At 38.9% G+C, this 144,179-nt stretch overlaps 2 protein-coding genes across 7 annotated transcripts; one reads left to right on the top strand and one right to left on the bottom strand.

Annotated features, from left to right (window-relative positions):
* Positions 1 to 35,199: 35,199 nt before the first annotated feature.
* Positions 35,200 to 96,861, top strand: rims4 (regulating synaptic membrane exocytosis 4). Its single transcript, XM_026927486.3, has 6 exons — positions 35,200 to 35,885; positions 45,227 to 45,365; positions 81,530 to 81,642; positions 82,670 to 82,771; positions 83,946 to 84,085; positions 95,234 to 96,861. The coding sequence occupies exons 1-6, from the start codon at positions 35,789 to 35,791 to the stop codon at positions 95,450 to 95,452; spliced, it is 810 nt and encodes a 269-aa protein (XP_026783287.1). The 5' UTR covers positions 35,200 to 35,788; the 3' UTR covers positions 95,453 to 96,861.
* Positions 96,862 to 102,760: 5,899 nt separating this feature from the next.
* Positions 102,761 to 115,948, bottom strand: abraa (actin binding Rho activating protein a). 6 transcript variants are annotated; one of them, XM_026923429.3, is made up of 6 exons: positions 115,537 to 115,948; positions 109,895 to 109,965; positions 109,620 to 109,717; positions 108,946 to 109,456; positions 106,250 to 106,715; positions 102,761 to 105,734 (listed from the first exon to the last, which is right to left on the bottom strand). In XM_026923429.3, exons 2-5 carry the CDS (start codon positions 109,928 to 109,930, stop codon positions 106,278 to 106,280), a joined length of 1,083 nt encoding a protein of 360 aa, XP_026779230.2. In that variant the 5' UTR covers positions 109,931 to 109,965; positions 115,537 to 115,948; the 3' UTR covers positions 102,761 to 105,734; positions 106,250 to 106,277. The 6 variants fall into 6 exon arrangements, with proteins under 6 accessions (XP_026779230.2, XP_026779400.2, XP_053088193.1 ...); XM_026923599.3 differs by having other exon boundaries at positions 102,761 to 105,679; XM_053232218.1 differs by having other exon boundaries at positions 102,761 to 106,715; positions 115,511 to 115,948.
* Positions 115,949 to 144,179: the final 28,231 nt, after the last annotated feature.

The following is a 144,179-nucleotide window of genomic DNA, read 5'->3' as shown; positions in this document are numbered from 1 at the left end:
GTAAATCACCTTGCATGATTCATTTAAATACTCTCCTCCAATTAATTTTGCATCTGGAAAGGGAAACTCCTATAAATGCATATGCAATAAGGTCAGCCGCAAAAATAACCTTGTCCATGCCTCTTCAGCTCTAATTTCTCAGTTTTTTAACGCCAAAAGAGGGTTTGAGTTGGCGCAAGCTGTTAGTAAATCTGGCCCTTTATATTCAGACTATTAAGTCAACTTTATTAACTAGTTAATTTTTATTATTTGTTTGTATTAACTAACATTAGTTAATGTATTAAATATCATGAACTAACAATGAGCAAAACATTTGTTACAGTATTTATTAATTTTTCTAATTTTAGTTAATAAAAATCCACCTGTTCGTTCATATTAGTTCAGTGCATTGACTAATGTTAACAAATACAACATTTGATTTTAATAATGTATTAGTAAATATTGATATTAACATTAACAAAGATTAATAAATGCTGTAGAAGTGCAGTTCATTATTAGTTCATGTTAAACTAATGTTAAGTAATGAAACGTTGTTGTAAAGTGTTACCGAATAATCTTAGTTGAACTTTTCTCAGTGATCAGTCTGATTTCATCTGATAGCACAAATTCAACAAGTGTTCAACACTGTCCTGAGACATTAAAAACCTTGAGATTGAGACATTCCTTCTATTCTTCAACCTGTGAAAACAATACAGCACACAATCATGAGATTAAAAAGTGTAGCGATAGTAAAGAATAAATAAAATTAATATAATATGAAAGAGTACACAAGAATATGAATACAGCAGATATGAACTAAGATAAATTAAATTATTTACTCACCTTTATGTTTCAAACAGAAAGATATTTTGAAGAATTTTTGTCAATACAATTAATTTTTTGCATTACTTTTAAACAATATAAAAGTGTTAGATCAACATGGCTGTGTATTCTGCTGCCAATGAGTGCCACAGGTAATCGCATCAATGCTGATATGCTGTCTAACAGTACAGTTGCAAGTGTGGCATTGTTTGGGGTTTGGCAGATATAGGCAGTTTTATCGTTTTTTTTTAGTGCTATGGCTAAATTGGGTCAAGCCGCAAAACCTGACTACCTTTACTTTCCAAATGACGTTATGTGTAGGACGAGTAGGAAGATGTTTAACACTGTGGTCCAGCAGAATTCAATTAATCAAAAATGGCTTTTGACCATGTTTTTATTCTGATTTTTACTCAGGACACAGAGCCAGAAAACAGTTACACAGAGGGGATGAAGATGGGGATCTTAAGCATCGTCAAAGATGATGTTGCCACCATCCATTCCAACCCAAATGTAAGGTGCCTATCTGTTGTTCTAGAAGAGCTAGTTGTGCTGGATAATGTGCAAGATCTTCCCACTGCTGTTTACAACATTACAAGATTACAGGATTTTTTTTTTTTTTGCCTCTTATGTTTTTTTGGTTTTGTTTTTTGTAATTCATCTTGATCTTCATGCTGACAGAAAATGCTGACAGAAAATGTGCTGTTTTGCAAGCTTCAATAAATATTTTCTGTAATGTTGAGTATTGTGTTGTATTTGTGTTGTATTTACAGTGTGGTTTGTACTCCCTGCATTTGCATTCCCAATGGGAGGTCTATACAAGTTTCTGGGTGAGATATTTGGAGAAAGTTGAATTAACTTAAAAAATTAAGGCAACCAGCTGCAAAGCTTTTTTGAGTTTACTGAACTTCGGGACCTCTGTAGTTGTGCTTACTTGTTTCTTTGAGTTGGACTGGTTGTTAGGTGAACATACTGAGGAAGGTATAATTAACTTAATCAAATAAGTTTAGTGAACTTTAAAGAATGATTTGGCACAACTTCAACCACTGAAGTTGAGTAAACTCAAAAATGCTTTGCCGCTGGTTGCCTTAATTTTTTTAATTTTTTTAACTCAACTTTTTATTTTTTACAGTGCAGGGTGAAAGTCCATGTATTTGGAAATAGTCCTTCACCCACAGTTGCAATCTATGGATTTCATCATGCAGCTCAACATGGAGAACCTGAGTTTGGAAAAGATGCAAGAGCCTTCATTGAACATGACTTTTACGTGAATGACAGTTTAAAGTCAGTGCTCACCGCCGAAGAAGCAGTCTATCTGTTGAAAAGTACTCAAGAGATGCTAGCAAGTTCTTGCTCAAGCAACTTGAGATTTCATAAAATGGCATCCAACAGTCCTGCTATGATGGATGCACTCCCAGTTGAAGATCATTTGAAAGACCTCAAGGATATTGTTCTGGAAATAGATACACCACCTATACAAAGGAGCCTTGGGCTGAGCTGGAATCTTAAAACAGACATTTTGACACAGAAGAGAAGCCTTTCAAGCGTAGAGGTGTCTTGGCAACTGTTAACAGTGTCTTAGGTTCTCTTGGGTTGGCAGCGCCTGTCACAATACAAGAGTGAGGAGCAGCAGCAGTCCTGGCTGCAGAAGTAGCAGAATTTATTCAAAATGAGTTGGATATCACCCCAAATGCTGTGGAGTCCTAGTCTGACAGTAAAGTGGATGTTAACCAAAATAAAATGGTTAACCAAACTAGACATTTTTATGTGTATGTTAGTAAGAGAGTCCAGCGGATTCAAAAATCAACCAGGCCAGAACAGTGACATTATGTTGCAACAAGTAAAAACCCTGCTGATCATGCAACACTTTCAGTGCCCACCTCAGACTTGATGGCTTTCTTGGCCTTCCTTTCTCTTCCACCCTGATAGAAAGTGTCTTAAATATGAACCGCTATACAGCCTAATTGACCCAGACTTGGATGCTGAAATGCGCTCCAATAGTATGGATTTGACATCCCATGCCTTTACTTTTAAGCTTGACTTTGAATGCTTTTCAACCTGGAAATATCTCTTATGAGCTATAGCCAACATAATCCACATCACATATTCATTCAAACCCAATAAAACTGAGTCAGAAAGCACTTGTAAACAGTGGCATCTTTGTGACAAAGCGCACACTAGAGAACTTCCACAGGCAAAAGTTGTGGTTATACAATGTATCCAATGAGAGAACTACTATGATAAGTTTTTTTTTGCCTTTTTAAAGGGAAGGAAATCCCAAAAACAAACAGACTGAAAAATTTGGATCCTTTCATTGGTTAAGATGGACTACTGAGGGTAGGTGGTCGACTCATGCATGGTCCTATAGTGCAAAGAGAAAAACATCCCATTATCATTCCAGGAAAAAGCCACATAGCTCGTCTGCTCACAAATCACTTTCATGAACATGTGCAACACCAAGGCTGTCTGTTTACTGAAGGTGCTATCAGACGTGCAGGGTTCTGGATTATTGGAGCAAAGAAACAGAGTTTCTGTCAGAAACTCAGAGGAAGCTTTGTTGAACAAAATATGGCAGATCTCCCACCGGATCAGCTTGTCACTGACCCACCCTTCACCTATGTTGGCCTTGACATCTTTGGGCCCTGGATGGTTGCCTCCCACCGCACTCGGGGTGGCTTAGCAAACAGTAAAAGATGGGCAGTCATTTTTACCTGTTTGAGCATTTGAGCAGTGAACTTTGAATTAATTGAGTCACTTGATGCATCCAGTTTTATCAATGCCTTCCAAAGTTTCTTCTCTAGAGGTCCAGTGAAACAAATCCAGATCAGATTGTGGCACAAATTTCAAGGGTGCTCGTAAGGAGCTGAAAAGGTTCACAGAGGTGCCTAGCTTAATGAACTACCTGAGTGATTAATTGAGTGATGATTTTTAATGCATCTCTTATGCATCTCGTATGGGTGGAGACTTATTGGCATTGCACGTCGCATATTAAACTCCATGCTACTTCAAGCCTGTCACTCTCATCTCACTCATGAAATGCTGGCAACGCTCTTGGCAGAAGTTCTTGCAGTTATGAATGCAAGTCCTCTTGCACCTGTCTCAATAGATCAAATCTTTCCTGACCTGCTGACTCCAGCTACACTTTTGACTCAGAAGGTTGGTGTGCTGTCTCCTCCTCCAGGGGACTTTGAAAAGGATCTTTGCCGACAACCATCTTAGATTTAGTTCAGAGTAGCAGTGTTGCAATAACAAATGTCTTCATTCTCTTCTCTTCTGATCAAAAATCCATAATCAGTTTCCAGCAACCACCAACGTCAGGAGTCCTTTAGCTGCTGAGCATAGCCAAAGAAGCGGCAGAACTCAGTGAGCTGCAGTGACCGGAAGCATTGGCAGTGCCCCCCTGGTGTCTGGCTGACATGCTGCAGCTGATGGGTGGTGAGCTGGGCTTCCCCCTACAGCAAGAGGAGGAGTCTGAACTCATTCTGCTGCTACCATCATGAGTTACATCATCACTAATGACTAACTAGTGAGTCCATTCCAGAAGCAGCCAAGCAAACTCTAGCTATGACACTACCTCCACTGTGCTTCACTGATGAGCTTGTATGTCTTGGATCATGAGCAGATCCTTCCTTTCTCCACACTTTGGTCTTTTCATCACTTTAGTAGAGGTTAATCTTGGTTCCAGACGTTTTGTGGCTCATCTCTGTATTTCTTACAGTTTCCGATTCTTACTGCTGATGAATGGTTTGCATCTTGTGGTATGGCCTCTATATTTCTTGTGGTATGGCCTCTAGCTTTCACAATGTGTTTGTCATCAACTGCTGTTGTTTTCCTTGACTGACCTCTTTGATATCTGGACATTCAAAATTATTGTATTGGCTATGCCCGATACTTGTGCTCTGATCAATTTTCCCTCTTTTATCAGCTTCAAAATGGTTTGCTTTTCTCCCATGAACAGCTCTCTGGTCTTCATGTTGGTTTATCCATTTTAAGAATTTTCTTTCTATTATGTTTTTATTTATTGTTTACTGTTTTACATACATTGGCCTGATGTTTATCTAATTTTACTGCTAAGCACTTTGAGCTGCTTTTTTATGTATATAAGGTGCTATATAAATAAATAAAGCTACGAACAAATGCAGTCTTCACAGGTGAAATCCAGGGCTTACACCAAGAGTAGACATTCAGAGCTATTAATTGTTTAAACAATCAATCTGACAGAGCACACCTAGGCAATAACACCTGTCAGTCACATGTTCCAATATCACTTTTATCACTTGCAATGTTTTATCACTTGCAAAATGAGTAGGTTCAAGCTAAAGGTGACATCTAGATATAAATATCAGTAAATGAACGCTGAAATTGTGATCTACTGTCTCATATTCATCTTTTGATCTCAAACCATATGTCTTCAGTGTATAGCAAAAACAATAGAAAACAATAGCAGTGATTTTTCCCTCAAAAAATAGTTTGTATTGAGTGTAGTCTAAACCTTGACTACTGTTTATGGGTATATTTTCAATCGGTACTTTACGGTAACTACTTACATTTACATTACTTTGATTAAAATGATGTATAATGTCAGCAAGCTAGCAAATGGTAGCTCAGTCAGTCATATTACAATGGTAAAATCAATATACATGTTAAAATTATACAACTACAATTTAGCTTTTAAATATTTATTAGTAATGGTGTACTTGCCACTCTGAGTTGCCAGTGTGCCATCTTAAGTTGTAATTCAGGTAATAGCGTATGGACACACATCCTTTTCCCACACGGGAAAGAGCTGGGCTGCCAAGACAATGCCCTGACACTTAACCAGTTCATCCAACTCGCTATTTGCATGGACAACCTGATCAAAGTCCATAAACTCAGACCCTCCATTGACAGTCTCCCCAAGTCCACATCATCTGGGACCAAACCTGAACCACTGAAGTGGCCCAAACCAGCCTACCCTCAGTTCACTTCCAGGAACCAAATTCATGGAAAAGTACATTGTAGGCCTTGGCTCTAGGTTACATCCACCCATCCTGTCAACTGCTGCTGTGAGCTTCTTCTTTTTGAAAAAAAAAATGATGGCAGACTCAGGCCCGGCATTGACTATAGGGGATTGAATGCAGCCACAGTTAAATATCACCACCCTTTGGCACTGGTGCCATCCACCATTGAACAGGTGAGAGGAGCAAAATTCTTTACAAAACTTGATCTTTGAAAGTGCATATAACCTGATTCGCATTAGGGAAGGTGATGATTGGAAGACCACCTTCATAACCCATACTGGACACTATGAGTACTGGGTCATGCTGTGTGGTCTAGTCAGTGTTCCTTCAGTGTTCCAGGCCTTCATTAATGAGGTACTCAAGGAATTCCTGAACTCATGCGTCATATAGACAACATTCTAATTTTCTCTCGATCCGAGGCAGAACACATTTCCCAGTAGCATGTAGTGGTCAGGAAGCTCTTAGAAAATACTCTACAATCACTGAGCACTTTGTATGTAAAAGTGTTGCTAATATTCATTCATGCAATTATCTAATCAGCTTATATCAACCATTAGAATGGGGGAAAAAATGTGATTTTGACCGTGGCATGATTGTTGGTGCCAGATGGGCTGGTTTATGTATTTCTGTAACTACTGATCTCCTGGGATTTTCACGCACAATAGTCTCTAGAGATTTCTGAGAATGGTGCAATTATAAAAAAAATGTCCAGTGTGGCAGTTCTGCAGATGAAAATGCATTGTTAATGAGAAAGGTCAATGGAGAATGGCCAGCCTGGTTCGAGCTGACAGAAAGGCTACAGTAACTCATATAACCACTCTGTACAATTGTGGCGAGCAGCAAAGCATGGGCTACAACAGCAGAAGAGTATGTTGGGTTCCATTTCTGTCAGCCAAGAACAGAAAGCAGAGGCTGCAGTGGGCACAGGCTCACCAAAACTGGACAGTTGAAGACTGGAAAAATGTGGCCTGGTCTGATGAATCTGGATTTCTGCTGAGGCACACAGAGGGTAGGGTCAGAATTTGGCACCAAAAACATGAATCCATGGACCCAACCTGCCTTGTGTCAACAGTCCAGGCTGGTGGAGGTGATGTAATGGTGTGGGGACTGTTTTATTGGCACACTTTGGGACTGTTAATACCAATCCATCGTTGCCTTGCTGACCATTTGCATCCCTTTATGGCCACAATTTACCCATCTTCTAATGGCTACTTCCAGCACGATAATGCACCATGTCACAAAGCAAAAGTCATCTCAAACTGGTTTCAGGTACATGACAATGAGTTTAATGTTCTTCACCAGCCTTCCCAGTCACCAGATCTGAATCCGAGAGAACATCTTTGGGATGTGGTAGAACAGGAGATTTGCAGCATGAAAGTGCACCTGCAATCATGCCAACATGGACCAGAATCTCAAAGGAATGGTTCCAACATCTTCTGGAAACCATGCTTTTAAGAACTGAGGCTGTTTTGAGAGTAAAGGGAGGATCTACTCAGTATTAGTATAGTGTTTCTAATAAAGTGTTCGGTGACTGTATATGTCAAATTGGAAAATGCAAATTTACCCAGAAATCTGTCATCCTGGCCTCAACCCAAAATTGTCAAAGAGATACAACACTTTTCTGGGTTTGAAATTTTTTGAAATTTGTTTTATGGAAGGTTCATCAAGGGATTCAGCACCGTAGTGGGCATTAACCTCCCTCCTCAAAGGAAAACCCAGCAATCTGAAATGGAACCCAGAGGCACTGAGGGTGTTCAACATTCTGAAAAAAAAAATTCACTACTGAATCCTTCCTTCTGTTGCTTTTTTCCATTTCCTGTTGAACCACTCTTATAGCACATACACTTCAGCTTTGATGTGAAGCAATTATATTTTTGTGTCTTGTGAGTTCTGAGCCGTGTTTTCTTGGATAGATTCTTTTTGTATGACCTTGCCTTTCCTTGATTCATTTTTGCCTTTGCCCCTTTGTTTTGATGCACATCTGATTTTTTGTATTTTGACCCTGCTTTGCCATCTTTTGGATTTGTCTGCTTTTCTAGCGTTTTTTTTCTGGAAATGACCTTGCTTGTCCTGACCTTGAGTTTTGCATTAATAAACCTCGTGCACATGGATTCTTATTCTGTCTCTTTGAGTCCTGTGTTACAATATTGTTACTTGTCTAGTTAGGTGTAGCCTTATTCATTTCAAAACACATAATAGACAAGTAAATGAAAAAGGCGTAGCCTTATTCATTTCAAAACACATAATACTAAGCCACTTGTGGGTGCTACAACCCCTGGCAAAAATTATGGAATCACCACACTTAGAGGATATTCATCCAGAATTTTTTTTATTTCGTAACACATAAACAAATCCCAGATATGACACAAAACAAATTTAGTTTAATAGCTGAACATTCTGGCTTCGTAAACTATACCTAAATAAATTAAATTATTTTAATTAAGGGCATATTTTTTTCCAGATCAAGTGGAGGAAAAAAATGGAATCATTCAATGTTGAGGAACGAATTATGGAATCATCAAAAAAAAAAAAAAAAAAGATTCAATGATTCAACTACCTGTCTTTGTTGTCTGGTATTCCAGGGCGGTGCTATTTAAACTAATTCTAGATTGAATACAGTGATCCAGACACCTGACACTGATGCTTGGTGTCTAAGGTTTTAAACTTTCAGCTGACTTGCAGGATCCAGACACCCAACACTGATGCTTGGTGTCTCAGGTTTTAATGATTCAATTAAATTAGTTTAATTAGTTCAATTAAATTAATCAGTTACAAGTTATCAAGTTGTAGTTGCTACCATGTATAAGGGTTTATACAAGGTCTGTTATGGCAAGAGTCTGTTTTCACATTGTTAATGCATTTATTTTAAAAAAAAATCCAATAAGATCCTAAATGCGATATATTTTTTTTAGGTCTTTTGTGACAGTTGTTATGGCAGACCAGACCAAAACTGTTCTGGGTGAGTCCAGAATACTATGAAATACTATACTGTGTATTCAAATATACAGTGTTCTCCTAGTTACCTAGTATTGTCGTATTATTACAGTGAACCTTATTAAGTCTTTTGGCACAGAGTGGCTCCCAGCTTATTTTAAAGTCCTGAACATTTCACAAACTCATGTATCTGACTTCATCACCAACAAAGCTTACCGCAGCACTGTACTAGAATGCCTCAAGAGAGAAACACTTTCTTCATTTGTTGTTTGGTAAGAATGACAATAAGATGTTTTCATGATGTGCCAGCATTTACAGTCAGGTCCATAAATATTGGGACAGTGACACAGTTTTGGTAATTTTGCCTCTGTACACCACCACAGGGGATTTGAAATGAAGCAGTCAAGATGTGACTGAAGCGTAGACTTTCAGCTTCAATTCAAGGGGTTTAACAAAAATATTGCATTAACCGTTTAGGAATTACAGCCATTTTTTACAGAGTTCCTCCATTTTCACAGGCTCAAAAGTAATGGGACAAACTAATATAATCATAAATATTAGGATTATTTTTACTACTTGGAGGTAAATTTCTGTAATTTCACATATCATCTGGTTTGGGAGGTGGAAGACTTTTCTGAGAATGTACCACTTACTGTTACAAATAGAGTAATTCAGAGTTCCACAAATTCATTTAATTTCGTAATCGTAATTTCGTAATTTTCGTAACCCACGAAAGAACTGCAAAACTCTCGAGGTTGCTTTTTTATTTTAAAATAGGTTAACTAATGCACAGTTTACAGAAGTATATTTTGTCATAATTGTTTTGCCTATATTTCGGCTTTTTTCAGAGAATGAGCATTTATATTGCGGCAGAAGAAAAAGAATGCACATCCAAACAACCAAAAAAGTTGGCTGCCAAATATGCTGCACATATTTGATTTATATATATACATATATATATAAATCAAAAAGGTGTGCTATAATTATTGGCGCCCCTACAATTCTTATGAGTAAAAATATACTACAGGCAGATTTTTACTCATAAGAATTGTAGGGGCGCCAATAATTATAGCACACCTTTTTGATTTATATATATAAATCAATGCTTGTGAACTCTCTTCTTTAGCTAGACCCATAGGTTTTTGATAGGTTTGAGGACTCAGGACTGGGATGGTCATGGCAAAACCTTGATTATGTGATCTGTGAACCATATTTTGATTGATTTTAAATTGTGCTTTAGATCGTTGTCTTGCTGGAAGGTCCAAACAGTGGTCCAGATTAAGCTTGAGGTTTTGATTTAATATCTTGTGGTACTTGGTAGGGAGTCCTTTATATCCTGTATCCTAACAAGTTGTCTGGGAACTTTGGAAGCAAAACAGTCCCACAACATCAAAGATCCACCATCATACGTCACAGTAGAGATGGGATACTTTTCTGCATGGCTGTCTTTCTGTCTACACCAAATTCACCTTTAGCATTTGCTCCCAAAAATTTTGTTTTGGTCTCGTCTGACCACAGAACCTGGTCCCATTGAGAATTCCAGTAACTGTAGGTGCTTGAACATGTTGTTTGATGACATAAAAGGCTTTTTTTATGGCAACCCTCCCAAACAAGTTGTGGTTATGTAGCTGATCTCTGATGACCGTCTGACGCCAAAACCAAACTAACATCTTCAATTCACAAACTATGATCCTTACATATTATCTGGCCTCTCAGACTTCCTTCTTATTGTGCATTGGGCCAGTTTACACACATGTCCTCTTCCAGGCCAGTTGGTAACATGTTTAGTTAATTTTATACTTTTTAATTATTGTCCTGAGAGTAAAACTGTGCATTTTCAACTGTTTAGCTATTTTCTTCAAGCCATTTCATGATTTGTGCAGTTCAACAGTCTTTTGTTGAGTATCATTACTGTATTCTTGGGTCTTTCCCCACTGTGATGGATGAGCAGAGGAAGTTGGCTTGTGTGTCACCACATATATATACCCCGGTGAGACAGGAAGTCATGATTTACCAGGAAAGTGTTCATAATAACTCAGGTGAACTTAAAAACATGCAGTATGAATGGGAATATACTTTATTTCATTTTTAAATTTGTAGGGGTGCCAATAATTGGGACATGCCTGTTTTTAAGAAACGTATTTATTTAATATATTACACGTGTTTTCATTAGAGATTTTTGTGTTTTTTTTTAAACAAAATACTAAGAGGATAAACAGCACAGGCTGTTTTGGAGATATTTACTAAGGATACCAATATTTTTGGCCACAACTGCAAATGATGTAGTATATGTGTTGTTTCCAAAATTTAATAATTGGTTTTTATATTGTCACTGTACTAAAGCCAAAGCATATTATTAATACATTTACTTACTATTAAGTTCCTAACATATTATTTTTTACTCATTGATGTACTTGGATCTACAAACCTGAAGAGAATCACTTTCAATTCAGTTAAAATTTACTTTTCACAATAAATATAATTCCAGTCTTACAGAGAATATTGCAGATCCCTCACTGAGCAAGCTAATAGTGACATTGGCAATGAGAGACTCCATACAGAGAAAGATCACCAAGATACTAACTATTTTTGAGTGTATGTACACTGCAGGGAACGAGAGATAAATGCTTAAAAATAAATAACTTTAACATTTTTTGTAAAATTCTCTCAAAATTTACACTGACCCTTTTGAGCACCCTCATGGTCCCTGGGGGTCCCCTGATAAACCCTTGTTTACATCACAATATACCATTAGGGTTTTTTTTTAGTTGAGTAGCTGTTTACAATGCCTATTTAAACTTTTTCTAGACTTTCCTAATTTGTTGAACAAGGAGCTTCAAAAGTGAGGAAACAAATGGCTATGGATGCTCTCCAAACAGGTCTACGGAAAAATGAAGCAGAGTCATCTGAGATCATTCACATCAGCTTACCACTTGGGACAGCTCACCAGCACCATGAGATTTCAGTAGAAAGCGGATACACATGAAATATCCACCCTCTTGTGAAGCAGAAAATTCAAGAGTATGTATAGGAATTACATCTGTGTCTTTCCTTAAAAAAAAGTGCTCTGGCAGTTTGCGCACACTGAACTCTCAGCTTCAAGTATTTCGTAGTGTTCTGGACTCACACAGAGCAGTCACAAAAGACCTAAGAAAATATATATTGTATTTAGCACCTTATTGTTTTTTTTTTTTGTTTTTTTTTTTAATAAATGCATTAACAATGTGAAAACAGACTCTTGCTATAACAGACCTTGTATAAACCCTTATACATGGCAGCAACTACAACTTTTATAACTTGTAACTGAATTGAATCATTAAAACCTGAGACACCAAGCATCAGTGTTGGGTGACTGGATCCTGCAAGTCAGCTGAAAGTTTAAAACCTGAGACACCAAGCATCAGTGTCAGTTGTCTGGATCACTGTATTCAATCTAGAATTAGTTTAAATAGCAGACTTTGGCAACTATAAATGCCCACCCTGAAATACCAGATAACAAAGACAGGTAATTGAATCCTGCAATCAAATGGAATCTAATCTAATAGAAAACATGTCATAGAAAAGCACCATAAACAGTGTAAAAATGATTTTTCACCAGTTAACATATAATGTGGCATCACTCTTAAAGTTGTGTTTCGACTGAAGTTTAAAGATTGCGGGCTTCACAGGTGCATGTAAACTATGCATGCTCCTTGACCTTGAGAATAAACACGCAGCCGTGAACAAACCACTCCCTGCGTGACGTCGTCATACTCCAAACACCAAGTATTTAGTTAGAACCACAAAAAAAAAAAAAATCACAATTACTACTTCGTTGCTCCTCCTCTGGATTTTATGATGGCCTAAATTCTTTAAGACATGGACTTCACTAATAAAAAACAATATTCTACATCAAGCTTGTTCCAACTTTCTTGAAAAGCATTTGACAGATCAGCTTTGCAGGATGAAGCCTTGTCATGGACCAATTTTTTTTTATTTCCACCATAAATTTTCAATCAGATTGAGATCCAGACTGTTTGGTGGCCATGTAATTTAGTTGATAAGCCTATTGATGGAATGAGAAAAGTGTCCAAAATTTCAATGTACACCTGTGCATTGACTGTTAAGGTAAAGATTGCCATGTTCCCTGGTCCTTTACCTGAAATGCAACCCCATATCATAAATGAGTGGGGAAATTTGATTGTTTTTTTTACAGGCATTCATCTTTATATGTTTCATTAGAACAGCACCAGACAAAAGTTCCAGCATCAGCTGCTTGACCAATGCAGAATCGTGATTCATCACTGAATATCACTTTCACCCAATCATCCACACTCCATTATTGCTTCTCTTTAGCCCACTGTAACCTTGTTTTCTTCTGTTCAGTGTTAGTGCTGGTTTTCTTTGGCTTTCCTATATGTAAATTCCATTTCATTCAGTCGATTTCTTACAGTTCTGTCACAAACATTGACTCCTGTTTCCGCCCATTTGTTTTTCATTGGGTTTGTTGTGCATTTTCTATTTTCAAGGCATATTGCTTTGAGTTTCTTTCCTGACACTTTGAAATCTTCCTTGGTCTACTCATATGTTTTCCTTTTATAACCTTCCCATTTTGTTTATGCCTGCACCAAATTTTAGACACAGCTGAGAACAGCTACTGTATCAAATGAGAATCTAGTATTACTTTTGTCTTGGAGAGTTATGCTATAATAATAATAATAATAATAATAATAATAATAATAATAACAATAATAGTCTTTCTATAGTTAAGAAGGCTTTCCTTCCATGCAATTTAGTTTTGTTTGTTTTGACACCATTTACATTCTAAATTTCAAGTGATCTGTTTTAAAATACAAGTGTGATCATTATACTGGGGTGATAAGTTTTTCTTTGGTGCAATATTATCTAGTGTGTAATTAAATGTTGACTCTAAGCATCCAGTCACTCAGTCAAGTTCTCAGAGGTCAGAGGTGATTAAATCAAAGTCATATATATCTAGGAAAGTTTAGTAGAGTAGCCATCCTGATTGTATGCTTGATGCAATAGTGAGGCAGAATGCAGATCTTATTACTAAGACACATTTTAAATTAAGTAGTGATTAAAGATCATTTCAGACTGGGTTAGTGTGACTGTGTTTTCTGTATTTATGCCACATCTCCCTATTAAATCAATGTTATATTCTGATTGACCCCTACTCAGTCTAAAATGGACAAAAACACTGGTCTCATAGGGTTTTGTGGATTATCAAAATGAATTTATTTATAATCACGCGAACAGAAAAAACAAAATCAAAACAGAACAGAACAACTCGGCTCAACTTAAGGCTTAAGAATCACATCGTATAAAGAAAGAAAGAAAAGAAAAATAACTAAAAGATAGAAAACTATAAAAGTATAGTACAAGTCTGTAGTAGATAAACCCTCTTGCAAGCATAGCAGATGTACTTAATCAAATATGTGACAAAAAAGGCTCCCATGTTCTACAAAATATATCATCTTTACTATTTAACATACAGATTAATTAGTCCAATGATACATACAGTACTCAAGTAAGACCTTGTGCTAATGTGTTATCGAAGGGGCTTTGTCCCAAGCAACAAGTGTAATGGATCACATTCTACAGTGACGGTTAAAATGCTATTGATTTCTTGTCCTGCAGCCTGACAGAACTTCTGTATTTTCCTGCAATACCAAAAGTAGTGAGTGAAGTTACCCACATTGGTTTTACACTTCGGACATTTTGGGGAACCTTTGAACTTACATTGTTGGGAGTGGGCTATATGAGCTCTCTGTAGAATCTTGTAGTGGATTGCCTTCACTCTATTACATACACTCAAAGTCCTCACAGTTTTCCAGGCCTCCTCCCACTCATCATCTCCATCATCTCCACAACAAGTTCCCTTTCCCTTTCCCAACACCTCTTTTAAGAATTCCGTGCTTGTAGAGCCACACTCTTTAAGAATACTATAGAATGAACTAATAAGTTGCCCGGCTGTGAAAAACGCTGCCTCTGTGTATGCTAAACATGTTGAGTAGCATGCATGGTAGTATCCCTTTTTACATAGGTCCTTAACTGTAGATAGTAAAAAAAAAAAAAATTCCTGCTTTGAAATATTGTATTTATCGATTAAATGGCCAAAAGACATTAAGGTGGGCCCATCAAATAAGTCATGCAAAGTAGAAAGCCCTTGAATTGTCCAAGCCTGAAAATCAGAATCTATTGTCCCTGGCAAGAAATCAAGATTACCACAGATCGGGGTGTACACAGAAGTAATACAAGATCTGCCCTCTAAGCGTCTAATAGTCTGCCATGCCTTGATAGCACAAACCGTAATGGAGTTATTGCAGGCCAATCTCAGAGACTTATGTCTCTTATGAAAAAGTAAATTTGCCAAAGGAAATTTGGTCATCAAACATTCTACATCAAACCACAGGGACCCAGACTGTTTATGCACCTATTCAGAAATAAACGTAAGTGGACACTGAGCTGATATTTTCAGACGTCTGGAAGGTCAGGGCCACCCACTGAGGATGAAGGACATGAGGTTGAGATTTTAAGGAGTGGCTTCCTAGCCCAAATAAAAGAGCTAGTTTAGCTAGTTTAGCTAGCCATTCAATTTTTTATGGTTTTATGTGTAAGATTACTGGAACCATCTGAATTGGGTATAGTAACCTAGGGAGAAGATTCATTTTCAAAAGGGAAATATGACCCAACCATGAAATAGGGAGGACGTTCCATCTCTTTAAATCCATCCTAATACGTTCAAATAAAGAAACAAAATTTGCCTTGTACATTTGGGCAAAAGAAGGAGTAACATCTATGCCTAAATATATAAAGCCTTCAGGAGGCCATCTAAAGGGAAAGGGAGGGGATGCTCAAGATTTTTGTTTCAAACTACCCAGGGGCATTACCTCTGGCTTACTGAAACCCTCGGAAATTCTGAAAACTCTGAAATCCTGAAAACACACTAAACAACTGCCAATTGTCCCTATAAGGGCAGGGGTAGATATCTCAGGCCTAGTCATGAAGATCAGGAGCATATAAAGTAATCTTGTGCTGTTTGTCTGCAATGGTTAAACCGTGTATGTCAGAGTTTATCCTAATTGCCTCGGCCAACGGCTCAAATGCCAAAGTAAATAAAAGAGGCGAAAGAGGGCAGGCTTGTTTCGAGCCTCTGCAAATACTGAAATTGGAGGATCAAAGACCATTGGTGAGCACTGTAGACAGAGGATTCTGATAAAGTGACTTAACCCTTTTAATAAAATTCTCGCCCAAGGCAGAATTTATCTAACGTGTGAAACAAATAAGGCTGTTTGACATGGTCAAACACTTTCTCCACATCCAAAGAAACCAAGAGAGAAGTTTCAAATCTACATTCAACAATGAAAATGGTCTGTAGGATGAACAGCCCTCGGGTTGTTTACCTTTTTTAAAATTATGGAAATATTTGCTTCCCTAGGAGACTGGGGTAAGACTGGAGACCTTTCTGAAAGAATCATCAAACATATTTAGCAAAGGGTCGACCAAGAAGTTCCAAAATTCTTTATAAGACTTGCTGCTGAGCCCATTAGGTCTGGGTGCTTTCCTAGACTGCAACCCCTTGATAACATCCAACACCTCTTCCCCAAATATAGGAGCATTAAGAGAAAAACTCTGATCATCTGACAAAATGGGGAGGTTAAGGGAAGAGAAAAAAGCCTTCATTAACTCTGTGACTGAAATTTCTAGACGTTTTCATAAAATTCATTGAAAGTAATATTAATGGTTAGTATATCAAAAGATTTCTTACTGCACCTATCTGTAACTGAGGAAACAGTTTGAGATTCTGATTTTTTCCCTTGTTAGATATGTTAAATATTTCCCAACTTTATCACCATGCTCATACACTTTTTGTTTAGCATATTTAAGTTTCCCCTCAGCCTGTTTTGTTAAAAGGGAGTCCAAAGCAGAGTCTATATTCCCTACAGACTACAGACTATTGATTTTAATAACGTTTTCAGGGTAAAGACATAATCTATCCTTGTATAACATTTATGAACTTTTGAACTTATGAAACTTATGAATTTATGAAAAAAGTATATTCCTTGTCCACAGGATGCTGGGCCCTCCAGACGTCTACATTATCAAAATCCTCACAAAGAGTGCTAACAGTCTTAGCTTGGGATAATAAATATGGCTTGCCAAATGGAAATTTGTCCATGACAGGGTTTAAGTGACAGTTAAAATCTCCCCTAATAAATGAGCTCTAGACATTGAGATCTGCCAGTTTAGAAAATGCAGTAGCTAAAATCTCACCTGGGTGACCAGGAGGCCAATAAACATTCATAAAAGCAACTTCTTCCCCACACAGTATCCCTTTCACGATTAAGTAATACCCTTTTGCTTCCTTAATGACATCCAAAAGTTTAAATGACAAGTTTTTCTTAAAACTCTCACTCCCCTACTGCTTGACGTAAAGGACGAAAAGAAGATTTGCCCAAAACCCTTGTTGCAACTTTGAATGTTCTTGATGATTTAGATGGGTCTCCTGAAGTAAGGCAACATGAACCCCCTTCTTTTTGAGAAAAGTCAAAACTTTTCTCTTCTTATCAGGTGTATGGATACCATTGACATTCCATGTACATATTTTCAACCTTGGCAATGGCAGTATTTACCAGGTACAGTATACATGCACCATCTAAAAATGGACACATCTTTCAAATGAAAAGTGGGCTGATAAACAAAAACAAACAACTATTATACAAATAGTTACAAAAAACAGAAAGGTCTAAACTTAGAACACAAATTGCCTAACGTTGGCATTAGAGTTAAGCACTTTCCGTATCAGTACAACAAGAGCTCAAGTGAAACGGCTCTCTGATGACAAAAGAAAACTAAAAGAGAACTATTTGCTCAAAATGCCAAGAGGCGTCACCTACACTCAAGCCCACATATAAACCTGTATAAAACAAAGCAAACTTTCAAGGTCAATTAAAGTCCACGCCAGTGTATATTCACACCCTAGTGCACATCCCAGTAGGGCGACTGGATGCCCCCAAAGTTTGACACAGACATTTATGTGTTATCAATAGGGGTCACCTCCAGCGAATCAGTGTATTCCTCCACAGCAGTTGGGTCCTGGAATGTCTCTGAAGAGCCACAGTAAGTGACTTTAAGCAGGGCAGGATAAATTTGTCTGTACTCAGCACCAATGGCCTTCAGGCTTGTGTCATTCCATCAAACAACTTGCGCTAGCGAAGGACAGCTACTGAATAGTCCTGGAAGAACATCACTGTAGCACTCCCGAATTTCAGTGCTGAATTATTTGTCCCTATCTCTCATGCAGCATTCAGCACATGCTGTTTGTCTTGAAATTTGTGAAAACTCACCAGGATAGATCATGGCCTCTGGGTAGAAAGGGGCTAGGGGCAAGCAAATGGTGTTTTCTCTCCAGCTTTATTTCAGGCAGACTAAAAAAACATGTGTCGGATTATTGCCCTCAATATCTTCAGGTAATCCAACAATTTCTCCTCCCTATATTTTCCAGCTCATCAATAGATTCACCCATGTCAAGCACCTGTTTCTCCAAAGATCTCAACTTGCCTTCAACAAGGCTAACCACACCCTCCACCACGGAGTCTCTGCATCTGTAATCCGCTTTTCATGGCCATCCAACTCAGTGTGGTGCATTTGTAATAACTGTGATGTCAGTCCAAGTTTTTCATCAATTAGTTTAGAGGCGCTTGCCGTAATCTCAGCCACGGCATCAGAGAGTGCTGATGCAGGTAGACTAGCTGCGGCATAAGCATTGCTAGCTTGTTTGCCAATCTCATGTGGACTGTTATAAATTGGAGCTTTCCTATGCGGCATGCTGTCTGGTGTCTCAGAAAGTAATTATTGATCCTCATTATGCGTTGTAGGCTTTCCAAATTGTCTGTAGTGTGTGAATGGGTGTGTGAGTGTGTGTGCGATTGTGTCCTGCGATAGGTTGGCACCCCATCCAGGGTGTCCCCTGCCTTGTGCCCTGAGTCCCCTGGGAGAGGCTCCAGGCTCCTCGCAACCCTGTGTAGGATATGCAGTACAGAGAATGGATCTATGGATGAATTGAGTAGACTACTTTTTTGTGGCTATTAAATAATAAACAGAGTATGAAGCCAAGAAAGGTATCTTAGGCACTCTTTAGACATATGGAAAACATATAGGCTTAGCTGAAATTTGTTGAAGCATGTGTCCATCAACAGAGGCTTCTTTGTAGTACAAGAACCAGTCCTCCTTCCCATTTCTCATTTGAGGATGCTTTGTGTGATGTACTAACCATTTGCTTTTATATTTTGGTACATTGATGGTGCCGTAGTTGTAAGACCTTTACCCTTGGAAATACTGGGATATGTGCAGTTGAACGAGCATGAGCAAAGTGCGACACTTATTGAGCATATGGCCTTCTCATTGTAGATGAATCCATTAGTACCACAGAAAAATTTGTGATGAGGGTAAAGTTTAGTTGACCATAGGGGAGTTCGCTCTGAAAGCAGAGTCGTAGTTGGCATGCATTGAACGATTACAGCAGTTCAGAGCAGTGGCTAACAATGTCAGGCAAGCAAGGCAAGCAAGGCAAGTAGCTACATTTCTACCTAAGGGTTGCTAAGAAATTTAGCGCAGCCTCAGAATTCGAAGGATAAGACTTACAAAGACACTGCGGACATGTTGAAGAGCCTTTACTCATTGCATAAAGATTCTGTTTTAACTATTGCAACCAGAGGGCTGATGAGACTGTGACAAAATATTGAGCTGAGCTGAATCAGTGCATGGTAAACTGTGAATGAGGCATTATGTAACTGTTTCATGAGTGGGATCCGCAATGAGACCTGCCAGCAATGGTTGGTGTCCAACCTGAATTATGCATGGGTGTTCAAGATTGCACTGAGTATGGAGACAGATGAGACACATAGAGCAGCTGCATGGACATGACTCTAACATGATGTACAAAGTAGATGTGCATTCTCTTCTCCAGAAGGGGAGGAAGAGTTGGAGATGTCATGACAAAAATCACAGTCTGCAGATATGCAATATCAAAGATGCAAAATGTCACAGTTGTGGGAAAACAGGACATATTAAAAGAGCAAGGGAAAAGGAGCCACTGCTCAGGCACAAGACATGCCATGCTGAGAAAGACACAAAGAATATGGAGGCAGAAGAAATGGAATTGCCAATGTTTTTGCTTGCAAATGTCAAAGACATTTATGTAAATAATCATTCAAAGTGTACTTTATAATAAATGGCATAGAAACTGAAATTGGCATTGGCACAAGTTATCTCTGAGCTTTTCCAAGCTTCATTCCCAGCACAGTCACTAGATGTCGCCAAAGTCAAACCGAAGACCTACACAGGGTAGTCATGCCTGGGCTAGGGCAATAGAAAGCTACTGTGAACTATGAAAAGCAAAGAGAGCAGCTAACTGTGATAATGGTAAAAAGGACCAGCAGTGTGTGGTTCCGAACACACGAAATTTCAAAATTTGGAAAGGAATTAATTCAATTAAATTCAATTCCATTAAATTTGTATAGTGCTTTTAACAATGGACATTGTCACAAAGCAGATTTACAGAAATATATAAATTCCAGATATAAATTTTAAATTTATGACTTTATCCCTAATGAGCAAGCCAGAGGTGACAGTGGCAAGGAAAAACTCCCTGAAACGATATATGAGAGGAACCAGACTCAAAAGGGAACCCATCCTCATCTGGATGACACAGGATAGTGTAATTATAAATAATTCCCTTCTATAACTGTATATTATATGGTCAAAAAAGTGCAATTGGGTAACCACAAAAGTTCATTATAGTTTTCACATGAAGCCTATTTTGTTGAAGTTATCAACTGTTCACTGATGGATACTTGAGTGCAAAACTATTTTTGGGAATTGCAGTCCAAAAGCCATCGTAGCAAAACTGTTCATATCAATTGAAGTCCAAAGCCATCTTCATCTTCATCTTCAAAGCCAACATAACAACACCAGTGAAGCACAGTGAGTGGGCAGCACCTGTTGTGCCTGTTGTAAGGACAACACCATCTGTTTGTATGGAGATTACAAATTAACAGTGAACCAAGCTGCCATTACAGAGACACACATAATGTATATAAGGGTTATTTGTTTGTTCATATATATATATATATATATATATATATATATATATATATATATATATATATATATATATATACACACACACACACACATATATATATATATACATATATATGTATATATATGTTCATATATATATATATATATATATATATATATATATATATATATATATATATATATATATATATATATCCAGAAGTATTTGGACAATGACAGAGTTTTTGTGATTTTGCCTTTATATACCACCACAGTGGATTTGAAATAAAACAATCAAGATGTAATCGAAGTGTAGACTTTCAGCTTTATTTTAAGGGGTTCCACAAAAATATGGCATTTACCATTTAGGAATTACAGCTATTATAAGCTAAGTACTTCCATTTTCAGGGGCTCACAGGTATTTGGACAATAGACTGACAAGAAGTTAATTGACCAGGTGCGGTCCATTCCCTTGTTACTTCAAGACAAATGAACCAGATAAAAGGTCTGGAGTTGATATCAGGTATTGAGTTGGCATTTGGCAGCTGTTCGACTGGAACTACCAATATGAAGTCCAAGGAGATCTCAATGCAAGTGAAGGAGGCCATCATTAGGCTGAAAAAAACAACATAAATCTATAAGAGAGATAGCAAAAACCTTAGGTGTGGCCAAATCAACAGTTGGGTACATTCTTAAAAAGAAAGAAAGCGCTGGTGAGCTCAACAGCATCGAAAGGCCTGGAAGACCACGGAAGACAACTAAAGTGGATGATCACAGAATCCTTTCCTTGGTGAAGAAAAACCCATCAACAGAAGTCAAGAATACTCTGGAGAAGGTAGGCGTATCATTGTCAAAATCTACAATCAAGAGATGCCTTCATGAATGTAAATACAGAGGGTTTACAACAAGGTGCAAACCACTGGTAACATTCAAGACCAGGAAAGCCAGATTAGACTTTGCCAGAAAACATATAAAAAAGCCTCCCATGTTCTGGAATAAGATTCTTTGGACAGATGAAACCAAGATTAACTTGTACTAGAATGATGGGAAGAGAAAAGTATGGCAAAAGAAAGGAACAGCTCATGATCCAAAGTATACCACATCGCAAAATTTGAGTTTCGAGAACATGAGCTCCAGACTTCAGGCAGTCATTGACTGCAAAGGATTTTCATCCAAGTATTAAAATTATGGTTATATTTACAATTATGTCACTTTGTCCAAATACTTTTGAGCCCCTGAAAATGGAGGTACTTTGCTGAAAATGGCTGTAATTCCTAAATGGCAAATGCCATATTTTTGTGGAACCTTTTGTGGAAGTCTACATTTCGATCACATCTTGATTGTTTTATTTCAAATTTTATTTTATATCAAAAGTCTGCATTTTCACTAAAATTGAACTCAATAGAAATGCCTATAACCTGATCATCAGTTGTAAATAGGATGAATGGTGTTTAGCATCGCCCCTGGTCACTGTGAATATTGAATGAGGTGATATGGGCTCATTAATGCCCTTTCAGTATTTCAAGCATTGATCACTGATGTGCTGGGACCTTTGTCATCGCCTATATTGACGATATTCTGATTTACCAAGCATTCACCATGGCTCCCATTTTGAAACATCCAAATCCCTTCCTATATTTCATTGTGGAGGTAGATGCTTTTGAGAAAGGAACGGGAACCACCCTTTCTGAGAAAGAGGGATACACAAACTTGACCCCAAGGCCTTCTTTTCCAACAGAACCATTTGAAGTGAAGTCTCTAGAAGAATGACTTCATTGTAGAACATCCCTTCATAATCTACACAGATCATAAGAAGCTACAGTATCTTAAAACAGGCAAATGTTTAACCCCTTGACAAACTAGATGACTCTGATTCATCTCATAATTTCAGTTCACCATTTACTATTTTCCTGGTTCCAAAATCACTAAGACAGATGCCCTTTAACCCAGACATTCACATAGCAGCCTGTAGTGTGGAGACCTTTGAACCCATCATTCCGGAATCTGAATCTTAAAGCTGAAAATCATACATACCTCCTCAGTTCTAGGAGAGACCGATCATTTGGGCTCATTCATCCCCAGCTACTGGTCCTGGTGTACATAAGACCTTTCAGCTAATCCAAGCCAAGTATTGGTGGAGTTCTATGCTGTCCGATATCCAGGGGTTCATGTCATCCTGTACTGCTTGTGCCAAGGTGCCCAGAACACTGCCAGCAGTGTAAACTACTCCCTCTCCTTGTTCTTGGTCTCATATCTCAGTTGACTTCATTACAGATCTTTCTCCCATCCTCACAATCTACAGTCATCTTTGTTCTAACTGAAGTCACTGCACATCATTCCCTTATCAGCCTTACTGTTAGCTTTTTAGACAGATGCTTTTCAATCATTTATTAGATATTTTGGAATTCCAGTGGACATTCAATCAGATCAGGGACCCAATTCACACCGGAAATATGGAAGACATTTAATGGAGAAGTTGAGAGTTTCAGTGCGTTTAACGTTAATCTAGAATGACTCCTCAAAATCTTCAGTGCAGATAACCAAGAGGACTGGGCTCGATATCTTCCTTGGGTGCAGCATGCTCAAAACTCTCTAAGACATTCTACCACACAACTGGCTCCTTTCCAGTGCGTTCTCGATTATGAGCCACCTCTGTTCCCCCGAGGCCTGTTTCACAAAGCCGGTTTCAGTGGCTACCCACGTAAGTTTGCTTTTAGTTTGAGCAAACTCTGTTTTTTCGGTCTCAACAAGGCGGATTGGTTTATAGCGCGTTTCATTGCCATGGTCACTACATGGCTAACCTGCTCTGGAGCAGATTTTATTCTGGGTAAGAGAAATCAAACCCAAACTGGACCAATCAGCTGTGAGCAAAGTGATATGAATCTGATGTGTGAAACATAACCAGCTTCACTGTTCGTGAAGGGAGGGAAAGAATTTTTAGGGACAGACACAATTCCCTGGATTTTCCTGAAGACCTTCTGTATGAAAGATATTGATATTCAGTAGATGGTTTAGTTTATCTATGCCAGCTTCTTGAGCCTCACATTAAAACTCTGACGCGCTGAAGCCACGCTCTTACTGTACCGCAAACTGTATGTACTGCTTTGTGGTTCTTTGTGAGTGGTACATATTTTAATGTGGTGGCATTATTCCTGTCCTAATATATTTTCACAAATTGATATATTTTATTAATATTTAATTTAGACTATTATATTAAATGAAAATGCATTAAATATATTGGGGTTATATGTTTTCAATCCATTTAGTCTCATTGTGAGCCTATAAAAGTAAACTTACGCATTTACACAATCAGCAATTTTCCTGAGCATTGGCAGCTGCAATGGTATTGCTTTTTTGCAGTTGGTGTAGGTTTAAATTCCTCATATTTCCGCATAATAATTTTTTGGTGTTCAGCTGGAAGTATACACACCTGCTTTTTTCCATGTTGAACGCTATTGGCTGTTTGATGTTAACGTCTGGCTTTTATGTGCATGAGCACCCTAAGTAAACATTGATTCAGGGTTAAAACCTGGGTTGACTGAGAAAGTTGATAACCAGCGTTATGTACCCTCTTAACCTTAACTAACCCGGGTTGGATTTGTTTGGGTTTGTCAACTCAAAACTGACTTCAACTTGCTCTGTGCAACAGGCCCCTGGAACGCTATGCCCTCAGACACTCATGGTGTTGAGACTGGTTTCACTGAAATGAACAGGTATGGGAGAACAGTCATCAGCACCTTGACCAAGTAACTCAACAAACTGAGACTTTTGCAGTTCAGTGCAGATGAGAGGTGAACCCCAGCACTTACAGCTCCTCTTGAAATTGAAAGTCAACTTGCTTACATGGTGAAGGAGAACGTTGACTTGAGACGTCAAGATGGCAGGCTACTGTATCTTATACACTGGGAGGGATATGAATCAGAGACAAGAAGCTGGTTCCTGCTGAGGACATTCTTGACCCGATGCCCAGCTCCACATACAAGGTGAGTGAGCCAGAGAACCTATAATACTTAATAACCAGACTTTTCATTCATTTGGTGCAAAGTCTTGCTCCTTGCTCAGCTCTAGCAATGATTCTAAGCCTTTGTTCCCCTAATGTTCTTTTGGTACTGACCATGGTTGTTTTGCTTACATTGATCCTCCTTTTGCCCTGGTTCACTGAACACATGAGCCTCATTCCTGAAATTTTTAGAATATACTTACATACATACGTTGCCATAGACAACAAAAATATTGTGGATGATTGCCAGTAATGGCTGTTCAATTATTCTGGCACAGTTTTTCTGACCACTAGACATGAAGACTTTCATTATATATTACATCTAAAAACAATCTTACGTCTTGTGATCTAAATTTCTTTGCTGTGATATATTCTCTAATATGCCTGATACTGTCAAAGATAGAAAGATAGTCTCTTAAGAATCCATGTTGAAACTGAAATAATGGAAAGTAGTACTGCACACCATTTGTCATAAAATATATTCACATTAATTGTGGAGCTGTTCTTGTCCCAGAACCCTTCTCCTCTGGCTCTGGTTTTCCTTATTTCCTGCTCCTTGGATGTACCTCATTCATTGTTTATGCCTGTCTTTGTTATTGTTTTAAAAGTCAATGTATCTGCACAGTATTACACATAGTCTTTACTGTGAATTACATTTCTAAGCTGTGGTTCTGGTTGCATAATCTTTTTATTTTGCTAGTTTACTCCTGTTTCCTAGTCTTAGGCCTTTTTTTTATCCTTGTATGTAAACAGGGGTGCAAAATAATAATTGTAAGTCATTCCAATACTTAAGTATTATTTTGGTGTATTTATACTAGAGTATTATTGTAATTGAGTATTATTGAGAATTGAATACTTGTACTTTACATGTCCAAGAACAAAAACTTAGTGTTTAATCCTTATATTTTTATTTAGACCATCAAAGTACTGATTACAAATCACAAAAGTCTCTTCTCTCATCCAGCCAGTCACTGTATGCTATATTTCAATTGAATGGACCCAGTTTAGCATCCAGTCATTTCAGTTTATCATCCAGTCAAATCCATCAATGTAGAAAAACCTATCAAGAATCATGCCGATTCGTTATCTGTGATGACCTTCTCATGCTACACAATGTAATTATTGCTATGCTACCTTGTGCGTTTGAGGATGCATAAGTCACAAGACTGCAATGTTGAACTTGAGGGTGAGCACCCCTGGCCCTAGCTCAGTAAAATGTTTCAATATAACGAAGTAAGCAAAGACTTGTATACAATTAGATGTCTCCTTTTCATCCCTAAAAGGCATGAACTCCATCTAATTTGAAAAAGCATATTAAGGTATGTTTGATAACTCTGCTAAAATTAACTGGCTATGTTTTACAGAGATTGAATGATGGTAACCCTAACCCTAGGTTTGATGCAAAACAGCAGGTTTAAAACTAAAATAAACAGTTTTAGATAAGTAATAAAAGTTACTTTTCACATGAAAACATGACATGAACTTTTAATATTTGAGTACATTTAGTAACTATATTAGCAACTATATTACTTTCACTTGAGTCCATTTTTGGCTAGATTCAATTAAGTAAAAATTTGGCATATTATTTATACTTTCACTTAAACATAATTTCTTTCTTTATTTTTTTAAACTCTGTATGTAAACTGCTTGTTTTATTAATTAATATATGGATTTGCCCACAACTATTATGTCTGCCTGTGCTCTGCCCCCTGCCACAGAGAATAATAATGATAATGGGATAAATACACATTTGACTCTCCTGTTACATTTTTAATTGACTCACCGTAATGCCGTGTCTGTACTGTATGTACAATGGTGTAACTGAATGTATTCCTTGAAATATTAAATCTAAGTCAGCTTTGGTTCACACCTTCTGTATCAAGTTATGTTTCATGATGAGCAAAATGATTTCAGACTTGAAATGGTCAGCTGAGCCCCACTTTCTATATTAACAGATAAGAGGCTGCTCCATTTTCTGTGAAACTAGGTTGACATGTACTGGAAGAAAATGATCATGCTACTAAAATGAGTGCCTGGGAGCTTGTGGTTGCATATTGATTTTAACTCTTTCCTAAGAGGTCTGGTAAATGCAAAATCATTCATCGTAGTTTCCAAATCACCTAAATTACAATTAGTTACACAAAACAGATCTCAGTTCAAAAGCTTTAGTATTGTGCTAATGCATGCAGTATGATTTTGGAGTTAATTGTTTTCCTTTTCCATGTTTAAAAGGACAGCTGGCTTCATCTGGCTTTTTACAATCACACGGATATATAGTTTGTGCCAAATTATACATATGCCTACCTCAAACAAATTATAAAATGTATAAACTGAAAATGAGCTGGTACTCTTTGAAAAACATAAGCAGAATGAACAAAAAAATTAATGTCTATTTGCTGAAGTTATTTTAGTTCATTCTCAGATATTCTTAGACAGTTTTTACAATTACTTGTACACACATACTGTATATATGTAAGATATTTGCCGAGTGCTACAGGAAAAATGTGATGCACCGAATGTACTTGATTTTTTTTTTTATTTTTTACTGTGAGAACATTGTTCCCACATGAACAAATGTTGTGTTTCATTTTACTTGCAGTAATTTTGCAAATAATTGCAAAGGTGTTGATGTAATAGTTTATTTATGTGGAAATTATGTGCTCATTTGAATCAAGTAAATTTGTCGCATCACTTTGAAGTACAGTGCTAGTCAACTCGGTCTTCTGCATTTGGCCACAAGTTTTAATCCTTCACACCTTATGTCCTCTCAAGCAATACACCTGGGAAAGAATCTTTTTACATGTCTGATCGATCCCTGGCAATCTACTATGGATATATCCACACATCCAGCATGCATTGCATCAAGAAGTGACATCTGCTCCATATGGACTGTGGTCATACACCTTCCATCTCCATTCTTCTATGGGGTTGAGGAAGGGAGAATAAGGTGGGAGGAAAAATGACATAATTTTTGGATATGCTCCAAACCATTCTGTTACTGCAAAGGAGTGGTTAAATGCTACATTGTCCCATACAAATCTTTGCATATTTTGTCTTACTTGCCCCCGTTCCACAACTGGCACAAGCTTTCCATATAGGTCATCCAGAAATGTTAATAGGCGCTCTGTATTGTATGGTCCAATTAGTGCTTTATGCAATACCAGTCCTTCAGAGGATATTAGTGTACACATTGTGATATTAGCTCCCCTCTGGCCTGGAATATCCAATGTTGCTCTTTTCCTAATCACATTCCTACCTTGCCAGCATGCTTTGGCCAAGTTGAAATCAGCTTCATCCACAAAGATGAATATATGGGGTGTGTGACTGGCTTTAAGCTCCATCAGCCTCTAAAATAAACAGAAAAGGCAACATAAAGCATGCTATTACAGAAATTTTTATTACGTCTAAACCTGTGCCCTATTTCACATTGTATGTGTGCTGTGCCCTTTTATACATTTTGTCCAATACTGTATTGTATAGATATATTACCTGGACATATTGGTACTGGAGTTCCTTGAGTTGATCAGAGTTCCTCTCATAGGGGACGGTGTACATTTGCTTCTGTCATGTCAACGGTGGAGTTGGCATTAAACTACAACTCCCAGAATAAAGCACGGCATACATCCATGACCACTGAGGACTACAATTCACAGCCATTATGGACATTCTCATGTTCATGTTCACCCGATTACTGATTGCACACACCTGGACTCAGTCACCTGCACACCCATATAAGCACCCTCACTACACCTTAACTTTGTGAAGTATACACTCAGTGTTATTATACCAGTCGATACCAAGCCTTTGTTTATTGATTCTTTCTGTTTTTTTTATCTCATTTTTGGTTTGCTGGACTTGCTCTTGCCTGTACCTCTGGATTCCCTCGATGCACTTATTGACGTGTCCATTCACCTAGATGTTCTACTCAAGAATAGAGGAATCGTGAAAACAAATGACCCTCCAGTTCCCGAGGTCCAGCACACAGAACCCGTGCAGCTGGGCCAGATTAAGCTGAAACATATGGGATGCCAGAGGTGATGTTGAGAGGAATTATGCTTTTATTGTGGTAGTCCCCAGCACCAAGTGGCCCAGTGCTCATCACTGTCTCCCATCAAGGTCCCACAGTCCACCCCCCAAGCGAGCATCCTCGCTCCAACACGGTGAGTCCACACCGATTACTTTCTCACACAAATTTTGTAATACCAGTTCAGATTGCGCACTCTTCCACTAATATCTCTTCTGCTATAGCATTGATTGACTCCGTTGCAGCTTGTAACTTCATCGACCGCACCCTTGCAGAAAAGCTCCAGCTGTTCTTGCAACCTCTGCAACACAAAGGTACAAGCCCTGGACAGAGGACCCATCAGAGGGGGGTCAGTCACCTGCTGTACCGAGCCCATTACCCTCCAACCACTATAGAACACCCAGAACCCCAAATCCACATGGAAATTCCCCCAGAATACCAAGAGTTCAGTGAGGTGTTTAGCAAAACCATGGCCAGTAGGCTCCCACTGCATCGCATATATGATTGTGCCATAGAACTGCTAGCGGGAGCCACACCCCTTGCAACCGTATTTACACCCTTTCTGCCATAGAAACCCAATCTATGGAGGAATATACCGAAGAAGCCCTCAAACAGGTGTACATACGCCTCTCCACCTCTCCAGCCTCCGCAGGCTTCTTCTTCATGGAGAAAAATGGGGTGGCCTATGGCCATGCATAGACTATTGTGGTTTAAATCAAGTCACAGTTAAGTATCATTATTCTCTGCCCCTGGTACCAGCAGCTCTGGAGCAGTTACAGGATGCCAAAGTCTTCATGAAACTTGACCAATGCAGTGCATACAACCTGATTCGTATCTGTAAAGGGGACAAGTGGAAGACCACCCCTGGCCTGAGTGTATCATCACAGTGTTTTGTCATGAGACTATTATCATCATCACCACAGTGTGTTGCCCTTAGTCTATTATCATCATCATCATAATTATCACACAGTGTGTTGTCTTGAGTCTATCATCATCATCATCATCATCATTATGTGTTATCCTGAGACAATATCATCATGATGAGGAAGAAGCCTCAAGGTCAACAACAAGCAGCAGCCAATGATGTTTGACTCAGGACAACACACTGTGATGATGATGATGATGCTTGACTCAGGACAAAACACTGTGGTGATAATGGTCTCAGGCCAACACACTGCGGTGATGATGATGATGACGAGAGTCTCAGAACAACATACTGTGATGATAGTCTCAGGAGAAACCCACTGTAATGATGATGATGATGATTTTGATGATCATGATGAAAACACACTGTGATGATGATAATGATGTTTGTTGCAGGACAACACTGTAATGATGATGATAGACTCAGGACAACACAGTCTGATGATGATGATGATGATGATGATAGACTCAAGACAACACACTGCGATGATGATAGACTCAGGACAACACACGATGATGATGATGATGGTCTCAGAACAACACACTATGATGATGATAGACTCAGGAAAACACACTGTGATGGTGATTATCGCAGGACAACACACTTTAATGATGATGCCTTATCCCCATTAACGTTAATGCGCTTTGGAATTTATTTTGTCATTTAAAATGTTTTTATAGTTTCTCTCGCTTGCCATCCACCAAGTCTTTTAAAGATCCCACTATATTTCTATTCCTTATTGTTCTCTTTGTTTCGCATTCCAGGAGGTTCTCTTTCCTTCGCACACACTCATACACTCCTTTCCTCTGTCTCTCACACACACAACTGTTCTTTGTCTGTCCCTATTTAGAATTAGGTTCATAGTTAATTGGTGTTTATTCTTTTCTATGTATTCCACTAAATGCTTTATTATCGAACATCTCATTGTTGTGGTTATTACTTTGATACTCGTAGTCTATGAGACGGATTAACTTATGAGACTGATTTACAGTTTTTTAATGATTGCTAACATGCATTTCTCAATACTGAAGACACATTTTCAAAACTCTTAACACAGAGGGCACAACAACAGTTTATATGGGCTAAACTGTGGATCAATCTCCATAGGCTTTGACACAAAATGCATTCAGTGACTACCTTTTCCAAAATTCATGAATGCTTTTTTCCTTCAAACTACGCCACCAAAAAACACTATATATTTACAGCACAATTTGCAGATGCTAAACCACTGTTTTCACAACTATTAAACTTTTGAACACAACTCTATTGTATTCTACATCAATTTGCTGCATTTATAGAACAGCAACATACTGAATATTGGAAAATAAAACTCTTCCAAAAATGAAAGTCTAGGGTTATGGGTTATATTTTATATCAACTACAGTTGATACCAATTTTATCTAATAACCCTCCCAGCTGTGCCTTCATTACCATCATTACAAAAAGGGATGTTTTTTGGAACTCTCTATACTTCCCTAAACATGGCCTACAAAGAAAACCAAGAACAAATATCAAGGAGAGGTAGAGGAGAGGGAGAGGTGCATGTATGCGTGGTGGAAGACAGAGTAGGCCAAGATCAAGAACCATAGTTTCAGATGAAATAATGGCTACAGTCACTGATCATGTGGTAAATCACGGTCTATCCATGAGAGAGGCTGGCCTTGGAGTGCAGCCAAACTTATCACTGAGCATCTGACTCCCATGTCATCGACCCAAGTTTGAGCCCTGTCCTTGACAGCTACACCTATCCATTATGCACTCTGCAACCCCCAAGCTTGCTTCGCCTCCCCTGTGGCTCACGGTCAAAGCATCCAACTCAAATGCCACTGACTCGAGTGAAAGTCCTGGCCTCGACAGAAACGCCAAGGCATGCTTCCTCCATTACCAGTCCCCCACTACCTCTACCTTCATTTATCTTTCAATAATACCCATTTAACTTTCTCTCCCTGAGTCTGTGTTCAGCTTTTGGGTCCACAACAGTCATAACTCATAATAATATATTGACTATTTTGCCATGGTCTGGTTGCTTCTTTTATAATTTTGGCCTAACTAGGTTTTATTGTAATCTGTAGTTAGAATCAGTTAACACTTAGTTCACCACCAAGAAAGAAAAAAAATAGGCCAATGCTAAAGGTGCCCACTGTCAGGGCATATTTAAGATAACTGTCCTTGCATTAGTACTGCCACAACTTGTTCATTTGCATGGCTATGGTTATTAACATTATAGCAGCTTGCCTTTGGGGATTTCCTGTCTAAACTATGAACTATGAGTAATGCCATTGAAGAAATAAGAGGTGAGGAAAAAAGTGAGAAGTTAAAAGTATGAATAAGCATAAACTCCCAGGACCTCAGTCTGGTAAGAACTCTGGTAAGTTTTCAGTTAGTTTCACGCTAGTTCCTGAATAATTTCCATATTTCCACTAATTTATTTACTGTAAATTAGTGGTTACTATAGTACTAATATAGAGTAACATGAATAATTGAATAAGATAACTGAAATACAAAAGATGCTCTTGCTTTTATTATCTTCAGTGAAGTGGCCTAGTGTCTACTGACTCACAAACACACAGATGAACTGCAGTTTTGCCAAAAACATTGATAGAATCCCTTTACACAGAATGACTTCTATGTTGCTCATATTCCTTTTGCTGTTTGAATTATGCTTTTCTCAATATGATACCAACTGTTGCTAAGGCAGAAGTCTGAAGAACATAAAGGAATGAAGGAGCAGGAACCTGCTTGGTCATGTGAATGTATCTGACTGGAATATACATACATATGATGTAATCGAAGTGTAGACTTTCAACTTTATTTTAAGAGGTTCCACAAAAATATGGCATTTACCATTTAGGAATTACAGCCATTTTCAGCAAAGTACTTTCAATTTCAGGGGCTCAAAGGTATTTGGACAATTGACTGACAAGAAGTTAATTGACCAGGTACGGTCCACTACCTTGTTACTTCAAAACAAATGAAGCAGATAAAAGGTCTGGAGTTGATATCAGTTATTGAGTTGGCATTTGGCAGCTGTTCGACTGGAGCTACCAATATGAAGTCCAAGGAGATCTCAATGAAAGTGAAGGAGGCCATCATTAGGCTGAAAAAACAACATAAATCTATAAGAGAGAAAAACCTTAGGTGTGGCCAAATCACCAGTTGGGTATATTCTTAAAAAGAAAGAAAGCACTGGTGAGCTCAACAACATCGAAAGGCCTGGAAGACCACGGAAGACAACTAAAGTGGATGATCACAGAATCCTTTCCTTGGTGAAGAAAAACCCTTTCACAACATCAACAGAAGTCAAGAATACTCTGGAGAAGGTAGGCGTATCATTGTCAAAATCTACAATCAAGAGACGCCTTCATGAATGTAAATACAGAGGGTTTACAACAAGGTGCAAACCACTGGTAGCATTCAAGACCAGGAAAGCCAGATTAGACTTTGCCGGAAAACATCTAAAAAAGCCTCCCATGTTTTGGAATAAGATTCTTTGGACTGATGAAACCAAGATTAACTTGTACCAGAATGATGGGAAGAGAAAAGTATGGCAAAAGAAAGGAACAGCTCATGATCCAAAGTATACCACATCATGTGTCAAACATGGTGGAGGCAGTGTTATGGCATGGGCGTGTAAGGCTGCCAATAGAACGGGCTCACTGGTGTTTATTGATGATGTGATTACTGACAGAAGTAGCAAGATGAATTCTGAGGTGTATAGGGCTATACTCTCTGCTCTCATTCAGCCAAATGCTACAAAACTGATAGGACACCGCGTCACAGTGCAGGTGGATAATGTTATATTTACAATTATGTCACTTTGTCCAAATACCTTTGAGCCCCTGAAAATGGAAGTACTTTGTTGAAAATATGGCAATTCCTGAATGGTAAAGGCAAAATCACGAAAACTCCGACATTGTCCAAATACTTCCGGACCTGACTTCGCATATATATATATATATATATATATATATATATATATATATATATATATATATATATATATATATATATATACAGTTGAGGTCAAAAGTTTACATCCCCCTTTCAGAATCTGCAAAATATTTATTATTTTACCAAAATAAGACCATACAAAATGCATGTTATTATTTATTTAGTGCTGACCTGAATAAGATATTTTACATAAAAGATGTTTACATATAGTCCACAAGAGAAAATAATAGTTGAATTTATAAAAATGACCCCGTTCAAAAGTTTACATCCCCGTGATTCTTAATACTGTGTTGTTACCTGAATGATCCACAGCTGTGTTTTTTTGTTTACTGATAGTTGTTCAAGAGTCCTTTGTTTGTCCTGAACAGTTAAACTGCCTGCTTCTCTTCAGAAAAATCCTTCAGGTCCCACAAATTCTTTGGTTTTCCAGCATTTTTTGTGTATTTGAACCCTTTCCAACAATGACTGTATGATTTTGAGATCCATCTTTTCACACTGAGGACAACTGAGGGACTCATATGCAACTATTACAGAAGGTTCAAACGCTCACTGATGCTCCAGAAGGAAAAAACATGCATTAAGAGCCGGGGGGTGAAAACTTTTGAACAGAATGGAGATGTGTACATTTTTCTTATTTTGCCTAAATATCGTATTTTTTCATTTAGTACTGCCCTTCAGAGGCTACAGAAGATAGTTACATGTTTCCCAGAAGACAAAATAAGTTAAATTTACCCTGATCTTCAAATTCAAAAAGTTTTCACCCCCCGACACTTAATGCATGTTTTTTCCTTCTGGAGCATCTGTGAGAGTTTTGACCTCAACTGTATATATATATATATATATATATACTGATCAGCCATAACATTATGACCACCTGCCTAATATTGTGTTGGTCCCCTTTTTGCTGCCAGAACAGCCCTGACTCGTCGAGGCATGGACTCCACTAGATTCCTGAAGGTGTGCTGTGGTATCTGGCACCACTTTTGGTAGGACCACTTTTGGTAGGTACTAACCACTGCATACTGGAACACCCCACAAGGCTTGCCATTTTAAAGATGCTCTGACTCAGTCATCTAGCCATCACAATTTGGCCGTTGTCAAAGTCTCTCTAATCCTTACGCTTGCCCATTTTTCCTGTTTCCAACACATCGGCTTCGAGAACCGACTGGTCACTTGCTGCCTAATATATCTCAACCCTTGACAGGTGCTATTATAACGAGATAATCAATATTATTCACTTCACCTGTCAGTGGTCATAATGTTATGGCTGATATATATATATGATATATACATATATATATATGTGAGAGAGAGAGAAGAAAGGGAGAAGTGAATCTTATATGTAAGATTCTCACACAGCCATAGCCCCAGATAACTCCCCCACCCTCTCATCCATGCTGTGATTGGCTGCTCTCTGAATCCCAGCAACAGCTCTATGCACCTCCTCCCCCTTTTGCCTCCACAAAGAGCTTGCTCCTGAATGAACTGAATCAGCCTCAGACTGCCTGAGTAGTACAAGCTTTTTCATCTTTCTATCATCCCATCTCCTTTTTTCTCCCGCCCTCTCTCCATCTTTCTCTTGCTGTTTCTACTCCTCCCTCTGATGAGCTGCCTCGTCATGCCATCCATTTATATCTCCAGCATTCCAAGCAGAGAGGGATAAGCACAGATCAGCCTGAACATCAAAAAGCAATAGATCATGCTGTCTACAACAGCCTCGGACATCCACTCCTGAGATCAGACTGCCTGCCATTTTTCCTGTTTCATCTGTCTATCGCTCAACCTAAAGACCTTTCCCAAGGCAAAAGGAGTGATTAAAAAACAACAGCATCTGACCATCATTTCTTGAGAGGAACTTTGGGATTCATTAGCTCAGTGGGGAAGGAAAGGAGGAAAGAATTTTGTAATATTGCTCCTATTTTTTGTCTGCTCCTTTTCTCCTCCGTGTCTGCTGGCGAGGGAGCCGGTAGAAGTCTGCCAAGACGCCGCGTGCCGTGCTCCGTGTGAAGAATGCCCAGGCGCGCCTGCCCAAGCCATCGGAAGCGGCGCCCACGCCCGCCTCGGGACTCTACATGGAACGATCACAGAGCCGAATCAGTTTGTCAGCCTCATTTGAGGCTCTTGCAATCTACTTCCCCTGCATGAACTCCTTTGATGAGGATGATGGCGGTGAGTGTGTGTGTGTGTGTGTGTTTGTGTGTGTGTACATGGAGGTAGTTCAACCCTGTTTGTGACTTGAAACATCCTGGGATCTTGAAGGCCAGTTATGATTCATAACATCATAGCCAAATCTAGGGTTAAAGGCCATACCTTAGGGTCATGGTCAGTAAACCATGAAGCCCAAACAGTAACACTTCTGGTGCTATTCCTTGCATTCTTTCAGATTTTTGAAGGCATGTTTCAAGGCTTTGTAGCCTATTTTTAAAAAAATATTTGTTGACGATCATATGTCAGTGCATCTCTCCAAACTCAATCTATTTCCAGTTAAACATACACGGATTGCAGGTTAATATTTAGCTTATGCTCATGATTAGATCATTAAGCAAATTCAGACTGTTCAGTGCACACACATGCACACTTGTAGGTGATTTCTGTTTTCCATTTCTATTTTCTTTTCTTTATATTTTTGAAAAGTAAGAAATATTGCTGTGCTATTATGTACATGCATGTTTAACAGACACACTTACTGAGATCGACATTCTATCTCTTTTCCTTTCTATTTCTTTCTCACACATGCACGCTATCCTCTTGGCCTCATTTTAAAGTACTGTGCAGAGAACGTAGCATAGAGAAATGAGACACCATGTCTAGCCAGCAATCATTTCTGCTCACACACACACACGCACACACACAGACTCTCTGTAAGTGTATGTGCTTTTCCCAAGACAACATACATTTCACAAATGAATTCAGCAATATATACATGTTCTTTACGAATGATCCATGCAATGTTTGCATAAAGCTAGTAAATGCAATTTTGTACAAATATGCAAAGGAAAAATGTTATTATAATACATTCTGTGAATCACATCGAACCACACACCTATTTAGACATCTAATTTCTGATACCATAGATGTAAATATGTAAATCAATATATAGCAATTATTTTAAAAGGTTTTAATATTATAACAAATATGTAAAATATTTTCCCCCTTCAATTTATCATATTTAACACAACAAACATGTATAACTGTTCAGGTTTGAGAGTCACATGTTAAATTTATGTCTATTGATATGTTTTATAATCTTTAGAAACCAGCTTGGGAAACCTTGTCCTAGAGTAATTAAACTTTCTTACAAAGTTATAAATCAGTTTGCCACACTTCCTGAAATAACATTAATTACTCAACACAGACATTTCTGATTGTCTAGAAAGAAAATGACCTTGTAAAACTAGATTCTTTTACATAGAACTTTATATTATACTTTTGTCTCCTGCATAATGTATAAGGTCGTCAAATGCACAAACAGCTTAATCTAAAATCTATACCAAATTCCCAAAACAATATCATGGAACTGAAAATTCATGGCACAGTGCTGCTGCCTCACAGCTCCAGGGTGTCTGCGTGGGTTTCTTCTGGGTTCTACAGTTTCCTTCCAGCTCCCAAAAACATGCTGGTAGTTGGATTGGCTATGCTAAATTGCCCGTAGTTGTGAATAAGTGAGGGAATGCATGTGTCTTTTAGTGCTGTGCGAGACATTGGCACCACACAGTGTATTCCCACCTTGCACCCAGTGTTTCTGGGGTGCCAGTTGGGGATACACTGTGACCCTGATCAGCAGTTACTGAAGGTGAGTGAATGATTGGATGAATGAATGAATGAATGAAAATTTTCTAAATTTGGGATGCAACTCACTCATGTTGCAAAACACTCTACAATCAATGAAAGAATACTTCTGCTTTCTTATTCAATACATGACACAATTACAACGAACATTTTTTACCCAAACAAACGCAATTTGTAATTTTTTTTAAAAAAATTCAATTCTCCAAGCTAAAAAGTTACAGATATGTTCAGAAATGTAGAGGAGAAGAAACATAAGGACAGGAAAATTTCAAATAAAACAACAGGTTTATTGATTGGTAATGTAATTCAATACAGAATGAATAAGATCATTTTTTTCAAGAGTGTAATGATCAGGAATGATCAGTACCTTGGGATACTTGACAGCAATTATGTTTTTAAAACCATTAAACACATAAAGCAACAAGATTACAGCATGTTTGGAAAGGCCATTCTTTGTGTATATGCAGAACAGAGAAGTTACACTGTTGGTGCAAGACACTGACTGTTCATACAAAAAGAGATGGAAAAATTGCAAATACATAGTGTTGGTAAATACCACTAACCTTAACCTTAAACTAACCTATAACCCAAAGGAATTAAGTATCCTACATGAAAAACAATACAGTATTGATTAATTGTTTCACAGTGTGTATAAGGAACTTGTTCCAGAGATTATTTTTATTTAGTTTATTCATAAATCATAAAGACATAGTTTTTTAGTGTCTCACTGGGCAAGGCCTTCCTACTTCTCTTCCTCATCCTCTATTTCCTTCATAAAGACACATATCTCCTTTGTCTGTTTTTCCACTGTACTGGAGTTTGTACAGGAAATAGCAAACTGGCCTCTTTATCTGTGTAGTCATGTCCGAATGACCCCTTTGGAAGCTACTTTACCACTTTAATTTAAATTTTAATTTAAACAATTGGGTTAATGTCTGGTGATTGACTTGGCCAGTCTAAAACCTTTCACTTTTTCCCCCTGATGAAGTCCTTTATCGTGTTGGCAGTGTGTTTTGGGTGATTGTCCTGCTGCATGATGATAGAAGCATTTCTCTGTAAATTGGCAGACAGAATGTCTTTGTTGACGTCTCAACACCATCATGAGTTACATCATCAATAAAGATTAATGAGCCTGTTCTGCAAGCAGCCATGCAAGCTCAAGCCAAAAAACTACCTCCACTGTGCTTGACCTATGAGCGTATGTTTTGGATCATGAGCAGATCCTTTCTTTCTCCACACTTTGGGCTTTCCATCACTATGGTTGAGGTAAATCTCACTATGGTTGAGGTGAAACTCAGGGCTCAAAGCAAGAGTAAACATTTAGAGCTATTAATTGTTTAAACAATCAATCTAACAGGACACACCTAGGCAACAAGAAACACCTGTCAGTCACATGTTCCAATATTTCTGATCACTCGAAAAATGGGTAGGTTCAAAAAAAGGTGCCAGGTTTTAAGTTGTTTAACACATCTAAATGTAAATATCAGGAAATAAAAGCTGAAATTCTGATCTATCTACTCATATTCATCTTTTAATATCAAATCCAATGTATAGCAAAAACAAAAGAATTGGTCTTTACAGGGGACTGTATTTTCTAGCAGCATTATAGTAATAACGGGGTCATGGCTTTGAACTTGATTTGCATATGGGTCTCAGGAACTTTCAGCATTGTAGAAGGGTTGTTTTCTGTACTTCTTGTTTTGTGTTAGCTTTAAAGTCTCGGGCTATTGTGTAAATAAGTTTTGGAATATCAAGTTTTTAGTTTTCTTAGTTAATCTTGTTTGAGTTTCTCTACTAGTATGGGCTCTGTGTGCATGTGTATTAGATAGTATTGCTTATAAAGACTCATCTAAGTTCCCATTGTTGCAAGTTCCCATTGTTTAGTAAAGAGCACTGCTTCCAGCATGAGTCTGTCCTGGTCTTGTCACTACAATATTATATTAATTCTGAGAGCCATATTTATCCTATGTGAAACATAGGGGACAGCGAGATGTCATATATTGGCCATTAATTTTAATTTATCTCACTAAATTTTAGGCATTGCTAGCTCATTGGTCCCAGCAGTGACTGGATCCATGTAAATAATTAATTCTATTGAGTAATTGGTAATACCTTTATTGTGCCCTTGCCCACTCTATTATATGACATTAGATATAGTATTTTAATTAACCATTATACTTAAAACCTTAAATATTTTAAAATATTGTCCCTTAATGCAGGTAGTCACATACGTTTATTTTAACTTTGCGTGGAAAATGATGTATAATTCTTTTTCATTTTTGACCACTGAAGTAAAAGGAGGTAATCTTAACATTTTTGTGACATACATAATCATAATGTAAAGTGTGTAAAAACACAACTACTTTCTCACTGCATCATAAAGAAGATATTTCAAACATGCCACTCAGTATTTCATCCAATTTGCTGTGCTGCCATATGTTGAACACACTAAGAATTCCCCTTGCACAACGTACGTCTTTACCTCCCATTAAGTAGAGGAATTTGATGCTCTGAAGTGCTCAAGCTTATTAAACTTTAGATGTTGTCAAGTCTTATGTTGATATTTGTAGCTCAAAATACCCCTTATAACAAAGCCACAGTCAGTTGCTGAGACTCAGTGCTTGTGTGGTAACAGTTGCAGTATCCATGTTGTGTAAGAACATAGTGAAACAAGGACACAAAGACAGACAGAAACAAAAGAGGTCGGAGTGATTGATAATGGGTAGCTCCTAGCTTCCTGGAGATAGCAAAGGACATGCAGACACCCAACTGTGTGTCTTTGTATGTTTGTCAGGTGATTTAGTGGCTGGCTGCTCAAGATTGTGAAAGCTTACTATGATGTTTTTGTACTCTCTGCAAAAGGATATTAATGGTGTGAAGATAAAGTTAACTCAACAATGCAGTGCTAAACTGTTATTTTAAATATATAAATTTAATAGAAATACATCATGCCCCAGAAAACATTAGGCATGCCTGCTTTACACTGTACAACAACAACAGTAAGTTTATTGCAAGTCACACTGTATGAGATGACAACAAAGTCTTGGTCAAATTCTGTAGTGGACTGTGCAGTATCAATTAGGTTCACATGTGCTGCCCATCAGACTAGGTGATAGATTCTGTCAGAATTGTCCTTCCATGCCATATTGCTCCTGTTAGTGACTTTTTAGATACATGTTGTAGCAGCGATCATGTTCCGAGATCACAATCGCAGAATGGCAGAAATTTTTCGGCTGCCGTGGTCACAAAAACACTGAATTACTGTATAAAATTAATGTAATGCTGTACAGGTATAGATGGTGGCATAAAAACTAAATTTTGGGTACAGTGCACCCCTTAAAATATGACACAAGATTTTTAAATGATCAATGTTGGCCTATTTAAAAAAGAGCAAATTAGAAAAGAATTCTATATTATTTTAAACGCTTAGAGTCATCCTCCTTCCAGGTCCACTGTAAAAAATAATCCAGCAGCTAACCAGTCAGATCAATTTATCATTTGCTAAACAAATTGTGGAGACTAATTATAACAAGGTGTGTGAAGGTCGGTGGGATGGAGGACTGGGGAGACGGGTGGTGGTTCAGACTCGCTTTATTTTTCCAACTGGCACTTTTCAGCACGCTTTCAACATTCAACGCAAAAACCAAATTAAAACATCGTCCCAAAATTTCAGGGCTTTCACCTCGGTCAGGTTCACCAACACTTTCCAACCGCACGCTCCGGGGTGTGTGGGTGTGCGTGTGTGTGATGTTTGACCTCTGTCAGCTCTGCCCTCTCTCACTCTCACTCAAATATGAAACCATATTATTAATTTTTACACAGAACAATTCGTCAGTTGTTTCTTACAGATTACAATATATGATCTGAAGGTAAAATAGCTGACATTTAAAGCTTAGATGGGTGGTACATAGAGTGTTCATTTCGCAATTGCGTATGTGAGATGTTACTTACGTGCTGGTCTTGGATCAATGGCAGACGAAGTGGTGTTCGATTATAAGTCATCCTGAGTAGGTGAGAAAATATTTTCTTGCCAGAAGATATTGGGTGTGAAGTGGCCTGACAGAGAAAGATACATACAGCATATGCTGAATTGAGCATGTCGATGTAGCTGTTATATTTTTGCCATTCCAGTATTGCACAGATCGTAACCAGGCAAAGATGACTGCAATTATTTTAATATGTTATATTACTTATTTTAAATTAATATAACAATAATATAATGATAAACAAAGATACACATATTATACACATATTTTACATATACCCAATAAAACTGGTAGTCTGTGTGATAGTAAAGGTCGAAGTCTGCATTTAACAACCAATGTACTGATCTGACATTTGTATCTTTGAAAGGCCTAAATTGTTAATTAGTGATGAACTTGTTTTTTTTTGGGTCTTTTATATAATCAGATCTGCAGAACTAATGTTCTGCACCTGACAGTTGCTGCCTGCCTATTCACAGCTAGTGTGGAATGGAGTGTCTGTAGCATGAACACTTGAAAAGTTTGACTTGAAAAGTTCCAGAAAAGAAGAAGAAAAATCAAACGTATGCCTATAAAACTGGTTTATTTTCAAATTGCGATAGATACAATTTCAATGTCCAATAACTTTTTAGCAAACACACAATGTATTAACTGGGATATCTGTATTAACTGTGGCAGTTGTTAGTTCTAAATGAACATTACTGAGAGTAGAAATATACACTCACTGAGCACTTTATTAGGAATACTAGTACACCTACTCATTCATGCAATTCTAGTCAGTCAATCATGTGGCAGCAGTGTACTGCATAAAATCATGCAGATACGTGCCAGCAGTTTCGGGTAGTGTTCACATCAATAATCAGAATGGAGAAAATATGTGATCTCAGTGATTTTGACCATGGCATGATTGTTGGTGCCAGACAGGCTGGATTGAGTATTTTTGTAACTGCTTATCTCTTGGGATCTCCTGGGAATCCATGGATCTAACCTGCCTTGTGTCAACAGTCCAGGCTGGTGAAGGTGGTGTAATGGTGTGGAGAACATTTTCTTGGCACATTTTGGACCCATTAATACCAATCAATCATCATTTGAATGCCACAGTATTGTTGCTGACCATGTGCATCCCTTCATGCCCACAAGGGAGGCCCTACACAGTATTAGTATAGTGTTCCTATTAAAGTGCTCTGTGAGTGTGTGTGTAAATTATATATACATTATGTATATACATATATATCAGTATTACAGCAAAAAAACAAATTATTACTTGATGAGTTGTATCTGAGCTGAATCTTTTTTTGCAACTCAATCTGTTATAATTCTAATCAAATCAAATTTTGGCAAGCAAGATATCTGAGGAAATTACACCCACATTATTTCTTGTCTTCTTCTACTTTAAACCCCAATATGACAAAGTGGCACAAGACCTAAAATATTCTGGCTATATTAATATTATAACGATTATACATGCTGCCAACTATAAATAGGTCACCCCTTCATTCCCGGCACCCAATTATAGTGCAGACAGTGCCTGCTCATTTTTTATCCTTCTCCTCTTTTACCTCAATTCCTGTACTGCTAACTCAAAATTAATAATTGCAAGTGCCATTAATGTGATATTTAATTTTTTTTTATATATATACCACCTGTTAACTAGGAGTATTTGTATTTTGTAATGTTATACTATACTGGGCTAGACATACATTATACATACAAACTGATAGACAGGCAGACAAACAGGTAAAAGATGTAAAAAAGAAAACTTTTTTTAAAATAACATGGGTATAGTTTTGTTGTGAAATGGTTGTGTCGTTAACTCAAAACACTGCAACCTGTGAGTAACATTTTATATCTGATGCTTTTCTCCTTGTATACACCAGGGTTGTTTTAAAGCACAGAACCTGGTGTTTCATCTGTCTTCCTGTGGTGAAAAAAAGTGAAAATAAATCTGTGTACCACCATCAGCAATAAGGCACAGCTCACAGGTTGTAAAATGCAACTAATTGAAAGAGCATGTTAAGTATGTGGCTTCTATCTCCACCCTAAACCAGACCAAATTTATGACTGCTTTTTTTTTATTAATGAAAAGAATGCAGGTCAAACAAGTAAAAGCATATATTTTATCCAGTCTCAGGTGAATCAAGTAAGGATCCATATCCTTCTTCACAATGTTGTCTGAAAGATTCTGTGCTTTCAAACAACACTTTATCTGTAATTGGGACAAACAAACAACCACAGCCCATATTTAGTTACACATTGAACAAAACTGATGAAATCAGTATGTCATATAGTCATTGGTGGGACTGCAAAGCAACATGCACCTTGTCTAACAAGGCATAATAATGCATCTCTAAGCAGTGAGTCCTTCCTCTCTCAACTCTGTGTTTAGAGATTTGGTGGCATGACAAAAATTACAAGGAAACAGACAGAAGCATCTATAGACTCACACTAGATTAATCTCCCGTAGCAACCCCACCATTTCAACTGCCTTTCTGTTGTTAATATACAATGTTCTGCTGCTGAAATGTTTTAGCCAAGACAGCCATTGTTCATTTTGGAGAGTACATCTGAATGCAAGATGAGACAAAGAGGGTTGTATTTTTAGGGGTTGGCTAAATTGGTATGCATTTTTGTTCCTACTCCAAGTAGACTGAGGAAATGTCTGTTGCAAAAAGTTAAAGAAAAATAAAATGGTGAGAGATAAAATACTTGGCAGCATGTTGCTGTGATAAGTAAATCTGAAATTACTGTTAATGTTAGGTACTGATGTCACAAAGAACATTATTTCTAGACATGTTAAAAACAGGCTTCAATGTTTGAAGCCTGTTTGTTCGAAGCTATGCATCAATATGATATTTTGGAATAGAAAATTAAAAAAATTTAGATTTAAATTTCATTCTACTAAGACACACACAGATATCACTCAGCGTCCACTTTATTAGGAGCTCCTGTACACCAGCCAATTATGCGGCAGCAGTGCAATGCAAAAAAATCATGCAGATACAGGTCCGCCAAGTTCACAGATCAAGTTCACGCTTTGCACGCTCCGCTCTGCGCGCGCGTGTGTGTGTGTGTAGGCACCGACAGCTATGCTGCTCTTTTTCTCTCATTACAGCAATCAATGAAAGCACAGAGACACAAATAAGTAGACTGGCGGTAATAAGACACAGGTGAGAATCATCACGCGTTACCTACCAGTTTGACCCGCCTCCTCTCCGTCTGCAGCTGAAGCTTGACCACACCCCCGCTTCCACAGATTTATTATAATGTGTTAATTCTACATATACTACAAAATGAAACATATTATTATAATTTATCTTCAAGAATAAACGTGCATAGTACAAAGAACATTTTTTTCGTCTCCTGAATGAAATAAAAGCACACAAAATCAAGCATACATCTGTATCTGACCATTTCCGCAGTAGATGGACCAGTAAAACCAGTAAAATCTGCACTGTAAATGAATTAATAACTTTTCGATTAGTTGAGGATTGATTGCCCTTAAGCTCTTAACTGAAGCTATCTTAAACAATCAATTAAAGTCATGTTATTAATACTCACTTGTTAACACACAGCTAGTTAGCCTAGTTAGCCAACTTGGGATGATATTATTAGGATCACCTCTTCTAAAACCTTTCTGGGAGGATTTCCATAAACATCCTCAAAATTCAGAGAAAATGGGTTCACTGATATTTAATATAATTTTTTTTTTAATGCTCAGTGTATGTCTTTCTCTCTCAGAGTCAGAGGGGCGGAGGATGAAGGGCATCCAGAGGAGCACAGAGACAGGATTAGCTGTGGAGATGCCCAGTCGCACAGTACGCCAGGCCAGCCATGAATCCATAGAAGACAGTATGAACAGCTATGGTTCAGAGGGAAAGTGAGTATTACTATATTACTACACATCACACAGCTCTTGTTTTTTCTGTCACATCAAAGCTGTTTGCTGCAGTATTTTTATTTATTTTTTTAAGATTATGCAACAGTTTACACTATAAATCCACAATCATTGCTTCTAGTGTTGAGAGTTTTGGCATTCTGGAATGGGAAAATTGTAACAAATATATCCATGGACATAGCATTTATATACTTTATATACAGGTGGTACTGTAGAAGATTTTTTTGGTAGTTGTGTTGTGTTCACCACTGTCACAGCAGAAAAAGTATCCATTTTAAAACACAAGGGTAAACTATTTAATTCTGTTCTAGTTTACTTGGTATTCCTTGAAATGGTTGAAATGTTCCAAGTAATAAAAAAGGTATTATGAGTGTAGCACAATGCCATTATCTGTATTTGTATCTGTTTATTTTATTTTATTATTTTTTTTAATGTAAACTCGACACTATGCCCTGAAAACACAGGAAAACAGTCACAAAACAAGTTTGCTGGACAAAGAACAAGAATGATAAAACCTTGAATTTATTTCATTAATTTATTTTATTTCTTGTTTTTTTTTTATTATATAGCTTTATTCACCTCCTGTACCAGATGTTCTGTGGAACTTTCTGGCAAGCTTTATATATATCTAATGTAACTGAGTAAGCAAGCTAACTATGTTTCAAAACAACGTTTTTCCCAAATCAAGGAATATTATTTGCAGTTGACAACAATAGCCATCTAATAATATTTTATTAGATTTGGTTTAGTTTTTGGGTTTGTACATTCCAGAAAGATCAGAAAAGTTCACTTCAACTGCTTTTAGAATCTTCTATAAAGCTAGCCGCATTGGAGTGCTTCTTCTATAATGACTGTATGGTTTTTAAGGAAAATGTTCTTTCAAAACCAATGGAGAACAATCGTGATCTCCATCAAAACTTCTCTGTCCATCTGGTTTCCATGTTTCCGAACTGTAATGTTCAGTGATTTCATGCACAGCCATGTAAAACAGACTGACAAGCTTTGTTTCGCTTTAAAACTTTCTGTAGTGGGTGTGATTGTTGTCATTGGGCTGCATCTCAAATCAAAAACTCTGAGCTTACATTTAAAAGTATTTACTAATCTAGAAAATCCAGAAGAGTGGTACTCAAAACAGACCTTTCAATAGGTTTAAGAGGTTTTTAAATTCAAACACTTACTGTAATAGGAAAACTACTTGGTCATAGTACTCAATAACGGCCTAGAGTAGAAGTATACATTTTGAAACATGATGTTACTTTAGCCAGTTGGGCACATGTTGCTATACTGCCTCCACAGTTTACACTGGTACTGCACCACATGGACGCGGAAATTTCTGAGGATGTGCCAAATGACTGCAGGATACACTAGGAAGCCATGTTAGTAGTTAACAGCAAATAGAAATCAGCCCCTTATCTCCCTGGTTTGACCATTGTGGTTAAACCATAAAAAGAATGGCTCACGTTACTCAACGGTATAAAATCAACCAACCTGACAAGCATGCCCACATCAGGCCAGTGAGGGCCAATGTTACACTGATGAATGAGGTCCTGCACTGTGAATGCAGTCCCTGGTGACCTTGATGAAAGCAACAAAAGAACATTGCTATTTAGAAGCTACCCAGCAATGTACATTTTTGTCTTTTTTAGCTATTGCTGTGGAAAATATTGTAATATTATATAAAATTGGGATTGATTATGTAAAAATGTTTTGATTAAGGTATATGGTGTAATGCTATTTTAACAATTACAGTGGATATAAAAAGTCTACAAACCCCTGTTAAAATGGCAAGTTTTTGGGGTAGATGGAAGCCCTTTCTCACAAAAAATATCCAAGCCCAACTAAATCACCCCAAACCATGTGGCAAAATGTGTTGGGGTCTGATAGAGACCAATTCCAAAATGTATAATAATTCCATAAGTCCAAAAGTTACGTTTGGTGCAAAAAAATGCACATTAACAAAAGAACACCATACCCACGGTGAAGCATAGTGCTGGGATCATCATGCTTTAGGGCTGCTTTTCTTCAGCCAGAACTGCGAGTTTTATCAAGGTGGAGGGCATCATGAATAGCTACAAATACCAACCAATTTTAGTGCAAAACTTTCAGGTGCCTGCTACTAAGCTGAAAATGAAAAGGAACTTCACCTTTCAGTACGATAGCTAAATAAAGCTAGATAAATGTTTTTGAATGGCCTAGCCAGAGCCCAGACCTGAATAAAACTAAAAATCTGTGGGGGGACCTGACGCAGGCTGTACACAGGAGATGCCCTAACAATTTGTTGGATCTAGAATGATTTTACAAGAAAGAGTGAGAAAATATTGCCAAGTCAAGATGTGCCACAGTGATAGACTCTTAGCCAAAAAGACCCAAATAGTGATGTAATAAAATCAAAATATGCTTCAAAAAAGATTAGTTTAGGGGTGTGCACACTTGTGCAACTAGGTTATTGTTAAGTTTTTTCTTTTTCTTTTTTTCCTATAAAAGTTTCTGATTGTTTTCCACTCTATTTCTGTACGTTGTAATTGCACATTAAAGGTGAGTAAAGATCTGATATGATTTATCTTAGTTTCATTCTTTTACTTCACAAAAGCCTGCTATTTTAACCTGCAATTTACTGTAGACTTTTTATATCCATTGTATTACTATTTCTTGTCAAATAGAAACTGAGTTTTTCAAGTTAGCAAAGACAATGCACAGCATTGTCAAAATGTTATGCCGTAATGTGGTTTACTGTCAAAGCATAAAGCATTTCTAATGTTTTCCATCTAACTCTACTAAGACATAAACTGTGACCTAAATGATTTAAACAAATATTTTAATAAATCAGCATTTTATTACTTTTTTATGTGGGCTTAAATGGTAAAGTTCTACATGACATATGCTGTTTTCAACTGACTTTACATATCAGGAAATATTTTTTGCTAGAAATATGTTTTTTTTTTTTAAATAACTTTTACAGAGAAAGCGTTATTACAACTTTCTGTCTAATTATAGTATTGCTTTCTCTGTGAAAGCAATATTATAATTAGACAGAAAGCTATAATATTGCTTTCTCTGTGAAATATTATAACTTTCTGTCTAATTATAAAAATGGCCCTTTTTAATGGCCTTAATGATGCCTGTGATATAGAATCAAAGCTTGTATACATTACTAGCTGCATACAAGATGACTGAATATGCCTACATGTTAACATCATTTAATATAATTTTTTTTTTTACTTGCAGTGAAAGAGATGATAAAGAAATAGGGAAATTATAGTAGCTGTCCAAAAATGATAGAAGCATATTATTTTTTTTACCATCATGGAATAATTCTGCCCTTGCAAAAACTATGAAGAAAACATGGAGTGGACAGGACGTTGTTTAGGGCAAGAGGAAAGGAAAGGAGACCTGCTTAAGTTTAGCTATAAAGAGAGACATTTCAGATTGTCTACAGGTAGTCTGTAAAAAACAGAAGTTGACCACTGATTTTCCTACTTCCTCTTGATTATACTGTGATGTTCACCAAATATGGCAAAACATGCAGAAGATGAGAAAAGAAAGTTTATTCTCTGCAAGTACTGGACTTTTTTTGTACCAAAACAAACTGAAAACTGTGAAATCAACATAAAACTTTGAAATGAATGAAGTTAAAAATGACACAAGACAAAATCTACTTTTGTTTGAGTTTGGTACAAGATCAAATATTTTCCATACTAATGTTTTTATTGTTGGATTGATTGGGGTTGGACTGTCAAAATTATCTGATTGACTGGAGTTTAGAGTTTTTATTCATATATATGTATATATATTTGTTCAGATATTTGTTGAATAATTTTAATGCTTTAAATGCTTTATCTAAAAATAATTTTAAAATAATGTTAACAATAAAATATAATGTGGACTTGTTTAGAACGCCCATGAGCTTAACTTGTTCATTATGTACCATTTAAACCCATGTCATACTTTTCACATATTTCACAGTATTTTTATATTTTAAAAATTGTGTGGATTAATTAATAAAACTTAATGGAGGAGATTAATTTTTCACATTAACAGAAGATATCCCATAAAATCAAACCAATATATACTAAAGCTACCTGAAATCTGAGTTTGGTGGGATCAAATAAAATAAACAATTAAATAAATACAGTCAGGTCCATAAGTATTTGGACAGTGATACAATTTTTGTAATTTTGCCTCTGTACAACACCACAGTGGATTTGAAATGAAGCAATCAAGATGTGATTGAAGTGTAGACTTTCAGTTTTAATTCAAGGGGTTTAACAAAAATATTGCATTAATCGTTTGGGAATTACAGCCATTTTTGGAATGTCCCTCCATTTTCACAGCCTCAAATTAACGTAATCATAAATATTAGGATTATTTTTTGATACTTAGATGCAAATCCTTTACAGTCAATGACTGCCTGAAGTCTGGAACCCATGGACATCACCAAATGCTGAGTTTCCTCCCTTGAGATGCTTTGCGAGGCCTTTACTGCAGCTGCGTTCAGTTGCTGCTTGTTTGTGGGTCTTTCTGCCTTCAGTTTTGTCTTCATTACGTGAAACGCATGCTCGATTGGGTTGAAGTCATAGGACATTTAAGAACATTTAATTTCTTTGCCTTGTGAAGCTCTTGGAAAGCTTTTGCTGTATGTTTTGAGTCATCATCCGTCTGTACTGTGAAGCGCTGTCCTATCAGTTTTGCAGCATTTGACTGAATCTGAGCAGAAAGTAGAGCTCTATACACTTCAGAATTCATCCTGCTACTTCTATCAGCAGTCACATGATCAATAACACCAGTGACCCAGTTCCATTGGCAGCCAAACATGTCCATGCCATAATACTGCCTCTACATGTTTGACAGATGATGTGGTATGCTTTGGAACATGAGCATCAGAAATAGTCAGTCTTTTTTAGAGTTTTTTAAATTATTATTTTAAAGTCTAATCTGGCCTTTCTTGTTCTTGAGTGTTACCAGTTGTATCCATCTTGAGGTAAACCGTCTGTATTTACATTCATGAAGGTGTCTCTTGATTGTAGACTTTGACAATGATGCACCTACCTCCTCCAGAGTGTTCTTGACTTGGCTGGATGTTGTGAAGGGGTTTTCCAACAAGAAAAGAATTCTGCACTCATCCACTTTAGTTGTCTTCTGTGTTCTTCCAGGCCTTTTGGTGTTGCTGAGCTCGCCAGTGGATTCCTTCTTTTAAAGAATGCACCAAATTGTTGATTTGGCCATTCCTAAAGGTTTGGCTATCTCTCTGAAGGGTCTGTTTTGTTTTTTCAGCATAATAATGGCCTCCTTCACTTCCATCGACACTGCTTTAGGCAACATATTGAGAGTTCCCATGAAATGAAAATTCAACACTGGGAATCAACTCCAGACCTTAATTTGTCATGAAATAACAAGGAAGCAGGCCACACCTAGCCATGAAAGTGCTTATCAGTCAATTCACTTCAATTCAATTCAATTTTATTCTTTATTCTTTTTCTTTTATTCTTTATTCTTTATTCTTTTAACAATGGCCATTGTCACAAAACAGCTTTACAGAAATAAATATATTCAGGATCTAAATAGTAAATGTATGAATTTATCCCTAATGAGCAAGCCAGAGACGACAGTGGCAAGGAAAAACTCCCTGCGACGATATAAGGAAGAAACCTTGAGAGGAACCAGATTCAAAAGAGAACCCATCCTCATCTGGGTGACACTGGATAGTGCGATTCTAAATAAATTACTTCTGTAACTGTGTACTACATGGACAAATAGTGCAATTGTGTAACCAGGAAATTCATGACAGTTTTCACATGGAGTCTATTTTGTTTAACCTATCCAATCTCTACTGATGGAGACCTGAGTGCAAAACTGCTTGTGGCAACTGCAGCCCCAAACCCACAACAGTAATCGAAGTCCCAAGCCATCACAGCACAACTGCCCATATGAACCGCAGTCTCCGAGCGACACCATCCCCAGCAATCCCAAGGATCGTCAGGCCGTCTATGTGGGGCCACCCCCAGCAGCAGCGAGTGATCTCCAACTGATAAAAACACCAACCAGAAGCAGGGCATCAGGATGGATCAGGAAGGTCTGGAGAGCAGAAGAGGTCAGGTTCACTGGTATCTCAGGAGTAGCATGTGTAGCTCGAAAGAGAGAGACAGAGAGAGAGAGGGAGAGATTGTTAGGTAAGCTTTTTGCCCCGTAATGGTTAAGGACAATGTACTTTGCATGCGGAGTGCAAGCAGGGACTCTGGCAAGACTAGCTATGACAGCATAACTAAAAGGGAGAGCCAGAAGGTAACACAGACATGAGGGCTCCCTGGAACATAAAGCCACTCCACCATCAACAAACCTGAGTGAACGTGTGATAATGGGGACGAGAGAATCCAAACATCCCAGTTCACCACAACACTCTGTGCCTGTGAACCCTCCAGATATGCTCCTTTACCTAAGTAAAAACTATTCACAAAAGGCTTGACTAAACAAATATGTTTTCGGCCTAGACTTAAACACTGAGACTGTGTCTGAGCTCCGAACACTAATTGGAAGGCTGTTCCATAACTGCTTTGTAAGGGAAAGCTGTACCCCTTGCTGTAGCCTTCACTATTCGAGGTACCAACAAGTAGCCTGCACCTTTTAATCGAAGTAGGCGTGGTGGATCATAAAAGACCAAAAGTTCACTCAGGTACTGTGGCGTGAGACCATTCAGTGCTTTATAGGTCAATAGTAGTATTTTATAATCAGTGGAAAATTTGATTGGGAGCCAGTGCAGTGTGGATAAGATAAGGGTGATATGGTCATATCTTCTGGTTCTAGTAAGGACTGTTGCAGCTGCATTCTGGACTAACTGGAGCTTGTTTATACACTTACTTGAACAGCCAGACAGTAAGGCATTGCAATAATCCAACCTAGAGGTAACAAAAGCATGAAATAATTTTTCTGCATCGAAATTGTCTGCAAAAGTAATTGTCCAATTACTTTTGAGCCTGTGAAAATGGAGGGACTCTGTAAAAAAAATGGCTGTAATTCCTAAACGGTTAATGCAATATTTTTGTTAAACCCCATGAATTAAAGCTGAAAGTCTACACTTCAATCACATCTTGACTTCTTCATTTAAAGGCAATAAATCAATGACAAGACATGGGCGGAGACATGACTAGAATCAACACAAAACGAAACAAAGCAAAAAAAAAAAAAAAAAACGCACTGGCAGCCACCCACACATGAGGGGCTCCCTCCCTCCACCCATACAGTCTTCTGCATTGACGCATAGCTGATCTTCTAACTACCTTTAAAAATTATAACATACTCTGAGAATGCAGTCAAGCAATAATTTAAAGTTAATTAATAAATATTAACTTTCGTACAGTAAGTGAACAATAAAATGTCAGGGTGTGCAGTTATAGCAAAATAATCAATGATGGTATGATAACATGCTAAATCGTGATATGAAGTGGTTAACCACCCTGGAGTTGATTATTTTCAGGTAACCACACATCTCAAAGTTTCTTTTTTTGTTAATATGATTTTTTTATTGATTAAATATTGACACTTCATGACACTTCTTTACATTAGAAAAAGCAGGCTAATACCTGCCTATGTTTTTCCTTGTAGCTGATGCTACATCATAATTGTGTGGCTATAGAAAATTTATCAACACTTTCTGACCTATCAAATTTGAGAAACCAAAGGTGCCATGAATTGAATACACTTTATAGTTTTAAGTATATACACCAAAACACTGAAACCTTGAAACATCTTTCAGTAGAATAGGAATGAAATGTGATTATTTAAATATGATTGTCTCCCTTTCCACCTTTTTGGACAATCAGACTAAAATGCTATAGCTTTACCTATGGTTGAGATATGTGCAAAAAAAAAAAACATCTTTCAGTTCAGGAAAGTTTGTAGTTTAAAGAACTATAGAAAGAAGAAGCGTCACCACACATATGCTATATACACTTACAATTATAAGCACATGATACTAAATGAAATGCCACAGCAGCAGCAGACTTGGAAAGTTCTTGACTACAGATATATTTTCTTTGCTTAACTGAGTATCATTTGCCATTGTTTGCTTCTGTACATTTTGGAATGACAGGTGTGTGCATCTGCTGCTTTTGGGGTCCAAAAGTCTGAGACCACTAGTGAAAATGCTTCTATTTTGCATAATTTTTAATACAACATTAACTTAATATAACAATTTTTTTTACAATAATTACAAATTATATTAACAACAACAACTTGAGTGAAAAGTAGAATCTTTGAAATATTTACATGAATTTCCAAGTTTCTTAGTATTTGCTATGTCCCTTTTTGCTTTAATGACAGTGTGCACTCAAGCTGGCATGGCCTCCACAAGTTTTTGCAAAGCGTTATGATCCATTTTAGATCAAATCCATCAGAGTGTTTTCTGAACACATGCTTCAATAGAAGAGATTAGGCATAAGGAAAATCTAACCTTTTGTACAAAGCAGTTAACATGGTCAATATCACATATTTGCTTACAGTACATTTAACCAGGGACCTACAAATAGTGCAAAATCTTGAATATTAAATATTCAAGATATTGAACATTTACTTTCTTTGTTTTAAATATTTCAAAATTCTAAAACGTTCCGTTTATTTTCAATTTTAAATTAAAAAAAAAAAAAAAAAACATCCCAGATTTTCAATGTGGTCTCAGACTTTTGGACCTCACTGTAGGTTACATTATTTGCTTATTGGTACATACATCATATACAAGTCAAGTCAAGTCAAACTTTATTGTCAATTCTGCTGTACAGGACACACAGAGGATTGAAATTTCGTTTCCCTTAGACTCATGGCGTGAGACATAATAATAATAAACATAATAATAGAATAAAGTAGAATAAGAGAATAAAGTAAATTAAAATACAATAAAATAAAATAAAATACAATATGTACACTATAGACATTCACGGCACATGAGTGTGTAGATATTTACAATTTATTGCAAACAAGAGAGAGCAGCAGTTGTGGAAGTGGACCTGGTTACATTGTAGTTAGGGTTAGGGTGTGTGTGTGTGTGTGTGCGTGTTGGGGGGGTTACAGTTCAGTGACTCTTAGGGCAGAGTGCAGAGAGGGGAGAAAGTTATATACAGTAAAAACACAGAGAAAACCCAGTGTCAAGCAATTGCACTTAATGTATTGATCAGAAATACCCAATATCAGCCAGTAGCAGGTGATTTTGATAGAGAATCAATTGTATGCCTGTGACTGGTATTGACATTCACAGTCACTCTGTTCTCCACACACTGCAAAAACTCCTCATCTAGTCAAGACTTACAATCTTATTTCTAGCCATAAAATCGTATTGATCTTATTTTAAGAATAAAATACTATGCAAGAGCAGATTGTGTAAGATTATTATGATTGTTTTGAGATTATTTATCTTTTTTTTTTTACTTAGTTAGCTAATCTTAAAGTTAGTTATTTTACCTGCAAATTAAGCTTATTTACCATCACAGGCATCATTTGAGGCCAGCCTTGTATCTTTTAAGACTTTGTTTTAGCTGTAATAACTGGTTTTAAGTTTGCCAGTAAAAAATGCTCAATAATCACACTTAGGTCTTGTTCATTAGTATTATTTATTCCAAATGCTTGTTTTATGTCAACACCAACACATTTACTGTATTTACAACCTAACAACAAATTATAAGACTCTGCAGTATTAAGTCACCACACTCTTTCCAATTATCCAGTATGGTTTTTAATTTCCAGTTTTAAGTGCAAAGACATCTTCCAGATTATATTTTGTCAATACATACACACTGTTTTTGAAACTGACTGGATATGACATAGGATCGAGGAGCTTTTCAGCATCTATAAACTCTGTTGCCTGGTATTTTGAGAAGCAGCAAGTAATGATTTTGCTTTGTTTTTGCATGGTAACTACTGTGTGTTACAAGAGTCGTCATTTGAATAAATAATTGTTGACAATATGTATGTGCGATCTTGATTTTAATAGTCTTGTTTAAAGTTTAAATGCTTTGTCTCGTTTTAAGTCAAAATATATAATGATGACAATTCTTAAATTAAGAGGAATTATCTTGTTTAGTAGCTCTGGTTTTAAGATATTTTCACACAAATTAAGATATGCAAACTGTTTAAAAATTAACTAAAAAGCTAGTTTTAAGTTAATTAGACTAAATACACTGCTTGGAATAAGTGTTTTAATGCTTATTTTAAGACATTTTGGTTTGGTATGGTTTTATAATAATGGTAATAATGGTCTACATTTTCTTACATAAGTAGTAACTTCATAAGATAAACTTATGACTAACTGACGCTTATTCTCAAATGAAAGAAAATAAGCACCATCTGCTTTTCTGTTATCTACATTCCACTTCCAGTGTGCCGTAAGGGAAGTCTTTGGTGTTGTTGAAAAGCCTATTTTTAAATTAGTATTGAAATCACTGTGAAAGAAAAAAAAAAAATGCTGGGGGTGGGGCCAGACTTGATCCATTGCCTCTTTGGTTGTGTTTGAATTCATCTTCATTCTTTGAAGTCATCACACATGGAATTTGTGTGGGCATGCCAAAGTGTGGGCTGCCCATAGAAAACCTGCTTTGGGCAAATGTGGAATATGTATGGGTTGGCCTTAGCCTGCAGTGGCTCCGCATGGGCTTTGTGTGGGCTTGCTAAAGTTTGGGCTGCCCACAGAAAACCTGCATTGGACCAGTATGGTAGGTATTCGTAAAATAGGTAAAATAGGTATTGGCCCGGTGCAGGCTAGCCCACAGTGGTCCCGCATGGGATTAATGTGGGCATGCCAAAGTATGGGCTGCCCACAGAAAACCTGTGTTGGGCAAATGTGGGTAAAACAGGTTTTGCTTTGATGTGGGCTAGCTTGCAGTGGTCCTGGCATTGGCTGCCCACAGGAAACCTTGCATTGAGCCATTGTGGGTAAAATAAGTATTTGCCAAGAGTGGGCTAGCCCACAGTGGTCCTGCATGGGATTCATGTGGCCATGCCAAATTGTGGGCTGCCCACAGGAAAACTGCATTGGGCCAGTGTGGGTGTAATAGGTATTTACCTGGTGCAGGCTGCAGTGCTCCCCCATGGGATTCCTGTGGGCATGCCAAAATGCCTTTGCTACCTAGTAACATCACTACTTTCACCTTTGTTGAATGGGTGGACCCCCACGAGTTATGAAGTGGTCTGAACTTCATCATGAAGAAAAATCTACAGATGTATCAGTTCATTTTATAAACTTAGCATGAACGTGCACATGGACACGCACGTCTGCACAGTCTTGCACACTCTTGCACACTCTCCCCCTCTCTATCTTTGGAAAACAAATCAGAGGATCTGTACACAGGGATAAAATTTCACTGCAACATCAGAGACTATAATGTACTGGCTTTCACTAAGACGTGGCTCAACTCAATGGTTCCCACCTCGGCTGTTACACCTCTGAGTTTAAATCCTAATGGATTTGATATGAAGCAATCAAAATGTGATTGAAGTGTAGGCTTTAGCTTTTCAGCTTTAATTCAAGGGGTTTAACACAAATATTGCATGGCATAAAATATTGCGTTTAGGAATTAGAGCCATTTTTTACATAGTCCCTCCATTTTACAGGCTCAAAAGTAATTGGACAATTGACTGATAAGCAGTTTCATGGCCAGGTGTGGCCTGTTTCCTTGTTATTTCAAGTCAAATTAAGAAGACAAAAGGCCTGGAGTTGATTCCCAGTGTTGAATTTGCATTTGGTAGCTGTTCATTGGAACTCTCAATATGTGGTCCAAAGAGGTGTTGATGCAAGTAAAGGAGGCCATCATTAGGCTGAAAAAAAAACCAAAGACCTATCAAAGAGAGAGAGCAGAAACTTTAGGAGTGGCCAAATCAACAATTTGATACCTTCTTAAAAATAAGGAATGCACTGGCTGCAGCGCAGCAACACGAAAAGGCCTGGAAGACCACAGAAGAAAACTAAATTGGATGATCACAGAATTCTTTCCTTGGTGAAGGAAAAGCCCCTTCACTACATCTAGCCAAGTCAAGAACACTCTTGAGGTGGTAGGCATATCATTGTCAAAGTCTACAGTCAAGAGACACCTACATGAATGTAAATACAGAATAGCACACTGTGCTATAATAAACATAATAATAGAATATTACAGTGGCCACTCCGGATCCAAAATGGTGCTAGTTTTGTTCTTAGCCCGACTTTTTAATGACACATGGAAATCAGAGCAACCAGTGTTCATGTCTACCATCACCAGACACTCTACTAAAGTACAGAAATCATGCAGCAACCAACCAGCATGATGATGTTCTGGTGAAGCTATACGATCTCAGCTTGCTGTGGGGACCAAGCCTCCAGTCCTCGGCATGGGCTGTTGCCAGTGGGTGGGGGAGAGGATGTTGTAAGCCGTGTGCAAGGAAGCAGAAGTGTGGCAATTGGTCGCAGGTCCATGCTAGGCTAAAAACAAACCTTAGCCAGCTCTGTGTAGTAAGGTTTGTGGTGGTGGCTTGTTTTATTTTCATCAACACAGAATATTGCAAGAAATCTGTGCTAGTTTCTAGTTACTGCTCATCGAGTTTGTGACTGTTACATGCAGACCATTTTATTTACCATGAAAATTCACCACTATCCTTGAAGGCTCCCCTTCAAGATGGTGGCGCGTGCACACGCTGCGGCTTCTCTCTCTCCCAACAGTACGGTGTTTTCGTGTTTTTTATCTTGTAAGTTGCAGTGTTATTGTAAGTATTCGTCACGTCTGTCTGTCTTTAAGTGTGTATACAGTCGTGAGTTTCTGCTCGACGTCGGTAGAACCTCATTTTTAGAGTTAAACTCTGCGCACGCCGAAGGGCTGCGTGACCTCGGTCTGCTCCGGACGTCTATGCGCCACAAGCGGCGTGAGAGGAAGCAGAAGAGGGGTAAGCGCGGAGGTATCCGGGCTAGGCTAGCAGCTAACCCACACAAGCCAGCGATCCCCACCATCGTACTGGCCAACGTACGCTCTTTGGAAAATAACTGGACTACGTCCGTTTACTGCGCTCCACTCAGATGATTGTAAGAGACTGTTGTGTTTTTGTATTCACGGAAACATGGCTCAGCAACAGCGTCCCGGACTCTGCCATTCAGCTCGACCAGCTAACATGCTATCAGACCACATCACTGTCATGCTAATGCCTGCATACAGACCGCTTGTTAAAGTTGCCAAACCAGTTCGCAAACAAATACTGGTGTGGCCAGAGGAGTCTTCAGAGACTCTTCAAGACTGTTTCAGCACCACAGACTGGAATATGTTTAAGCAAGCTGCCACATACAACAACACCACTGACCTCCAGGCGTACACAGAGACTGTCACTGCCTACATCACCAAGTGTATTGAAGATGTAACGGTCACCAAGACCATCACTGTTTGGGCCAATCAGAAGCCGTGGCTGACAGGCGAAGTCTACAGACTCCTGAACGCTCGTAACGCTGCCTTCAGATCTGGAGATGAGGAGGGACTGAGGACAGCTAGGGCCAACCTGTCCCGAGGCATCAGAGAGGCTAAGAGACAGTACTCCAGGAGGATAGTTCATTGTTTTAGCGACAGCAGAGACACTCCAAGCCTGTGGCGAGGGACACAGACCATTACGGACTACAAGCCCCCACCACAGACCTGTGACAGCACCATCTCCCTGCTGAACGAGCTGAACGCCTTCTTTGCTCGCTTTGAGGCACAAAACAACACCACTGCACAGAAGACTCCACCTCCTGGCGACCAGGTGATGACATTGTCCATGCAGGATCAACGCACGCAAAGCTCCGGGTCCTGACAACATACCTGGTCGTGTACTGAGAGACTGTGCAGTAGAACTCACTGATGTCTTCACAGACATATTTAACATCTCACTTAGTCAGGCTGTTGTTCCCACATGCTTCAAAGCCACGACCATCATTCCAGTCCTGAAGAAGTTGTCACCCTCCTGCTTCAATGACTACCGTCCGGTTGCACTTACTCCTATCCTAATGAAGTGCTTTGAACGACTAGTCATGCACCACATCAAGTCTTTCCTCCCCCCCTCCCTTGACCCCTTTCAGTTTGCATATCGGTCCAACCGCTTAACCGATGACGCCATCGCCACTGCTCTCCACTCAGCTCTCACACATCTGGACAAAAAAGACTCATACGTTAGAATGCTGTTCATAGATTTCAGTTCAGCATTCAACACTGTCATCCCTCAACAGCTCATTCACAAATTGGTCCAGCTGGGACTCAACACCTCGCTGTGCAACTGGCTGTTGGACTTCCTGACTGGGAGACCTCAAGCAGTACGGGTCGGCGGCAACACATCCAGCACCATCACATTGAACACAGGGGCCCCTCAAGGATGTGTGCTGAGCCCCCTTCTCTTCACTCTGCTGACCCATGACTGCACACCATCACACAGCTCCAATCTCTTCATTAAGTTTGTGGATGACACGACTGTGGTGGGTCTCATTAGATGAGACAGACTACAGGAGCGAGATGAGCCGCCTGGCCGGGTGGTGTAAAGACAACAATCTCTCTCTGAATGTGGAGAAGACAAAGGAGATTGTTGTCGACTTCAGGAGAGCGCACAGTCAGCATGCTCCTCTGACTATCAATGGTGTGACTGTGGAAAGAGTGAGCAGCACTAAGTTCCTGGGTGTGCACATCACAGAAAACCTCTCCTGGACTGACAACACTGCATCACTGGTCAAGAAATCACAGCAGCGTCTCTACTTCCTGCGCAAACTGAAGCGAGCCAGAGCCCCGGCCCCCATCATGTGCACCTTCTAGAGCACCATCGAGAGCATTCTGACGAGCTGCATCACTGTGTGGTATGGCGCCTGCAACGCATCCTGCCGAAAGACCCTCCAACGCATAGTGAGAGCAGCTGAGAGGATTGTTGATGTCTCTCTCCCCTCCCTCCAAGACATCTACAGCACCCGTCTCACCCGAAAAGCCCTTTGCATTGCGGGTGATCCCACCCACCCGACATACAGCTTCTTCAGTCTGCTGCCATCAGGGAGAAGACTGCGGAGTCTTCAGGCCAGGACCAGTAGACTGAAGGACAGCTTCATCCACCAGGCTGTCAGGAAGCTCAACTCTCTGCCAAACTTTGACCCTCTGGCACCACTAACCCACCCCCACCCCCCCATTCCCCAGGACCTGCACCAGTCACCTGTGCGGCATTAGTCTATGCTCTACCTCATACAGCATTGGACTGTAAATTACCCTTTTCTGACAGTTTACTTTGTCACTTTAACTTTGTCACTTTAACAATCTGATAAGCTCTTTGCACTACTCACATTTGCCCTGTTTGCACTCTATCTGTTGTGCCTTGTAGATCTACATTTATACTCTATTTATATGTATCCATTTGCATTTCCATTTGTATTTTTACATCCTTTTTCTTGTGTTAGTGTTATCTGTATGCATCTAGGGTCTGAGAGTAACATAATTTCAATTCTCTATATGTGCTGAACAAGTGGCAGAATTGACAATAAAGTTGACTTTGACTTTGACTTGACTTTGATAATCTAAGGGTACATTCCCCCGAGTGCTAATGCTAAGAAGGTGCTCTGTGACCTGTATTGGGCTATTAGCAAACTGCAGAACTCACACTCTGACAGACTCTTTCTTGTTGCCGGAGATTTCATCCATGCGATTCTCAAGTCAGTGTTCCCTAAATTACATCAGCATGAAGACTTTGCAACAAAAAGAGCGAATGCACTGGATCTTGTTTACACAAACATCCCCGGTGCATACCAGGTGGAGCCCTGACCCCAACTAGGCTAATCAGACCACTTAGGTAACAAGGCCACCCTAAGAACAGTGAGGGCCAAACTGTCCCGGCCCATCAGAAAGGCAAAGTGCACACATGCACAGAGAATCCACAGCTGCTTCAAGGAGAGTGGTGACATACAGCGAATGTGGCAGGGCGTCCAGGCCATCACCAATTACAGGACATCATCACCTGCCTGTGACAGTGATTCCTCCCTTCCAGATGTTCTGAACAAATTCTACACTCGGTTTGAAGCACAGAATGACATGATGGCTAGGAAGACCACCCCTCCTCCCAACGACCAGGTGCTGTCTAACCATGGCTGATGTGAGGTAAACTCTACACAGAGTCAACCCACAGAAGGCTGCTGGAGCAGACAACATTACTGGCAGAGTGCTCAGAGGATGTGCAGACCAGCTGGTCGGATGTTCTCACTGACCCAAATACCTCCACACTAGTGCTAATGCCAGTCACTTTGGGACAATACTTCAAGCAGGTCAACTCCTGGAAAACATATGATGGCAGTGTCCTTAAATCATGTGCTGACCAGCTAGCAGAGGTATTCACAGACACATTCAACATGTTGCTTGGTCCATTGTCCCAGTCCCTAAGAAATCCATCATCTCCCGCTCCTGCTTCATTTATTCCTCCCTGCCTGCCTCATTAGACCCCTGCAATTTGCATACCATGCCAACAGGTCCACCGGTGACACCATCACCCTGGCACTGCACACTGCCTTTAGCCACCTGGTGGGAAGAACAACTTTGTGAGAATGCTGTTTCTTCACATACAGTTCAGCATTCAATACTATAATTATTATACCATACAACACCATAACCAAGCTTGTCACCTAGCTAAAGAACCTGGGTCTGGACAGCCATCTGAATCCTGGACTTTCTAATGAGAAGCCCACATGTGGTCTGAATTGGCAGCCTCATATCCTCCTTTCTCACCCTCAGCACAGGTGTTCCCCAAGGCTGGGTGCGAAGCCCCCTTCTGTGCTCCTTGTTTACACATGACTGTGTAGCACAGCACAGCTCAAATAACATCCTTAAATTTGGATACGACACAACTATTGTAGGCCTTATCTTGGATGCTGATGAAACAGAGAGGAAGTTAGAGCCCTAGTTGCTTGGTGTTTAGACAACAATCTCTCACTGAACATCATTAAAACAAAGGAGATGATTATGGATTACATGAAGAGACAGGTGGGGGAGAACGCCCTTATCCATATTGATGGAACAGAGAGGGAAACGTGCTTGAGGAGAGCAGTACCTGAGAAGAGCCAAAAGGTCATTAAGGACAGCAGTCACCCAGGACACTCACTCTTTCAGTTGCTTCTATCCAGCAAGCACTACTGGACTCTTAAACAGTCAGTGACAGCATAATTTGCACATCCAGCCTTTCTGCACACCATTTTGCACATTGCATGTTTGGTATGTAAACTACCCACCCATATTTACTATGTACATATATACCCAATTGAAGAATAAAACAAATGACCTTAGGGAAAGTAAATGCATGCAATGGGTTAATAAGTGACTGCTGGATTAGGAGTGGGTTAAACCTGAATGCAACCAATCAAAGTCAATATGAGCAATTTCAGCCATGTATAACAAAGTTGAGAAATGCAGTCTCTCAAGTGTGAAAATGTTCTATAATGACTTTGTAACCTAGGTCCATGAAGAAAAAACATTACTGATATACAGTCGTGTGAAAAAATTAGGACACCCCACCTTGAAATGTGAACATGTCAATTTTTGATCTTGTTTTAATTTGTACCTGTAGATGAAAGTGATGTAATTGCATGTAACCAACAAAAAAATCACTTTTTCACTTATTAAACAAAAGAAATCAACAAAAATGATTATTTCAACTGAGAAAAATGTCCTATCCTATGCCCTAATAGCTAGTGTCCCCCCCTTTGGCTGAAATAACCTCAGTGAGATGTTTCTTGTAGCCATCTACCAGTTTCTGACATTGACTGGAAGAAATTTTTCCCCACTCCTCAATGCAGAATTCTTTCAGCTGTTTGATGTTTGAGGGGTTTCTTGCACGTACAGTCTGTTTCAAATCACCCTACAGGATCTCTATAGGATTTAGAGCTGGGCTTTGACTTGGCCATTCCAGAATTCAGCCAGTCCTTGGTGGATGTTTTGGGTCATTGTCATGTTGCAAGGTCCAGTTCCGCTTCAGCTTCAATTTTTTGACAGATGGCCTCACATGTCCCTCAAGCACCTTCTGATACAATGTAGAATTCATAGTGGATTCTATAATGGTGAGCTAGCCAAACCATAACACTTCCACCTCCATGTTTCACAGTTGGTATGAGGTTCTTTTGCTGAAATGCTGTATTTGGTTTACGCCAAACATGCTCTCTGTTATGGTGTCCAAATTATTCAATTTTAGACTCACCTGTCCAAAGCACATTATTCCAGAAGGTTTGGCCTTTGTCTATGTGTTCGTAGGCAAACTTCAGTCTTGCCCTCATGTTTTTCTTAGACAGCAAAAGTTTCCTCCTTGCACACCTCCCATGATAATTAAAGTTGTGCAGTATCTTTCTGATTGTAGATTCATGCACTTTGACATCAACTGTAGCAAGAGCTTGCTGTAGGTCCCATGATGATATTTTAGGGTTTTTGGAGACTTCTTTAAGCATCTTGCGATCTGCTCTAGGGGTGAATTTGCTTGGACGGCCTGACCTCACCATGTTGGCAGTTGTTTTAAATGTTCTCCATTTGTAAATGATTTTCTGGACAGTGGAATGGCTGATTACAAATTCTTTTGAGATCTTTTTATATCCCTTACCAGACTCATAAGCATCAACGGTCTTCTTTCTGAAGGCCTCAGAGAGGTGATACCTCTCACTTCAACAATTAAGAGCAAACCAAACTAAATGTCTGAGGTTTAAATAAGGCAAGCCTCCTTTAAAATGCTCTGTAACGATGTTCTACTAATTTGCACCTGATGTGATACACCTGTAGGTAATTTTAGCTATTTTAAGTACAAATAAATGTGGGGGTGTCCTTACTTTTTCCTCATAAGAAATTGGATTTTTTTAAATTACATTTTACAGATCATTTTAAAAAGACTTTTCTTTGGTTTTATTTGTTTAGTTATATTACCTGAATCTACCAATATTGTTAAAATGAAGATCAAATGTCCATATGTTTAACTATGTTAAAAAAAACACAGGCTTTCATGGGGTGTCCTAATTTTTTCACATGACTGTATATGTAAACTTTAATATGCACTTTAATTGCACATCAAATTTTTAAATAAAAGGTGCAACAGAATCAATGGCTCAATTTTCTTAATTTTTCTTTATCTTCTTTCTTCAACATATGATTTTTCTCTTCTTAATTACAAATTAAGCCTAAAGGAGAATAGAAATTTTTAAACTGAATGGTGAAAATTCAAACTGATTACTTTTTTTAATTACCATTTTCTATACACCACAGATATGCCTTTAAAAGATGTATATTATCTTTATTTATATAAATAGTTTTGGTATTACAATGAAATATGCAGAAAAAAGGAAGATTAGAACTGCAATGAGTTGGGCCTTTTGCAAGGTATGCTCTCTTTCTCTGAGTCACAATTAAATACACAATTAAGCTTATCTATAATACAATAAAAATTAATTACAGCATATTGCAAACAACATGTTGCAGGAAACATGGATTTAAGCCAATTACATTCATTAACAACTATTTGCAGAAATTGAGACAATTTAGCTGACTGGCTAAAAGCTAGCTAAAAGGCTACTAGCTGACTTATTTAGCGGTTTGTTGAAGACAGAGGACTAAATAAATCTAGCGACAACTGATAGCACAGGGACACTAAACAAATGTTGCAGACAATGCAGGACAATGTTACAGTTTATTTTTATTACACAACCATTTGAGTTTCATATTTGAAAACCAACTTGCTGAACATTATGGGTAGTCCTTTATTTATGAAAACTACTTGCATATAATGACTTTGAACAGATCTTGCTAGAACAGTGTAACAATAGAGACTCAGGAGGAGTTTTACCCTCCATAAACTGGACATTTATTAACATCTAAGACAAAAAACAATAATGGTAAATGTAAAGCAGGCACAGGTGCAAACAAATAATTCACAGAGCAATCAGGTAAAAGGGCAAATCCAAAGAATAGTCAAGACCACTGCAAGGGTAAAACACAGGAATATAAAACATGGAACAAAGAACCTACTCAATATAAATATTTATAAAACCTTGAGACTACTGTGTGTGTGAATAAGACCTTTTAAAGTCCATGAAACAGGAAGTGAAAGTGGAATAGGAAGTGACTGTGAAAACCTCAGTACTCAGGGACGGGGCTGGCGCGGAGGTGTCATGGCCCGAGCTGGTGTGACAGAACCTTTTGCTGCAACCCAAGATCTTTCCTTGGGACCCCACCCAGTCCACAATATAGAACATTTGGTTGCTCAGGACTGGTTGCCTGATTGTGAGAAGATGGAGAGACAGATGTGAGTAATGATTCAGGAAATGTTGGTGCAGTAATATGTGGATGGTAATTCTAGGCAACAGACTACTGGATTAAATTGTCTTAACTCTTTGAAAATACCTATGAGTCATGTTCTTATCATGATGGTAGTTTCAATCAGAGGTCTGTTGTGGAGAGCCACACCATCTGCCCTAGGCAAAACTGAGTTTGTGGTCTGTTCTGTCTGTCTGCTTGTGTCTTTTGACTGTGGATGGCCCTCTAGAGTCATACATGTGCCACTTCCCAGGTTTGCTCGCTCCCTCTCATCCATTCGTCAACAGCAGGTACTTCAGATGGTTTTTCTGACCATGGGAATAGTAGAAGCATATTCCGCAAATGAAAGAAGCTCCACTCTTGCTGGTTCTGAATGCATTAACACCTGAGAAAGTGAGACCAGAATTTCAGAATTTGCTGCTGACCAACTTTGAAGTTTGCTGGATACTTGGATGTACAGAGCTGAGTGATGTGTGAACCCAGTGAAACCTTTATTTCAGAGTGCATAGTTTGCAGGATAAAGGTTTTTTCAGACGGAGATTGTTCCTCTCTCTGAGCCCTCATGATGTCTCCATTATCTGCCTTTGTATGAAGGATGATGGTAAGATAGATTGATCTGTTAGCTGGTCTTGATCTCCATTATGGAGTCTGGATTAGGCATCATCTTTTGTGTTCTTTGAACCTGGGCAATATGTAATTTGGGGGATTTCACAGAATAAAAAAAATTAAATAACTAGAATATCATTTGGTTCATTCGTGCATTACTGGAATAAGGCTTGGCATTCTTTCTACCTCTTCATCTCTTCTTTATCTCTGCCTGCCAAGCAGACCTGCCAATGTCTAACATGCAGTGATTCCGTAATTTTTTTGAGCACACACAAACAAAAACACACACCGTCCACTTTATTAGGAACATCTGTACACCTGCACATTCATGCAGTTATCTAATCAGCCAATCATGGGGCAGCAGCACAATGCAAAAATCATGCAAATACGAGTCGCTGGCAGATACTGAGTGGCAGATCTGCGGACATAAATGCCTTGTTGCTGAGAGAGATCAACTAAGGTACATAACTCAGGTAACCATATCAGAGCACACAACATGTTAAACCTTGAGGCGGATGGGCTACAATTTCAGAAGTCCATGTCGGGTTCCACTTCTGTCAGCCAAGAACAGAAAGCACTGTGCACAGGCTCACCAAAATGGGATAGTTGAAGACTGGAAAAACATAGCCTGGTTTATTGATTTCTGCTGAGGCACACAGAGGGTAGGGTAAAATTTAATGTAGAGCATTGTTCTAGGAAGACCATTTTTGGCTGTCCATTTTGCTGGCCATGCCTAACATTTAGGCAGCTGTCTGACATTCTGCATTTCGCTGTTATCACTAATGATCCTGAAAACAATTGGATGTAACTGAATAACAGTATTTGACATATTGAGTATATTAATACATTTTTCATAACATAAAATAAATGAATCATTTATTTTAAACAAATATCTAATAAATCGTTTTGAACCAAAGTAGTCTGATAATAGATAAATAGCCTTGTTACTTTCATAAATAGTGCATTTCTAAACATTATAAATGTATTCCATAAATCTATGAAAAACAAATAGTTCAGTGCATGCTGACATCAAATTAAAAAAAAGAAAGGATCCAATAATGTGCACTATTGGTTGTTTTAGCCAGCTCTGCAATTTGTTACTAGATTGATGTTTTTGTTGAATGCAAATTTCAGATTAGCCAATACTGAATGAAGACCTACAACTGCATGCAGTCCCTGGTGACCTTCACAAGAGTAACAAAAACTTGTTTAGCAGCTACCAAAAAATGAAAGATTTTTGTGTATTTTCAGCTATTCCTCTAGTAATTACTGTAATATTATGTATAATTGGGAGATTAATGCTTTTACATACACTGTATTGCCAAAAGTATTGGGACACCCCTCCAAATCATTGAATTCAGGTGTTCCAATCACTTCCATGGCCACAGGTGTGTAAAATCAAGCACCTAGGCATGCAGACTGCTTCTACAAACATTTGTGAAAGAATGGGCCGCTCCCAGGAGCTCAGTGAATTCAAGCGTGGTACCATGATAGGTTGCCACCTGTTCAATAAGTCCATTCATGTAATTTCCTCACTAATAAATATTCCATGGTCAACTGTTAGTGGTATTATAACAAAGTGGAAGCAATTGGGAACAACAGCAACTCAGCCACGAAGTGGTAGGCCACGTAAAATCACAGAGCAGGGTCAGCGCATGCTGAGGCGCACAGTGCGCAGAAGTCGCCAACTTTCTGCAGATTCAATAGCTACAGACCTCCAAACTTCGTGTGGCCTTCAGATTAGCTCAAGAACAGTGCGTAGAGAGCATCATGGAATTTGTTTCCATGGTCGAGTAGCTGCATCCAAGCCTTACATCACCAAGTGCAATGCAAAGTGTCGGATGCAGTGGTGTAAAGCACGCTGCCACTGGACTCTAGAGCAGTGGAGACATGGTCTCTGGAGTGACGAATCATGCTTCTCTGTCTGGCAATCCGATGGGCATTGTCTGGGTTTGGCGGTTGTCAGGAGAACAGTACTTGCCTGACTGCATTGTGCCAAGTGTAAAGTTTGGTGGAGGGGGGATTATGGTGTGGGTTTGTTTTTCAGGGGTTCGACTTGGACCCTTAGTTCCAGTGAAGGGAACTCTTAATGCCTACCAAGACATTTTGGGCAATTTCATGCTCCCAACTTTGTGGGAACAGTTTGGGGATGGCCTCTTCCTGTTCCAACATGACTGCGCACCAGTGCACAAAGCAAGGTCCATAAAGACAGCGAGTTTGGTGTGGAGGAACTTGACAGACCTGCACAGAGTCCTGACCTCAACCCGATAGAACACCTTTGGGATGAATTAGAGCGGAGACTGCGAGCCAGGCCTTCTCGTCCAACATCAGTGCCTGACCTCACAAATGCGCTTATAGAAGAATGTTCAGAAATTCCCATAAACACACTCCTAAACCTTGTGGAAAGCCTTCCCAGAAGAGTTGATGCTGTTATAGCTGCAAAGGGTGGGACAACTCCATATTAAACCCTACAGATTAAGAATTGGATGTCATTAAAGTTCATGTGCATGTAAAGTCAGACATCCCAAAACTTCTGGCAATATAATGTATGTATTTGATGAAATGCTGTTTAACAATATAACAATAACAATTGAATACTTTTTCTTTTCAAACAGAAAACACTGACCTCCAAGTTAGCGAAGACACAGCACACCATGGTCAAAACAATTGTGCAATAATGTGGTGTACTGTCCAATTTGTTTCATATAAGTCTACTCAGAAATAAACTATAATCTGATTAAAAAAAAATTTATCAGCATTTTTTTTCATGTGGCCTTAAATGGTACAGCACTACATGACATATCTAACTGACTGTAAATGAGAATAATGAGATTTTTTTTTTTAATATTGCCAGGAAAATAATTAATATGTTTTAGTCCTCATAGTAATTTGTATGCTAGAAATGTGTTTTTTAAATAACTTTCTCAGAGAAAGTAATATCTTTTTCTCTAATTAGTATATCTGTCCCGTATAAGCCTAGTTTGTTCCTTTTAAAGCTCTCTTCAATGTGTTTAAATGAAATGCACTTCCTTTTAGAAGGTTGATTCATTGCCTAATGCTTATTGATCACACCACTTTTAATTTTATTATTTTGCCTTATTGGAAGTACCAGTGTTATAGAAGCAAAGCTTGTATGCATTACTGGCTACATATAAGATGACTGAATATGCCCACAGACAACCTGCACTGGGCTGATGTGGATAAAATGGGTGCCAGCCCAAGGCGGCTTAGCCCACAGTAGTCCCGAATGGGATTCTTGTGGGCATGCGAAAGTGTTGGATTCCCAGAAAAAACTCACGTTGGGCTGATGTGGATAAAATAGGTAATGGCCTGATGCAGGTTAGCCCGCAGTGGTCCTGAATGGGATTCGTGTGGACATGCCAAAGTGTAAGCTGCCCACACTAAACCCACATTGAGCTGATGTGGGTAAACTAGGTGTTGGCCCAATGTGGGCTATCCCGAAGTGTTTCCAAATGGGAATTGTGTTTGCATGCCTAAGTCTGTGCTGCCCACAGAAAACTTGTGTTTGGTTGATGTGGAAAAAATAGGTATTGGCCCAATGCATGCTAGACAGCAGTGATCCAAAATGGGATTAATGTGGGCAGGCCAGAGGTAAAATAGCTATTGCATGCCCACAACTTGCCCATAAAGGGGCCAATGTTAAATTAAATATTAAATATTAATAAAATATATTTTGATTTGTGAAAATATATTAAGACAGGAATAATGCCACCACATAAAATATATAGACTATCACTCGCAAAGCAATATATACAGTCTGCGGTACAGTAAAAGCGTGGCTTCGGTGTGTCAGATTTTTAATGTGCGGCTCAAGATAAACTATACCATCTGCCAAATATCAACGTCTTTGTACAGGTGGTCATCAGGAAAATCCAGGGGATTGTGTCTGTCCCTAAAATTTCTTTCCTTTCGAAGTGCCCTTCTTATTATTTGTGCTCCGAGCGCAAGAGGATTCTCCACAAACGGTGAAGCCGCTACAAACACTAAAGGGTTAACTTTCACGGGTCGGATTTATATCACTTTGCTCATAGTTGATTGGTCCAATTTGGGTTTGAGTTCTCTTACCCAGAATAAAACCTGCTTTGTAGCAGGTTAGCCGTATAGTGTAATTTACCATGGCAATGAAAGCAAAAAACTAGAGTTTGCTTAAACCAAACACAAACTTCCCTGGGTAGTCACCGAAACCGGCTTCATGAAACAGGCCTCAGGAGGCACGTATCTCACGTGTTTTGTATTTTAACTGTATTTAAATAAATGTTATATTATTGATAATCTTATAGTGGTTATTACTTTGATATTGCATGAAGCCAAACAATTCAGAACTAAGTCTTCAGAAACCAAGTCACTCATTAGTAATTAATTGTTCTCAAATAAAATTGAGGTTTTAATAATTTTGACTTATTTGGAAGTTGGTAATTTTAATATCTAATTAAAATTCTGAACTTAAAAAGGGGATAGTCTGTGAGACTGATTAACTAATGAGACTCATTTAATGAGACTGATCATTTTGAGACTGATTAATTAAATTTACAGTGAAGCACCTATGTTGTTCCTATGAATGTCCAGAACTTGAGAAAACATCCAGATTCCAGCATCCTGTCTTTATCTTGCTGAAGTGTTTAGCAAGGCAAATGCCTTCAAAGTGACACTTAATCACCAATGGAACTGCACCATTGACCCCCTTCCTGGTGTCTCACCTCCAAATGACAGAGCCTTACCTCCAATGATCAGACCCAGAACCCCAGGCAATGGAGGAATATGTAAAGGAACCACTGGCTTTGGGGTATATTCATTCCTCAACCTCTCCCACAGCTGTAGGGTTCTTCTTTGTGGAAAAAAGCATGGGGACTCAGACCAAAGTTTTACTAGTGAGGCCTGAAAACAGTAATACTGAAGTACAGATATTCACTAGCTCTGGTTCCATCAGTGCTCAAGCAGATGGGAGGCACTAGAATCCTCACTAAATTAGATCTGCATAGTGCATATAATCAGAGAGGGGGACAACTGGAAAACAGCCTTTGGTTGCCGTATTCCACACTTTTGTAAATGAGGTGTTTTGTGAATTTCTTAAACATTTGTTGGTGATTATTTTCATTCATTGTCTATATACATAATATTACTTGTCCTCTGAACAAGAACATGTAAATCATGTGTGGAAAGTTCTTGCAATACGACGGAATAACTGTGACTGTTCATAAAGATGGAGAAGTAAAATTTCATCAGCTCTAAGCGACGTTCCGTAGATATGTTCTAGATGACCAGGGAATGGAGGTGGAAAAAATCAGTAACCTCGTGGACCTCAAAAAATCAAGTATCTGCAGAGGTTTCTGAGGTTTGCAAACTTCTAAAGGGGGTTCATAAGGGTTCAGCTCAATGGCCACCACTCTCACTTCACTGTTAAAGGGAAAACATAAGACACTGAAAAGGACTGAGGCTGCATCTCAAGCCTTTCAAATGCTCAAAGATCATTTCACCAGTCCCCCTATATTTCATCAACCTGATCCACCGTTGCCCTTCATGGAAGAAGTAGATGTCTCAGAAAGTGGAATGGAGCAATGGTTGTGCTTCAAATCATTATATACTTTCTTCTCAAGAAATAATAATGATGTACTGCAGCAAGTGAAATCCCATCATTTATGACCTTAATCCAGGACATCCTGACATTTACTTACCAGTATACTAGAGCTACTGCCTCTACCATGTTGCCTCGGTCACACAATCCCATAGATTTTATCATAGCTCTGCTGGCATCTAAAGGCTTAATGACCATTTTAATACAGTGGACATAAAGCATTTTTATGAATATAAATATATAAATTCTGGATATAAATTTTAAATTTATAAATTTATCCCTAATGAGCAAACCAGAGGCAACAGTGGCAAAGTAAAACTCCCTGAGACGATATGAGGAAGAAACCTTGAGAGTAACCAGTCTCAAAGGGAAACACATCCTCATCTGAGTGACACTGGATAATGTGATTGTAAATAATTTCCCTTCTATAACTGTGTACCATATAGTCAAGAAGTGCAACTGTGTAACCAGGAACTTATGAGCTTTTGAGAGCAAATTATGAATATGAGCATCGTTTCTTCATCGAATCATTTCTGAATTCATTATAGTTTTAACTTGAAGTCTATTTTGTTGAAGTTATCAATTGTTCAGTGATGGAGACTTGACTGCAAAACTGTTCATAGCAATTGCAGTCCTATGGCTTACAAGGAAGAACATCCACAACCATCTTTATGGTTTTTATAAGGTACCATGTGGGGCCATCCCCAGCTGCAGTGAGTGATTTTCAGGTGATGAGAACTCCAACCAGAAGTTGGGCATTAGTATGGATCAGGAAAGTCTGGAGGTCAGAAGGGGTCAAGATCACTGCTATCTCAGGAGTAGCATGTGTAGCTCGACACACAGAAACACACACACACAGAGAGAGAGAGAGAGAGAGAGAGAGAGAGAGAGAGAGAAACAGATTATTAGGTAGGCTCATTGTCACTTTATGGTTGAAGATAATGTACCTTGTGTGCAGAGTGCATTCAGGGACTCCAGCAATACTAGCAATGACAGTATAACTAAAAGGGAGAGCCAGAAAGTAACACAGACATGAGGATGCCCTGGGACATAAAGCAGCCAGCCACTCCACTGTCAACAAACCTGAGTGAATATGTGAGAGTAGGCGGGTTGGGGTTTTGGGCGCGCGACAGCATCCAAACATCCCAGTTCACCAAAACACTCTATGTCCTTGAGCCCTCCAGATCTGCTCCTTTACCTAAGAAAAAGCTATTAATAAAAGGTTTGACTAAACATATATGTTTTCAGCCTAGACTTTAAACACTGAGACTGTGTCTGAGTCCCGAACAGTAATTGGAAGGCTGCTCCATAATTGTAGGGCTTTGTAAGACAAAGCTCTGCCCCCTGCTGTAGCCTTCACTATCCAAGGTACCAACAAAGGGCCTGCACCTTTTGATCAAAGTAGGTGTGGTGGATCATAAAAGACTAGAAGTTCACTCAGGTACTGTGGCATGAGACCATTCAGTGCTTCATTGGTCAGTAGTAGTATTTATAATTAATGCAAAAATTGATCAGGAGCCAGTGCAGTGTGGATAAGATAGAGGTGATGTGGTCATATCCTCTGGTTCTAGTAAGGACTCTGGCTGCTGCATTGTGGACTTACTTATGCACCTACTGGAACATCCAGGCAGCAAGTAACAAAAGCATGAACTAGTATATCCGTGTCATGTTGTGACATTATATTTCTTATCTTAGCAATATTTCCGAGATGAAAGAAAGCTATCCTAGTGATATTATCTACATGAGTTTCCAATGAAAGTCTCGAGTCAAAAATCACACCAAGGTCTTTTACTGCTGTACATGATGTAACCGAAAGGCCATCCAGAGTTAATGTGTAATCAGAAAGCTTAGTTCTAGCTGCATGTCGTCCTAGTACAAGTACTTCTGTCTTGTCAGAATTAAGTAGAAGGAAGTTAATAAGCATCCAGTGTCTAATGTCCTTTACACACCATACCATACAACTGTGTGTCATCAGCATAAGAGTCACCATTTACCACTTTAACCAGTGCTGTGTCTGTGCTATGCTGAAGCCTAAAATCCTGACTGATAGATTTCATGAATTTTATTCTTTTGTAGGTATGAGCATAACTGCTGTACTATAACCTTTTCTATAATCTTAAAGATAAAGAGGAGGTTTGACGTTGGCCTATAGTTGGACAGCTGACAGGGGTGGAGTTCAGGTTTTTAAATCGGGGGTTTGATAACTGCTAGTTGAATGGATTTAGGTGCATAGTCAGAGCTATGTAGAAGTTCAATTGCTTCTGGTAGTATCTGTTTGACAAAATGTGTAGGTAAGGGATCTAGTATGCAAGCTGATGATTTTGATGAGGAAATTAGAGAAATTATTTCAGTCTCTCGAATGGGAGGAAAACATTCTGATCTAAACTGATAAGTTTATATTGTCATCTACATGGTCAGTTATCAAATTGTCTGGCTTTAAAATAATAGTCTGAATTTTTCTGCCTAATATTTTCAACTTTGTGATTGAAAAAATTCATGACATTATCGCTACTACATATTGATGGCGTGCATGCTTCTTTGGTGGTCTTATTCTTAGTTAAATTTGCTACAGTATTAAATAAGAATCTAAGATTATTTTTCTGTTATTAGGGTGGAAAGACATGTTCATCTGACAACACTAAGACCTTTTCTATAGCTCAGAAGGCTTTTCTTCTATGCTGTTTGGAATACTACCAATTAAATTTTAAGCCATTTACATTCTAATTTTCAAGTGGTCTGTTTTAAGGTGCATGGGTGATTGTTATAGCAAAGTGCTAATTTTTTCTATCTAATTATTTTCCTTTAAGTGGAGCTACATTATCTAGAGTATAGTGGAACTTTGACTCTAAGCATTCAGTTGCCTGATCAAGTTCTGTGGGGTCCGATGGGGTTCAAAGATCATAATTCGGGGAGATTACTTATAAATTATGTGCAGTAGCTGACATCAATGCACATTTGACGCTGTAGTGTGGTCTACAACAATTAATCCTTTGTCTAAAGAAACTGCCAAGTTTGAGATGAAATCCGCAAATTCACAAAGAAATTTAGAATATGACCCTTGGAGTCTGTAAAAAATAATTATTGGAATCAAATGGGTAGATTTATTTTTTGTGGCTACATATGTTAGAACTTCAAACACATTAAATTTATGTCCAGGTTTTTCTGCGAGATGCCTATATTATCATTATAAATAAATGCGACACCTCCTACTCTGCCAGTTAGACGAGGCTGATGTATATAGCTGTATCCAGGAGGACTAGTTTCATTTAATGCTACATACTCATTCGATTTAATCCATGTTTCTGTTAAACACACTGCATTAAACAGTAAAAGTTACATTAACAATAAGGACATTAGATGTAAGAGATCTAATATTTAACAGTCCTAGCTTCAGATCAAAGATGCTGGCTGTGCATTCATTATGATCTAATTTTATGTTAATTGGGTTACTAAAACAAACTTTTTGAGTATTTCTACATTTTTGTTTAGCTCAGAGAACAGACTCAGTCTCAGTATGGTGGAACCTGAGTGATGCAGCTAGCAGACTGTCAGTTTAGCCTGGTTGTCTGCACCTGGCTATGGTTCTGGATTGACATTGATTAACTAGACCTGTTCTAAATCTATGAGCTATGCTGCAAGAAATGAGAGCAGCAACTTTACCAGTGGGATGGACAGCTTTGCCCTTGTAATGGCAGGCCTCCAGTCTGCGTACAAAAACCACTGCACTCTTCTCTCACAACAACCCAGGTTCTGAAGGGACAGTGCCACTTCAGCACCATTGTTGTGGATAGCCAACGAGTGCATGGCTATGGGGCAGGGCAGCAAAACAGAGCACGGCTAATAATGAAAAAAAAACAATAATGACAGTGGCCGCTCTTCACTCTCCTGGAGAAACCAGGGGAGTATAAAAGGATGCATCTGGCACAGCAAGGTAAACACCATTTGTCTCTGCAACTTTGCGGATCTATTTCTCTCTCTCCCTACCAGAGTCTGAAAACAGCACCGAACACAGTCCTCCCCCTCTGCGCCATGTCGAGGAATTCCCGTGGGAAGCCACCAGAACTCTCGATGCTGCCACTCCCCACTGGCTGCCTGCGTCCCCATGCCTGGCTGGTAATGATGCACCTCCCAGCGCCTCAGTGCGACCCACAGCCCAGAAAGCCATCCTCACTCTCTCTCCACCTACACCACCCTACCACTCCTACACACTTTTAAAAAAATATAAAGAGCACTAGTTTGCATTAATCATGCCTCTTTTGTGTCTGTGTTCTGCCTGCCGCAGCTGCGAGTTGCTACACTGGTGGAGAATGCGGGCATGAGCACAGACCCAACCCCCACCCAGGGACCCAGTGTAGTAGCACCTGCTGGAGACCAGCCTCCAGCAACAGGTGGTGTCTTAAGAACTGGCTTTTGGGCTCCATACTGCCACGGAAGAACTACTGGCCCTCCACTATCTAAACACTGCCACCGCCACTCCTCTCCCCAACCCCTGCTGAGACACCCATTGCCTCCTCATCAAGATGCCTGCAGATGACAACACTGAGGCATATCTGTACACCTTTGAGCGAGTCTACACTTGGGGGGAACTGGGCTCAAATCCTCACCCTGTTCCTCTCAGGGGAGGCCCAGCTGGCCTACTATGCTCTTCTGCCAGAGAAGGCAACCAACTACAACACCCTCAAAGAGGAAATTCTGGCACAGTGCGGCCTATCCCCCACCAACCCACCAACACAGCGGCAGAGTTCCACAAGTGGACCTACAAGGCTGGGGCCACCCCATTCCTGAGCACTCTGCGGTCCCCCGGGGACCCCAGAGATATGGTCGAAACTCTAGAATGTGCCCTGGCCACTCTGGCGATCATCAGAGGGGGGAGAAGAGAGCTCTTCCCCAGCCCCCAACAGGACAAATTGCATACTCGCATCCCCAACTGTCACTGTGGAGGTAGACAGAACACCCACCTGGGGCCTGCAAGAAGCTTGGAGAAGCTAAGGGACCGGTTCCACTGGCCAGGTATGGAACCTGAAGAACAAAACTTCTGCCAGTGGTGCCCCCACTGCCAGTGCACCTCAACCAAAAAAGCCCATGCATGGACCTCATAAGGCCACTCCCAAAGTCTGCCTGGGGCCACGAGTACATCCTTGTCATTGTGGACTTCGCCACCCAGTACCCCTAGGTGGTCCCTCTCCGGAAAGCCACCTCCCGGAACATTGCCAGGGTGCTCCTCTTCAGCTGTGTGGGGATCCCGAAGGACCTTCTAACTGACCAAGGTATGCCCTTTGTATCTAAACTAATGTCAGATCTTTGCCAGCTGTTGCAGGTCAAACATCTCAGGATGTCTGTCTACGACCTACAAACCAATGGCCTGGTTGAGAGGTTCAACCAGACACTCAAGAGAATGCTGCGGATGGTGGTAGATGAGGAAGGAAGGAACTGGGAACTCCTCCTGCCCTATGTCCTGTTTGCCGTGTGAGAGACACCTAAGGAGAAGACCCTGAGGGCTGCTTGATGTGGCCAAAGAGACATGGGAGGAATGGCTGTCACCATTCTGCACAGTAGTCAAGAACATCCAGCACATGCAGCTCAACCTAGTGGTGCTGATTGTAAAGCAGCACATGGAAAATGCACAGGCTGAACAGCAACGAGTCTACAACAGGCCAGCTCAACCCCATGAGTTCCAGGAGGTGACCGAGTGCTCCTCCTAATCCCAAGTACAAACTGCAAGTTCCTGCCTGCTGGAACGGGTAGGCCCGGTGAACTAATACCTGCAACAGCCAGGTAAGCAGAATAACACACAATTACACCATGTCAGCTTGCTAGAAAAATGGATTAAGCTTGTCCCTGCATTGGCTGCTTTTGTTGATGTGCCCTAAGATCCTCCAGGGCATATTTTGGTCCAGAAGGGAGTTGACCTGACCCCCCCATAGCAACTGGACCTGACCGAGCTGATAGACCAATTTGCTGATGTGTCCTCTGCAGTCCCTGGAATGACACACCTGGTCCAGCATGAAATCAAGACCCCACCAGAGTTGTGGTTAGACACCGACCCTACCATGTCCCTGATGCCTAAGTCTAAGGCTATTGAGGAGATGGTGAGCAAAACGCTATGGGACAGCACCATCAAAAAGTCTGCCAGCCCCTGGACCAGCCCCATAGTGGTGGTCCCTAAGCCTGACAGAAGTCTCAGGCTGTGCAATGACTTCTGGAAGCTGAACCAGGTTTCAGACTTCGACAGCTAACCCCTCCCAAAACTGTGTTTAGTACCTCTAGCAGCCACTGGCAATCCTGGGTTCTTCCCTTCGGGCTCCACGAAACTGTGATGGGGGGCCTCCTGCCCGCATACAAAAACCACACTCCTTACCCTCTTGGAGAAACCAGGGGAGTATAAAAGGACGCAGCAGGCACAGCGAGGTGAACATGTTTTGTCTCCGCAATTATACTGATCTGTTTCTCTCTCTCTGCCAGATTCTGACAACAGCACTGAAGACAATGCTCCCCCTCTGCATTGTGTTGAGATCACATACCCTTGACTCCTGTGTGAGGATGCCAAACCTCTCTACACTGCCACTCCCCTCTGGCCGCTAGCATACCCGTGCCTGGCCAGCATCGACACACATCCCCAGTGCCTCACTGTGACAAATGGCCCAGAAAGCCAGCCATCCTCACTCTCCCTCCACTTACACTGCCCCACCACTCCTACACACTTTTAAAAAAATAAAAGGAGCACTTTTGTTCGCACTAATTCTGCCTCTTTTGTCTGTGTTCTGCTTGCCGCAGCTGGCACACCCTCAACACTACTCCAATTAACTATAAAGCCTATAACCTGCCGTAAGCTAGTTCGCCACACCGCACTGGGATGGGACCAGAGCATATTACTGCATCAGACATCATCTTCACTAATTTACACACCTCTTCAATGTTACTCAATGTAACCTCTGACTGATGAAGGCACATATCATTAGCTCTTCTGTGAAAAAACTACCTTTGAATACCTATGATTGCCTAAGACCCTAAGATTACCTGCTATTTCCAGTGCCCCTGGCTCCTGGTATGCACGTAACTCATGCTGCTGGTGATCCTATAGGCCTAGCTAAATTCATGTGCCATAAGATAGAGTCTCCTATAACCAGAGCTCTTTCAGGTTTCTCAGCTGCCGTTTCACTGAGGAGAGCAAACCTGTTAGACACGTGAAGTGGAGAGGAGCGGTGCTCCCGTGGGCAAGCCTTATCGTTATCTTTGGCTTTGCGACTGTGCCGCAGTCACCCATCCACTGCCCAAAGTGAGGGCTCTAATCCTGGAGTTGGGGGATTACTAACTCTGCCTAAGGTATCCAGATTTTTCCCTACAGAAACTATGCTGCTCTCACTCTCGCTAATCTGCTCGAGTCTGGATGTGCACCTCTAATGCTGCAATGTTAGAGAGCTAACTAATATTCACTTATCACTTATAAAGCTACTACTAACAATGGAGGAAGAATGACTAAACTAAACACACAGAACAAGCCAAATGTTTGCATGTTGAATGTTAAACATACCTTAGATTTGTTGAGATTATTGTAGACAGCGCCAACATGGGTGGCCTCTGCTTGCTGTCTTTAGACAAAAAAAACCAAAAGTGTTATTCAAGAAAATGATTCAATTCAATTCAATTTTATTTGTATAGTGCTTTTAACAATGGATATTGTCACAAAGCAGCTTTACAGAAATAAATGGATTCAAAAAAATATATTGTAAATATTTGAATTTATCACTGTGAATTTATCCCTAATGAGCAAGCCAGTGGCGATGATGGCAAGGAAAAACTCCCAGAGATGATATGAGGAAGAAACCTTGAGAGGAACCAGGCTCAAAAGGGAACCCATCCTCATCTGGGTGCAACAGATAGTGCGATTATAAATAAATCCCTTTTATTATTGTGTACTATATGGACACATAGTGCAATTGTGCAAGCAATAAATTCATCACAGTTTTTGCAAGAAGTCCTGCTTGTTAAAATCTATCCACTGTCCACTGATGGAGTCCTGAGTACGAAGCTGCTCGTGGCAACTGCAGCCCCAAAGCCACAACAGCAATCGCAGTCCCAAGCCATTACAGTGCAGCTCCCCATATGTGATCCCCATGCCATCTCCACAGCCCCCAGGTGGCACCATCCCCAGCAATCCATACAGTTCTTCAGGCAGTCCATATGGGGCCACCCCCAGCAACAGCGAGCAAACTCAACCGATGAGAACTCCAACCAGAAGTAGGTCATCACGATGGGGGGGGCGACAGCATCCAAACATCCCAGTTCACCACAACACTCTATGCCTGTGAAACCCTCCAGACCTGCCCCTGTACCTAAGAAAACTATTCACAAAAGGCTTGACTAAACAAATATGTTTTCAGCCTAGACTTAAACACTGAGACTGTGTCTGAGCCCCAAACACTAAGTGGAAAGCTGTTCCATAACTGTGGATCTTTGTAAGAGAAAGCTCTACCCCGAGCTGTAGCCCGCATTATTCGAGATACCAACAAATAGCCTGCACCTTTTGATCTGAGTAGGCGTGGCAGATCATAAAAGACCAAAAGTTCGCTCAGGTACTGTGGCGCGAGACCATTTAGTGCTTTACACGTCAATAGTAGTATTTTATAATCAATACAAAATTTGATTGGGAGCCAATGCAGTGTGGATAAGATAGGGGTGATGTGGTCATATCTTCTGGTTCTAGTAAGGACTCTTGCTGCTCCATTCTGGACTAACTGGAGCTTGTTTATGAATCTACTGGAACATCCAGACAGTAAGGCATTACAATAATCCAACCTAGAGGTAACAAAAGCATGAACTAATTTTTCTGCATTGTGTAGTGAAATGTGGCAGAAAAGTAAGGTGAAAATTAAGGTAAGGTGAAAATTATTGATAAAAACAGAAAAACAGTATAGTTCAAATGCAGACAGAGGCAAGAAACTACTGGAAAACAATTGCTGGCATAGTAGTGTCTATATACTACCCTACATGATGATAATGTGCAATGTGCAATTAGCAATTAATATCAGAAAAGTGCAGTATGGAGTTATTCAGCAGTTTTATGTGTTTGTGGGAAGAAACTGTCTCTGAGTCTGCTTGTGTGCATCCCAATACTGAATTAGTGTCTTCTAGTAGACTGTAGAGTGAAAAGGCAATGGTTAGGGTGGTTGGTGTCTTTGATAGTCCTCCAGGCCCTCAGGCACCAGCTGATGTTAATTTTCCTTTTGGGAGGGAACCTCACCTCTATTGATATGCTGAGTAGTTTGTACAGCACTTTGCAGTTCCCAAACCAGCGGGATAATGCTGCCAGTTACTATGCTTTCAATGGTGCAGTTATAGAATGACCTTAGGATTCTGGGTCTCAGACAGAACTCCTTATGTGAGATCCATGGTGATTTAAAGCTGCTGATCATTTTCTACTGTAGTGCTTCTGCAGTATTTTTTTCTTGTACTTACAATGTGTACTTGTATTTATACTGGGAAGGGAATAGTCTACTTCTGTGATTATTATGATTAGAGATTTTGAAAAATTAACACAAATGAGGGTAAGATTAAAGTATTTGCTCTAAACAAGGTCCTCTGTACTTTGTCCATATTTATAAACTTGTTAAATTGAAATGATGTTAGGAACGCTTATACTAAAATACTGAAAAATTAACATTGCCTTGTGCTTTCCCTTACAGTCTAAATTATAGTGGCGTGTGTTTGGCTTCAGATGCTCAGTTCAGTGATTTTTTGGATGGCATGGGCCCAGCACAGTTTGTGGGCAGACAGACATTGGCCACAACCTCAATGGGTAAGTTTATACAGTCCTTTAATTGTGATACTTATAATTATATCCCATCGATCCACATTAACTTTGCATTTACATTAATCCATATGGAAGACAGGTTCTCTTAAAGCATCTTACAAATAAAGGCAGAATCTTACGTTCACTATTTGGCCAACAGTTTGTGGACACCTGACCATCACAACCATAAGTGGGCCTTCCTCAAACTGTTGTCACAAAGTTTAAATAATAGTTGTATAGTCTTCTGTGCTGTAGCATTACAACTTCCCTTCACTGGGAACTAAGAGGTCTAGCCGAATCATGTTCCAGCATGACAATGCCCCGTGCAAAAGCGAGGTCCATGAAGACATGGTTTGCCAAGGTTGGAGTGGAAGAACTCAAGTTGCCTGCACAGAGCCCTGACCTCAACCCCACTGAACAATTTGAGATTAATTGGAACACTGACTGCACCCCAGGCCTTCTCGTCTGACATCTGTGCCTGACCACGCTAATGCTCTTGTAGTTGAAGGGGGAAATCCAAACAGCCATGCTCCTAAATCTAGTAGAAAGCCTTCCCAGAAGAGTGCAGATCATTATAACAGCAAAGGGGGGAACTACATCCGGAATGGGATGTTCAAAAAAGCACAAAAGTGTGTTGGTCAGGTGTCCACAGGCGTTTTGGCCATATAGTGTATATAGCTGTTAAAGGAACCACTACAAGTCTAAGTTTGCACACACACACACACACACACACACACAGAAAGAGGCAGAGCAGCAACTAAACCCAATGGTAAGAGTAAATACTAATATTTAAAAGTGCTACAAATACTAATCATAAAAACAGCCAAAATATAAATGTCATAATGTTATATGTTGAAACTGTTAATGAACCTGAATGCAAAGTAATATACACATTAACAGCAACTGTGAATATCAACCACCTCAACAGCACAGCAAAAGAGAATACACCTAGATAGACACATGATCAGAAGGAGACTGCAGTCTTTGGCACTCAAGTGTCTTTATACAGTGTATTTATGTGTGTGCATTTTAGGTGATGTGGAGATTGGGCTGATGGAAAGGAATGGACAGCTGGAGGTTGAGATCATTAAAGCTAGAGGACTCATCATGAAACCTGGCTCCAGAGGACCTCCAGGTGACTCACCTATAAAACAAAACAAATTTCTGCTTTCTATTTAAGAAAATTTCAGAGTTTTTGTTGAAAGGATAGAGGGAAATATTGTCTACGTAAGAATTATTATATGGACTTTGAAGAGAAGCCAATGGATTTCATAAAGTTATAATTTTAAGAAAAGCTTAAATCACCATTTTGCATTCACTTTAACCATTAATTACTTTTCATACAAGTTGTATTAAGTAAATCCTTTTGCATTTGCATTCGTGAAACAATGTCTTGTGGGAGTAAATGACCATGGTATAGTAGGTTAGGAACTTTCCTTTATGGGTATTTATCTGTGATAATATGTAAAAATGTTTTGTGAGTCTCTGATGCAGACATATTCAAACTTTTTCTCCATGAGCCCCACTTCACAGTTTTTTTAAGATCTCGAACACCCCCCACCCTAAGAAACCTTGAAAAACCCCAACAAACCTTGTCAAATTTATTATAATTATTGCCTATTATTAACTGAAAAATAAAATGAAATAAAACAAACCACACTCTTATAATAGAGCAGAAAGGGGTGGTAAATGCAGTGAACAATGAGAAACATAACACATAATACATTTTCAATATAATCCTTTTACAAATCATTTGTCAATTGGTCTAATGTAATGAAATAATGGTTTCTGACTGTTGTAGAAGAGCAAAGCAAAAAAAAAAAAAAAAACCCACCATTTTAAATCACTGTCCAATTATTACCCTAAAATAATTTGTAAAGTGTTACATTTGAAAGTTCACTGTAGGCCTATTAAATTTTTTCCCTATGTTTCCTGTTCTTATTCCATTTTTTTATTTTCAGCTGAAATATTTTGGTGGCATCCCAAATAAACAGTACAGTTAAAAGATGTTATATACTTACTGTATTTACTGATAGCTAAACATCTGCACAACTGTCATTATTCAGTCATTATGGGTTCACATGTCGAGTGACTCATTGGACCTTTATTAGGGGAAGAATTAAGATTTTTGGCATATTTTTGCTTTCAGTTGTTAAAATGTGAAGATCCTACCAAAATGTGTAATAGTTGGCACATTTTTTTTAATGTTCCATCTCACCCATGCCCCCTTACAATTCTGCCCCACAGTTTGAATACCTCTGCCCTAAAGCCTTGTGTAACTCACACTTACAATTATTTCATATTTTTAGCGGCATACATAAAAGTGTACCTTCTGGAGAATGGTGTATGCATAGCCAAAAAGAAGACGAAGTCTGTTCGGAAGTCACTGGATCCTCTTTACAACCAGGTCCTTGTATTCTCTGAGAGACCACAGGGAAAGGTTGTGCAGGTAACCAATATAAAAATGTGTGTGACATTATAGTAGAGATTTTACAAGGAGAAAAAAATTTATGTATTTATTAACCAAAGTGTATCTGAAACTGAGAGTTTAAACCTGTTGATTTTACAAAATAGCAGGTTACATTAAATGAGTTTCTAAGTAGTCTTACTTCACTGTTACTATAGTATTAATTAGCAATGATAAAAGTGATGTCATTAATGTTACGTCTATTTCTGAAGTGTCTAACTACGAGAAATGAGAAACACTTATTCCTGATGGCAAAAAGATCCTCAATAAAAAATTAATAAATCTTTTCTTAGTTTCCCCAGTGAAAGTTTATTGCATCTCTTGAAGGAAATAGAATAAACATGATGCACTTGAAGTGAGAGTGCTGATTAAAAAACAAAAAGATCCCCCAGGGCCTGTGACTTAGCAGCTCTGTTAGTAAACTTGAAGTTTGTATGTAGTGAATCCTTACAAATGTTTGGATAAAAAAAGGGGTATTCAAACTAGTAAGAAAAAAGAAAAAAATATAGTTGCAAGCAGCCATTATTGGGGTCTGAGCACATTCAGCAAGATCGCCCCCAGTGCCCAGTTCTGCCTAGTTACATAGAACAATAAAGATTCCACGGATAAACATTATTTAATAAGTATGAAATGTTTGAAATTGTATGAAATGGTGAATTGGCTGAAAGCAGCTATGTTTTTGAAGTAACCTTATAGAAATTAAAATCCTGTTACAGATTAGCAGAACAATTCAGAACACCAACTTTCAGTTCAGTCAGACTTTTGGTTCCTATGAAACAGCTATTTGAACTTAACTCTGCCTTTCAAGTTTCATGTGGATCCATGCAACCAGTCCTGAGTTACAGCTGTTTAGGTAAATCAAGCTCTGCCCCATTTGAATTGATTGCTATGTGAGGGCAATGTTGATTGCAAATCTCAAGATGGTTTTGATGATTCTTATTAGACTCTGTTGAATAATTTGACACCATTTGGAAAAATAGGACAAAAAATCCTAAGACTAGTTTGCAAAAATATAGTTAGCATATTATGCAAATTTTCGTAAATTTCGGTGGGTGTGGCTAAATGGTCCAAGAAGAATTTTTTTATTTTATGTATTCAGCCAAAGGATTTCAAGGAAAAAGAAATTCACTATTAACCTTTTCCAGAGATATACTTGTTTTTGTGTGAAAAACCATGAACAGTACACACCAGTGGCCAATTTGAGTAAACTGCATGGCTTACTAGTCCTATAGTTACAATGTATAGTTCTATACCTTTCAAGTTTTGTGTGAAACCATGCAAGCAATCATGGGTTAGAGCTGTATGTGTAAATTAGTCTCCACCTCCTTAGAACTGATTTAAGTATGGTGGCCATATTGTTTAAAAATGTCAGCATATTTTTGATAATTATTGAGGTTCACACACACCTGAGTATTTTGACATCAAGATTTTGAAGATTGGCCAAAAATCCCCAGTTTGCAAAAGTAGGTTTTGGATATTATGCAAATCATCACAAATTTCTTTAGGAGGAGATAATTGGTCAAAAGGGGAGTTTTGTCTTTTAGAATTTGAAAAAAGAAAGAAAAATCTAAAAAGAATTTTCACCATGCACCATATCTTTCTAGGGATATGCTTAAATTTGTGTGCATGAAAATGAATAGTGCCCCAAGTGGCCAATTTGAGTAAGATTGCATCAGATAGTAATGGTTCCCTACCCAAACCCATTTAAGATTCATGACAATAGGTCAGTGTTAACCCTATTAAATGCCCTTTGAAACCTGTTTGCCTGAGGGCAGACAGGTTTTTTAAGTAATTATCATCTTCAAAGGTCCACTCACAGATTAGCTCAGATATGTACTCTACCAAATTTCAGCTCATTAGGACTTATGGTTCCTGAGAAACAGCCATTTGAATCTAGCCCAGCCCAGCCCAGCCCCCATGTATGACCATGCCCCAGACTTTGCGTCTGGTTTATAGGATTTAGGTACATAGCCAGTGCTAAGGGAAGAATTGATTATTTTTATAGGATTTCAATAGCGTCTGGTAGTATCTGTTTGAAGAACTATGTAGTTAAGTGATCTAGTATACAAGTTGATGATTTTGATGAGGAAATTAGTGAAATTAGTTGAGCCTCTTGAAGTGGAGTTCTCTGATCTGATGTAGTTATAGTGTGGACTACATGGTCAGTTATCAACTTGTCTGGCTATAAATTAAGAGTCTGAATTTTTGTCCATATTTAAAATTTTTTTTTTCATTAAAAAAATACTATTATACTTCTAATTCACTACTAACACTAACTACTGATGGTGTGTATGCTTCTGTTGTAGTCTTGTTTCTAGTTAATTTTGCTTCAGTATTAAATAAGAATCTAGGATTTTTTTTTATCTTCTTCTTTTATTTAATTATTTTTTTAAACTTCTTTCTTCTTTAAGAGTTTTTCTATAGCTAAGAAGGCTCTCCTTCCATGCAATTTGGAATACTACCAATTTACTTTGACACGATTTACATTATGATTTTCGAGTAGTATGTTTAAAGGTGCATGTGTGATTGTTATACCAGGGTACTAGTATTTTTTTTTTTAATGGGGCTACATTATCCAGAGTGTAGCGGAATGTTGACTAGAAGCATTCAGTCACCTGATCAAGTTCTGAGGGGTCAGATGGTGATCCAATCAAAGGTGCATATATTATGAGATAGCTTCAGACTGGGGTAGTGTGACAATATTTTCTAGATTTAATCCAAATGTTAATATTAATTCCAGAGAGTGTCGACTGTTATGAGTGGGTCCTATTATGTTCTGATTAATCCCTACTGAATATAGAATGGACACAACCAGTGTTCTCAGTGGGTCTTGTGGATTATCAAAATGAATAGTAAAGTATCCAGAAACAACCAAATTTGAGATGACATCCACAAATTCATGAAGAAATTCAGAATATGGCCCTGGGGGTCTATAAATTATAATAATTAGTGGAAATGACTGGGTAGACTTATCTTTTGTGGCTACATATGTTATGTTAATATAAAGAACTTCAAATGTGCCAAATTCATATCCAGGTTTTTGTGTGATGCCTAGAATATAATTATAAACAAGTGCAACATCTCCTCTGCCAGTTAGATGTGGGTGAGGTATATCAGGGTATCCAAGAAGACTAGCATAATTTAATGCTACACATCATTTGATTTAATCCTTCCAATTAGTTTCATTTACAATAAGCACTTTAGATGTAAGAGAGCTAATGTGTAACAGTCCTAGCTTCAGATCAAAGGTACTGGCTGTGAATTAGGCTACTAAAACAAACTTTCTGAGCTTTTCTACATTATTCTTTAGCTCAGGAAAGTTTAACCTGCTTGTCTGCTCCCTGGCTTTGGCTCTGGATTGTCATCGATTATCTAGGCCTGTTCTAAGACTATGAGCTATGCTCCAAGAAATGAGTGCAGCACCAACCCTAGTAGGATGGATACTGTCCCTTAACAGGCCAGCCTTGTTTTCAAAACTATCCCAATTATCAATAAAGCCCACATTGTTTTCGGAGCACCACCTGGACATCCAGCAGTTCAGTGACCATAACTTACTGTAAGCTACATCGCCATGCCACATTGGAATGGGCCCAGATGGGCATATTACTGCAATGGACATTGCCTTCGCTAATTTCCACACCTCTACAATATTACTCTTAGTAAGCTCTGATTAACGAAGGCATATATCATTAGCTCCCACATGAATGATTATCATCGACAAACCTATGCTTGCCTGGCACCATGGCTCCCTAAAGTCTCACTAAACTACTCTAATATCTAGATGTGCACCTCTAATGCTGCAATCTTCTCCGTCAGAGAGCTAACTAATAAAAACTTATTACAAATAAAGCTACTAGTAACAACAAGTTTAGGAGAATTACTAAACATCCTTCACTCGACAAACTGAACAAGCTGAATGTTTGCCATAATGAATTATACAGGGTGACCCAAAAACCTCCATACATAGGAGGCCATATATGCCAGCACCATGTCAGCTGTGCCTTTGTTAGTGGATGTTTGTGGACATCCACTTCTTGGTTGGTCCACAACACTTCCAGTCTTTCTGAATTTGTTAATAAGTTTGGCAACAGTGTCGTGTGTGATGTGCTTGCCATGTTTCATGTTAAAGTCCTTGCAACAGGTTCCCGCCAGGAGAATGATTTCAATACGTTCTTCTTTTATCAAAGGAATTCTTAAAGGCTATCTGAAAATATATATATAATATAAAGTAAGTATGGAAACTTTTGAGACACCCTGTGGACACCCAGTGGCCAATTTGAGTGAGATTGCATCAGAAAATAGTGTGTCCCTACTGGAACCTGCCATTCAAGTTTTGTGATGATTACTCAGTGTTAACCCTGTCAAATGCCTGCTTAAATCTGATAGGCTGATGGCAGTCATGTTTTTTAATTAATTAAGTCATCATTAAAAATCCAGTTACAGATTAGCACATAGATGCAGCATACCAAGTTTCAGCTCAATATGATCCTTATGGATCCTGAGAAAATGTTATCACCATAGCTCTGCTCCCTATGAATGACCACACCCCAATGTTTGCAAATGACCTCAGAATCTTGTTCTGTATACTCCTTTCAGGTTTCGTCTGGATGCACACAAGCATTCATGAGTTACAGACTCTGAGTAAAATATGCTCTTCCTCATTCAAATTTTTTGTCATGTGGTGGCCATGTTGTTTACAAACGTCAGCATGTTTTTGATAATTATTGAGTTTCACACTCTCCTAAATAGTTTGACACCACGTTCATGAAGATTGGTTAAAAAGTCCTAGGACTAGTTTGCAAAAGTAGGTTTTGCAAATTAGCAATAAAAATCCATCATGGTAGAAATTAGTGGGCAGGCAGCGGGCAATGCCATCACATTTTAGTGAAAAATCCTTGGAATCCTAAGAATTCCAATAGGGTTACGAACACTTCGTGCTTGAACTCCTAACAATCCTAACAATTCCAAAAGGGTTACAAGCACTTCATGCTTAGACCCCTAATGGCAATCTGCAGGGCACAAGCGCTGTGTGTGAACTGCATCACAGGAAGTTACTTCTCACTAATTTGCATAGAACACTAAAGGAACCATAGGTGAACATACTATTGAATTTTCATGATGGTAGCTTAACACTAAAACGGTAAAGTGTGTGCTGCAATGTGATTGTCTGATGTTACATTTTTAAAGTAGCTGATGCTACATTTTTAAAGTAAAGTTTTAAGTCAACAGTAAATATACTTTCACAGTTTAGCACAACTATGCAGTACAACAGATCTTAGCTCGATTGGACTTACAGCCTGAGAAACAGTTATTTGAATCTAACAGTTATTTGAATCCCACCCCTTGTTAAAATCTGTAAGATGAACTGTGTTTTCTTATACAAATACTGTATTGTAGGAATGCATCATGACTCACACACATGCACAGGACACACATACTGATTGGGATTGTGAAAAGAATTTGATGCAGTTTTACATGCCTGTCCATTTAATCACACTATAATAATGTTTCATGAGATTATTTTGAAGCTCGTTCATAATTATGGATAGCTTTATAATCAGCGTTTAACAGTGTTTACTGGCGTTTATCAGCCATTATCAGGGTTTATCCCACCATTATCAGAGTTTATCCACCATTATCAGTTTGTCAGCATTTATGGCCATTATCAGCCGTTATGAGCGTTTATCAGCCATTTTCTGGGTTTATCAGCCATTATCATCATTTATCAGCATTTACCAGCATTTAACAGCATTTACCAGTGTTTATCAGCCATTATCAGTGTTTATCAGCCATTATCAGGGTTTATCCACCATTATCAGGGTTTATCAGCCATTATCAGCGTTTACTGGTCATTGTCGCATTTATCAGCATTTATGGCCATCAGCCATTATGAGCGTTTATCAGTCACTATCTGGGTTTATCAGCCATTAGCAGCATTTATCAGCATTTACCAGCCATATTTAGCATTTAACGGCATTTACCAGTGTTTGTCAGCCATTATCAGAGTTTACCAGCCGTTATTGGCCATTATAAGCATTATAAGCATTAGCAGATGGCGGCCAAACTTTGCACACAACCTCAGAATATTGTCCTGTATATAAGTTTTGTGCAAATCCATGCAAAAAGTAATTTTAGAGTTAGAGCTGATGGCCGTATTGTTTGTACATATCAACATGTTTTTGATAATTATTGAGGGTCTGCTGGGTAGTTTGACACCAAAATTGTGAAGATAGGACAAAAATCCTGGAACAAGTTCTCAAAATTAGGTTTTCCATTTTATGTATATTCGCAAAAAAATTATGTGGGTGGAGCTAAATGGTTCTTTTTTTGTTAAATGGCTTTTTTTTGTTCAGGTGAAACCAAGGAATAAGTAGCAAAAAGAATTTTTTTATAGGACTTTGAAATATGAGCCAAAATGTATAACACTTTGCTATAGCACCACCATTAGGCCGATCAGGCTCATCTCTCTTGCCTGAGTAGCGGGAGGCAGTACTATCTACTGACCAAGTTTCATGTTTCTAGAACTCACAGTTTGGTCTGCACGATCAGTTTTAGCGGAGAAGAAGAAGAAGAAGAAGAAGAAGAAAAGAAAGTCCTAACAAAAACAATATGGTTCCAGCACCTTCTATGAATATGATATGAATAGATTCCATGGCTATATTCTGGAGATTGGAATGTTTCTAAAAAACAACATTGGTCCAGCTTTCGGTACATTCAAGACACTTACCAAGGAAACAGTTGACATTAATGACCACAAATTGTCCAATGACCTGTCCACTTTATCCAATACTATCCATAATTCTACAGTCAATTTCATGCACCCTTGAACAATATGTGAACCCCATAATGAGTGCATGATAATCAAGTGGTCTGGTTAGTTCTGTGTTCAAGTCTTATCTTTACTTAAGGTCCACCTTTGACCCCACTATAGACCTATTTCGCTCAACACATCTTTCTTCATGTACTGGATATTCTGGATGCTAATACTCTGGATACTAAGCAGTCTTTATACAAGGCCATGCTTTCTGTAGAAACTGACCAGTAATGCTCTCCACAAAGCCAGGGAAACTATATGTTCTCAGCTTGACCTGTCAGGATACTGTGAATCACTAGATTCTCATCTTCACTCTTGTTAATAGAGTGTGAGCTACTCTCTGACCTGGTTTTAGGATCATTCCTTCCACATATCACTCAGTTACATTACCTCACAGCCTAACTATGGACGTTCTCCAAGGATCACTTTTTGGTCCGTTCTTGTTTGACCTATATACTAAATTATTGGGCTCCATGATCAGATCTCATGGCTAGTACCACTGCACAAGAAAAAATATTTTCTATTATAAGATTAAAATAAACCAAATATAAAATGATTAAACCTATTTTTAGACATTTCTTTTTACTAATTTCAAGCATTAAAGAACCTTATTCTATAATTTTGCTTCTTTCCAAAAATAAGTGCTAAAAATTAACAAAATTATCTGCCAACAGATTGAAAAGACTATTTCAAGCTTAAATTTGCTATATTCTAGCCTTATAATAGGAAATACTAGATACATTTGACTATTTTCAAGGTATTTCCACTTTTTAAGATAACATATAGCTCCTCTTTGCTTCCATCCACCTGCTTGGTTTCATAGAGGATATTGGAATTCCTGAATCAAGCCATTGAAAGTGAAACTCATCAAAAACAGAACTGATCTACCTGGAGTGGAATTTCCAGTGACACCCTTACAGAGCATTCTCCACTTCTCCAAGGCTACTGGTGTGATATTAGATGACAGACGCAATATCTCAGATCACCTCAGGTCCTGCAGATTTCTTCTTCACAGACTACAGTACTTATTACTTTATATTGCTGCACATTCAACTGTGCACATTTTGTAAGTACTTCTGAATAAGAACCTCTGTCTAATGACTCAATCGATGTGTAGAGACGGAGACAAATTAAAGGAAAAAGTAACATAAAATGTCTAAGTACAGTGTTGGGTCACCATAAGTAACCAGAACAAAATCAAAGTGCCTTGATATAGTTTCTATAAGTCGCTGGAAATTTAGTAATGAACACCATTCATCCAAAACATATTCCCTCAACTGGAATTTTAATGATGGTGGTGGAGAATGCTGTCTAAAATGTTGGTCAAAAATCTCATATAGGTGTTCAAGGTGTTGAGATCTGTTGACTACGAAGGCCACTCACATCATTTTCATAATCATCAAATCATTCAGTGAGTCCTCATGCCCTGTCATCTTGGCAGTAGTACTAATGAGATTTAACTTAGGAGCCATCAGTTCCAGTCCTGGATGGCCATAGTTCAGCACAGTTTGGTAATGTTTCTAGTCAAACACACCTTATTCACCTCCCCTATGCTGTAAGTCATGCTTATAAGAGATGTTTTCAATGTACTAATAAACCCAATAACAATAATTAACGTTTCTGAGTAACGTCTGCCTGTGTAGATAAGAGGACAAAAAAAAATGCAGTAGCAATGTGTCTGAAATTGTGTTAGAAAAGGCATGATACAGAGCCATTAAAATGTCTGGGACTAAAGGGGAAATGCAAGTTCAGTAATCGAGATAATATGTGAAAGTTTTTATTAAGTAAAGACACTCCTCAGAACAAGTAAACTGTGTGGAACTGTGTGGTGCTTATATGACATTTGTTTATTATTTTAATGAAATGATGGAAATTATTTCTTATTAAAATAGTCTTATAATTATTAGTTATTTTTAATTATTATTTGTCTTAAATAAAAATTTGTGGATGGATAAAAAAATACATGCCGACAGCTCAAAAGGCCAAGACTGCATGAAAATGACATATTCAACATGACTGCCTACACAGCTCCAAGCAAGCAAGCAATAGCCTGATTTACACATGTTTTGGGGAGACAGACAAAATCACACACAAATACAACTGCTACTAATTGCCCAAAATATTTGATATAGGAATATTTAATGGAAATTCCATTTCTCCATCCTTTTCTTGTATGGACTTTGCACTTTTTGGATGATCCTCCCTTGCATATGTACAGTGGATAGAAAAGATCTGCACATCCCTGTTAAAATGGTAGGGTTTTTTGGATGTACAAAAAATTAAACCAAAATACATCATGATAGCTCTTTTTCCATCTGTAACATGATATACTGTAGCAACCAGCAAAATTCAGATGAACAAATAGAAACAGTTTAGGAAAAAAAGAAAAGAAAAAGGAAGAAATGCAGTAACCTGGTTGCATAAGTTGCAAATAAAGATCAGCTGTTTCTGTTTTCTTGACCTCTTCTTGGTTTCATCTTACTGCTGAAGCCATTGTCCGCAAAGAGCTTACAAAGCATGTATGGGATCTCATTGTCAAAAAGTATCAATCAGGAGAGAGGATCAAAAGAAATAGAACATTAGATGTACCATGGATCACTGGGAAGGTCATCATCAACAAGTGGAGAAAATGGGCTACCATGGTGATATTACCAAGAACAGGACATCCCAAAATTGACAAAAGAACAAGACAAAAACTTATCAGGGAGGCTGCCAAGAGACCTACGTCAACATTAAAAAAGTTTCAGGAATATCTGGCAAGTACTGGTCACTCCCTGCATGTGACAACAATCTCTTGTATTCTTCAAATGTCTGGGCTATGGGGTAGGGTTGCTAGATGGAAGACCTTTATCACACAAAAAAAAAAAATCCAAGCCCACCTAAATCACCTAGAGCAAGGTAGAACTTTGCACAAAATCAAGACACCTTATAACCCAAAGTGGTGGTCGCAGCATCATGCTATGGTGCTGGTTCTCTTTAGCTGGGACTGGGGCTCTAGTCAAGATAGAGGGAATCATGGCTCCAAATACCAATCTATTTTGGCACAAAACCTGCAAGCCTCTTTTCAATAGCTGAAGCTGAAGAAAATTTTCATCTTTCCATATGACAGCAACCCAAAACAGTAATCCAAATCAACAAAAGAGTGGCTTCAGAAGAAAAAGATCAACATTTTGGAATGACCCAGTCAGAGCCCAGATCTAAATGCTATTAAAAACCTATGGAATGACTTGAGGAGGGCTGTGCACAGGAGATCCCCTTTGCAATTTGATACATCTGGGGCATTTTGCAATAAAATTGCCAAATCAAGATGTGCTAAATTGGTACACTCTTACCCCAAAAGACTAAGTGCTGTATTATAAGAAAAAAGTGCTTTAACATAGTATTAGTAAAGGGTGGGGCACACTTGTGCAACGAGTTTTTCTCTTTTTTCCCTAAAACACTTCTATTTGTTTTTCATTTGAATTTTGTTGGTTGCTATATCATGTTAAAGATGGAAAAAGATCTTACATGATTTACCTTAGTTTATTAATTTTTTATATCACAAAAACTTGCATTTTTAAAAGGGGTGTGTAGACCTTTTATATGCACTGTATCAAAGGAAGAAGTGCATTTTGCGTGTTTCCTCAAGCACACTACTGTTCTATTTCAACCCTTCTAACCAGAGGTTGTCTCTAACACCTGGATATTTTCTAGAGCACATACAAATGCAGTTCAGGCTCATCCTCTCAGTGCCCAACAAAGTATGTAGTATGGAGTTGATCAAAGACTTCTGACAGCAGGGCATGTGGCTTGGGAAATGGGAAAACTCTGAAAACTGCCAATTCAGTTTATGCAAAAAAGGGTACTTTTTTGGGCTGTTTTTTGGGCCTGCTGGCAAAGAAGCTTCAGAATCAAAAAGCCAAAGGAACAAAGAAGATTGCATCAAGGACCTGATCCTCCTAAAGACTTTATCTTAAAGCGTCACAGGCAGTTCTTTGGTCTTCATGACAGCAGGACTGAACTGATCTGCCATTTTAGCTATAAGACCTCCCAAAGTCAGAGATGTTATGGATATTTATCAATTATGCAGTTATTAAACTTTTGTTTTTCAGGGTTTTTTTTCAAATTCAATTCTGAGGACATCAAAATACTTCATTTAATTTTTATTTCTGTAGAGAGTCTCTTCAAAACAAGCAGAAAAAAATCCCATTCTTATATATTAAATTTGATGTTGCAATACAGCAAAAAGGGAAATAATCTCCATGGGCATGAATATTTTTTGAAGGCACTGTATATATGCTGAAAACACTCAACATGAACATTACTGTCCTTCACAGATAATTGTTTGGGGAAACTATGGCCGAATGGATCGTAAGTGCTTCATGGGTGTGGCCCGTATTTTATTGGAGGAATTGGATTTGACAAGCATGGTGATTGGCTGGTACAAGCTTTTCCCCACATCCTCTATGGTGGACCCCACTATGGCACCGCTCATTCGCCACTCATCACAGCTCTCACTGGAGAGCACAGTTGGACCATGCTGTGAACGCTCATAAGACAAAGAACAAAGCTTTTATTTTGTTTTTTTTTCTGTAAGGGCTCTCAAGGCCCTTGACCTTAGAGTGCTGCTTGTGCATGACTGTAGCAGCCAGCTGGGGCCTACCAGAATACTTCAGAATCCTCTAGAACCACCCAGAAATTTCAGAAAGTAATCATACCCGAAGAAGTGTTCTTTTATAATTGCACTTGCTAGGCCAAAAACGTGACCTGAGGACTGACTGACAATGAGTTCATAATTTACAATAATTAAATTGGATTTACTTTATCTTCTCTTCATCAGAGACCCCTCTGTCTTTCTGAACATGAATATGGCTTTGTTGGAGACGATATACATGATTTGTCTTGGCTTATTAATTGTTATTAAAAGGCGAAATGTTGCATCTTTTCTGTTTAACACAGCAATACATCACTTTGTATAAGATCAATTTGTGTGAAAAAGTGGTGCAGAAGAAATACAACTAGTGGTTGCTAACATATGTCACAGAAATAAATTTTTAGAGTTATTGTTAACACAAACGAAATGTTTGATTAGACATAAAATGCTTATGTTTGGTACTTGGCTCACTCATTCACTTGCTTTTTTCCCTTCTTGTTTTAACTGTGCTGTTCCTTTAAACAAGCACCTTTACCTGAAGGGTCATGCCATTGCCCACAAACCAGAGGCTAACTGATTTATCAGGCACATACAGGATTTAAAAGGGACATAACTTTAATTGTTGTTGTGACCAATAATTCCACATATTCTAGTTGAGGAATATTGGGTTGCTGAGATACTATGTCACAAGCAATTAATACGAAAAAATAAATGATAGTTTCTTTGTAGGTGTAAGAGCTAAAAATTAGCATTAGAATACCAGAAAAAAGTATTCATGAAACAAATGTAAGTAAATATCTGTCACTGCTTCATGTGATGGTCTAGTTGTACACTTTATATGAATTTCTTTTTCTCATAACTGCTTGTCAGGTGTGAGTGGGCCAATCGATATTATTATTAATATTATTATTATAATTATTATTTGAAACCATTAATGTTGCAAATGCAGAACTTTCAGTAGCAATGTTATAGCATTATATGGTAGCATAGGCATAAAAGGCTTTCTGGCTTACCAGAATATAAGGTCTAGAGTAAGTGGTTTCAAAAAACAAATCTCAGTACTAACTGAGTATGTAGCAGCTGAGGTATATAAATTAAACATGAATATGCTATTGTATTGCACTAGTTTTTGAATTGTTCACAATGGTAATTATTCACAGTGTTAAAATATAGTATTGATGTTGGGCAAGCAAAGAGAGAAGGTTCACTACATAAGAAATGACTTAGTAATTAAGACATTACAAAGTAAATTAAATTGCTAGTTCCTTTTTTGGGGTAATAAAAAAATATACAACATCTGAAGCAATAAGAAGCAGATATATATATATATATATATATATATATATATATATATATATATATATATATATACACCGATCAGCCATGAAAGCTAAAAATCACTGACAGGTGAAGTGAATAACATTGATTATCTAGTTACAATGGCACCTGTCAAGGTTTGGGATATGTTAGGCAGCAAGTGAACAGTCCGTTCTTGAAGTTGATGTGTTGGAAGCAGGAAAAATGGGCAAGTATAACGATCTGAGTGACAATTGTGATGGCCAGACGACTGGGTCAGAGCATCTCCAAAACGACAGGTCTTGTGGGGTGTTCCTGGTATGCACTGGTTAGTACCTACCAAAAGTGTTCCAAGGAAGGACAACCGGTGAACCAGCAACAGGATCATGGGTGCCCAAGGCTTATTGATGCGCTTGGGGAGTGAAGGCTAGCCCTTCTGGTCTGATCCCAGAGAAGAGCTACTGTAGCACAAATTGCTGAAAAAGTTAATGCTGGCTATGATAGAAACGTGTCAGAACACACAGTCCATTGCAGCTTACTACATATGGGACGTATGCCCATGCTGACCCCTGTCCGCCACCAAAAGCACCTATAATGTGATGGACGTGAGCATCAGAACTGGACCATGGAGCAATGGAAGAAGGTGGCCTGGTCTGATGTCTCACGTTTTCTTTAACATCATGTGAATGGCTGGATGAGTGTGCGTCACTTACCTGAGGATGGGAAGGCACCAGGATGCACTATAGGAAGAAGACAAGCTGGCAGAGGTAGTGTGATGCTCTGGGCCTTGTTCTGCTGGGAAACCTTGGGTCCTGGCATTCATGTGGATGTTACTTTGACATGTACCACCTACCTAAACATTGTTGCAGACCAAGTACACCTCTTCATGGAAAAAGTATTCCCTAATGGCAGTGGCCCTTTTTCAGCAGGATGATGCGCCCTGCCACACTGCAAAAATTTTTTCAGGAATGGTTTGAGGAACATTACAAAGAAATCAAGGTGTTGACTTGGCCTACAAATTCCCCAGATCTCAATCCAATTGAGCATCTGTGGGATGTTGCTGGACAAACAAGTCTGATCCATGGAGACCCCAACTCACAACTTACAGGACTTAAAGGATCTGCTAACATCTTGGTGCCAGATACCACAGCACACTTCAGAGGTCTTGTGGAGTCCATGCTTTAATGAGTCAGAGCCGTTTGGTGGCACAAGGGGGGACCTACACAATATTAGGCAGATGGTTTTAATGTTATGGCTGATCAGTGTATACAGTGTGTGTATACACACACACACACACACACACAGCATATACATATATATTTATAGAGAGAGGGAGAGAGAGAGAGCGAGAGAGAGAGAGAGAGAGTACTGTGCAAAAGTCTAGCACATGCAATGAAATGCCTTCAAAAATAATTAAATGAGATGTTTCTACATTATAATTATAACCAGTAATAAACTAAATAAAGTCAATATATGGTTGTGACAACCCTTTTTTTTAAATAGTAGTCTCAGGTACAATTTGTTCAGTTTTATAAGGAAATTGGCTGGTAGGATTTACTGAGCATTTTGTCACAGTTGTTCTGAGACTTTGACTGTCTCATTTGCTTCTTTTATTTGCATGCCAAAACACAGCAGCATTCATTATGTTTTTTTGTCAGAAAAGTGGTCTGTTATGTGATATGTTGCTTCCTTTACTGACGTACAAATATTTTCATGTAACATGAAACACAATTCTTTGTTGTTAAAGTAATGTTTGAAAATATAAAATGTTTTGTACTGACTCTAATACAGAATTAATAAAATAAACATCTACTGTATATTAAAATTTGTATGAAACCCTAATACATACATATATATATATATATATATATATACACACATATGGATTTAGTCTAAATGGATTTAGTCTACACATATGGATTTAGTCTACACACCCCTGTGATCTAAAAAAATGAAACCAAGATAAATTGTATCAGAATTTTTTCCAGTGAAAAACAATCAGAAACATTTTAAGGAAAAATAAAAACTAACAATAACCTAGTTGCATAAGTGTGCACCCGCCTAAACTAACACATTGTTGAACCATTTTTTTTTATTTTATTACACCACTCAGTCTTTTTTGCTAAGATTCTATCAGCGTGGTGGCACATCTTGACTTGGCAATGTTTTCTCACTCTTTCTTGCAAAAACATTCTAGATCCGACAAATTGTAAGGGCATCTCCTGTGCACAGCCCGCTTCAGGTCACTCCACAGACTTTTAGTTGGATTCAGGTCTGAGCTCTGGCTAGGTCATTCAGAAACATTTATCTTCTTTTGGTTAAGCCATTCCTTTGTTGATTTGGATATATTCTTTGGCTCACTGTCATGCTAAAAGGGGAAATTCTTTTTCATCTTCAGCTTACTAGCGTAAACCTGAAGGTTTTGCACTAAACTCAACTGGTATTTGTAGCTATTCATGATTCCCTCCACCTTGATAAATGCCTCAGTTCTGTCTGAAGAAAAGCAGCCCTAAAGCATGATGCTGACCATGCTTCACCGTGGGTAGGGTGTTCTTTTGGTGATGTGCTTTTTTTTTTGCACCAAACATACCTTTTGGAATTGGTCTCATTAGGTACCCTACCTACTCTACCCCATAGTCCAGACATGTGAAGAATATGAGAGACTGTTATCACATGCAGAGAGTAATCAGTACTTGTCAGCTATTCCTGCAGCTCCTTTAATGCTGCCGTAGGTCTCATGGCAGCCTCCCTGGTAAGTTTTTGTCTTGTCCTTTTGTAATTTTTGGAGGGTTCTTGGTGATGTCACTGTGGTGCTCCATTTTCTCCACTTGTTGATGATGGCCTTTACCACCATGGTACATCTAATGCTTTGGAAATTTTTTTGAACCTCTCTCCTCATCGATACCTGTACAGGCTTTGTAAGCTCTTTGAGGTCCATGGCTTTAGAAGCCATATAAAACCAAGATGTGAAGAACAGCCTACAGAAACAGCTGATCTTTATTTGGGGTTAATAAGAATAATTTCATTAATGACAGTTGTTTGATAATTACTTTAGATTTTAGATACTTTAGATACATTAGATTGAATGTGATTGGTTCATTCTGAAAACAACCTCATCCCCAATTATAAAAGGTATGCATACTTGTGCAACCAGGTTATTGTAACTTTTTTATTTTTCCTATTTTTCCCTAAAATGTTTCTGATTGTTTTTCACTTAATTTTTATATGTTGTATTTTCACATTGAGGGTGGAAAAAGTTTTGACATGATTTATCTTGGTTTAATTTTTTATATCATAAAAACCTGCCATTTTAACATTGGTACGTAGACTTTTTATCCACTGTGTCTGTATACACACACACACACACACACACACACACACACACACACACACACACACACATATATATATATATATATATATATATATATATATATATATATATATATATATATATATATATTTGAAATGAGTGAGGATGATTTTGTTATATTTCGTACATATGAAGTGAAAAGATATGCTATGATATACTGTCCCTACAAGTTGTCTTTAATTTGCAACTGTGAGAGCATGTTGGTTTGGGAATCAGTAAGCACAGCGCAGTTATGTGCACACTTCACTAAACACAAGATAGAAATAAGTCTCAGTTTTGAGTCATAAATAAGTTCCACGGAGAGGGTAATCATAATCATTTCACACCATTAGTACAGGGTTCTAATCTGGTATGAATGTTAGTGTATTCTCATATTCACAAATGTTAGCATATTTGTGCCTCACTTTAGAAGTCTGTATATTTTTGAGTTACATGGGTAAAATGAGTTACATTAAAGGTAAAATTAGATTTTCGATGCCGGCTGAGATTGAGATCCAATATTACAGCTGTTTTGTATGAAAGTTAAACTGAACGTGTATTTAACATAGTAAATTATTACTAACCAACTAATATTACTATTAAAATATCAAAATTTGGACTGAATGATTTAATACTTTTTACCAAACTTGATCTGTCCTAATTTTTTTACGGACCAATGTAATTGCATATGTTTTATTGTAATGTATTAATTTGATTTACAAAAGAATGTATCTTTGGAATGTAAACATGTCCACATTCTAAAATGATTGAAAATATATTTAGAAACTCTAGTTAGAAAATAGCTTTATTCCCAAGAATAGCATAAGTCTTTATATGATTCTGACTATAATACCTGAAAATAAACATTTGATGCTTTTCTTCATAATTGTTCATCTTTTATTATTTTCATTATCATTATATTTTCTTCTAAAGCAAAGATTTTGTTACATATAATTTATTTGTAAACATATAATTTATTATACCTGAGCCTGATGGGGTGGGGGTGTCAACTCTTGATGCTGTGATGAGTTTATTTTATGTGTAGAAATTTCCTTATATTCATTCTATGTATTTGTTGTTATTCTATTGAAAATCATTGTAAAGAATAAACTAGTTCACTCTAATTTACAAACTGGACTTGTGTCATGCAAAAATGAATGTTTGATTATAGTGGTGACATGAATCTCAGCTGAGAGGCTGCTTAACCCCTAAGATTGCATCCTGCAAATAAAGACAACAGCAATCTAATTTGACCATCTGAAAAACATCAGAAGGCCAGTTGCTTCCATTTCTTTCCAAAACTGTTTTTTTGTGTTTCTAATCAGTATAAAAATACATGGGGAAATATGAACGTTTGCTATCTAAAGTATTTAAATATTAGCTAGCAGTTAATAGATGTCTGTATAATAAATGGGATTAAATTATTATACAAGAAATTAACAAAATAGAATCATAAAACAGAATGTACAACTAAAACAGAAAGCTAAACTCAAAACCCAGAAGTAAACACATATGGACTATGGAACTGTCAATAACCAGGAAGAAACTAACATGCTGAAGGTAGTAAGACAGGCCAAGTGCTAGAAACAGCTAAGAACACTACAACAGCAAGGACTAGGAATAATCATACTAGAACTGCATTTGGAATTATGGCAGAGAAATAGTGTAGCTTTCCAGAGTTGAATTTAATCTAGAATGTCCAAAAGGGATTTTGTGAAAATGTTGGCCCACTGTGGAGCATTTGGATGTAAGAAACACTGACACACAAAAAATCTATTTTCACTTGACAAAGGTCACATTATATTGTGACCAGTATTCCTGGTAAATAATGAATGGGAGATCATTATATAAACTAAGGTCACAACATCTGTTTTCATTTTATGAAGGATTTTATACGGGAGTTAAAGCAGGGTGGTGAGGTTAGTGTACTTTTTTTTTCTGATTAAGCAAAGAATAATACAAAGTGAGGTGTGCTGTTATAGGAAAATAATCAACAACACTGTGGTTGTAATGGTTAATGTGGTGTGCCCTGTAGGGTTTTTTCCTCTTATACCACAGTAATTCACCAACCAGCAGGGTACAGAAAAATTCTGTACTGAACACTCTCTAATGGTGGATATTTTACTGAGGACTGTTATAAAGTGCTGACACTGAAGATTAGCTTGCGGTGTCTGTCACATTAGTTTTAGCTAACATTATGTTACATATTCAATTTATGATGAATATCTTATACATTGTGATTTTATGTAATCTGCACTTTCCGCGAATGGAGCTCGCTCTTTGAAACTCTTTGAAAATTAACTTTAACTTTGAAAATTAAGCTTCAGAAAATGTTATTTTCCCACCTCAGGCTATCAATTCAGATATCACATGAGCGTTTTTTTTTTCTGACATGTACAGCATTTTCTGCAACCCTGTTACCAATATTTAGGAAGATGTATAAATAGCATTTAAAAGCCTGTTACAACTGAATTCAATCTCCCAGCAAGAAATACATATATTTATGAAATTCTTTTTGAACCTTTGAACCTTGTCATGCGATGGAGAAGGAAACAGATGCAATTGCAGTTTAGAATTTTTATTAAAACTGGCAAACAGATGCAAAAATGTGAAGCAAACTCATAAACAGGAACAGGCAAGATGTCAGGCAATCAGCAAACAACAATTCAAGGGCAAAATACAAAAACCTGGAAGCAAGGTGAGATCAAAAAACCAGAATAGAAAATATGCAAACAAAAGGCTTGGTAAACCAGTCATACACTGAGCACTACTTTGCACAGACTCCTTGTTAGAGTTAGTGTATATATAGGGTGAGGGTGTGATTGAGAACAGGTGTGCATTAGTATTCAGGTGAATGGGTGAGGTCTTGGAGATTGCGGCAGCCATGTTTGTAAGCCATTTACTATTACTTCAAAGCCATTAGAGATTTTTTAACATAACTTCTTAAATGGTTTAAGACTATTTTCAAAAATAACTGAATAACAGGGTTGAAAGCTGGGTAACAGAGTTAAAGCGAGTTACAGGGTTTACCATATTTCCCATTGAGTTGATAATAATTCAGTAAAAAAACACAGAAAATATAAAAAATAGGGCAATAAAAAATATCAAAATATTTTCATTAAAAGCATTCTTTTAATCCATTTTCATAAAATAATTAAGGTTAAAACTCGTGTAAAAGGGTTGCAGTGAGTACAGGTTTGAATGAAAAGATTACATTCCCACTTCACAAGACTGCAAAAAGAACACAGAGCAGTTTAAAATGTAAAACAGAACATCAAGTTAAGGAAAAGACACTGCATTCTGATGAAATGTACTCAGATTTATTCAAATATATATTCTGTGTTCAAAAAGTATTCACTTTTCACATGCTGTAAATTTTGACCACATCTCTTCTGTAATCTCCACATGACAAGAGGTAAATATAATCTCTGAGAAGCCAAAAGAATCTGTTGGTGCCCACCCGGTGCATGCATTTCTGTCTACAATGAGTTTTGTCAGTTGCTAGTATTACTCTTGGGTACACAGTGCCATCATAGAGGTGCACCACCTTCCCATTACATCCCCAATTTGCCAAATGTTCTCAGGCAGTGCAGCAGTACAGAATTCATTTTTCGATGTCAAAAGAGAAATGCTGTTGAAACACTCACAATCCAGATTGCCCTGTGTAGAGCACAGGCAGCTGACATCCCGATATTTGATGTGGGCAGGGGCAAGGGTGACCAACTGGTGTGACCTCATGGTGGATGGTAAAGCAGGGATGTCTAAAGGCATTGCTTTGACTGCCCTCTCAATCAATTCTTCATCCACATAGAAGAACTTTACAGTTGTGTCAGTGCCTGTCAGGATTTTAAACAGTGCGGCAGCATCTGGGATATCAGTACCCTGGCTACATGAATCAGCCTGTCAGCTGTCCTATTCATTGATCCTTCCACCCCATCAGGGGCACCTTTGCCATGGCTGAAATTCCAAAGAAATATTCGAGCACTGGCTCGAAGTGCTGCTATATTATGAAGGACCTTTCTGTTTAGATGGTGACACAGTGCTGAAACAGATGGGACTGGTTGTTCCACCTAAGTACAGAACACCTGTACTTAGTGTGGCCTGCTTGTATGAGGACCCAAAATAAACTGCTTGAATCTCTGAACTGTATTTGCAGCCATAATTCTCAGAGAAATCCACTTGAATCAAGCATTTATTAAGGGATAGGCTCTGTTTCAGGGATCTGCAGTACATAAACTGCTGTTTGATATTGAAAATATGTTGGACTGAACAGTGGGTATGAGCAGTTCTTGCATTTGTTGCACTCCCTATACATACATCACTGATTTGAGAAGTCACAAGTAACCATTTCATCAAGAACTTCCAGATTAATTGTGTGAATGACTTTCAGTTGCTACAGTTTCTGTGCAACAAAGGCCAAATTCTCATGCAATGCACAGGACGCACAACCCAGAAAGGGTCGCAGGTAGCAAAACAACATTTTCTGACAGAAACTTCTTCATTTCTTCATTCAGAAAATTAGAGGATATCAACCATTTCTAATTTGCCATACTGTTACCCTAAAATGGGTAACAGGGTTCAAGTAAAAACTCTGCTTGACTGACAAATTAAGTTTTAAATTTAAATTCCTAAATTCCTGAATTAAGTTTTAAGTTTAAATTAAATTCCTGCCAGAATCAGTGTCCAGTAAAAATATTCATTTAAAGAACATACAAATTTCAATGTAAACAAAGTACATATGTATTTTTTAAAAAATAAGTAAAGACCTCATTTTACACCTCATCTTATTCAATAATGCATGTCTCTTTAAACAAATATAGATGATAAGCTGAAAAAAAAAAATTTAAATGATAAAATGTAGCAGTTTAAGTGCACTGCCACTAGTGGCTTCCACAGGTATCAATACCTGCTGCTAGCCTCTAATTCATATAGCCATTGCAGTGGAATCGCTGTTTTCTAGCAAATCACACCTATAGTGGTCATGTTCAAAAAATGAGACAGGAATTAAAATGGGATTCATGTAGTTTGCTAAATGGTTCCCAATTCGCTTTAATATCCATTTTATCTGAGAAAATTAGACAGCTAGCAAAGTGCACATCTTAGGTAAATAATACTATTGTCTTTGGTCATGGGGGTTTGTTTTAGGGACGGACTCTCTGGGTGCTCTTATAGGCAGATCTGTCTCTTGACATGCACAGAAAATCCAGATATGTTATTCAATTACAGAATTAAAAATTCCTGTCACACAGTCATATACAGTCTATTCAATTCCAAAATTCAAATTTCCTCTTGCCAAAATCACGGTGTCTGATACAGAGTGCTAGCAGTAAATGTTCACTATACAATCATGTGGTTGAACAAACAATGGGGAAACAGTTGACTCTTAAAAGTTTCTTCCTAAAAGCAGGAGAATCTGATCAGCCTAATCGAGACAGTGATGAGGGCTCACTGAGGTCATGGAGGCATATGATCCAGGTCCAGCTGCAAAGAAGGAGAATATTTGTTCCAAGGTACCATTTGGGTACTTCTTTAAATACTAGATAAAAGATAAATAAATTGTTAGATCAAGATAAATAAAATGTTATAAATGTTATAATAACATAGGCCATAAAGTAATATTTTTCGTTAGCAGAACTTTTTCTTGTTCCTGTTGTTTTTCTTGTTTCCTGTTGCATTCACAGGCCTGTTGACTATTTTATTAATGTTTATTTAAATGTTGACTGTATACAAAAAATTTTATTAAATGTTAATTTTACTTGATGTTGTCATTCTTGCATAGCCCAATATTTCAGTGTTTTCTTGCAGCAGTAGTAATTAACATACGCCCAGAATTATACTCATTTGTCAATTAAACTGCGTCATTCTTGTACACCATTTGGGTACAAGATTTATGCATTTATGCAGTTATCCACTTAGCCAATCATGTGGCAGCAGCACAATGCATAAAATCATGCAGGTACAGGTTAACTGTCACTCGCAAACATAGTTGGACAGTTCAAATATATACACAAACAAACAAACAAACAAAGATAAATAAATAAATAAATAAACCTGGCTTTTTTCAGCATTCCAGAATCCATCACACCAGCAGCCTGATTTGAACATCATCATCCTGTCCCTGCCATAACATCTCACCCTCAAAGTCCACCATCTTGTGTTTGCGGCAACGAAGCAAAATCCCCACTACCTTATCAGAGATCTTGACATAGTGGTCGAAGAGCCGACCAAAAGTGACATAAATATGGCCTTCCTTGTCCATCTGTCCCATATCGTGGATTATGAAGCACATCTCGTCCATTTCCCGGTGGATATGTTTCTTGGCACGTTCAGCTCGCTGGGCTGTTTTGGAGCCCTCTTTAGGGTGTCCATATCCCAATTCTCCCTTAAGGAGTCTCACAGCCATGGCATGATTGTAATCAAAGTCCTCGCTAAAAGGGTTGAGTTTCTGACCCTCCACATGCTCCTCAGCAAATTTCTGCCATTGGTTCCTCAGGTCCCCGATTGTGGACACCTTAATCTAAAATGTACAGAATGACAAAACATGCTATTCTTTAGCTAATCATATTCTAAACAAGCAAACATTTTCTTGAACTAATAAGACAGTTGAGGCTAAATGTGTACATACACCTAAATTAAAGATATTCAATCTCAGTTTTTCATAATTCCACACATTTCATGTTACCATATATTTGACAGTTAGGGCATCTACTTCATTCACATCACAATCGGTTTTATTAATTCACTATATCAGAATTCCAGTGGGTCAAATGTTTACATACACTAAGTTGACTTTAAACAGTCTGGAAGATTCCAGTAATATTTAGAAGCTTCTTATTGGCCAACTATCATAATTAGGAGTTAATAGCAGCATATGTGTGGTTGTAAATGGGCCTACTTTTAGAGACTGTGCCTTTTTGCCCTTGATATTATGGGAAAATACAAGCAACCCAGCCAAGACCTCAGAAGAAAAAAACTGTGGAACTCCACAAGTCCTGTTCCTTCTTAGGAGCAATTCGCAAACAAATGAAGATACCACATGCATCTGTGCGAACAATTGCAAAAATAACACAGACATTGCATCTTTCAGGAAGGAGGCACAAAGTAACTCCCAGGAATTAATTAACTTTGGTCCAAATGGTTCAACTGAACCCCAAGACAACAACAAAGGAATTGGTAAAGGAGTTTGAGGCATCAGGTACCAAATATGTACATCCACTATTAAGAGAGTCCTACATTTCCATGGCCTGAAAGGTTATCATGCAAGAAAGAAACCCCTAATCCAAGTAGAAATCTAGGAGGAATGGGCAAAAATTCTGACAAAGTATTGTGAGAAGCTTGTGGAAGGCTACCTCAAGCATTTTCAAGCATTTTCAAGTTTAAGCAATTAAAAGGCAATGTCACCAAATACTAACAAAGTCGATGTAAATTTTTGTCCCACTAAGAAATCAATCTTTCTCTTTAGCTATTATTTTGAAATCGATACTACTTAACACAGAAAATGTATGGTAGCATGAAAAGTGTGGAGTTGTGAAAAAACTGAGATTGAATAGGTATATGTAAACCTTTGTCTCAACCGTACATAGATTTATCCATTTGAGCCTTTTTCAAAGTGAGGCAAAATTATTATTATTATTATTATTATTATTATTATTATTATTATTATTATTATTATTATTATATGGTATTACATGATGCACATTTTGGTATAAAACTGTCATGATCATGAAGATTTTTTTAGTTTTTATTTAATGTCTTTATGGATAAAATATTTCAGTCAGTTGTATTTAGTTAGGATCTGGATGAAATTGCCTATCTATGTTGAAGTTGGGTAACATAAATAGTGTACATCCACAAAAACAGGTTTTAGAAAATGGGACATGACTTGTAAGACTGTGCTTAAAGAATAAGCTGTGCTTTAAGAATAATACTGTTTTTTTAATTCCATTTGCCATAAGTGTGGGTCTCATCAAACAATACTGTGAGCTCAATTTTGGACCAAACTGGAAAATTCCACTCTGTAAGTAAATTTTCGATGTCACAGATCATCTTGCACTTCTTCTCTAGTGCATGCATGTTTATTTCTGGCCACAAAAATATGAACTTGTAGATTAGCAATATGCCAGTTATGCACAGAATTAAGTTGGAAGAGTAACAAAAGTAGAGCTCCATCATTAAGAACAGTGCCACCAAGTATTCTTGGCCAAAACTAACACTATTCTGTTCCACTCTTTCAGTTATGACACAGTAGCTGCTTGATATTTCTCATTAAGAGTTAAATTGGCACTTATTCCAATTAATGATATGCACATGAAGGAATGTGTCACATGAAATTAGAGATGCCTGTCCCAGCATGGCAGTGTGACACTTAACTTACTTGAGTACAGACAGCCACGTGTTATACTCTGAAGGTCAGGTTTAAAAAAATCTAACACATTTACTCACATAATATTCCGTGGAAGAAAACATGTTAGAGTTGGTACAGAATGCTGCAGTGTCATTAACAGGGGAATGCAGTGTTTGAGGCACAGTTTGATTGGATGTTAAATTTTTATATATTCAATTGCCACTGATGTTGGTCTATAATAAACTACAATGCTAAAAATGAATGGCATTCACTATCTTTGCTTCAAACAATTTATTCATTACAATTAATAGCTCCTTTTCCCCAATTAAACAACTGCACCAGTGTAGAAAAATTGGTGAAATAACAAAGTAAACAAACATATTCTCTCTTACATATAATGTACCTTGGGTCTGTTAATAGGTTTGATCTTTTCGACTTCAGTTTGATCGCTGTTGTCTGCATCTTCACCCAGTCCACTATCCTCTGTATCTAAGCTACTGCTACATAAGCCCATTTTTTGTTCTTCTTTCTGTCCAAGTGTCTTCTCACCATGGTGGTGTTTCCCGTTGAGAGAATCATTGCCCATGAAGTTTCTTGGCTCCCCTGGGGCAGTCTGATGGGCATGGATTTTTTCCTTGATGGAGCTCGCCAGATCATGGTTTCCCTCACTGTGTTTTGGTGTTATGTTTTTTTTCAGAATGCCAATGTCATTGACTGTGAAAACATCCGGCGTGACCAGTAGCTTGCTCCTCTCTGTTTCCTTCTCTTTCTCTTCTTCAATAATAGAGTCAGGCAGCCAGCCTGAAGGGATGGTGTCTTGTTTTCCTATGTACTCTTTGGAAACTTTGCAGCTTTGCAAACTCTTTGCCAGGTTGGTCATTGTGCTGGCTACCTTGATCTTTCTTCCAGTCCTGCTAAAAGATTGACACTCCTGAGTGGTCATGGAACTCATGATTAGTCCACTTCTGCGGTTGGTGTTCAGTACAGAAAGGAACTATAAGCCTCTGTGGTAAGGGATGTGTATGACTCTGTGGGACACAAGGTTTTAATACAACACAAGAAATGAAGTACTCCTACCGGTGGGAGGTGCGACATTCCTTTAACGCACATGGTGACCCCAAACAAATCAGTAGACTATTTCCCTCTTGGGGCCAATGGAACAACAGATGGCCAGTCTAAGACATTAAGAATAATTAGTCTCACTCCTGCCCACTTTCTCAACCCAACAAAAAACTCATACCACATTTCTTTTTTTGCCTCCTTAAATTAGATATGAGGGAAAAAAAACTGTAATTGTATACATATATAGTATATGTTAAAATATTAAGACAGTGTAGATATTAGGTACTTACATGATTTTGGAAATTTCTTATGTGTGCTATATACATACACAGTTCACTGGTCCACAGAAATACTCAGACACCTATGGACACAGAATAAAATTCTTTAAGGTAATATCCCATGCCACTGCATGTTTTCTGCAGCTTGCCAGCACCCTGTGTGATAGTCTATTTTTGCTGCTTAGCTGTTGCTATACATGTGCATGCCTCTGTTGATTGATACACATGCCTGTTCTGAAGGCATGATCCAGGCTATTTTAAATATGAGTCACACAAAGTAAATCTGGAATGAGCCAAGGTCTTACATCAACACTACAGTACACGTGTTACATTAACACAACAGCTAATATTGCAGTTACACTGTAAACATTAACACTACAGCACAATACAGCAATTACACTGTATTATTGTGAGATTAAAAGAACTTAAATATTAACATTAACACAATATCAAGCAAGGGGATCCTTCAGGTTTTATCATAAGCTGACTCTTAATACAGGAGAAGGACGTTCAGTCAGAAAAGTTTTGAGGGGTGGCATTTCAAAGTCCGGGGGCAGTGGGACTAAAATATCTGCCCTCTGCTAAAGTCAGTCTAGTCTTAAGCACCAATACTAGGCCAGTATTGGTGGATTTGAAATTGTGAGCAAGAGTTTAGGCATCTTTTGAACTAAGTAAGAGTCAAAGGCAGGCAATGTTACAGAGCTGATGAAAAGTAATTTTGTGAGTGACATAAAATGGGGTTCAAATGAAAGTTTATTGTCAAAAATTGTACCAGGTTTATGAATAATACGCGTTATCAGTGATGCCATCTATATAAATGAAATATTTTAGAATTTTAGTAAAAAATTGTAAAAGATTTTAGTAAAAAATATTCTGTTTTATCAGGGTTTAATTTAAGAAAGTTGGAGTCCATCTATGATTGATATATATATATATATATATATATATATATATATATATATATATATATATATATATATGTGAAAATAAGGGGACCAAGTACTGATCCTTAAGGGACATCTTGGGTGATATGGGTAGGACAGGATTAATGCTTCCCAATTTGGTGATAGTGGTATCTGTCAGAAATATAAGATGCGAACAAAACATGAGCCATGTCAGAAATACTGATAGCAGAAATGGGAGAGCTATGGTTAACCAGGGCATTGGTTGGGAGATGGCTGAGATCTAACAGAATGTTGATGGTACCAGTATCAGCAGAAAAGAGTAGACCATTAGTAATTCTAGTGCAAAAATTAGAAATTGGTCTATAATTAGAAATTTCATTAGGGTCATGGCTGGTATGTTTGAAAACTGGACTGACAGCAGTAGTTTTGAGATTTAAAGGAACAAAAACCTGTTTCAAGCAACCTGTTAATAAGGTGGAAGATGGGATGGCAGATAAGAGAAGAGTAGGCTTTACACTGCAAAAAAATCTTCTTGTAACAAATATAAAACCTTTAAGCCCATTTCTAGATGTATTTACTAATTTCAAGCTTATTCTTATGTTATTCTTTTGGCTGTTATTTGAATTGATAGTTTTTATTTGTTAGTTGAATTTGCCTATATTTAAGATATTTGTATTTGATATCATATCTATTTCTAGTTATAACCCAGATATAACTATTGTGCTCATGTGCATAAGATGTTCAGTTTGTTGCCAAGTTTCCAGGATCATAAGCATATTAACATTTTTGTTGATTTGTGATGAAATTGTTTTAATAGGTCAATGCCTGTTTGACCAGATAGTCACGAATACATTCCCAGCAGAGTGATCAACACACAGGCAGTGTCTAGAGGATTGATGTAAATATCAATGTCACTGGATGATATTCAGCAACCAACAGTATTTGTATATTGCAATATCCAAATGGGCACAGAAGTTAGCAGCAAAGATGAATTGGGGAGTAGCTAAGCACTATTTATAAGCCACAATCAAGGTGGGGAGCTACTTAGCCTCGATGCATACTAATAAAACTACTAACAGAAAAAAATATACAAAAGTTAATAAGACTTGTCAGATCGCAGATCGCCCCTACATAACTCTGTAGGCTCAAGAGGTGAACTCCAATATATAGTAATGTTGAATGAATGGCTTAACTCATCCAGCAAATGTCTTTTCCAGAAATAAGTGTTACTCACATCATAACTTCAGTGTGATACTGGTTGCATTTGATAGTTACCAAAAAAAAAAAAAAAAGGTCTGCATATTTGATTTGGTTTTTACAACGGATGCCCTTCCTAACACAACCTCCCCAATTTTATCCGGGCTTGGAACCAGCACTGGGAGTGCACCCCCAGTAGCTGGGTTTGGTTCCCTGGCCAGGAATTGAACCCAGGCCACAGCGGTGAGTCCTCCAGGGACCTTTGCTTCATATTCTTTGTATAAAATTATATACTGTCAAGGACACCTACAGCTTGCAATACTTCTCTAAAAATGTTAAGAGGACAAGTATTTAAACATAAAACAGGAAGTAAACAGACTTTAGAATAGCTCAATTCCTTGGACAAACTGTAATAAACTATATACAAACCACATGGGCTGAATTACCTTCTTATAAATTTTGCCAATCCCTGGGTACAAGACAGGCGCTGTGACTGTGTCCACTATCTTATTTCATCAGCCTGATACGTAGCCAGTTCTTAAGCCAAATGGTGTCTACTTGCCTACTTTCAGGGCTTGCTTGCCCACCTCAATATCACTTGCAATTTTGTAACCTCTTTGGTGTTTGATGTATCCCACCCTGAAATCACCACCACTTGCCACCACATAACTTCCATCAGCTTCACGCAAGCCGTAATGAGACTGAATCAAGCTCTCAGGTAACTAGCAAGTGTCTGAGCACCCCACATTTACCCCATGGGTTTGTTTTTATTCACTACTACAGGAACTGTCATAAAATGGATGGGACAAAGATACTATAAAAGCCATAATAATATACAATATTATGTAAATAATATGTATAATAAAACTAATATGTAATAACTATTTTGGATTAAGGCATCTTTCTGGTATGATATGATGAATATATACAGGTATCAAAATACCTTTCTACATATTAATAATGCAGAGCAAATCAGGAATGCCATAGGTTCTTAGTGGGTTGCTATCGCCAATTTGTCTTATATTTAATATTATAGTCCCAGTAACTGATGGCAATCATTTTGCTCTCCTAGATTCCTGTAAATGTGCAATCTGACCTAAAAATGTCTGCCCTTCAATTAAAATCACCATGCACCATTTTTTACCTTACCCTGTCAATAGCTTTGGCATGACAGCCTACCAAATTTCTCTCTTAATAATTTACTTAAAATGTTAATTTATAAAAATGACTTGGCAAAACAGTAAATATAAAAATTCCCTTTTCAAAATAAATACACTAAGAAAATGTCTAACAGATGTAGAAACAATTTTCAGAGTCAGAGCCTTTACCTAAAAATAACAGACTGACCCACACACACTGGTATGCTATCTGCAACACCATGATATCATTCAATGACATCATGTTAACTTTGTTCTTCCATTATATTTAGTGTACTCTCATGACTCCTACTTTCCATTGTACTAAACCATACAGTGTTTCACACAAGGTGAGGGTAATTTGACATTCAGTCATTGTAACAGTCAATGTAAACTTTATTCAATATAATTTAATGGTAACTTTCTGTTGAGAGAAATTATTTGTGTACATATTTTGGTCAAAGCGCAAAAAAGGACTGGAGGAGTTTTTTTATTCTGACATTCGTAGAGGGCCATATTCAGAGTTGGTTTCCTAATTCTAAAAGCTACATCAGTATTTATGCTAGGAAACTTGCATGTACTCAGAGATGGGTTATGCAGATGCTTAAGTAGATTTTTTTGGGCTCCCCATTCAGATTATGTATTCAGATTACTCCTCCAAGGTTGCTATATTCTTAAGCAGACGTGTCAGAGACAGGGTTTTTTACTAGCATCTTGACAACTACCTTTAAACATATATTTGTCTTTAAACCCAAATAAAATCAAGGATAAAAAAGTGGACTAAATAAGGAAATAGCATTTTTTTCTTTGTTGTCAAATGTAATACAGTGTAACATAAAAGCAAAAAATGAAAAAAATTAGAAAGAATAATATGGTGATATATGAATCAGAAGATGGCAAATAATGAAACAAACATCTAATAGGAGCTAATGTATTACCACTATATTACTGCATGAATAATGATCACTGTAATCATTACTGTGACGATGAGGAGGGAGGTGCCAGACGTGCATCCTCACAGCCTGGCTCCTCCCTCTTCCTCATCACTCTCACCTTATGCAAGTCTGGTTTGACAGTATGGATTCCACCTTCATTACTTGGAAGTTTATAAAATAGCACTTAATCCAGTATATACTATTATTTTGTATTATTTATTTGTTTGTTTGTCAATCCAGAATATAAAAAAAATTGTTAATTGTTCACTTATTGAAGCTGTGAAGATAAATCCAATTGATGAAATCATAGTGTGTGCATGGAATGTAAGCTATTTTATCACCCTTTCAGTTGGCTATTGTAAGTTGTCAAATGTAACAAACTACAGAATAGGGTCCCTGAAGGACTAATGGTTAGGCCACAGCCTTCTCATCACTGTGGCCTGGGTTCAAGTCCCAGCTAGGGTTTTTGGTCAGGCTGAAATGAGAATTGGAAAAAAAATTAAAATGTGCCAAAATAGATTATTAGTATTTGGAGCTATTCATGATTCCCTTGACTAGAACCCCAGCAGAAGAGAAGTGGCTGTTCTTGTTTTTTTCATATAGGCTGAAAATAATTTTATAAATTATGCCCATAAAGTTCTACCTTGGTCTCAGACCATAACACATTTTGCTACATGGTCTGGGGTGATTTAGGTGGGCTTGAATGTTTTTTTCCTATGATAAAGGGCTTCTATGAGAAATAGCCACCCTAACACATAGCCCAGACTTGTGAAGAATACAAGAGATTAGTGTCACATGCAGGGAGTGAATAGTTTCTGCCAAATATTCCCGCAGCTCCTTTAATGTTACCATAGGTCTCCTGGCAGCCTCCCTGATAAGTTTTTGTCCTTTTGTCAATTTGGAGGGATGTCCTGTTCTTGGTAATATCACTGTGGTGCCCCATTTTCTCCACTTGATCTAATGTTTTGGGAATTCCTTTGTACCCCTTTCCTGATCAATACTTATTGAAAATGGCTCTTTCCAGACCAATGAAATCAAAGAAGATGTCAAGAAAATCCTACAGAAATAGCTGATCTTTATTTGGGGTTAATCAGAATCACTTCATTGATGACAGGTGTGTAATAACTACTTTTGAACATGAGTTTGAATGTGATTAGTTAATTCTAAGCACAGTTACATGTCTCAATACATGTGCAACTAGGTTATTGTAAGTCTTTCCTTTATCTTTTTACCCTAAAACATTTCAATTTGTTTTTTATTGGAATTTTGTTGGTTGCTTTAATCCAATATAGCAAGATCTGCCATGACATGATCTATCATTTTTTTTTACATCACACACAAAAACACACAAAGACCATCCAAAAATGGCAGAAACTGAGAAAGGATGCACTAAGGGTTTCAGAGGTAATTTGAGGGAAGCCACTAGAGAGGAGTCAATAAAATTATTCACAGCACCTGAGTCCAGAAACATGGTGACCAACCTCTCTAGGTAGTCTCTCCAAGATGTGGCAGCATTGAGGTAAATCCCAGTGGAAAGGAACTCGGGAGGGCTGTATGTTTCCCATGAGCTCTGGAAATGAAGCACAAAAATGACCTGGATGCCCACATTAAAGAAAATGGCTCTCCCTCATACAAGCATCCCGCTCAAATAGGGAAAGGTGGGTACTTCCCAGTTGCGTGATCTGTTCCAAGGGTTCAGTGAACCTTCTAGCTGAGGGGCTGGAAGGCTCAAGTGAAAGTGGTGCTTCAGAAAGGCACCTGGACTGAGGAACCCGGCGTTCCCTATGTCGCTCTCACATCCAATCATCCAGCTTGAGGGTGAGCTCAAACAAACTCTCCAGAGATGAGGGTGTCTATCTGACAGTGAGCTCAGCTTTTATTTTATCTGCTAGCCCCTGGTGTTAAGCAGCCATAAGAGCCTCTGAGTTGCAGCCACTTTTTAAAGAGTCCGGAACTCAATGACATAATCAACCACAGGATGAATGCCCTGCCGAATAAGGATGAGGCAAACAGCTGACTCCCTGCCACCAACTGGATTGTTGAAAGTATAATACATGGTCTGAACAAACTGGTCTACTGTAGCACACTCTGTGGGCTGATGCTCCCACATCGAGGTGGCCCTCATTTTTCCTTCTCATGCCTGTGGCAGACTGAGGCTGACCCCTTACAGACAGAAACATTGTGAGAGCGTAGGACTAAGTTTAAAATTATATTATCTTAGTCTGCTGCTCTCCTTTGACCAAGGACAGAAATAGGTGCAGCTGAAGGTTAAATGCTTGTTTGAATTTTATTCCATAATATCTGACTCCAGTAATTATTTAGCTTAACAACATTTTAGTTAAGGTACTAAAAGGATAAAATCTCAGTGTTCAAATTACATTTAATCTAAAACAGCTTCATACTAAGCTTTCATTATAAAGTGACATTCCTAATTCAGAGCCTTTTATATAGCCTATTTATTAAACAATTATTCAGTTAGCTCAAAGATTTCTATTGACATGCAAGCGTTTCTATTTACTTGTCAGAGGTTATTATTTAAACTTGCAAGTATTAGCTTTTTATATTAGCTCAGAGGGTACTTTCAAATGTGTCTAAAGTACTAAAACTTTAGCCAGAAAACTATTTCTAGTACTCATATTAATCATACAAATCATGCACTATTAATTTACCATACAGACACAAGACACTTGCATTTAAAATCAGATGAGACTTTATTACTATTCTAAGACAAAGAAACTAATCTAACACATAACCACACATACATGCACACACACAAACAGGGGTGAAAATGGCTTTGAACAGAGAGTGAATGAATTCCCAAGTTTCTAGCAGTTTCTCAGACCATGACCTCAAAGAATTATCAACTTATTAATTTAACATTCACTTTGTTTAGAAGGGTGTTAAACTTTGTATGCACCAGTTCAGCTAGAATCTGGAGGTGCTACACTTGCGTTTGTGTTGCCAGGGATTCCCTCATTGCGTCATTGTTTGGAGGGATTTTCCGGTGATGCTGATTGGTCGGCGGTCAGGTTGGCCTTATGTAGCATCTCGGAAGACCAATGAGGAATTATAAACAGAGTGAGGAATGAACCCTCGGGAGTCTCGAGTTGCAAAACTTTGATCAATGGTTCACAGCGGTGCAAAGGCGGGAGCTGGAGGCTTTGCAGGAACCAGGCTGGATGCGGAGTCTCGGCACGAGCGTGATCACCTTGTGATGTCGAGGGGTGAGAACTTCTGAAGCTCTTGGTTGATGAGAACTCCTTGAAGAGACACCCCTGCAGATGTTGGTTGAAGAGACTTTCTCGAGATGTGGATGGATGAGACTCTCTTCAGGTGTGGATGGAGACTCTCTTGAGCTGATAGTTGAAGAGAATTCAGAGTTTCCTTTGTGTCAGGGGGTTTTAACCCTTTCCAGTTGGGCTGACCTCAAAGTGCTTGCTCCAGTCAGCAGGATCTTGGGGCAGGGTGTAAACTGCATTCTCCTCCTCTGACAATAATTTGCATACAGGCCTCTGAGTAATGTGCCTTTTCTAACTTTCCACAAGGTAAAGTTAGAACTTTGGTCATGAATTCTGTAACATGGATGTAATGCATTGTACTCCAATTTACTTTATCCCAACTCTTAGGAAATTACACAACAATCACACACATACCAAACATGGCATTTATAAGCTGTGGTTACTAGACTGCTAATAATCAGCCACAATTATCATACTAATACACAACCAAGATAATGCCTGCTAAGCAATCAATTTAATAATGGCCACCTTGTGGCTATAAGCATGATACAGATAAAGCATGACGTTAAAAGACAACATGTTTCAAACCATGGTGCATCATTTTAAGAGTTGCCCTTTTAGGAGATAGTAATCATACGTAGCCACAAAAAATAGGTCTACCCAGATGTTTCCGCTAATTATTATTTACAGACCCCCAGGGCTATATTCTGCATTCCTTTGTGAATTTGAGCCAAAGAAAAGCTTTTAGTGCTGCTAGATCAATGTATCTCTCTACCTTAATTGAAAGTAATCCTAGATTCTTATTTAATACTGTAGCAAAATTGACTAGGAATAAGACCACAATAGAAACATGCACAGAATCATTATATTGTCAGGGATGACTTCATGAAGACTACAGTTTTATAACTAACCCTGTAGATAATAATATAATGATATCAGATCAGCAATTAGAATGTTTTACTCTCCTAAGAGAGACTGAACTAAGTTCACTAATTTCATCATCAAAACCATCAGCCTGTATACTAGATCCCTTACCTACATGTTTCTTCAGATCATTCCAGAAACAATTAGACCTCTTGTAAAGATAAGCAATTCTTCCCTTAGCACTGGCTATGTACGTGACTCGTTTAAACTAGCAGTTATCAATTAAAAACCTGATTAAAAAACCTAACGTCGACCCCTGTCAGCTGTCTAACTATAGCCCAATATCAAACCTCCCCTTTATCTCCAAGATCCTAGAAAAGGTTGTAGCACAGCAGCTATGCTCATACCTACATAGGAATAACATTCATGAAATGTATCAGTCAGGATTTAGGTCTCATCATAGCACAGGGACAGCACTGGTTAAAGTGGTAAATGACCTACTACTGGCCTCTGATCAGGGTTGTGTCCCCTTGCTTGTGTTGCTTGACCTTAATGCAGCTTTTGATACCATTGATATTCTCCTTCTCCTTGAAAATGTTGTAGGCGTTAATGGAACAGCCCTCTCCTGGCTCAGGTCTTATTTGATTGATCATTATCAGTTTGTAGAAGTAAATGGTGACTTCTCTATGCATACTAAGGGAAAGTTTGGTGTTTTAGGCTCTGTTTTAGGCCCACTGCTCTTTTCATTATATATGCTACCTCTAGGCAAAATTATTTATAAACATGGTATTAGCTTCTACTGTTATGCTGATGACACACAGTTGTATGTTTTTGCAAAGTCAGATGACAGACACCGGCTTAATAAAATTGAGGAATGTGTAAAAGACATGAAGCTCATGTAGATAATATTACTAGGATAGCTTTGTTTCATCTCAGAAATATTGCTAAGATAAGAAATATATTGTCACTACATGATGCAGAAAAATTAGTTCATGCTTTTGTTACCTCTAGGTTGGAATATTGTAATGCTTTACTGTCTGGATGTTCCAGTAGGTGCTTAAACAAGCTCCAGTTAGTCCAGAATGCAGCAGTGAGAGTTCTTAATAGAACCAGGAGATATGACCACATCACCCCTATCTTATCCAGACTGCGTTGGCTCTCAATCAAATATTATATATATGATTATAAAATACTACTATTGACTTATAAAGCACTAAATGGTCTCGGGCTGCAGTATCTGAGTGAACTTTTGGTCTTTTATGATATGCCATGCCTACTTCAATCAAAAGGTGCAGGCTATTTTTTGGTGCCTCGAATAGTGAAGGCTGTAGCAGGGGGTAGAGCTTTCTCTTTCAAAGCCCCACAGTTATGGAACAGACTTCTAACTAGTGTTCGTGGCTCTGACACAGTCTCAGTGTTTAAGTCTAGGCTGAAAACACATTTGTTTAGTCAAGCCTTTTGTGAATAGTTTTTTTTAGGTAAAGGAGCAGGTCTGGAGGGTTCACAGGCATAGAGTGTTGTGGTGCTTGGATGTTGTCACCCCCCACTCTCACACGGGTTTGTTGACGGTGGAGTGGCTGGCCGCTTTATATCCCAGGGTGCTCTCATGTATGTGTTACCTTCTGGCTCTCCCTTTTAGTTATGCTATCATAACTAGTCTAGCCCGAGTCTGTGCTTGCACTCTGCACGCAAAGTACATTGTCCTTAACCATTATATGACAAGAGCATACCTAACAATCTCTCCCACTTTCTCCTTCTCTCTCCCTCTCTCTGTTGAGCTACACATGCTACTCCTGAGATACCAGTGATCCTAACCCCTTGTGCTCTCCAGACCTGCCTGATCCATCTTGCTGCCCTACTTCTGGTTGGAAGGCCAGCCTGTGTTGTTTCTTTCTTGAGGCCTCCCTGAGTGAGTCACCCCCCTTTTGGTTATCACATTTATGGCTTAGGGTCCTTGGGTGTTATCCTGTGGACCAGCCATCCAGTCTTGGCCAATGGCCTAAATCAAAAGGTTTGACAGGGTTCCTCTTGGCTGAGATGGTTCATCCACTGGTCTGTGAGTGGGGCTCATGGTTGTATGGCTTCCTTGCTTTTTCATGCCTGTTTGCTTACAAATCCTACAGATTGAAACAGTATTTTTGGTTTCTTTGACTCAGCATCTGTTCAACAGAGCTGGTGATTCTAAATGTAGGGGGATGGGTGGAACCTGAACTACAGCAGATTTGGGCTCTACAATTTGGTTCTGGTGCTACACCAGGGAGCCATGTAACATGTAACTGTTTGGGTGAGATTGTCAGTAAATTTGATGTGAAAGGCCCCTTAAAATATTTCCTCTCCTATCTCCCACATCGGAGCTTATGGCTCAGTTCTACTCACTGTCCCAGTTCAATGCAGGTTTCCCTGGTGACTTTTCTGGCATTGAGAGTCCATGGGATGACAGCCTGTAAAAAAAACAGAGACTCTTATTATTGTGATTCCATTTTAGTTTGTTTCTTGCTTTAATGACCAAGCAACTGTTGCAAACTCCTTTGACCTCAAAGGGGCCATGCCACCATGATGCAAATGAACTGTTTTTAACAAATACCAGTATCAAGACTGAATTTCCTTCCAAAAATTTCTCTGTAGTAGTGTTATGTAGACCACCATTTGCTTGGTCTGTCTGCTGTTGTTTAAGAGTGGCATGTGCATGAAGTATCTTGAGCCTGTCTTGCAATTGCAACAGAATGGACTGCGGTGTGGCATGCATGAGTGGGCTCAGATCAACTGGGGCAATCTCAGGGTCAATAGGTTGTTTCTTCACTCTGCTTATCATAAGCTCATAAGGTCTAACACCAGTGGCTCTGGAATGAGCGGCTCTCAGGACGGTTAACACTGTGTGAGTCCATTGCCTATTGTCTAGTTGCTTGGCAATCTGCTCTTTAATGGTGTGGGTTGTTCTTTCATCCAAACCTAAACTTTGAGGCCTATAGGTAACAAGTGACTCCCCTGGTCTAATTCAAATTTGGGAGGATTGCCCTCCAAAAGAAATGATTTGGTTGGCTAAAACTCATGCTACTTTAGGTACAGTGTTATTTTTGGTTGGGATGGCTTCCACCCATTTTGAAAACTTATTTACAGTGACTAAGAGCCAAACTCTGGAGAGCTTCCAGTACTACATATTTGCCTTCTTGGATTACTAAACCCTCCATTACAGTGCTGAGAGAGTATTGCTTTAGTACTGGTGTAAGCTCTCCATTTAAAGCCCATTGTTTCTGTCAAAACTGTTTTAGGTCTAAAGGTGCTGGCTTCACTGCGCTAATGGCTTGGGCTACCTCTTTAGATTGTTGCCATGATTAGCTATTTGGGCTTTGGCTTTGCTCATTTTAAATGCCAGCCACTCCAAGAGTTTGCAGTACTTTGTCCACTAACTCAGTATGTTCTTCTAGATTGCCTCCCTGGATATCTAGTTTGGATATCAGAATATCATCTATGTAATGCAACACATTTCTATTACCTTGTAATGGTTTTAAAATGTCTGCCATTACTTGATGAAAGATGGCTGGACTGTGGTAGCCTTACCCATGTATACTGTAGTTGGTTAATGGTATACCATATTTGGTTAACATTGGTCCAACATTCTGACTGGGAGTGAACAAAATCCATTTGCAATGTCCAACACTGTAGCCTCTATTGTTACTTCACTAAGAATACTTGAAGGTTTAGTGACTATTGAGGCAGCTTTAGGAAGGGCTCAAATAAGATTTTGATAATTGATTGTTAGATGCCATGCTGGTTCTTTGATCACTATAGCTCCCAAATCTAAATGACTATGTATTCTTCCTATGGTGATCATCGGGTTATCTCCTAAAACAGTAACTCATATTCTCTCATCAGTTAATGTCAGTGGAATGTCTGTGCATGAGAAGGCAGCTCCTGTATCAATGAGCATGTCAGACAACTGGCCTCTAATTAATAAATAAATAAAATAAAATAAATAATTACCCATAATTGGGTTTTGGGTAGGTTTTTGCAACAGGATTATTGTATTCTATTGCCTCTATTCTCCTCAGTGTTTTCTTACTCAGGTGGCAATGCATTGGGCATAAATGTTGCTTAAGCACAAATATAGGAACTCCAATGTTCCTATAATGGCGGGAGTAAGACACAGGTGAGAATCAGCACATGCTACCTTCCGGTTCAACCTGCCTCCTCTCCGTCTGCAGCTGATGCTCGACCATATACCCCTACCGTCAGATTCAGGCTAAGGATCCGTCTGGCCTGCGGCTGACTCACTCCCTCACCAACCCCTGGTCAGCCACCCCTCATACCTGTCTAAGAGGTAATCTGCCACCACCATCTGTGCCCCTTGCCTATGGACCACCTTGAATTTGAATAGCTGAAGTGCCAGATACCAACGAGTGATCCGTGCTTTGGCATACTTCATGTGGTGGAGCCATTGGAGCGTGGCGTGATTGGAACAGAGTCTTAAAGGGCACCCCAGTAGGTAGTAATGGAGGGTGAGAACCGCCCACTTGATGGCCAGACACTCCTTCTCTATCATACTGTATTGTACAGCACAGGGCATTCCTCCCCTCCACCAACTCAATTCAATTCAATTTTATTTGTATAGTTCTTTTAACAATGGACATCCTCACAAAGCTGCTTTACAGAAATAAATATGTTCAAATTAAATTAACCCTAAATAAATTGTAAATATGTGAATTTATCCCTAATGAACAAGCCAGAGGCAAAGGTGGCAAGGAACAACTCCCTGAGACAATATGAGTAAGAAACTTTGAGAGGAACCAGACTCAAAAGGGAACCCATCCTCATCTGGGTGCTAAACGGATAGTGCCCCCTCTATAACGGTGTACTAAATGGACAAATAGTGCAGTTGTGCAAACAGTAAATTCATCATGGTTTTCACAAGAAGGTTGTTAAACCTATCCACTGTTCACTGATGGAGTCCTAAGTACAAAGCTGCTTGTGGCAACCACAGGCCAAAAACTACCACAGCAATCACTGTACCATCACTGTACAACTCCCCATATGTGATCCCCAAGCCATCTCCATGGCCCCCAAGTGTCACCATCCCCAGCAATCCCAATGATCTAAGGCCGTCCATGTGGGGCCGCCTCCAGCAGCAGTGAGCGAACTCAACCGATGAGAACTCCAACCAGAAGTAGGGCATCAGGATGGATCAGGCAGGTCCGGAGATCAGAAGGGGTCAGGATCACTGGCATCTCAGGAGTAGCATGTGTAGCTTGGCAGAGAGAGAGAGAGAGAGAGAGAGGCAGAGAGATGGAGAGATTGTTAGGTAACCTTTTGTCCCTTAATGGTTAAGGACAATGTACATTGTGTGCAGAGTGCAAGCAGGGACTCTGGCAAGACTAGCTGTGACAGCATAACTAAAAGGGAGAGCCAGAAGGTAACACAGACATGAGAGCACCCTGGGACATAAAGCGGCCAGCCACTCCACCGTCAACAAACCTGAGTGAACACGTCAGAGTGAGTGCTCACCACAACACTCCATGCCTGTGAAACCTCCAGACCTGTTCCTTTACCTAAGAAAAAAATATTCACAAAAGGCTTGATTAAACAAATATGTTTTCAGCCTAGACTTAAACACTGAGATTGTGTCAGAGCCCCAGACACTAACTGGAAGGCTGTTCCATAACTGTGGGGCTTTGAAAGAGAAAGTTCTGCACCCTGCTGGAGACTTCACTATTCGAGGCACCAAAAAATAGCCTGCACCTTTTGATCGAAGTAGGCATGGCATATCATAAAAGACCAAAAGTTCACTCAGGTACTGTGGCACAAGACCATTCAGTGCTTTATAGGTCAGTAGTAATATTTTATAATCAGTACAAAATTTGATTGGGAGCCAATGCAGTCTGGATAAGATAGGGGTGATGTGGTGATATCTTCTGGTTCTAGTAAGGACTCTCGCTGCTGCATTCTGGACTAACTGGAGCTTGTTTATGCATCTACTGTAACATCCAGACAGCAAGGCATTACAATAATCCAACCTAGAGGTAACAAAAGCATGAACTAATTTTTCTGCATCATGTAGTGACATTATATTTTCTTATTTTAGCAATATTTCTGAGATGAAAGAAGGCTATCCTAGTGATATTATCTACATGAGCTTCAAATGAAAGACTGGAGTCAATAATCCCCCCAAGGTCTTTTAGTGCTTGCACATGATGAAACAGAAAGGCCATCCAGAGTTATTATGTAATCAGAAAGCTTACTTCTAGCTGCACGTGGTCCTAGTACAAGTACTTCTGTCTTGTCAGAATTAAGTAAGAGAAAGTTAATAAGCATCCAGTTTCTAATGTCCTTTACACATTCCTCAACTTTATTAAGCCGGTGTCTGTCATCTGACTTTGCAAAAACATACAACTGTGTGCCATCAGCATAACAGTGGAAGCTAATACCATGTTTACGAATAATTTTGCCCAGAGGTAGCATATATAAAGAAAGAAGCAGTGGGCCTAAAACAGAGCCTTGCGGAACACCAAACTTTCTCTTAGTATGTGTAGAGAAGTCATGATTTACATCTACAAACTGATAACGGTCAGTCAAATAAGACCTGAGCCAGGAAAGGGCCTTTCCCTTAATGACTGCAACATTTTCTAGTCTATCGAGGAGAATAGCATGATCAATGTTATCAAAAGCTACACTAAGGTCAAGCAACACAAGCAAGGAGACACAACCCTAATCAGAGGCCAGTAGTAGGCCATTTACCATTTTAACCAGCACTGTCTCTGTGCTGTGATGAGACCTAAATCCTGACTGATGCATTTCATAAATGTAATTCCTATGTAGGTATGAGCATAGCTGCTGCGCTACAACCTTTTCTAGGATCTTGGAGATGAAGGGGAGGTTTAATATTGGCCTATAGTTAGACAGCTGACAGGGGTCGAGGTTAGGTTTTTTTAATCAGGGGTTTGATAACTGCTGGTTTAAAAGAGTCACGTACATAGCCAGTGCTAAGGGAAGAATTGATTATCTTTAGAAGAGGTTTGATTGTTTCTGGAATGATCTGTTTGAAGAAAAATGTAGGTAAGGGATCTAGTTTACAGGTTGATGATTTTGATGATGAAATTAGTGAAATAATCCCACCACCTTGGACAAAATGACCCCAGTCCTCTGTCCAACACATCAGTCAGCAGATCAAAAGGGAGAGAAAAGTCAGGAAAATACAACAGCAGGCCTCACACAAAACAGCTTTTACCTGGCAAAAAGCCTGCGCACATGGATCCAACCACTGGACCGGATCAGGCACTCCCTGTTTAGTGAGAACAGTCAGCAAGCTTGTGATGTCAGAAAAATTAGATATAAAGCTATGATAATAGCCACCCTGCCCCAAGAACTGCTTCACCCTCTTTTCAGTCTAGGGTATTGGGCACGCCGCAATCGCTGCTGTCTTCTCAATTTGTGGACGCACCTGCCCATGGCCCAAGGGGAAGCCCAAATACCATACTTCCATCCATCCAATTGCACACTTCTTTGGATTTGCTGTGAGTCCCACCTGTCTCAAGGATCTCAGGATAGCTCTGAGATGTTGTAAATGCCACTGCCAATCATTACTATAAATGATTATGTCATCTAAACAAGCAGAGGAATATGCTTTTTGCAGACGGAGTACTCTGTCCATGAGATGTTGAAATGCTCCAAACAAACCAAATGGAAGGGTGACAAATTGGTGTAACCTAAACAGAGTGGAAAAGGTTTTTTTTTTCTTGGGATAATGGAGCCAAGGCATTCTGCCAATACCCCTTGGTTAAATCCAGTGTTGAATAAAACAGAGCTTGGCCTAACCAGCAGTTCATCAATGTGTGGCTTTGAGTATGCATCAAATTTAAACACCATGTTGACTTTTCTAAAGTCCACACGAAAATGGACTGATCCATCAATCTTGGCACCAAGACCACCGGGCTGCTCCAATCACTGTGGGACCTGAAACACTTTTTCTTGTGTTCAGGTAGCTGGTAGGGGTGGCTGTATACAACCACACCTGGAGGGGTCTTAATGTAGTGCTCTATGAGGTCCATGTCACTGGGTAGAGTCAAAAAAGGCATTAGAGAATTCTCCTTGCAACCTGGGATTTAATTCCTAACAATTCATATAGTTCACAAAGAGTGCCTAACATAAGGGACATGCCCTAGTTAGTCAGGATCTCTTTCTGAATCCCACCTCAGGAGATAACTCAGAAGAGTGTCTCCACAAAAACTACATGCTGAGGTGTTGTGGAATGATGTTGCTACTGGGCATTGCATAAGCCAGTAAAACTAGCAAAATACAATGCCCTTGTGCAGTCCAGTCTAAATGGCTGATGAGGTCCTTGCCAATTCTTTCAAAGGGGACCTCTATAAATGAAATGGGGTGCAATGGTGCTTTTGGGGTGGCCAGGGGATTCACTAGCTCACATTTGTGACATGCTACGCACTAGCTGAAAAGATTGCCACTAATGCCTGGCCAATAAAATGGCCAATGAGATTAAGATTGAGTTTAGTGTGAATTAATCGTGCCCCAAATGCTCTGCCATGGGATTATGATGGGTCGCATGGAACAGCAGTTCCCTATGGCTCTTCGGTACCAACAGTTGGGTTGTTTCTTCCTTAGTCCTGCATCACTCAATATAACCTATCCTTAATAACTGAAAAATATTTGTGGGTTAGCTCAACATTAGGCTGAATTTGCTGATCATCAGTTACTTTCACTTGGTCAAAGGTGTGCCTCAGGGTCTCATCACAACTGCTCAACTGCTCCAAGGAGAAATCCCTAAGGGGAATCCCCACAAAGAGGCCTCCCCACCCTCCATGTCCCCCTGACATGGAGCTGATGTTGATGGCACCAGCATTGCCTCAACAAACTCACTAGACAAGGGACCTAACAAACTCACTAAGAAGAGAAGTTTCCATGATGGCACCTGATACCTTTTCCTGGGTTTCAACACCACTGTAGAACCCTGGAATGTGTGGGTGGGAAAAAGGAAAACTTGGGAGGCAGGCAGAATTTCAGTAGAGCTCCAGGTTCGTGTATTTTTTCATCACGCTTTTCAACATACTTTTAAAAACTCAACACAGACAAACCAATGGAAAAGGGGCTGTCACTAGCTCATGACCTTCACCCCATTCAAGTTCAAAGTTCAAGTTCACGCTCTGTGTGTGTGTGTTGCACACTCCACCAGACATACCGCTCTCTCTCTCTCTCTGGTTATGGCAGTCCCTGAAAGCACAAAGAAACACACATAAGTAGACTGACATTAATACGACACAGGTGAGAAGCATCATGCGCTACCTGCTGGTTCAGCCTGTCTCCTCTCTGTCCGCAGGTGATGCTCGACCACGCCCCCGCTGCCACAAAAAGTGGTCCACTGGAATGAGAGACAGTTACACCAACTGGTGAAAAACTGTGCCATGTTATGTACTATAAATGACACTGTAAATCTCGCTCTCCTTTGTGCAAATCACATGAGACCTACGATCAGGTGATTTCAAATCACACAATGGTTATCACCTACAGCTTTTATATAGCCTATTTGTAACACTCCCTGGGCATGATGTTGTGTCTGGTGGATGCCCTCCTCAAGGTGCACGCAGAGCAGGAGCATGGTGGATGCTGGTGAGGGTCTTGATGATTTCCAAGAGTGGAAAGTACTCCATGACGGCATATCTTCCTCAATTTTGTTTTGACACCAGTGTGACAGTACTTCATGTTTAATGGGAAAAGAGAAAACAGGGACAACTCAAAAGTGCTCTTTATTATTCTCTTTTTATTTCTCTCACTTTTCAGCACTCACTAACACACACAAACAGTGCAGTTCTGTGCAGCTCTGCTCTCTTTCTTTTGTGTCTCTTGTCACTCTCCCTTTTATCCTCACTACCACTCACTAAAATGCAGGACACTTGTTAAGAAAATCACCCACAGGGGCAGCCTCACCTTTACCACTCACTCACCCAACTCCAACCTCCATTCACAAATCAGCACTCAATCACACCCCCACCTCCACACCCCCCAATGCCTGACTCAGGCTGGGAGAAATCCAGGCTGCCGCTGACTCTGTGAATCCCCTGTGTGTGCCCACTGAGGGCTATCTGTGGAGTGTGCGGGGAGGGCTAGCCCAAAGAAAACCCTATATTGGCCCATTGTAAGTCTGCCCATGGTGGGCTCACATCTCTCAGTGGGCTCCCTTAAGGGTTTTTGTTTGTCAGTGCTGGCCTAACCCACATATAACCCAACACAGGCCCACTGTAAGTCACTCCTCACTGAGCACACATTATCTGGCTCACTGTGGGCCCTCAATGGATTTGGGTTGGCAGTACACCACTGGCCTAGTCCACAGATAACCACACACAGACCCACTGTGGGCCAATCCACACTGGGCCCACAACATTTTGCCTTTAATTCATTTCGGTGGGCTATTCCTCAAAGAATATACAAGCTAACTGTAGGTAGATTTCTATAAAAAAAAAAAAAAAATATATATATATATATATATATATATATATATATATATATATATATATATATATATATATATATATATATATATATACACTATATTACCAAAAGTATTCGGTCACCCATCCAAATGATCAGAATCAGGTGTCCTAATCACTTGGCCTGGCCACAGGTGTATAAAATCAAGCACTTAGGCATGCAGACTGTTTTTACAAACATTTGTGAAAGAATGGGCCGCTCTCAGGAGCTCAGTGAATTCCAGCGTGGAACTGTCATAGGATGCCACCTGGGCAACAAATCCAGTCGTGAAATTTCCTCGCTCCTAAATATTCCACAGTCAACTGTCAGCTTTATCATAACAAAATGGAAGAGTTTGGGAACAACAGCAACTCAGCCACGAAGTGGTAGGCCACGTAAACTGACGGAGAGGGGTCAGCGGATGCTGAAGCGCATACTGCAAAGAGGTCGTCGACTTTCTTCACAGTCAATTGCTACAGAGCTCCAAACTTCATGTGACCTTCAGATTAGCCCAAGTACAGTACGCAGAGAGCTTCATGGAATGGGTTTCCATGGCTGAGCAGCTGTATCCAAGCCACACATCATCAAGTGCAATGCAAAGCGTCGGATGCAGTGGTGTAAAGCACGCCGCCACTGGACTCTAGAGCAGTGGAGACGCGTTCTCTGGAGTGATGAATCACGCTTTTCCATCTGGCAATCTGATGGACGAGTCTGGGTTTGGAGGTTGCCAGGAGAACGGTACATTTCGGACTGCATTGTGCCGAGTGTGAAATTTGGTGGAGGAGGAATTATGGTGTGGGGTTGTTTTTCAGGAGTTGGGCTTGGCCCCTTAGTTCCAGTGAAAGGAACTTTGAATGCTTCAGCATACCAAAACATTTTGGACAATTCCATGCTCCCAACCTTGTGGGAACAGTTTGAAGCGGGCCCCTTCCTCTTCCAACATGACTGTGCACCAGTGCACAAAGCAAGGTCCATAAAGACATGGATGACAGAGTCTGGTGTGGATGAACTTGACTGGCCTGCACAGAGTCCTGACCTGAACCCGATAGAACACCTTTGGGATGAATTAGAGCGGAGACTGAGAGCCAGGCCTTCTCAACCAACATCAGTGTGTGACCTCACCAATGCGCTTTTGGAAGAATGGTCAAAAATTCCTATAAACACACTCCTTAACCTTGTGGACAGCCTTCCCAGAAGAGTTGAAGCTGTAATAGCTGCTAAAGGTGGACTGACATCATATTGAACCCTATGGGTTAGGAATGGGATGGCACTTAAGTTCATATGTGAGTCAAGGCAGGTGACCGAATACTTTTGGTAATATAGTGTATATATATATATAAGTTAAGTAAAGCAATTAGGACAACAATTATTGCTTTTTCAAGTATAATTTTAACAAGCAACATATGAACACTCCTCTCTAAAGAAAACTCCCCCAATAGCTGTGTTCTACTCACAGTCAGCATTTACCTTACAATGTTTCTCTCAACATACCACTGATCAGTGATCAATTCAATTCAGTTCAATTTTATTTGTAAAGCACTTTTAACAATGGACATTGTGACGAAGCAGCTTTATAGGAATATATAAATTCAGGATATAAATTATAAATTTATGAATTTATCCCTAATGAGCAAGCCAGAGGCAATGGTGGCAAGAAAAAATCAATGACAACCAGCAGTCCTGTGAGATCTGCAGTTGTGTGTTCGTTGTGCTGGCATACCTGGTAAAATCATTCCCCAGTAGAAGCTCATATACATCAGGTAGTTCCAACCTCACAATATGATTGGTGGAGAAGCTTTTGTATGTATGCCTTTTTTGATAATTCAGGTAATGTTTTTTATAACTTATAGATAAATACTTTGATTTCACATGTATACACTGATAAAAATGTATTTATATACATTTTAAGCACTAGCTGTTTAGAATTTTAAGAAAACTACTTTGCATAGTTACAGTTAAGTCACTTGTGCTGGAGCTTGGTTTTTGGCAGAAGGGCCAGCCAAAATTAAAACATATTTGACACCATGTTCAGGGCTTCTTTCTTTTTTTATTCTGCAAAACTGTTGTATGAAAACATGAGAACACTCGAGATCATGTGCCATCACAAATAACATCTCAGCTGTGATTATCTTTGGCAATCGCCTTTGGTACGTATTCACAATAACACACTCATGCTCATGTTCTATTGCATCGGTTCCCAACAGGGGGGTCCCGGCCCACAAGGGGGCCTCAGCGAGCTCTGTGGGGGGTCGCGTCATATTTTGAAAAGCGTTGAGCAGTGAGCATTAAGGAGAACGATCATATTACATTAGCTAATTTTATCCATGATCCCCTGGCTGACCAAAAAATGGACAAATTTGTAATTCGTCCTCCACAAAAACGACCAAGTCCCACTGATTCGCCTACAGCATCGGTTCCCAACAGGGGGGTCCCGGCCCACAAGGGGGCCTCAGCGAGCTCTGTGGGGGGTCGCGTCATATTTTGAAAAGTGTTGAGCAGTGAGCATTAAGGAGAAAGATCATATTACATTAGCTAATTTTATCCATGATCCCCTGGCTGACCAAAAAATGGACAAATTTGTAATTCGTCCTCCACAAAAATGACCGAGTCCCACTGATTCGCCTACAGCAGCTGATAGTAATGACCAAGGCATACTGGACCCAGGTGAGGAAGCTCCCACCAATTCGGGTCGCAGTGCTAGCAATACTGGAAACACGAAATGCAGGAAATACCAAGATAGTTACCTGAACTATGGTTTTATTTCATTTTCTCGTAGCAAAGAGTCCCTGCCCCAGCCACAGTGCATTATCTGCGCCAAAGTCCTTGCTAACGAATGCATGAGGCCGTCCAAACTAATAAGACATTTGCAGACAACTCATCCCCAATACCGCGACAAGCCCAGGGCATTTTTTGAGCGCAAGGCAAATGAATTGAGACACTCCCAAAATGAAATGAGGGAAGTCACAGCTACTGACAAGAAACTTTTAAAAATATCATATACAGTTGCTGAAAAAATCGCCAAAGCAAAGAAAGGGCATACAATTGCAGAAACTTTGATTTTGCCATGCGCAACAGAGATTGTCAAGGAATTATTTGGAGAGGATAAGTCAAAACAATTGGCTAAAATACCATTATCAAATAATACAGTCAAACGTCGCATCGCAACAATGTCAGAAGATGTGAGGGATCAGCTTTCTGCGCGACTTCGTGGTAATAACTTCGCACTTCAAATAGACGAGTCTACCGACGTGTCAAAAATGGCACAACTCCTCGCATACGTTCGTTATGAATGGGAAAACAAGATAAAAGAAGATTTTTTTGTTTTGTAAAGAGCTCCGTACCACGACGACAGCAAACGATATTTTTGAAACTTTGGATAATTTCATGAGCTCAAATAAGATAAACTGGAGTGACTGTATTGGAGTCTGTACTGATGGAGCTGCCGCGATGACTGGCAGGCAGTCTGGGGTAGTTCAGCGTATCAAAGAGGTTGCTCCCCTTGCCGTTTCAACGCACTGCTTTCTGCACAGAGAGGCGCTTGCTACAAAAGAAATGGAACCCAGTCTTCATGGAGTTTTAGATGTGGTCGTAAAAATGGTGAACTTTGTGAAAGCCAGAGCTACCAACTCCCGGTTATTCACTGCTCTCTGCGAAGAGGTAGGCACTGATTACCATACCCTGCTGATGCACACTGACGTGAGGTGGCTGTCCAGAGGGCGGGTGCTGATGCGTCTGTTCAGCCTGAGGGAGGAGTTGCGTGACTTTCTTGCGGACAAGAGACCAGACTTTGCAGAGTTTTTGGACGATGACAAATGGCTCGCTCAACTCAGCTACCTTTCAGACATATTCGGTGAAATGAACAAGCTTAACAGAGCAATGCAAGGTGCAAACATAAACACTGTGGTGCAGCATGAACGAGTAGAGGCTTTCAAAAGAAAACTACACATGTGGAAAACCCGTGTCTCCTCCGGAATCAGTGACATGTTTGAGCACACCCATGCATTTACTGCAGACAGACACTTGAATTTTAAAATCATTCAACGTCAAATAACAGTGCACCTGTCAAACGTCCTGGAGAAATTTGATAGTTATTTCCCAGCTCTAACTGAGGAGCAGGCAGCTGATTTTCTGTGGATCAGAAACCCCTTCACTGAGAACATTGAAGCAAAGCTTACAGCTACTCTGCCATCAAGACTTCTGGAAGAGCTTATAGAAATATCCTCTGATGCCAGCCTGAAAGCCCATTTCAGTGAGGTTGCATTGGAATCATTCTGGTCTGAAATTGCAGAAGAACACCCAGTCTGTCACACAGCTGCAATGAAGGTGCTGATTCCCTTTAGCACCACCTACCTTTGTGAAGCTGGGTTTTCAACCATGACAGCCCTTAAAACCAAATACAGGGCCAGACTGACCCTTGAGGATGATATGCGTCTTGCCCTGTCAAAGATCTCTCCACGCATTGACCAAATTATTACTCACTGCCAGCAGCAATCCTCACACTGATTGATAAAGCCTCACAAATAACATGCAAGCATTGAGGTGCCAGACAGCAGTCATTTTGTAATAGCCTATATTCATTCTTTTTTTCCTACACACCAGTGTGAATACTGATATTTTTGTTATTGCATTTCAAATAGGGCCAATTTATAGGCTACTCCTAGGCTTACGTTTTTAAATTACAAATGGCCTACTGATGTTTTTGTTATTGTATTTTCAATATTATATATAGGGTATTATTTGTGCATAAACATATCTGGTTATAGTAATAAACATACTGTTTGTTTGAAAACAACATTTTTTGTCATCCTTGCTGCAAGCTTACAAGAGCGATAATATCATTAAATGTGAAGGGGGGCCCTAAAATATTTTCTTGGGAAAAAGGGGGTCTCAGACAAAAAAAGGTTGGGAACCACTGTTCTATTGCTTAAGTGAATGCTGCTGTATGTTTAAGTTTGAGCATGCGTGACCTATACATAGTTGAAAACATTTATAACAATTAAAAACATATAGTACTGTAAAGCAACTAAACATACTGAAAACAATCAGGTAACAATAAAATTTGTGGTAATTTTTTTAATCGTTATCGTTATTAAGTTAAGAAGTTTTTTTCAGTTAGAAACTGGCTAATGCGCTTTCTTACCTCACAAACAATGCTCCTTCAAAAACTCAGTGATTATATAATGATAGAATGGCAGACGTTTTAGCTTTAATGTCATTAGAAAAATAACCACAGAAAATACAAATGACTCGTTGAAGATTGCAACGTTTGCTACATTTTTTCCACAGTATAGCAGTTTTTCTTTACCACAGTCAACTACTAGCTTTCTAGCTAGGAAACTACAACTGCACAGCTAGTTTCCATAATCTGCAGAAACATCGAGCAGGCTCATGCTGTGCTTGAATTGAAAAAAGCAACGTAACAGTATGCAACCACGTAAACGTTGCCATGGTGTTAACGTCAGCCAAAATTGGTGATGATCTAAGGAAAACTTTGGGAGCCCAATCCAGAAAGGGCACAATCCAGATCGGCTTAACAGTCACCTGTGTTTAGCCCAGCTCCAACATGGATTCAGTTCACTACTCAGTTCTTTGTGACATATAGAATGATTCACAACTAGATTGGAGAAGGCATTCTGAGAGGTGCAGAGTGCGTTAAAATTCAAATTAAAAAAACCACCACACTTATCACCCCTCTCAATTTCCAGTCATTTGCGGTGAGTAAATTTATCTCTAAGTTCATATTTGCCATTCATTAAGCAATACTGTCCAAATATATGTTTCACATTTCTAAAAAAATAAGATACCTAAGATTAGTTTTTTATAAATGACAATTTCAATTCTTCTTTTTATTGTTTCTAAGGTAAGTTAATGCTAGCTTTGAATAGTAAACCTATTTACAACTAGCCTATCTTGCTAATACGTTAGCTAATATCAGTAACTGAGCTATAAGTTGTAGGTTGTTCATCTATGCTATAATAACTCATTAGTTTACACAGTGGGGTATAGACTGGTTTGGTAAGTAACAATAAGGTAAGTTAATGTTAGCATTAATGTTGTTAACGTCATTAAAAAAAATTGACTTAGCCATTGTTTACTTGGTTAATTTAGCCTACTTGCAGTGAGCTAATGGAGTGAGTGTAATGTTACAGCATTAATGTTACCGCACCTCACTATAACATCGGTGTCATCCATTTGTTTGCTTTTAAAGACAACTTGCTATATATCAGACTGGCAGATGTAACGTTAACAACATGTACCTGTAGTTTGTTGCTTCCACATAGTAAACTCATTCAAACTTGCTAATGTGAAATCCTAAAGCAAAGCTCAACAAGTAGGCCTATTTAGGGTAACCATGAAGAGGATATCAGACAGTTTTTGGTGTTTGCTTGTATTTCTTCTGCATTACACTAGTACACTTAATTAACTTGGGGAGCAAGGTGGCTTAGTGGTTTGTGGGTTCGATTCCCACCTCCGCTCTGTGTGGAGTTTGCATGTTCTCCCCGTGCTTTGGCAGCTTCCTCTGGGTACTCCGGGTTCCTCCCCCAGTCCAAATACATGTGTTGTAGGCTGATTGGCATCACTAAATTGTCTGTAGTGAGTGTGTGTGCGCGATTGTGCCCTGCCTTGTGCCCCAAGTCCCCTTTGATAAGCTCCAGGCTGCCCGCAACCCTGTGTAGGATAAGCGGTACAGAAAATGGATGGAATTTTCAGGTCATTGGGCCAAACACAGGTAGGTTTGTTCAATAAGTAATGCTGTCACCCCAAGGTTTCTAATCCTGCTAATGGTATACACGTGCACATTTTTGCTCTAACAGGAAACCCACTTCAACTCAGCAAGGGCGTGATTAATTAGCTCATTAGCTGGATCAGGTGTGTTTGGGGCAGGAAATACATTAAAATACTCAGTGCACATGTACTACAGAACCAGGATTGAGGACCAAACATACTGTCTAATTGTGTTTGTTTTATGTTTAGGAATTGGCTCTGGAAAGTTCATCCAGCTAACAGACAGCTACTACGGTACAGAGGTAATTATGCCAGCATACAGTCTCATCACACTTGACCACAGCTCAAATGTGGCAACAGTGCTGCAGAAATTAGCATTTTCTCACTTCTAAGAGTCTGAATTACACTCAAAAAGGCTTTGCTATTAGTTTAATCAGGTGTGGAGTTAAAGTCTTTAAAGATGCTAAAGTCTGCAAAGGTGTTTTCCTGGATGTAGCTCAAAAGCCTTATTTTTTCCATCTTAATTATCACTTGATTTTCTCACTGTGCTAACTTATTGTCCCCCCATGTCTGTGTATCTTTTGTATTATGAAGTCATTAAGGAGTCAAAATACAAAAATTGCTACATGCATGCTACAAGCTAAGCTAACTCTCCTGAGCATTAAAATGAGGTCTCATGAAAGTAAGTTTATTACTAAACTTTAACACTAATGTATATAACAGTAGCAGCTACTCAATCTGTGCTCTACTATTGCCAAAGCAGCTGACTATTATACTATTATCTTTTATTATTAGAATGTACCTTTTTTTGAGAGACATGTGTATATGTAAGGGATATTACTCACTGGCCACCTGGTTGCCGTCCGGGGGCCGCACAATGATCACTGTGTTGGACTGTTATTAGCACTGTTATTAGCACATATGATGGGGTCATATGTGTCTTGGATACGCACTGTGATCCATTCAGTCAGACAACTTTCAGAGGAGGTCCGCAACACATACAGCCACATTGAATTTGGATTGTAAATGCTAATACATCCATGACAACATTGATGCTCTGCCTACTCCACTGAGTCACTCCACTGCAAGACTGGTTGGAAATCATGCTACCAGTACTACACCCCACCACCGCCAGTTAAAGACAGAATAGCATGCTCCCATTGAGCTCTGCGGAGTCGAACAGAGTCACAGCAAAAGCTGTGATGACCGAGCCTTGACAGAGCTAACTTATTAATCTTTGTAATGGTGTTTCTTGCTTCCTGAACATGAATGTCCCCATGCACACTCCTCAACTTCACCAGTCATGCATTACCTAATGCCCTGCATTGAATCGGACAGTGGTGGATGCTTATTTTTTTAAGTTGACTTGACAGATCCAACTTACCGTTGTTCATTTTCTTCTTATTATTATTATTATTAAGGGTCCAAGCACGTACTGCTAATAGCCCTAGCCTGGTTGGGAGCCCCCTCTTTAAAATTTTTTTCCTTTGAGTCATTCCAGTGTGGGCTTTATCCATTCTCCCTTCCCCTGCTGCTCCCACATCAGGAGGTTCTTCTCCAGGAGAGCATGCTGTGATTCCAAGGATCCTGCTTCATCCATGGTGAGATCGATCTTGCTGTCGTGGATGGGAGATGCAGGTACATGTTAATTTACAGTGAAACAGAAGCAACACAAAAACTATGAGACATGAACAAGGCAAGGCAATAACAGAAACACGGTATAAATGTTGGTGACAATGACTGAAGATCAACAAAGAGTGCTATAAAATGCATGATTTAAATACTTGCTAATTAGACAACAATGTGATACAGGTGCTCCCGGTCATGTGACGTGGTGCGTGCAGTGAGCATGTCACCTGAGATGGCTTCTGGGTGATGTAGTCTGGCACCGTGTCACAACCTCGTAGTGCTGGAGCCCTATTGTTTTTGTTAGGATTATTATTATTATTATTATTATTATTATTATTAGGGGTGCAAGCATACAGTGATGGAACCCTATTGTTTTTGTTTGAATTTATAGGGGTCCAAGCATGTACTAATACCGGCGTTACATTAGGCTACACTAACATTAACTACAGGGAAACTCAAAGGTAGTCAATGCTAGGCTAGGCTTTTGCAGTGAAGCCCATGCAATCCACCATCTACAGAGCTAGCTGTTTGTGTCTATGCCTATAGTTTAATTTGCAACATCTGTTCTGGTCCAGGACCACTGCTGAACAGATGATATTTGGGTGGTAGACAGTTCTCAGCACAGTTACAAATACAGCCACAAGCAGCAATTTGCCAGGTCCAAGCAGCCCTTCGAAGGTAGGCCCAACTGCCCAACCAGCAACACTACAATCAACTTGATCTTCAAACCCCACCCATCAATGTCCATATCCCAATCTCAGTGCGCATCCTCAGAATCGTGTCCTTTATATGATTTTCAAGTTTGCTCTTTGTGGGATGTTTTTGGGTGGTGGACTACTCTGAACCAAGCAGTGATACTGATGTGTGTGTCTTTGTGTGTTAAGAGAGGTCCTATGATCAGAAACTGATCAGTGATGAATTGAGTATGGGGGGGCTGATAAATTGTGCAGCAATAGATGGGCTACAGTGTGTGATTATCAACCTACAAAATGACCAGTCAGATCATTTGGTGCAGATTTTGACACAATTCATCATACTGTTCTCCTGGATAGACTAGAAAATGTTGTTGGAGTTAAGGGAACGGCCCTCTTCTGGCTCAAGTATTATTTCACTGAACGTTATCAGTTTGTATATGTAAATTAAGCATATTAAGGTAAAGTTTGGTGTTCCACAAGGTTCTGTTTTAGGCCTACTGGTTTTTTCTTTATGTATGCTACCTCTGGGTAAAATTATTTGCAAATATGATATAAGCTCCCACTGTTATGCAGTTGTATGTTTCAGAAAAACCAGGTGAGAGACACCAGCTTAGTAAAGTTGAAGATTGTGTAAAGGACATTAGACACTGGATGCTTATTAAGGTCCTTCTACTTAATTCTGACAAGACGGAAGTACTTGTACTAGGACCACATGCAGCTAGAAGTAAGCTATCTGATTACATAGTATCTCTGGATGGCCTTTCTGTTTCATCATGTTCAACAGGACCTTGGTGTGATTATTGACTCTAGTCTTTCATTTGAAGCTCATGTAGATAATATTACTAGGATAGCCTTCTTTCATCTCAGAAATATTGCTAAGATAAGAAATATAATGTCACTACATGATGCAGAAAAACTAGTTCATGCTTTTGTTACCTCTATGATGGATTATTATAATGCCTTACTGTCTGGATGTTCCAGTAGGTGCTTAAACAACCTCCACTTAGTCCAGAATGCAGCAGCAAGAGTCCTTACTAGAACCAGAAAATATGACCACATCACCCCTATCTTATCCATACTGCTATGGCTCACAATCAAATTTCGCATTAATTATAAATACTACTGTTGATTATAAATACTACCTTTTTTATAAGCATTGTTAAGCATTGATTATAAAGCACTGAATGGTCTCGTACCATAGTACGTGATTGACATACCTACTTGTACCACTCAGTACATGCCTACTTCGATCAAAAGGTGCAGGCTATTTGTTGATACCTTGAATAATGAAGGCTGCAGCTGTTGCCAGAGGTTTCTCTTACAAAGCCCCACAGTTATGGAACAGCCTTCCAATTAGTGTTTGGGGCTCTGACACAGTCTCAGTGTTTAAGTCTAGGCTGAAAACATATTTGTGTTGTCAAGCCTTTTGTGAATATTTTTTTTCTGTTGGAGCAGATCTGGAGGGTTCATGGGCACTCTCGTGCATTAACTCAGGTTTGTTGACAGTGGAGTGGCTGGCAGCTTTATGCCCCAGGGCACCCTCATGTCTGTGTTATCTTCTGGCTCTCCCTTTTAGTTATGCTGTCATAGCTAGTCTTGCCGGAGTCCCTGCTTCCACTCTGCACACAATGTACATTGTCCTTAACCATTACGTGACAATAAGCTTACCTAATAGTGTTTCTTTCTCTTTCTCTCCCCCCCCCCCCTTCTTTCTCTCTCTCTCTCACTCTTTGTTGAGCTACACATGCTACTCCTGAGATACCAGTGATCCTGACCCGTTCTGCTCTCCGGAACCGCCTGATCCAGCCTGATGCCCTACTTCTGGTTGGAGTTCTCATCACTTGGAACATTTGATAACTTCAACAAAATAGACTTAAAACTACAACGAATTTCCTGGTTACACAATTGCACTTTTTGTCCATATAGTACACAGTTATAGAAGGGAATTATTTGTAATTGCACTATCCAGTGTCACCGAGATGAGGATGGGTTCCTTTTTGAGTCTGGTTCCTCTCAAAATTTCTTCCTCATAACTCTCTGGGAATTTTTCCTTGCCATCTTTGCATCTGGCTTGCTCATTATGGATAAATTTAGGGATAAATTAAATTTAAAATTTATATCCTGAATTTATATATTTCTGTAAAGCTGCTTTGTGACAATGTCCATTGTTAAAAACGCTATACAAATAAAACTTAATTGAATTTGACTGTTTTATCAGTGTAAAGGTGGGAACATATTAGACTTTTTACCCAAGAGTTTATGTGGCTCTGTTAGTTTGTACATTATATAGCATTTGTTATTGCTTTATGGTTATGGTCAGTCTTATTGTTAAACTTTCGTTGTTGCCTTTGAAATTCATTTTTTGCCAATGCACGCTAGTGCTAGTGGGCCTCTGCATATGGTTGTTTATACTGTAAGCACATGCACATCAGACCACCTATTCTAGTGACTCTGGATGGTGGCACTGGACCCATTCTGCCATCCCCACCAGTACTACTAGGTCAGCAACAGTCAGCGCCATGCTCCTCTGTGTCCCAGAGCTGTTGGGCAATTGCGAACAGGTGGCTGAGCTCACTGGGCGTCAGCAAGAGGAACTGCTGACTGTGTTGTCCAGTGTGCAGCCAACCCGGAGCAAAATGGCCCACTTCATGTCTGGGTACTCCAGGAGGTTTGTGGCCAGAAGTTGTTGGGATGCAAGCTGCACTTCCCCCAACAGTAGCCACAGCAAGCTGACCATCCATTGTGACTCTGGCCGGCCCCACACTGCTGCAGTTAAAGAGCCTGGTCCAACTGGTGGGTGCTCAAACAGCTCCATGCCGCAGCGCGCTCCAACAGCTCCATGAATGCTTCCGGGTCGTCCTACGGTCCCATCTTGGAGAGCATGATGTAGGCCATGGCTGCAGTGGCCACTGTGGCCGCTGCTGGAGTACCTACCAGTTGGACCAGGCTCCATAGCACCTGCCAATCCTCTGTGTGGGCATGGAGAAGGGCCTGAAAGTGCTTTTACTCTGTGCACAGCTTGAGGAGGGCATGATGTTGTGTCTGGTGGATGCCCTAATCAAGGTGCACACAGAGCAGGAGCATGGTGGATGCCGGTGAGGGTCTTGATGATTTCCAAGAGTGAAAAGTACTCCATGATGGCATATCTTCCTCAATTTTGTTTTGACACCAGTGTGACATGTTCAGTGGGAAAAGAGAAAATGGGAGGCAGGCTTGGGACAACTCAAAAGTGCTATTTATTTTTGTCTTTTTATTTCTCTCACTTTTCAGCACTCGCAATAGTGCTGATTTTATGAGGGCTATAAACAGTGGTAAGACATCTTGACCAGATCTGTTCTCCATTTTTTTTCCTAGAATTATTAATTGTTTTGCCAACAAGGAAATTAAGTTGCCATTTTAACCTTGCTTTTTTAACCAGCTCCAAAAATGATAGCCTGCGATGAGAAAACTTCCCCACAATTCATGAACAAAGAATTCAGTAGATCGAGGAGTGGTTTGAGTCTTGCATATCTGAAAAACAGTGATAAACAGTTTCCCTGAGCCCACAGAACACACACTTGTAACAGACATTTGGAATAATGACACTGAAAAAATCATTCACAGCCACAGCACCATGGAGGATTCTCCACTGGAGATCTCCAGACCTTTTTTTAATGGTGCCTCACTGAAAATCTTATCAAGTTGACTGTACTCAATTGATTGAGTAAACTCTTTCCCTCAATTTAATTGAGTAACGAGGTCTCCCAAAACTTGTATATTTAAGTTCACCTAACTTGGTGCTCATGTAGACTGTACTAAAATTGTTAACTTTGCTTAAGTTGGTGTTCATATACTGTACCTAATTAATTAAGTTCACTTAACTTGGTGTTCATTTCAAGTGTACTTAAATACAGGATGTCCCAAAAGTCTCCATACATAGGAGAAATTAATACTTTTTAGCAAACTTAATTAATGTAACTTTATTTACAAAACATCATTTACATGATTGCCATTTCTTTGTAAACACACACAGAGTCGCCTCTCCTACTCATGATAAAAAAAAAAAATAATAAAAAAAAAAATGAAGCTGTTTATGTGAAGGACATTCATCCTTTTTTTTCTTTAACTGATATAAAAATCTCAGTGGATCCAGAGCTTCCTCTGGAAACACTGGGCACAGTGCAAGAATAAACATTGAATGGGATGCTAGCCCCTTACAAAGGGTCAATGTAGGGTAGCTAAAATGCTTATTGGCAGGCTTTCTAATTACTATATGTATTAAGAGACCTAGTTTGTGTTTTTTGTTTTCCTCATGTGTGTGACTATGTATTTTACTTATGCGTAAGGTATAGAACATGGCAGGGCATGTTGTTACAGAAAATTAATCAATGGCTTTTGGCAAATGAGATTGGGGAATTCTCTGTGAGAGAGAATGTAAATGTAATAAAATGTAAAATGTAAAAAATGCTCCAGCAAGAGGCAATATGACAGAGTATGCACATATTCTGTATCTGTATGCAATACGCAGAATATGGAAAATCCTGGTGCTAAACCAGAGAGCTAGAATAAAAATAATGATGTACAAGTTGTGAACTTGCTCTATTAACTATTCTGTTGCTGTGTAAGAGTATTTTACATTAAGGCCAGAGATTTAGCACCTCTAAATGCTGTGTGGAGCGTTACACATTAAAATTCATCAGTCAAATCTACTCCTTAATAGGGCTTCATTGGTGTTATTTATGATAGAAATAACCCACACAATGCCATTAGGAAAGATTGGAAATAGTTCAACATAGGTAACATATGGGTCTTGAATAATCTAATGACTACTTCAAGATCAGATTGTAGTTTTAACCTCAAACATAAGCTCACTAGCTATGGTTAACATTTACAGCTTTGGTAGTCCTAAATGCTACAATTTTACCTAAATCCAGTCTTATTTGACAATTTTATCTACTTTAGTCTAAATGCACTACAATACGTTAACAACTATAGGACAGCTGTACCCGTGTTAGCCTAAATGTATATTCAATACATGAACAACAGTGACAACTTTAGCTACATTTGCCTAAATGCACTATAATGCATTAACAGCTATTCAACATCAGCTAAAGCCATATTAGCCTAAATGAATATTCAATACATAAACAACTAATAGTATGTGTTTCTATAAGAACAACTGTATTTGTGTTTGATGTATGAAACTGTAATTTTAACAATGTAAGCTTATTTTAGATATCAAAGTATTTCATAAACCAGCCAGTTATAATAGATTGCTATTTGAACATCTCAGAAATTTGGCAGGACAGAAGTGCATAAAGCATTGAAGGTCATTAACCAAGGCATCATCACAAACAAAGTTTACTATTAGGGGACAGCTAAACCTTTTGCTGCAAACCCCAGAACTTTATTAAACACAGCTGTGAGCTCACACAGAGTTTCATTTGTAGGCGCATTTATCTGGTCTGGGTTATCAGAATGCATATTTTTGCACCAAAGAAAATAAAGTGGTGGACGTCCGTTTCCTAAAGACCAGCATTTCTTGACTGCATGGCCAATTTTATGGCAGAAGCAACAGGTTTTGCTTTGCTTATTATGTGAGTGAGATGTGAGTTGCATGTAATTGCTGAAATTTGATAATCTATTTTCTCACACAGAGCTGTGAGTGGTGGCTGTGCAGATGGTAGGCCTCTAGTTTGTACATGTGATTGGTCTAGCCCAGCTGCTCCAGCTGACTATAGGGTCAAAGCTGGATGCTGGTGGATGGCAACAATACCATGCGTAGACATTACTGGATCAGATCTGAGTGACGGAGCTAGTGTGGACAGAGTTTCACATTTTGTCTCATTAGTCTGATCCAGTCTTCGACTAGAAATGCTCAGTGACATAATCTCTGCATGTGACATCATCCTAGTGCAAATTTGAGGGCCTGAGGGTAAAACAGTGATCTCGATTAACTTGGCATTGGCACAAAAAGTCATTTTATAGCATACTAGCTTTTTTCAAGCTCAGCTACGCGTTCAGTGAACGCTGTACTCTGTTCTGTCCAGTTTTGCTTCTCATGTGCAAAACTGTCGATCTGCTTATGCAATCCTTCTATTTCATTATAGTGGGTTATATTTAACTTGAACATTCTCTTGAAAGCAATTATAGTGTCCTCCAAAATGTCCAGGCTATTTCTGTACACTCAATATCCGGGAACCAAAATAAGTTTATTAAACTTTGGCTTACCTGAGAAAAAATGTTGTGCTTTAGTACCATTTTTACCATGTTCTGAAAAGAGCCACTCTAGAATAGACTTCCTGCTCGATCTACAACCATACCTTCATGCTGAATGCGAGGTAATGTTTCCTTCACATCATCAGCCCACATTTGCATGAATGCTCACTGGATTTCACTAGTGTTTCCCTCAGCCATTGTGTACAAAGCTAATGCTCTTTGTCAGATTGTACGTGTCCTGCTGCTGTAAGAGCTCCTGCTGCTCTTTTGGGAATTCTGACCCGTTCTATAAAAAGTGATTAT

Source organism: Pangasianodon hypophthalmus, chromosome 2, assembly GCF_027358585.1.
Source record: "Pangasianodon hypophthalmus isolate fPanHyp1 chromosome 2, fPanHyp1.pri, whole genome shotgun sequence".
NCBI classification, from domain to species: domain Eukaryota; kingdom Metazoa; phylum Chordata; class Actinopteri; order Siluriformes; family Pangasiidae; genus Pangasianodon; species Pangasianodon hypophthalmus.
This window is presented reverse-complemented; position numbering and strand designations above follow the sequence as displayed.

What these genes read in the sequence shown, in the direction of transcription:
- rims4 (XM_026927486.3), top strand. Translation starts at nt 35,789, where the DNA reads ATGGAACGATCACAGAGCCGAATCAGTTTGTCAGCCTCATTTGAGGCT. An exon ending in CTTTGATGAGGATGATGGCG is followed by an intron (nt 35,886 to 45,226) that starts GTGAGTGTGTGT and finishes TTTCTCTCTCAG; the next exon opens with AGTCAGAGGGGCGGAGGATG. An exon ending in AGCTATGGTTCAGAGGGAAA is followed by an intron (nt 45,366 to 81,529) that starts GTGAGTATTACT and finishes TTTCCCTTACAG; the next exon opens with TCTAAATTATAGTGGCGTGT.
- abraa (XM_053232218.1), bottom strand. Translation starts at nt 109,930, where the DNA reads ATGTATATAGCACACATAAGAAATTTCCAAAATCAT. An exon ending in TAAGAAATTTCCAAAATCAT is followed by an intron (nt 109,718 to 109,894) that starts GTAAGTACCTAA and finishes TTAATGTCTTAG; the next exon opens with ACTGGCCATCTGTTGTTCCA. An exon ending in GAATGTCGCACCTCCCACCG is followed by an intron (nt 109,457 to 109,619) that starts GTAGGAGTACTT and finishes TCAATCTTTTAG; the next exon opens with CAGGACTGGAAGAAAGATCA.